At 42.4% G+C, this 144,179-nt stretch overlaps 3 protein-coding genes and 1 non-coding gene across 5 annotated transcripts; 2 read left to right on the top strand and 2 right to left on the bottom strand.

Annotated features, from left to right (window-relative positions):
- Positions 1 to 61,875: 61,875 nt before the first annotated feature.
- Positions 61,876 to 77,929, top strand: PIGU (phosphatidylinositol glycan anchor biosynthesis class U). The gene is made up of 12 exons (XM_077251971.1): positions 61,876 to 62,099; positions 63,726 to 63,790; positions 65,086 to 65,145; positions 65,364 to 65,426; positions 65,834 to 65,943; positions 67,485 to 67,585; positions 69,634 to 69,731; positions 69,807 to 69,961; positions 70,867 to 71,010; positions 73,025 to 73,149; positions 74,064 to 74,206; positions 74,335 to 77,929. The coding sequence occupies exons 1-12, from the start codon at positions 61,970 to 61,972 to the stop codon at positions 74,446 to 74,448; spliced, it is 1,308 nt and encodes a 435-aa protein (XP_077108086.1). The 5' UTR covers positions 61,876 to 61,969; the 3' UTR covers positions 74,449 to 77,929.
- Positions 77,930 to 88,448: 10,519 nt separating this feature from the next.
- Positions 88,449 to 110,353, bottom strand: MAP1LC3A (microtubule associated protein 1 light chain 3 alpha). Its single transcript, XM_077251970.1, has 4 exons — positions 110,140 to 110,353; positions 105,126 to 105,181; positions 95,969 to 96,075; positions 88,449 to 89,945 (listed from the first exon to the last, which is right to left on the bottom strand). The coding sequence occupies exons 1-4, from the start codon at positions 110,177 to 110,179 to the stop codon at positions 89,786 to 89,788; spliced, it is 363 nt and encodes a 120-aa protein (XP_077108085.1). The 5' UTR covers positions 110,180 to 110,353; the 3' UTR covers positions 88,449 to 89,785.
- Positions 110,354 to 110,626: 273 nt separating this feature from the next.
- On the top strand, positions 110,627 to 110,699 carry TRNAM-CAU (transfer RNA methionine (anticodon CAU)). The gene has a single exon. It is a non-coding gene; the product is annotated as a tRNA-Met (tRNA).
- Positions 110,700 to 124,794: 14,095 nt separating this feature from the next.
- On the bottom strand, positions 124,795 to 133,571 carry DYNLRB1 (dynein light chain roadblock-type 1). Of its 2 annotated transcripts, none has more exons than XM_077251969.1 (4): positions 133,423 to 133,571; positions 129,725 to 129,800; positions 129,136 to 129,303; positions 124,795 to 125,257 (listed from the first exon to the last, which is right to left on the bottom strand). In XM_077251969.1, exons 1-4 carry the CDS (start codon positions 133,423 to 133,425, stop codon positions 125,214 to 125,216), a joined length of 291 nt encoding a protein of 96 aa, XP_077108084.1. In that variant the 5' UTR covers positions 133,426 to 133,571; the 3' UTR covers positions 124,795 to 125,213. The 2 variants fall into 2 exon arrangements, with proteins under 2 accessions (XP_077108084.1, XP_077108082.1); XM_077251967.1 differs by lacking the exon at positions 133,423 to 133,571 and adding an exon at positions 133,270 to 133,338.
- Between the last annotated feature and the right edge of the window lie 10,608 nt (positions 133,572 to 144,179).

Here is a 144,179-nt window from a genome sequence, read left to right as displayed (position 1 = left end):
GATTGCGCAATATTTGATGCCTCAAAGTCGCCGGACATCACCGCAGACCGAGAAACAAAACATGTGTACACATCCGCATACGAACTCATGGAAACGCATGTCCCTGCATACACCAGGTTAAAGATATATATGTATGACGCATGCGGATCTGTGTGGATCATACGCTGCGCCCAGAAACGCTAATGTGAAACCAGCCTAAATGTATCTCTTCACAGTCCAACAGATGTAGATTGTGCCACAGTCCTTGTGTTTATTGATGAGACATTCTCTCATAATAGTTTTACAGCTGTAGAGAAGTTGTCACATATTTGAAAAACTTGATCTTTCAAAAGCAATGTCCATTCCTTAAGATTTGTATGCAAGTGCTTAGAGTACAGAGCTCTCCAAATACTGTATGTTGCACCACACTCCAATTTTTGAGTATTGCGCCACTATTCTTTTCATCCATCTTTCGGTGAGTCCTACTAATTTATCATCAGTGGACATGATTCATTTCTCTTCTTTCCACCTAGAGGTACCATTCTGGATGGAATTGTTTGAAAGAATTAGGGCCCAGCATGAATACGAAAGAAAAAGGATTAGCCAACTCAACAATTGTCAAACGAGTAAATATTCTGAAACAACAGGCCACCAAAAAATAATTTAACAACATGTATGTTAGTCTTCATGACATGCATACATGATGTCAAAAATACCAGCCTCCTCCAACCCCTTCAGCTGGCCATTCCATCTCCAAAATTAGTATTTTTTCAAACCAATATTTCCTATTGTATAGGTTAAAAAACAGGAAAGTACCTGATGGTACATAAAATCCAACGGTTCAGAAAACATAACAACTACATTGATAAACCCAAAAAGATATGTTTGAATAACTTGATTCTGCTGAAGAGCTTGCCACTTTAAATGGCTAGAGTTGTAAGTAGGTGGTGTCCAGAACTTCTTAAATGTGTGCTTTCACAGTCCAACAGTTGTGGATTGTGACAGTCCGTTTTATCCATTGATGTCTCATCACGGTTCTACAGCTGTGAAGATGTTGAACACATATGTAAAAAACTTGATTTTGCTGAAGAAATGGCCATACTTTAAGAGGTGTGCAAATAGTGTCAAGAGCTCTCTAAATATGTTGCACCACCGTCCATCTTTTGTGTATTGTGTACACTATTCTTTTCATCCATTGGTCAGTGCATTCTTCTCATATCTCATCAATGGATACCATTTCTTTTCTCTCCACCTAAAGAAAGGTACCATTCTGGACCATTTTCTTTGAAAGAATTGGGTCACAACATGCATACGGAAGGAACGAGATTTGCCATCTCACCAATTGACTAAGTTGGAAAAATTCTGAACCATTAGGCCACAAAAAAAATAATTTAACAACTTGTATGTTAGTCTTTAGGGCATGCATACATGATGTTAAAAAAATCCAGCCTCCTCCAACCCCTTCAGCTGGCCTTTCCATCTCCAAAAGTGGTGTATTTTTCACACCAAATTTCCAATTGTATAGGTTAAAACCAAGAAAGTGCCTGATGGTACAGAAAATTCAATGGTTCAGAAAACATAACTACCTTGATAAACCCAAAAAGAATATGAAGGCTCATTTGGAGAACTTGATTCTGATGAGGAGATGTACACTCATTCATGGCTAGATCTGTAGAGAGGTGGTGTCCAGAACTTCCTAAGGCTAGGTACACATTAGCGTTTTTTGCACAGCGTGTCATCTGCATGCGCAAATCCATGCAAACACATGCTTATGCTGTGGTTTTACTCTGCATCATCTTACGCATGACACAAAAAAACTTGCTGCGCGTGCATGCGTTTAAATGCATTTTGGCATGTGTTTGCGTTGTTGACATGCATGGTGGAGGTGGTGAAATAATTTCCTGGATATGCGCCGTCTGAAGTACGCATGCGTATCGAACGCATGCGTATGCATGTCCTTGCGTACCAATGCATTCCCATAGACAGTAATGCATTGTTTTCACGTACTCATTCGCAATCATCCACAAGTGCATGATTGCGCAATATTTGATGCCTCAAAGTCGCCGGACATCACCGCACACCGCGAAACAAAACATGTGTACACATCCACATACAAACTCATGGAAACCCATGTCCCTGCATACACCAGGTTAAAGATATATATGCATGACACATGCGGATCTGTGTGGATCATACGCTGCGCACAGATACGCTAATGTGAAACCAGCCTAAATGTATTTCTTCACAGTCCAACAGTTGTAGATTGTGCAACAGTCCTTGTGTTTATTGATAAGACATTCTTTCTCTCATAATAGTTTTACAGCTGTAGAGAATTTGTTACATATTTGAAAAACTTGATCTTTCTAAAGCAATGTCCATTCCTTAAGATTTGTATGCAAGTACTTAGAGTCCAGAGCTCTCCAAATACTGTATGTTGCACCACACTCCAATTTTTGAGTATTGCGCCACTATTCTTTTCATCCATCTTTCGGTGAGTTCTACTAATTTATCATCAGTGGACATGATTCATTTCTCTTCTTTCCACCTAGAGGTACCATTCTGGATGGAATTGTTTGAAAGAATTAGGGCCCAGCATGAATACGAAAGAAAAAGGATTAGCCAACTCAACAATTGTCAAACGAGTAAATATTCTGAAACAACAGGCCACCAAAAAATAATTTAACAACATGTATGTTAGTCTTCATGGCATGCATACATGATGTCAAAAATACCAGCCTCCTCCAACCCCTTCAGCTGGCCATTCCATCTCCAAAATTGGTATTTTTTCAAACCAAAATGTCCTATTGTATAGGTTAAAAAACAGGAAAGTACCTGATGGTACATAAAATCCAACGGTTCAGAAAACATAACAACTACATTGATAAACCCAAAAAGATATGTGTGAATAACTTGATTCTGATGAAGAGCTTGCCACTTTCAATGGCTAGAGTTGTAAGTAGGTGGTGTCCAGAACTTCTTAAATGTGTCCTTTCACAGTCCAACAGTTGTGGATTGTGACAGTCCGTTTTATCCATTGATGTCTCATCACGGTTCTACAGCTGCGAAGAAGTTGAACACATATGTAAAAAACTTGATTTTGCTGAAGAAATGGCCATACTTTAAGAGGTGTGCAAATAGTGTCAAGAGCTCTCTAAATATGTTGCACCACCGTCCATCTTTTGTGTATTGTGTACACTATTCTTTTCATCCGTTGTTCAGTGCATTCTTCTCATATCTCATCAATGGATACCATTTCTTTTCTCTCCACCTAAAGAAAGGTACCATTCTGGACCATTTTCTTTGAAAGAATTGGGTCACAACATGCATACGGAAGGAAAGAGATTTGCCATCTCACCAATTGACAAAGTTGCAAAAATTCTGAACCATTAGGCCACAAAAAAAATAATTTAACAACTTGTATGTTAGTCTTTAGGGCATGCATACATGATGTTAAAAAAATCCAGCCTCCTCCAACCCCTTCAGCTGGCCTTTCCATCTCCAAAAGTGGTGTATTTTTCACACCAAATTTCCAATTGTATAGGTTAAAACCAAGAAAGTGCCTGATGGTACAGAAAATTCAATGGTTCAGAAAACAATAACTACCTTGATAAACCCAAAAAGAATATGAAGGCTCATTTGGAGAACTTGATTCTGATGAGGAGATGTACACTCATTCATTGTTAGATCTGTAGATAGGTGGTGTCCAGAACTTCCTAAGGCTAGGTACACATTAGCGTTTTTTGTGCAGCGTGTCATCTGCATGCGCAAATCCATGCAAACACATGCTTATGCTGTGGTTTTACTCTGCATCATCTTACACATGACACAATAAAACTTGCTGCGCGTGCATGCGTTTAAATGCATTTTGACATGTGTTTGCGTTGTTGACATGCATGGTGGAGGTGGTGAAATAATTTCCTGGATATGCGCCGTCTGAAGTACGCATGCGTATCGAACGCATGCGTATGCATGTCCTTGCGTACCAATGCATTCCCATAGACAGTAATGCATTGTTTTCACGTACTCATTCGCAATCATCCACAAGTGCATGATTGCGCAATATTTGATGCCTCAAAGTCGCCGGACATCACCGCAGACCGAGAAACAAAACATGTGTACACATCCGCATACGAACTCATGGAAACGCATGTCCCTGCATACACCAGGTTAAAGATATATATGTATGACGCATGCGGATCTGTGTGGATCATACGCTGCGCCCAGAAACGCTAATGTGAAACCAGCCTAAATGTATCTCTTCACAGTCCAACAGATGTAGATTGTGCCACAGTCCTTGTGTTTATTGATGAGACATTCTCTCATAATAGTTTTACAGCTGTAGAGAAGTTGTCACATATTTGAAAAACTTGATCTTTCAAAAGCAATGTCCATTCCTTAAGATTTGTATGCAAGTGCTTAGAGTACAGAGCTCTCCAAATACTGTATGTTGCACCACACTCCAATTTTTGAGTATTGCGCCACTATTCTTTTCATCCATCTTTCGGTGAGTCCTACTAATTTATCATCAGTGGACATGATTCATTTCTCTTCTTTCCACCTAGAGGTACCATTCTGGATGGAATTGTTTGAAAGAATTAGGGCCCAGCATGAATACGAAAGAAAAAGGATTAGCCAACTCAACAATTGTCAAACGAGTAAATATTCTGAAACAACAGGCCACCAAAAAATAATTTAACAACATGTATGTTAGTCTTCATGACATGCATACATGATGTCAAAAATACCAGCCTCCTCCAACCCCTTCAGCTGGCCATTCCATCTCCAAAATTAGTATTTTTTCAAACCAATATTTCCTATTGTATAGGTTAAAAAACAGGAAAGTACCTGATGGTACATAAAATCCAACGGTTCAGAAAACATAACAACTACATTGATAAACCCAAAAAGATATGTTTGAATAACTTGATTCTGCTGAAGAGCTTGCCACTTTAAATGGCTAGAGTTGTAAGTAGGTGGTGTCCAGAACTTCTTAAATGTGTGCTTTCACAGTCCAACAGTTGTGGATTGTGACAGTCCGTTTTATCCATTGATGTCTCATCACGGTTCTACAGCTGTGAAGATGTTGAACACATATGTAAAAAACTTGATTTTGCTGAAGAAATGGCCATACTTTAAGAGGTGTGCAAATAGTGTCAAGAGCTCTCTAAATATGTTGCACCACCGTCCATCTTTTGTGTATTGTGTACACTATTCTTTTCATCCATTGGTCAGTGCATTCTTCTCATATCTCATCAATGGATACCATTTCTTTTCTCTCCACCTAAAGAAAGGTACCATTCTGGACCATTTTCTTTGAAAGAATTGGGTCACAACATGCATACGGAAGGAACGAGATTTGCCATCTCACCAATTGACTAAGTTGGAAAAATTCTGAACCATTAGGCCACAAAAAAAATAATTTAACAACTTGTATGTTAGTCTTTAGGGCATGCATACATGATGTTAAAAAAATCCAGCCTCCTCCAACCCCTTCAGCTGGCCTTTCCATCTCCAAAAGTGGTGTATTTTTCACACCAAATTTCCAATTGTATAGGTTAAAACCAAGAAAGTGCCTGATGGTACAGAAAATTCAATGGTTCAGAAAACATAACTACCTTGATAAACCCAAAAAGAATATGAAGGCTCATTTGGAGAACTTGATTCTGATGAGGAGATGTACACTCATTCATGGCTAGATCTGTAGAGAGGTGGTGTCCAGAACTTCCTAAGGCTAGGTACACATTAGCGTTTTTTGCACAGCGTGTCATCTGCATGCGCAAATCCATGCAAACACATGCTTATGCTGTGGTTTTACTCTGCATCATCTTACGCATGACACAAAAAAACTTGCTGCGCGTGCATGCGTTTAAATGCATTTTGGCATGTGTTTGCGTTGTTGACATGCATGGTGGAGGTGGTGAAATAATTTCCTGGATATGCGCCGTCTGAAGTACGCATGCGTATCGAACGCATGCGTATGCATGTCCTTGCGTACCAATGCATTCCCATAGACAGTAATGCATTGTTTTCACGTACTCATTCGCAATCATCCACAAGTGCATGATTGCGCAATATTTGATGCCTCAAAGTCGCCGGACATCACCGCACACCGCGAAACAAAACATGTGTACACATCCACATACAAACTCATGGAAACCCATGTCCCTGCATACACCAGGTTAAAGATATATATGCATGACACATGCGGATCTGTGTGGATCATACGCTGCGCACAGATACGCTAATGTGAAACCAGCCTAAATGTATTTCTTCACAGTCCAACAGTTGTAGATTGTGCAACAGTCCTTGTGTTTATTGATAAGACATTCTTTCTCTCATAATAGTTTTACAGCTGTAGAGAATTTGTTACATATTTGAAAAACTTGATCTTTCTAAAGCAATGTCCATTCCTTAAGATTTGTATGCAAGTACTTAGAGTCCAGAGCTCTCCAAATACTGTATGTTGCACCACACTCCAATTTTTGAGTATTGCGCCACTATTCTTTTCATCCATCTTTCGGTGAGTTCTACTAATTTATCATCAGTGGACATGATTCATTTCTCTTCTTTCCACCTAGAGGTACCATTCTGGATGGAATTGTTTGAAAGAATTAGGGCCCAGCATGAATACGAAAGAAAAAGGATTAGCCAACTCAACAATTGTCAAACGAGTAAATATTCTGAAACAACAGGCCACCAAAAAATAATTTAACAACATGTATGTTAGTCTTCATGGCATGCATACATGATGTCAAAAATACCAGCCTCCTCCAACCCCTTCAGCTGGCCATTCCATCTCCAAAATTGGTATTTTTTCAAACCAAAATGTCCTATTGTATAGGTTAAAAAACAGGAAAGTACCTGATGGTACATAAAATCCAACGGTTCAGAAAACATAACAACTACATTGATAAACCCAAAAAGATATGTGTGAATAACTTGATTCTGATGAAGAGCTTGCCACTTTCAATGGCTAGAGTTGTAAGTAGGTGGTGTCCAGAACTTCTTAAATGTGTCCTTTCACAGTCCAACAGTTGTGGATTGTGACAGTCCGTTTTATCCATTGATGTCTCATCACGGTTCTACAGCTGCGAAGAAGTTGAACACATATGTAAAAAACTTGATTTTGCTGAAGAAATGGCCATACTTTAAGAGGTGTGCAAATAGTGTCAAGAGCTCTCTAAATATGTTGCACCACCGTCCATCTTTTGTGTATTGTGTACACTATTCTTTTCATCCGTTGTTCAGTGCATTCTTCTCATATCTCATCAATGGATACCATTTCTTTTCTCTCCACCTAAAGAAAGGTACCATTCTGGACCATTTTCTTTGAAAGAATTGGGTCACAACATGCATACGGAAGGAAAGAGATTTGCCATCTCACCAATTGACAAAGTTGCAAAAATTCTGAACCATTAGGCCACAAAAAAAATAATTTAACAACTTGTATGTTAGTCTTTAGGGCATGCATACATGATGTTAAAAAAATCCAGCCTCCTCCAACCCCTTCAGCTGGCCTTTCCATCTCCAAAAGTGGTGTATTTTTCACACCAAATTTCCAATTGTATAGGTTAAAACCAAGAAAGTGCCTGATGGTACAGAAAATTCAATGGTTCAGAAAACAATAACTACCTTGATAAACCCAAAAAGAATATGAAGGCTCATTTGGAGAACTTGATTCTGATGAGGAGATGTACACTCATTCATTGTTAGATCTGTAGATAGGTGGTGTCCAGAACTTCCTAAGGCTAGGTACACATTAGCGTTTTTTGTGCAGCGTGTCATCTGCATGCGCAAATCCATGCAAACACATGCTTATGCTGTGGTTTTACTCTGCATCATCTTACACATGACACAATAAAACTTGCTGCGCGTGCATGCGTTTAAATGCATTTTGACATGTGTTTGCGTTGTTGACATGCATGGTGGAGGTGGTGAAATAATTTCCTGGATATGCGCCGTCTGAAGTACGCATGCGTATCGAACGCATGCGTATGCATGTCCTTGCGTACCAATGCATTCCCATAGACAGTAATGCATTGTTTTCACGTACTCATTCGCAATCATCCACAAGTGCATGATTGCGCAATATTTGATGCCTCAAAGTCGCCGGACATCACCGCAGACCGAGAAACAAAACATGTGTACACATCCGCATACGAACTCATGGAAACGCATGTCCCTGCATACACCAGGTTAAAGATATATATGTATGACGCATGCGGATCTGTGTGGATCATACGCTGCGCCCAGAAACGCTAATGTGAAACCAGCCTAAATGTATCTCTTCACAGTCCAACAGATGTAGATTGTGCCACAGTCCTTGTGTTTATTGATGAGACATTCTCTCATAATAGTTTTACAGCTGTAGAGAAGTTGTCACATATTTGAAAAACTTGATCTTTCAAAAGCAATGTCCATTCCTTAAGATTTGTATGCAAGTGCTTAGAGTACAGAGCTCTCCAAATACTGTATGTTGCACCACACTCCAATTTTTGAGTATTGCGCCACTATTCTTTTCATCCATCTTTCGGTGAGTCCTACTAATTTATCATCAGTGGACATGATTCATTTCTCTTCTTTCCACCTAGAGGTACCATTCTGGATGGAATTGTTTGAAAGAATTAGGGCCCAGCATGAATACGAAAGAAAAAGGATTAGCCAACTCAACAATTGTCAAACGAGTAAATATTCTGAAACAACAGGCCACCAAAAAATAATTTAACAACATGTATGTTAGTCTTCATGACATGCATACATGATGTCAAAAACACCAGCCTCCTCCAACCCCTTCAGCTGGCCATTCCATCTCCAAAATTAGTATTTTTTCAAACCAATATTTCCTATTGTATAGGTTAAAAAACAGGAAAGTACCTGATGGTACATAAAATCCAACGGTTCAGAAAACATAACAACTACATTGATAAACCCAAAAAGATATGTTTGAATAACTTGATTCTGCTGAAGAGCTTGCCACTTTAAATGGCTAGAGTTGTAAGTAGGTGGTGTCCAGAACTTCTTAAATGTGTGCTTTCACAGTCCAACAGTTGTGGATTGTGACAGTCCGTTTTATCCATTGATGTCTCATCACGGTTCTACAGCTGTGAAGATGTTGAACACATATGTAAAAAACTTGATTTTGCTGAAGAAATGGCCATACTTTAAGAGGTGTGCAAATAGTGTCAAGAGCTCTCTAAATATGTTGCACCACCGTCCATCTTTTGTGTATTGTGTACACTATTCTTTTCATCCATTGGTCAGTGCATTCTTCTCATATCTCATCAATGGATACCATTTCTTTTCTCTCCACCTAAAGAAAGGTACCATTCTGGACCATTTTCTTTGAAAGAATTGGGTCACAACATGCATACGGAAGGAACGAGATTTGCCATCTCACCAATTGACTAAGTTGGAAAAATTCTGAACCATTAGGCCACAAAAAAAATAATTTAACAACTTGTATGTTAGTCTTTAGGGCATGCATACATGATGTTAAAAAAATCCAGCCTCCTCCAACCCCTTCAGCTGGCCTTTCCATCTCCAAAAGTGGTGTATTTTTCACACCAAATTTCCAATTGTATAGGTTAAAACCAAGAAAGTGCCTGATGGTACAGAAAATTCAATGGTTCAGAAAACATAACTACCTTGATAAACCCAAAAAGAATATGAAGGCTCATTTGGAGAACTTGATTCTGATGAGGAGATGTACACTCATTCATGGCTAGATCTGTAGAGAGGTGGTGTCCAGAACTTCCTAAGGCTAGGTACACATTAGCGTTTTTTGCACAGCGTGTCATCTGCATGCGCAAATCCATGCAAACACATTCTTATGCTGTGGTTTTACTCCGCATTATCTTACGCATGACACAAAAAAACTTGCTGCGCGTGCATGCGTTTAAATGCATTTTGGCATGTGTTTGCGTTGTTGACATGCATGGTGGAGGTGGTGAAATAATTTCCTGGATATGCGCCGTTTGAAGTACGCATGCGTATCGAACGCATGCGTATGCATGTCCTTGCGTACCAATGCATTCCCATAGACAGTAATGCATTGTTTTCACGTACTCATTCGCAATCATCCACAAGTGCATGATTGCGCAATATTTGATGCCTCAAAGTCGCCGGACATCACCGCACACCGCGAAACAAAACATGTGTACACATCCACATACAAACTCATGGAAACCCATGTCCCTGCATACACCAGGTTAAAGATATATATGCATGACGCATGCGGATCTGTGTGGATCATACGCTGCGCACAGATACGCTAATGTGAAACCAGCCTAAATGTATTTCTTCACAGTCCAACAGTTGTAGATTGTGCCACAGTCCTTGTGTTTATTGATGAGACATTCTTTCTCTCATAATAGTTTTACAGCTGTAGAGAAGTTGTCACATATTTGAAAAACTTGATCTTTCTAAAGCAATGTCCATTCCTTAAGATTTGTGTGCAAGTACTTTTAGAGTCCAGAGCTCTCCAAATACTGTATGTTGCACCACACTCCAATTTTTGAGTATTGCACCACTATTCTTTTCATCCATCTTTCGGTGAGTTCTACTAATTTATCATCAGTGGACATGATTAATTTCTCTTCTTTCCACCTAGAGGTACCATTCTGGATGGAATTGTTTGAAAGAATTAGGGCCCAGCATGAATACGAAAGAAAAAGGATTAGCCAACTCAACAGTTGTCAAACGAGTAAATATTCTGAAACAACAGGCCACCAAAAAATAATTTAACAACATGTATGTTAGTCTTCATGGCATGCATACATGATGTCAAAAATACCAGCCTCCTCTAACCCCTTCAGCTGGCCATTCCATCTCCAAAATTGGTATATTTTTCACACCAATATTTCCTATTGTATAGGTTAAAAAACAGGAAAGTACCTGATGGTACATAAAATCCAACGGTTCAGAAAACATAACAACTGCATTGATAAACCCAAAAAGATATGTTTGAATAACTTGATTCTGATGAAGAGCTTGCCACTTTCAATGGCTAGAGTTGTAAGTAGGTGGTGTCCAGAACTTCTTAAATGTGTCCTTTCACAGTCCAACAGTTGTGGATTGAGACAGTCGGTTTTATCCATTGATGTCTGATCACGGTTCTACAGCTGTGAAGATGTTGAACACATATGTAAAAAACTTGATTTTGCTGAAGAAATGGCCATATTTTAAGAGGTGTTCAAATAGTGTCAAGAGCTCTCTAAATATGTTGCACCACCGTCCATCTTTTGTGTATTGTGTACACTATTCTTTCCATCCATTGGTCAGTGCATTCTTCTCATATCTCATCAATGGATACCATTTCTTTTCTCTCCACCTAATAAAAGGTACCATTCTGGACCATTTTCTTTGAAAGAATTGGGTCACAACATGCATACGGAAGGAACGAGATTTGCCATCTCACCAATTGACAAAGTTGGAAAAATTCTGAAGAACTAGGCCGCAAAAAAAATAATTTAACAACTTGTATGTTAGTCTTTAGGGCATGCATACATGATGTTAAAAAAATCCAGCCTCCTCCAACCCCTTCAGCTGGCCATTCCATCTCCAAAAGTGGTGTATTTTTCACACCACATTTCCAATTGTATAGGTTAAAACCAAGAAAGTGCCTGATGGTACAGAAAATTCAATGGTTCAGAAAACATAATAACTACCTTGATAAACCCAAAAAGAATATGAAGGCTCATTTGGAGAACTTGATTCTGATGAGGAGATGTACACTCATTCATGGCTAGATCTGTAGAGAGGTGGTGTCCAGAACTTCCTAAGGCTAGGTACACATTAGCGTTTTTTGCACAGCGTGTCATCTGCATGCGCAAATCCATGCAAACACATGGTTATGCTGTGGTTTTACTCTGCATCATCTTACGCATGACACAAAAAAACTTGCTGGGGCGTGCATGCGTTTAAATGCATTTTGGCATGTGTTTGCGTTGTTGACGTGCATGGTGGAGGTGGTGAAATAATTTCCTGGATATGCGCCATCTGAAGTACGCAGACCATTTATTTTCTCTCCACCTGAAGAAAGGTACTATTCTGGACCATTTTCTTTGAAATAATTGGGTCACAACATGCATACGGAAGGAACGAGATTTGCCATCTCACCAATTGACAAAGCTGTAAAAATTCTATTAGGCCATTAGATCACAGAAAACTAATTTAACAGCTTGTATGTTAGTCTTTAGGGCATGCATACATGATGGTAGAACATCTAATTGCCTCCAATCATTTTAGCTAATTATTTCACCTCTATAATCGATGCATATTTTCACACCAATGTTTACAATCATTTGTGGATAAAAGCAAAATAGCGTCTGATGGTCTAGAAAATCAATGGTTCTGAACATATAATAATTATGTTTTAAATATCATAAGGAAAATGAATCCATCTTTGTGACTCTTAAAGAAGGCTTGTGTCTAAATCTTCCTAAATGTGTCACTCCATGATTCATCTTTTTTCGCCACAACTCTTTTCATCCAGTGGTTTATCTGATATGTTATTAAATACCACACATATTATCTTCTATCTACAACAAAGTTCCCTAAAAAATCCAGATGTTTCTGGCCCATTTAGCAATGCCTTTGTACTTCCAGAATTTGTATATTTCTTAAACCAATGTTCCATAACTGGCTGAAATAGCAAGCAATAACCTGAGGGTCCAGAAAATTCATCGATTCGAAATGCAGAATAACTCTATCACTAGTGTGAGAAGGAAATGTGAAGAACTTGAAGTTATTGAGAGAGAGACCGGTGTCTGTCCACGTATGGCATAACCATGCCTGTCAGTCATTGGTCTAGGCTTATTTCTGATACCTCATCACGATACACCAGATTTCCTCCACTTCCAATAAATTAATATTCCTTGTCCGCATTTGGAGCAAGAGTTGTGGAGCAATAAAGACTCAGATGCTGCAGAACCTCACAGTACAGCACAGCTGATTTCCATAATTCCACGACCTTTCTTTCTTGGTGTTGTCATTTCAGATTTGAAAAGTACATACTTATTTATCCATACTATATATATCTACAGTATGTAACTTGTGTGTGTGTGTGAGAGTGTGTATATATATATATATATATATATATATATATATATTAGTGTTGAGCGATACCTTCCGATATGCATTGGTATCGGTATCGGATAGTATTGGCCGATACCGGCAAAATATCGGATCTCACCGATACCGATACCCGATACCAATGCATTTCAATGGGACGCAAAGTATCGGAATGGTTCCCAGGGTCTGAAGGAGAGGAAACTCTCCTTCAGGCCCTGGGATCCATATTCATGTGTAAAATAAAGAATTAAAATAAAAAATATGGATGACGTCCATATGACGTCGCGGCTTCTGATTGGTCGCGTGACCGCTCATGTGACCGCTCACGCGACCAATCACAAGCCGCGACGTCATCGCAGGTCCTTCAGGCGCTCATTCTTAGGAACGGAGGCTCCCGGTTACAGCGGTAAGGTCCAGGAGCCGCCGGAGAGGTGAGTATATCCATATTTTTTATTTTAATTCTTTATTTTACACATGAATATCGTTCCGATACCGATTCCCGATATCACAAAAGTGTCGGAACTCGGTATCGGAATGCTCAACACTAATATATACTGTATGAATGTAGTCACACTAATAACCATCCTTATATACACATATACATCTATACATACACACGTGTACATTTATATATATGTAGTCACACTAATAACCATCCGTATATACACATATACATCTATATACACACACGTATACATTTATATATATGTAGTCACACTAATAACCATCCTTATATACACATATACATCTATACATATACACGTATACATTTATATATATGTAGTCACACTGATAACCATCCTTATATACACATATACATCTATACATACACACGTGTACATTTATATATATGTAGTCACACTTAACCATCCTTATATACACATATACATCTATATACACACACGTATACATTTATATATATGTAGTCACACTAATAACCATCCTTATATACACATATACATCTATACATACACACGTATACATTTATATATATGTAGTCACACTATTAACCATCCTTATATACCCATATACATCTATATACACACACGTATACATTTATATATATGTAGTCACACTAATAACCATCCTTATATACACATATACATCTATACATACACACGTATACATTTATATATATGTAGTCACACTAATAACCATCCTTATATACACATATACATCTATATACACACACGTATACATTTATATATATGTAGTCACACTAATAACCGTCCTTATATACACATATAAATCTATACATATACACACGTATACATTTATATATATGTAGTCACACTATTAACCATCCTTATATACACATATACATCTATATACACACGTATACATTTATATATATGTAGTTACACTAATAACCATCCTTATATACACATATACATCTATATACACACGTATACATTTATATATATGTAGTCACACTAATAACCATCCTTATATACACATATACATCTATACATATACACACGTATACATTTATATATATGTAGTCACACTATTAACCATCCTTATATACACATATACATCTATATACACACGTATACATTTATATATATGTAGTCACACTAATAACCATCCTTATATACACATATACATCTATACATACACACACGTATACATTTATATATATGTAGTCACACTAATAACCATCCTTATATACACATATACATCTATACATATACACACGTATACATTTATATATATGTAGTCACACTAATAACCATCCTTATATACACATATACATCTATACATACACATGTATACATTTATATATATGTAGTCACACTAATAACCATCCTTATATACACATATACATCTATACATATACACACGTATACATTTATATATATATGTAGTCACACTAATAACCATCCTTATACACACATATACATCTATACATACACACGTATACATTTATATATATGTAGTCACACTAATAACCATCCTTATATACACATATACATCTATATACACACACGTATACATTTATATATATGCAGTCACACTAATAATCATCCTTATATACACATATACATCTATATATACACACGTATACATTTATATATATGTAGTCACACTAATAACCATCCTTATATACACATATACATCTATACATACACACGTATACATTTATATATATGTAGTCACACTAATAACCATCCTTATATACACATATACATCTATACATACACACACCGTATACATTTATATATATGTAGTCACACTGATAACCATCCTTATATACACTTATATATCTATATACACACACGTATACATTTATATATATGCAGTCACAATGATAACCATCCTTATACACACATATACATCTATACATACACACGTATACATTTATATATATGTAGTCACACTAATAACCATCCTTATGTACACATATACATCTATACATACACAAGTATACATTTATATATATATGTAGTCACACTAATAACCATCCTTATGTACATCTATACATACACACGTATACATTTATATATATGTAGTCACACTAATAACCATCCATATATACACATATACATCTATATATACACACGTATACATTTATATATATGTAGTCACACTAATAACCATCCTTATATACACATATACATCTATATATACACACGTATACATTTATATATATGTAGTCACACTAATAACCATCCTTATATACATACATATACATCTATACATACACACGTATACATTTATATATATATGTAGTCACACTAATAACCATCCTTATATACACATATACATCTATATACACACGTATACATTTATATATATGCAGTCACACTAATAACCATCCTTACATACACATATACATCTATACATACACACGTAAACATTTATATATATGCAGTCACACTAATAACCATCCTTATATACACATATACATCTATACATACACACGTATACATTTATATATATGTAGTCACACTAATAACCATCCTTATATACACATATACATCTATACATACACACGTATACATTTATATACATGTAGTCACACTGATAACCATCCTTATATACACATATACATCTATACATACACACGTATACATTTATATATATGTAGTCACACTAATAACCATCCTTATATACACATATACATCTATACATACACATGTATACATTTATATATATGTAGTCACACTAATAACCATCCTTATATACACATATACATCTATACATACACACACGTGTACATTTATATATATGTAGTCACACTAATAAGCATCCTTATATACACATATACATCTATATATACACGTATACACATATATATATATATGTAGTCACACTAATAACCATCCACATATACATCTATATACACACGTATACATTTATATATATGCAGTCACACTAATAACCATCGTTATATACACATATACATCTATACATATACACACGTATACATTTATATATATATATATGTAGTCACACTATTAACCATCCTTATATACACATATACATCTATATACACACACGTATACATTTATATATATGTAGTCACACTAATAACCATCCTTATATACACATATACATCTATACATACACACGTATACATTTATATATATGTAGTCACACTAATAACAATCCTTATATACACATATACATCTATATACACACACGTATACATTTATATATATGTAGTCACACTAATAACCGTCCTTATATACACATATAAATCTATACATATACACACGTATACATTTAGATATATGTAGTCACACTATTAACCATCCTTATATACACATATACATCTATATACACACGTATACATTTATATATATGTAGTTACACTAATAACCATCCTTATATACACATATACATCTATATGCACACGTATACATTTATATATATGTAGTCACACTAATAACCATCCTTATATACACATATACATCTATACATATACACACGTATACATTTATATATATGTAGTCACACTATTAACCATCCTTATATACACATATACATCTATATACACACACGTATACATTTATATATATGTAGTCACACTAATAACCATCCTTATATACACATATACATCTATATACACACACGTATACATTTATATATATGTAGTCACACTAATAACCATCCTTATATACACATATACATCTATACATATACACACGTATACATTTATATATATGTAGTCACACTATTAACCATCCTTATACACACATATACATCTATATACACACATGTATACATTTATATATATGTAGTCACACTAATAACCATCGTTATATACACATATACATCTATACATATACACACGTATACATTTATATATATATATATGTAGTCACACTATTAACCATCCTTATATACACATATACATCTATATACACACGTATACATTTATATATATGTAGTCACACTAATAACCATCCTTATATACACATATACTTCTATACATACACACGTATACATTTATATATATGTAGTCACACTAATAACCATCCTTATATACACATATACATCTATACATATACACACGTATACATTTATATATATGTAGTCACACTAATAACCATCCTTATATACACATATACATCTATACATACACATGTATACATTTATATATATGTAGTCACACTAATAACCATCCTTATATACACATATACATCTATACATATACACACGTGTACATTTATATATATGTAGTCACACTATTAACCATCCTTATATACACATATACATCCATATACACACACGTATACATTTATATATATGTAGTCACACTAATAACCATCCTTATACACACATATACATCTATACATACACACACGTATACATTTATATATATGTAGTCACACTAATAACCATCCTTATATACACACTAGACTGTGGCCCGATTCTAATGCATCGGGTATTCTAGAATATGCATGTCCCCGTAGTATGTGATTCGCGGCAGACTGTGCCCGTCGCTGATTGGTCGAGGCAACCTTTATGACATCATCGTCGCCATGGCAACCATTATGACATCATCGTCGCCATGCTGTGCCCATCTCTGATTGGTCGAGGCCGCCCGACAAACCGTCGACCACTCCATATAAGGTATGGTCTACAAACCGCCAACCACTCCATATAAGGTATGGTCTACAAACCGCCGACCACTCCATATAAGGTATGGTCTACAAACCGCCGACCACTCCATATAAGGTATGGTCTACAAACCGCCGACCACTCCATATAAGGTATCCTGTTTGTAGACCATACCTTATATGGAGTGATTTCCAGGACAGACAGACAGACAGACAGACAGACAGAAAGACAGACAGACAGACAGACAGACAGACAGACAGACAGACGGAAAAACCCTTAGACAATTATATATATAGATATACATCTATACATATACACACGTATACATTTATATATATGTAGTCACACTATTAACCATCCTTATATACACATATACATCTATATACACACGTATACATTTATATATATGTAGTCACACTAATAACCATCCTTATATACACATATACATCTATATACACACGTATCTATATATATAATTGTCTAAGGGTTTTTCCGTCTGTCTGTCTGTCTGTCTGTCTGTCTGTCTGTCTGTCTGTCTGTCCTGGAAATCACTCCATATAAGGTATGGTCTACAAACAGGATACCTTATATGGAGTGGTCGGCGGTTTGTAGACCATACCTTATATGGAGTGGTCGGCGGTTTGTAGACCATACCTTATATGGAGTGGTCGGCGGTTTGTAGACCATACCTTATATGGAGTGGTTGGCGGTTTGTAGACCATACCTTATATGGAGTGGTCGACGGTTTGTCGGGCGGCCTCGACCAATCAGAGATGGGCACAGCATGGCGACGATGATGTCATAATGGTTGCCATGGCGACGATGATGTCATAAAGGTTGCCTCGACCAATCAGCGACGGGCACAGTCTGCCGCGAATCACATACTACGGGGACATGCATATTCTAGAATACCCGATGCATTAGAATCGGGCCACAGTCTAGTACATTTATATATATGTAGTCACACTAATAACCATCCTTATGTACACATATACATCTATATACACACGTATACATTTATATATATGTAGTCACACTAATAACCATCCTTATATACACATATACATCTATACATACACACACGTATACATTTATATATATGTAGTCACACTAATAACCATCCTTATATACACATATACATCTATACATATACACACGTATACATTTATATATATGTAGTCACACTAATAACCATCCTTATACACACATATACATCTATACATACACACGTATACATTTATATATATGTAGTCACACTAATAACCATCCTTATATACACATATACATCTATATACACACACGTATACATTTATATATATGTAGTCACACTAATAACCATCCTTATATACACATATACATCTATATACACACACGTATACATTTATATATATGTAGTCACACTAATAACCGTCCTTATATACACATATAAATCTATACATATACACACGTATACATTTATATATATGTAGTCACACTATTAACCATCCTTATATACACATATACATCTATATACACACGTATACATTTATATATATATGTAGTTACACTAATAACCATCCTTATATACACATATACATCTATATACACACGTATACATTTATATATATGTAGTCACACTAATAACCATCCTTATATACACATATACATCTATATACACACATATACATTTATATATATGTAGTCACACTAATAACCATCCTTATATACACATATACATCTATACATATACACACGTATACATTTATATATATGTAGTCACACTATTAACCATCCTTATATACACATATACATCTATATACACACGTATACATTTATATATATGTAGTCACACTAATAACCATCCTTATATACACATATACATCTATACATACACACACGTATACATTTATATATATGTAGTCACACTAATAACCATCCTTATATACACATATACATCTATACATATACACACGTATACATTTATATATATGTAGTCACACTAATAACCATCCTTATATACACATATACATCTATACATACACATGTATACATTTATATATATGTAGTCACACTAATAACCATCCTTATATACACATATACATCTATACATATACACACGTATACATTTATATATATATGTAGTCACACTAATAACCATCCTTATACACACATATACATCTATACATACACACGTATACATTTATATATATGTAGTCACACTAATAACCATCCTTATATACACATATACATCTATATACACACACGTATACATTTATATATATGCAGTCACACTAATAACCATCCTTATATACACATATACATCTATATATACACACGTATACATTTATATATATGTAGTCACACTAATAACCATCATTATATACACATATACATCTATACATACACACGTATACATTTATATATATATGTAGTCACACTAATAACCATCCTTATATACACATATACATCTATACATACACACACCGTATACATTTATATATATGTAGTCACACTGATAACCATCCTTATATACACTTATATATCTATATACACACACGTATACATTTATATATATGCAGTCACAATGATAACCATCCTTATACACACATATACATCTATACATACACACGTATACATTTATATATATGTAGTCACACTAATAACCATCCTTATGTACACATATACATCTATACATACACAAGTATACATTTATATATATATGTAGTCACACTAATAACCATCCTTATGTACATCTATACATACACACGTATACATTTATATATATGTAGTCACACTAATAACCATCCATATATACACATATACATCTATATATACACACGTATACATTTATATATATGTAGTCACACTAATAACCATCCTTATATACACATATACATCTATATATACACACGTATACATTTATATATATGTAGTCACACTAATAACCATCCTTATATACATACATATACATCTATACATACACACGTATACATTTATATATATGTAGTCACACTAATAACCATCCTTATATACACATATACATCTATATACACACGTATACATTTATATATATGCAGTCACACTAATAACCATCCTTACATACACATATACATCTATACATACACACGTAAACATTTATATATATGCAGTCACACTAATAACCATCCTTATATACACATATACATCTATACATACACACGTATACATTTATATATATGTAGTCACACTAATAACCATCCTTATATACACATATACATCTATACATACACACGTATACATTTATATACATGTAGTCACACTGATAACCATCCTTATATACACATATACATCTATACATACACACGTATACATTTATATATATGTAGTCACACTAATAACCATCCTTATATACACATATACATCTATACATACACATGTATACATTTATATATATGTAGTCACACTAATAACCATCCTTATATACACATATACATCTATACATACACACACGTGTACATTTATATATATGTAGTCACACTAATAAGCATCCTTATATACACATATACATCTATATATACACGTATACATATATATATATGTAGTCACACTAATAACCATCCACATATACATCTATATACACACGTATACATTTATATATATGCAGTCACACTAATAACCATCGTTATATACACATATACATCTATACATATACACACGTATACATTTATATATATATATATGCAGTCACACTATTAACCATCCTTATATACACATATACATCTATATACACACACGTATACATTTATATATATGTAGTCACACTAATAACCATCCTTATATACACATATACATCTATATACACACACGTATACATTTATATATATGTAGTCACACTAATAACCATCCTTATATACACATATACATCTATATACACACACGTATACATTTATATATATGTAGTCACACTAATAACCATCCTTATATACACATATACATCTATACATACACACGTATACATTTATATATATGTAGTCACACTAATAACAATCCTTATATACACATATACATCTATATACACACACGTATACATTTATATATATGTAGTCACACTAATAACCGTCCTTATATACACATATAAATCTATACATATACACACGTATACATTTAGATATATGTAGTCACACTATTAACCATCCTTATATACACATATACATCTATATACACACGTATACATTTATATATATGTAGTTACACTAATAACCATCCTTATATACACATATACATCTATATGCACACGTATACATTTATATATATGTAGTCACACTAATAACCATCCTTATATACACATATACATCTATACATATACACACGTATACATTTATATATATGTAGTCACACTATTAACCATCCTTATATACACATATACATCTATATACACACGTATACATTTATATATATGTAGTCACACTAATAACCATCCTTATATACACATATACATCTATATACACACACGTATACATTTATATATATGTAGTCACACTAATAACCATCCTTATATACACATATACATCTATATACACACACGTATACATTTATATATATGTAGTCACACTAATAACCATCCTTATATACACTTATATATCTATATACACACACGTATACATTTATATATATGCAGTCACAATGATAACCATCCTTATACACACATATACATCTATACATACACACGTATACATTTATATATATGTAGTCACACTAATAACCATCCTTATGTACACATATACATCTATACATACACAAGTATACATTTATATATATATGTAGTCACACTAATAACCATCCTTATGTACATCTATACATACACACGTATACATTTATATATATGTAGTCACACTAATAACCATCCATATATACACATATACATCTATATATACACACGTATACATTTATATATATGTAGTCACACTAATAACCATCCTTATATACACATATACATCTATATATACACACGTATACATTTATATATATGTAGTCACACTAATAACCATCCTTATATACATACATATACATCTATACATACACACGTATACATTTATATATATGTAGTCACACTAATAACCATCCTTATATACACATATACATCTATATACACACGTATACATTTATATATATGCAGTCACACTAATAACCATCCTTACATACACATATACATCTATACATACACACGTAAACATTTATATATATGCAGTCACACTAATAACCATCCTTATATACACATATACATCTATACATACACACGTATACATTTATATATATGTAGTCACACTAATAACCATCCTTATATACACATATACATCTATACATACACACGTATACATTTATATACATGTAGTCACACTGATAACCATCCTTATATACACATATACATCTATACATACACACGTATACATTTATATATATGTAGTCACACTAATAACCATCCTTATATACACATATACATCTATACATACACATGTATACATTTATATATATGTAGTCACACTAATAACCATCCTTATATACACATATACATCTATACATACACACACGTGTACATTTATATATATGTAGTCACACTAATAAGCATCCTTATATACACATATACATCTATATATACACGTATACATATATATATATATATGTAGTCACACTAATAACCATCCACATATACATCTATATACACACGTATACATTTATATATATGCAGTCACACTAATAACCATCGTTATATACACATATACATCTATACATATACACACGTATACATTTATATATATATATATGTAGTCACACTATTAACCATCCTTATATACACATATACATCTATATACACACACGTATACATTTATATATATGTAGTCACACTAATAACCATCCTTATATACACATATACATCTATACATACACACGTATACATTTATATATATGTAGTCACACTAATAACAATCCTTATATACACATATACATCTATATACACACACGTATACATTTATATATATGCAGTCACACTAATAACCATCCTTATATACACATATACATCTATACATATACACACGTATACATTTATATATATGTAGTCACACTATTAACCATCCTTATACACACATATACATCTATATACACACATGTATACATTTATATATATGTAGTCACACTAATAACCATCCTTATATACACATATACATCTATACATATACACACGTATACATTTATATATATATATATATGTAGTCACACTATTAACCATCCTTATATACACATATACATCTATATACACACGTATACATTTATATATATGTAGTCACACTAATAACCATCCTTATATACACATATACTTCTATACATACACACGTATACATTTATATATATGTAGTCACACTAATAACCATCCTTATATACACATATACATCTATACATATACACACGTATACATTTATATATATGTAGTCACACTAATAACCATCCTTATATACACATATACATTATACATACACATGTATACATTTATATATATGTAGTCACACTAATAACCATCCTTATATACACATATACATCTATACATATACACACGTGTACATTTATATATATGTAGTCACACTATTAACCATCCTTATATACACATATACATCCATATACACACACGTATACATTTATATATATGTAGTCACACTAATAACCATCCTTATATACACATATACATCTATACATATACACACGTATACATTTATATATATGTAGTCACACTAATAACCATCCTTATATACACATATACATCTATACATACACATGTATACATTTATATATATATGTAGTCACACTAATAACCATCCTTATATACACATATACATCTATACATATACACACGTATACATTTATATATATATGTAGTCACACTATTAACCATCCTTATATACACATATACATCTATATACACACACGTATACATTTATATATATGTAGTCACACTAATAACCATCCTTATATACACATATACATCTATACATACACACGTATACATTTATATATATGTAGTCACACTAATAACAATCCTTATATACACATATACATCTATATACACACACGTATACATTTATATATATGTAGTCACACTAATAACCGTCCTTATATACACATATAAATCTATACATATACACACGTATACATTTAGATATATGTAGTCACACTATTAACCATCCTTATATACACATATACATCTATATACACACGTATACATTTATATATATGTAGTTACACTAATAACCATCCTTATATACACATATACATCTATATGCACACGTATACATTTATATATATGTAGTCACACTAATAACCATCCTTATATACACATATACATCTATACATATACACACGTATACATTTATATATATGTAGTCACACTATTAACCATCCTTATATACACATATACATCTATATACACACACGTATACATTTATATATATGTAGTCACACTAATAACCATCCTTATATACACATATACATCTATATACACACACGTATACATTTATATATATGTAGTCACACTAATAACCATCCTTATATACACATATACATCTATATACACACACGTATACATTTATATATATGTAGTCACACTAATAACCATCCTTATATACACTTATATATCTATATACACACACGTATACATTTATATATATGCAGTCACAATGATAACCATCCTTATACACACATATACATCTATACATACACACGTATACATTTATATATATGTAGTCACACTAATAACCATCCTTATGTACACATATACATCTATACATACACAAGTATACATTTATATATATATGTAGTCACACTAATAACCATCCTTATGTACATCTATACATACACACGTATACATTTATATATATGTAGTCACACTAATAACCATCCATATATACACATATACATCTATATATACACACGTATACATTTATATATATGTAGTCACACTAATAACCATCCTTATATACACATATACATCTATATATACACACGTATACATTTATATATATGTAGTCACACTAATAACCATCCTTATATACATACATATACATCTATACATACACACGTATACATTTATATATATGTAGTCACACTAATAACCATCCTTATATACACATATACATCTATATACACACGTATACATTTATATATATGCAGTCACACTAATAACCATCCTTACATACACATATACATCTATACATACACACGTAAACATTTATATATATGCAGTCACACTAATAACCATCCTTATATACACATATACATCTATACATACACACGTATACATTTATATATATGTAGTCACACTAATAACCATCCTTATATACACATATACATCTATACATACACACGTATACATTTATATACATGTAGTCACACTGATAACCATCCTTATATACACATATACATCTATACATACACACGTATACATTTATATATATGTAGTCACACTAATAACCATCCTTATATACACATATACATCTATACATACACATGTATACATTTATATATATGTAGTCACACTAATAACCATCCTTATATACACATATACATCTATACATACACACACGTGTACATTTATATATATGTAGTCACACTAATAAGCATCCTTATATACACATATACATCTATATATACACGTATACATATATATATATATATGTAGTCACACTAATAACCATCCACATATACATCTATATACACACGTATACATTTATATATATGCAGTCACACTAATAACCATCGTTATATACACATATACATCTATACATATACACACGTATACATTTATATATATATATATGTAGTCACACTATTAACCATCCTTATATACACTTATACATCTATATACACACACGTATACATTTATATATATGTAGTCACACTAATAACCATCCTTATATACACATATACATCTATACACACACGTATACATTTATATATATGTAGTCACACTAATAACCATCCTTATATACACATATACATCTATACACACACGTATACATTTATATATATGTAGTCACACTAATAACCATCCTTATATACACATATACATCTATACATACACACGTATACATTTATATATATGTAGTCACACTAATAACAATCCTTATATACACATATACATCTATATACACACACGTATACATTTATATATTTGCAGTCACACTAATAACCATCCTTATATACACATATACATCTATACATATACACACGTATACATTTATATATATGTAGTCACACTATTAACCATCCTTATACACACATATACATCTATATACACACATGTATACATTTATATATATGTAGTCACACTAATAACCATCCTTATATACACATATACATCTATACATATACACACGTATACATTTATATATATATATATATGTAGTCACACTATTAACCATCCTTATATACACATATACATCTATATACACACGTATACATTTATATATATGTAGTCACACTAATAACCATCCTTATACACACATATACTTCTATACATACACACGTATACATTTATATATATGTAGTCACACTAATAACCATCCTTATATACACATATACATCTATACATATACACACGTATACATTTATATATATGTAGTCACACTAATAACCATCCTTATATACACATATACATCTATACATACACATGTATACATTTATATATATGTAGTCACACTAATAACCATCCTTATATACACATATACATCTATACATATACACACGTGTACATTTATATATATGTAGTCACACTATTAACCATCCTTATATACACATATACATCCATATACACACACGTATACATTTATATATATGTAGTCACACTAATAACCATCCTTATATACACATATACATCTATACATATACACACGTATACATTTATATATATATGTAGTCACACTAATAACCATCCTTATATACACATATACATCTATACACACACACGTATACATTTATATATATGTAGTCACACTAATAACCATCCTTATATACACAAATACATCTATATACACACGTGTACATTTATATATATGCAGTCACACTAATAACCATCCTTATATACACATATACATCTATACATATACACACGTATACATTTATATATATGTAGTCACACTAATAACCATCCTTATATACACATATACATCTATACATACACATGTATACATTTATATATATGTAGTCACACTAATAACCATCCTTATATACACATATACATCTATACATATACACACATGTACATTTATATATATGTAGTCACACTATTAACCATCCTTATATACACATATACATCCATATACACACACGTATACATTTATATATATGTAGTCACACTAATAACCATCCTTATATACACATATACATCTATACATATACACACGTATACATTTATATACATGTAGTCACACTGATAACCATCCTTATATACACATATACATCTATATACACACACGTATACATTTATATATATGTAGTCACACTAATAACCATCCTTATATACACATATACATCTATATACACACACATATACATTTATATATATGTAGTCACACTAATAACCATCCTTATATACACATATACATCTATATACACACACGTATACATTTATATACATGTAGTCACACTGATAACCATCCTTATATACACATATACATCTATATACACACGTATACATTTATATATATGTAGTCACACTAATAACCATCCTTATATACACATATACATCTATACATACACACGTATACATTTATATATATATGTAGTCACACTAATAACCATCCTTATATACACATATACATCTATACACACACACGTATACATTTATATATATGTAGTCACACTAATAACCATCCTTATATACACATATACATCTATATACACACGTGTACATTTATATATATGCAGTCACACTAATAACCATCCTTATATACACATATACATCTATACATATACACACGTATACATTTATATATATGTAGTCACACTAATAACCATCCTTATATACACATATACATCTATACATACACACGTATACATTTATATCTAGATGTAGTCACACTAATAACCATCCTTATATACACATATACATCTATATACACACGTATACATTTATATATATGTAGTCACACTAATAACCATCCTTATATACACATATACATCTATATACACACACGTATACATTTATATACATATAGTCACAAATATATACACATTGCCAATTTGCCATACATACACTTATATATCTCTATATTCAACTATACCTGATATACGTACACACACATATACATTTATATATACACTAATGAACATCCTGATATATACATATTCATACACTCATATACCTTTATATAATCATGCAGTCACAGAAATATACCTCTATGCATATACACATCACATGCATCTATACACACACCTACAAATATTCATGAAACCATCTAAATGTAACGTAGTTCTTGCCCGAATTAACTATTTACAGCACAGTTTCCACTATCTATAGAACTATAAGTAAAGGAAGTTGTACTTGGTTGCTATGGTCAACAGATTCCCTTCTTTCAGACATTAAATAGCTGCCTGGAGACAAGAAGCTGTTATGACTCACGATGGCCACAAGATGGAGCCTCTGCATCAGTAGACGATCTCTGCACCCCGAGTTACCCGGCAGTTCCCCATTCCGCCGGCAGCTCCTCCGTTCCTCCCTGGTTGTGGCTCCTCCTCCGGTGGCCGAGACTCCTTACTTGCTTGTTGCTCCTCCGCGGTTTGGCAGGTAATGCGCGCAGCCTCCGTTACGTTCCATAACTGTCACTGACGCTACTGTGACGTCACAAGTTGATTCTAAAGAGAGGTGGGGGAGGGGGGGTCTGGCCGAGCTGTTGCTAACTTGCTATGCAGGGGAGTATTCCAATGTGATGGCTGTAGAAATGGTGGGTGCAATCCTGTGGGGTCATCAGTCACTGTATATAGTGCTCATCAGTCACTGTATATAGTGCCCATCAGTCACTGTATATAGTGCTCATCAGTCACTGTATATAGTGCTCATCAGTCACTGTATATAGTGCTCATCAGTCACAGTATATAGTGCTCATCAGTCACTGTATAGTGCGCATCAGTCACTGTATATAGTGCTCATCAGTCACTGTATATAGGGCCCATCAGTCACTGTATATAGTGCTCATCAGTCACTGTATATAGTGCCCATCAGTCACTGTATATAGTGCTCATCAGTCACTGTATATAGTGCCCATCAGTCACTGTATATACTGCTCATCAGTCACTGTATATAGTGCTCATCAGTCACTGTATATAGTGCCCATCAGTCACTGTATATAGTGCTCATCAGTCACTGTATATAGTGCTCATCAGTCACTGTATATAGTGCTCATCAGTCACAGTATATAGTGCTCATCAGTCACTGTATAGTGCGCATCAGTCACTGTATATAGTGCTCATCAGTCACTGTATATAGGGCCCATCAGTCACTGTATATAGTGCTCATCAGTCACTGTATATAGTGCCCATCAGTCACTGTATATAGTGCTCATCAGTCACTGTATATAGTGCCCATCAGTCACTGTATATACTGCTCATCAGTCACTGTATATAGTGCTCATCAGTCACTGTATATAGTGCTCATCAGTCACTGTATAGTGCGCATCAGTCACTGTATATAGTGCTCATCAGTCACTGTATATAGTGCTCATCAGTCACTGTATATAGTGCCCATCAGTCACTGTATATAGTGCTCATCAGTCACTGTATAGTGCGCATCAGTCACTGTATATAGTGCTCATCAGTCACTGTATATAGTGCTCATCAGTCACTGTATATAGTGCTTATCAGTCACTGTATATAGTGCCCATCAGTCACTGTATATAGTGCTCATCAGTCACTGTATATAGTGCTCATCAGTCACTGTATATAGTGCTCATCAGTCGCTGTATATAGTGCTCATCAGTCGCTGTATATAGTGCTCATCAGTCACTGTATATAGTGCTCATCAGTCACTATATATAGTGCTCATCAGTCACTGTATATAGTGCTCATCAGACACTGTATATAGTGCTCATCAGTCACTGTATATACTGCCCATCAGTCACAGTATATAGTGCTCATCAGTCACTGTATATAGGGCCCATCAGTCACTGTATATACTGCTCATCAGTCACTGTATATAATGCTCATCAGTCACTGTATATAGTGCTCATCAGTCACTGTATATAGTGCTCATCAGTCACTATATAGTGCTCATCAGTCACTGTATATAATGCTCATCAGTCACTATATAGTGCTCATCAGTCACTGTATATAATGCTCATCAGTCACTGTATATAGTGCTCATCAGTCACTATATAGTGCTCATCAGTCACTGTATATAGTGCTCATCAGTCACTGTATATAGTGCTCATCAGTCACTGTATATAGTGCTCATCAGTCACAGTATATAGTGCTCATCAGTCACTGTATATAGTGCTCATCAGTCACTGTATATAGTGCCCATCAGTCACTGTATATAGTGCTCATCAGTCACTGTATATAGTGCCCATCAGTCACTGTATATACTGCTCATCAGTCACTGTATATACTGCTCATCAGTCACTGTATATAGTGCTCATCAGTCACTATATAATGCTCGTCAGTCACTGTATAGTGCTCATCAGTCACTGTATATAGTGCTCATCAGTCACTGTATATAGTGCCCATCAGTCACTGTATATAGTGCTCATCTGTCACTGTATATAGTGCTCATCAGTCACAGTATATAGTGCTCATCAGTCACTGCATATAGTGCTCATCAGTCACTGTATATAGTGCTCATCAGTCACTGTATATAGTGCTCATCAGTCACTGCATATACTGCTCATCAGTCACTGTACATAGTGCTCATCAGTCACTGTACATAGTGCTCATCAGTTACTGTATATAGTGCTCATCAGTCACTGTATATAGTGCTCATCAGACAGTGTTTATACTGTTCATTAGTCACTGTATATGGTTCTCATCAGTCACTGTATATAGTGCTCATCAGACACTATATAGTGTTAATCAGTCACTGTATATAGTGTGCATCAGTCACTGTATATACTGCTCATCAGACACTGTATATACTGTTCATCAGTCACTGTATATGGTTCTCATCAGTCACTGTATATAGTGCGCATCAGTCTCTGTATATAGTGCGCATCAGTCACTGTATATAGTGCTCATCAGTCAATTTAAATAGTGCTCATCAGTCACTATATAATGCTCATCAGTCACTGTATATAGTGCTCATCAGTCACTGTATATAGTGCTCATGAGTCACTGTATGTAATGCTCATCAGTCACTATATAATGCTCGTCAGTCACTGTATAGTGCTCATCAGTCACTGTATATAGTGCTCATCTATCACTGTATATAGTGCTCATCAGTCACTGTATATAGTGCCCATTAGTCACTGTATATAGTGCCCATCAGTCACTGTATATAGTGCTCATCAGTCACTGTATATAGTGCTCATCAGTCACTGCATATAGTGCTCATCAGTCACTATATATAGTGCTCATCAGTCACTGTATATAGTGCTCATCAGTCACTGTATATAGTGCTCATCAGTCACTGTATATAGTGTGTTGTGAACTCTGTGTTCAGGCTCCCTCTTGTGGTCACTGGTGGTATGGTGTGCCTTTTGCTTTGGGCTCCCCCTGGTGACTTTGTCTGTTATCCTGCTGGTCTCTGGCTATCAGCTGGTTCATTATCCTCTGGGAGGTTCCTATATAGCTCTGTTTTACTTTCACTTGTTGCCGGCTGTCGATGTAATCAGTGCTACTCAGATTCTTTCTGACTACCTTGCTCCCAGTCCATCCAGGACAAGCTAAGTTTTGTTTGCTCATTTTTTTTATCAGCAGTGTTTATCATGTTTTCTGTTCCAGCTTGCTAAAATCTAATTCCCTCGCTTGCTGGTTGCTCTAGTGGGCTGAGTTTCTCCCCACACACCGTTAGTTGGTGTGTGGGTTCTTGAAATCTCAGGATGGATATTTTGTAAGGGTTTTTTATTGATCGCATAGACCCCTGCTCTATTTTTCTGCTTTCTAGTACTAGTGGGCCTCTTTTGCTGAATTTGATTTCATCCCTATGTATGTGCCTTCTTCTTACCTCACCGATAATATTTGTTGGGGGCTTCTATATCTTTGGGGATTATTTCTCTGGAGGCAAGCGAGGTCTTTCTTTCTCTTTAGGGGTAGCTAGTTCCTCAGGCTGGCTCGAGACGTCTAGTAATTTTTTAGGCACGTTCACCGGCTACCTCTAGTTGTGTTGTATAGGTTCAGATTTGCGATCAGTCCAGTTACCATCTCCCTAGAGCTCGTCCTTAGTTTAATCACTTGCTGGTCTATTTGTGATCCTCAGTCACTAGGGATCATAACAGTACAGCCGGCCAACAAAGTGTTAATTGCATGGCAGAAGCAGGAGAAAAGAAGCCTTGAGAATTTTTTTTTTTTTTGTGTTGTTGCCGTGTGTCTAGCTGCTGTGGCTGGCTTCTCTCCTCCTCTTAGTCTTGGTGTGGCTCTGAGTTCAGCTGCTGACATGGATGTCCAGAGCTTGGCTTCCAGTCTGGATCATCTTACTGCTAGGGTTCAAAGTATTCAGGATTTTGTTGTTCACAGTCCTATGTCAGAGCCTAGAATACCTATGTTGTTTTCTGGAGATAGATCTAGGTTCCTGAATTTCAAGAACAATTGTAAGTTGTATCTTTCTTTGAAATCTCGTTCCTCTGGTGATTCTGTTCAGCAAGTTAAAATTATCATTTCTTTTTTGCGGGGTGACCCTCAAGATTGGGCTTTCGCATTGGCGCCAGGGGATCCTGCATTGCTCAGTGTGGATGCGTTTTTTCTGGCCCTTGGATTGCTCTATGAGGAACCTAATCTTGAGAACCAGGCTGAAAAAGCGTTATTGGCCCTCTCACAGGGGCAAGATGAAGCAGTGGTGTACTGCCAGAAATTTCGGAAATGGTCGGTGCTTACTCAGTGGAATGAGTGTGCCCTGGCTGCAAATTTCAGAGAAGGTCTTTCTGAAGCCATTAAGAATGTCATGGTGGGGTTCCCTACGCCTGCAGGTCTGAATGAGTCAATGACTCTGGCCATTCAGATTGATCGGCGTTTGCGGGAGCGCAAACCTGTGCACCATTTGGCGGTGTCTTCTGAACAGACACCTGAATTTATGCAATGTGACAGAATTCTGACCAGAAGTGAACGGCAAAATTATAGACGGCAAAATGGCTTGTGCTTTTACTGTGGTGACTCAGCTCATGTTATCTCAGCATGCTCTAAGCGCAAAAAGAAGGTTGATAAATCAGTCACCATTGGTACTTTACAGGCTAAGTTCATTTTGTCTGTTACCCTGATTTGTTCCCTGTCATCTTACCCGGTTAATGCTTTTGTAGATTCAGGTGCTGCCCTGAGTCTGATGGATTGGTCGTTTGCCAGGCGCTGTGGTTTTGATTTGGAGCCTTTGAAATTCCCTATTCCACTAAGGGGAATTGATTCTACACCATTGGCTACGAATAGACCTCAGTACTGGACACAAGTGACCATGTGCATGACTCCTGTTCATCAGGAGGTGATTCGTTTTCTTGTACTGCATAATTTGCATGATGTAGTCATGTTGGGTCTGCCATGGCTGCAGTCTCATAATCCAGTCCTGGATTGGAAAGCTATGTCTGTGTCAAGTTGGGGTTGTCATGGAATTCATGGTGACGCTCCTGTGGTGTCAATTGCTTCGTCCACTCCTTCTGAAGTCCCTACGTTTTTGTCAGACTACCAGGATGTATTTGAGGAGCCCAAACTCAATTCTCTACCTCCTCATAGGGATTGTTATTGTGCTATAGATTTGATTCCTGGTAGTAAGTTTCCTAAGGGACGACTTTTCAATTTATCTGTGCCGGAGCATGCTGCCATGTGGAGTTATATAAAGGAGTCTTTGGAGAAGGGACATATTCGCCCGTCCTCATCCCCTCTTGGTGCAGGATTCTTTTTTGTGGCTAAGAAGGATGGTTCCCTGAGACCTTGTATTGATTATCGCCTTTTGAATAAAATCACGGTCAAATTTCAGTATCCTTTGCCATTGTTAACTGATTTGTTTGCTCGCATTAGGGGGTCTAGTTGGTTCACCAAGATAGATCTTCGTGGTGCGTATAACCTTGTGCGTATAAAACAGGGTGATGAATGGAAAACTGCATTTAATACGCCTGAAGGCCATTTTGAGTACTTAGTGATGCCTTTTGGACTTTCTAATGCTCCTTCTGTGTTTCAGTCCTTCATGCATGACATCTTCCGAGAATATCTGGATAAATTTATGATTGTTTATCTGGATGACATTTTGGTCTTTTCTGATGATTGGGAGTCCCATGTGAAGCAGGTCAGGATGGTGTTTCAGGTCCTGCGTGCTGATGCTTTATTTGTGAAGGGCTCAAAATGCCTCTTCGGAGTACAGAAGGTCTCCTTTTTGGGTTTTATTTTTTCTCCTTCTACTGTGGAGATGGACCCAGTCAAGGTCCAGGCTATTCATGACTGGACTCAGCCTACGTCTGTTAAAAGTCTTCAGAAGTTCTTGGGTTTTGCTAATTTTTACCGTCGTTTCATCGCTAATTTTTCTAGCGTGGTTAAACCTTTGACGGATTTGACCAAGAAGGGTTCTGATGTGACTAATTGGTCTCCTGCGGCCGTGGAGGCCTTTCGGGAACTGAAGCACCGGTTTTCTTCAGCTCCAGTCTTATGTCAACCAGATGTCTCTCTCCCCTTCCAGGTCGAGGTTGATGCTTCTGAGATTGGAGCAGGGGCTGTTTTGTCGCAGAGGAGCTCTGATGGCTCTGTGATGAAGACATGTGCTTTCTTTTCAAGAAAGTTTTCGCCTGCCGAGCAGAATTATGATGTTGGTAATCGGGAGTTGTTGGCTATGAAGTGGGCATTTGAGGAGTGGCGACATTGGCTCGAAGGAGCTAAACATCGTGTGGTGGTCTTGACTGATCACAAAAACCTGATTTACCTCGAATCTGCCAAGCGCCTGAATCCTAGACAGGCTCGTTGGTCGCTGTTTTTCTCCCGTTTCAACTTTGTGGTCTCATACCTGCCTGGTTCGAAGAACGTGAAGGCTGATGCACTTTCTAGGAGTTTTGTGCCTGACTCTCCGGGAGTTTCTGAGCCGGCTGGTATTCTCAGAGAGGGAGTGATTTTGTCTGCCATTTCCCCAGATTTGCGACGAGTGCTGCAGAAATTTCAGGCGGATAGACCTGACCGTTGTCCACCAGAGAGACTGTTTGTCCCGGATAGATGGACCAGCAGAGTTATTTCCGAGGTTCATTCTTCGGTGTTGGCGGGTCATCCTTGGATTTTTGGTACCAGAGATTTGGTGGCTAGGTCCTTCTGGTGGCCTTCTTTGTCGCGGGATGTGCGTTCCTTTGTGCAGTCTTGTGGGATTTGTGCTCGGGCTAAGCCTTGCTGTTCTCGTGCCAGCGGTTTACTTTTGCCTTTGCCTGTCCCGAAAAGGCCTTGGACGCACATTTCCATGGATTTTATTTCGGATCTTCCAGTATCTCAGAAAATGTCTGTCATCTGGGTGGTGTGTGATCATTTTTCCAAGATGGTCCATTTGGTGCCCTTGCCTAAGTTGCCTTCCTCCTCCGATTTGGTTCCTCTATTTTTTCAGAATGTGGTTCGCTTGCATGGCATTCCTGAAAATATTGTGTCTGATAGAGGATCCCAGTTTGTGTCCAGGTTTTGGCGGACTTTTTGTGCTAAGATGGGCATTGATTTATCTTTTTCGTCGGCCTTCCATCCTCAGACTAATGGCCAAACCGAGCGAACTAATCAGACGTTGGAAACTTATTTGAGATGTTTTGTTTCTGCTGATCAGGATGATTGGGTGACTTTTTTGCCATTGGCCGAGTTTGCCCTTAATAATCGGGCTAGTTCTGCTACCTTGGTTTCGCCTTTTTTCTGCAATTCTGGTTTCCATCCTCGTTTTTCCTCGGGTCAGGTTGAGTCTTCTGACTGTCCTGGGGTGGATTCTGTGGTGGATAGGTTGCAGCAGATTTGGAACCATGTGGTGGACAATTTGAGGTTGTCACAGGAGAAGGCTCAGCGCTTTGCCAACCGCCGCCGCGGTGTGGGTCCCCGACTTCATGTTGGGGATTTGGTGTGGCTGTCTTCTCGGTATGTTCCTATGAAGGTCTCCTCTCCTAAATTCAAGCCTCGCTTCATCGGTCCTTATAAGATCTTGGAAATCCTTAACCAGGTGTCTTTTTGTTTGGATCTCCCAGCATCGTTTGCCATTCATAATGTGTTCCATAGGTCTTTGTTGTGGAGGTATGTGGTACCTGTGGTTCCTTCTGTTGAGCCGCCTGCTCCGGTGCTGGTCGAAGGTGAATTGGAGTACGTGGTGGAGAAGATTTTGGATTCTCGTATCTCTAGACGGAGGCTTCAGTATTTGGTGAAGTGGAAGGGCTATGGTCGGGAGTATAATTCCTGGGTTGTCGCCTCTGATGTTCATGCGGCCGATTTGGTTCGTGCCTTCCACGCGGCTCATCCTGATCGCCCTGGGGGTCTTGATGAGGGTTCGGTGACCCCTCCTCAAGGGGGGGGTACTGTTGTGAACTCTATTTTTGGGCTCCCTCTAGTGGTCACAAGCGGTACTGTGTAGTGTTGTCTTCTGCAGGTTGGCTGCATCAGCTGGTTCATTATCCTTGGTTCTTTTTCTATTTAACTCACCTGGATACTCAGTTCCTTGCCTGCTATCAATGTATTCAGTGCTCTTCAGACTCTTTGTGATTACCTTGCTCCCAGCCTCTCCAAGACAAGCTAAGTTTTTTGTCCGTTCATTTTTTGATTATCAGCATTCATCATGTTTCTTGTCCAGCTTGCTAAGATGTGATCTCCTCGCTGGCTGGTTGCTCTAGGGGACTGAGTTTCTCCCCCCACACCGTTAGTTGGTACGGGGGTTCTTGAAATCTCAGTGTGGATATTTTGTTAGGGTTTTTTACTGACCGCACAGACCCCTTTCTATTTTCTGCTATCTAGTATTAGTGGGCCTCATTTGCTGAATCTGTTTTCACCCCTGTGTATGTGCCTTCCTCTTACCTCACCGTTATTATTTGTTGGGGGCTTCTATATCTTTGGGGATTATTTCTCTGGAGGCAAGAGAGGTCTTTCTTTCTCTCTAGGGGTAGTTAGTTCCTCAGGCTGGCTCGAGACGTCTAGGATTTTTTAGGCACGTTCACCGGCTACTTCTAGTGTGTTTGGATAGGTTGAGATTTGCGGTCAGTCCAGTTTGCCACCTCCCTAGAGCTTGTCCTATGTTTGTTACTTAGCTGGAGTAATTCGTGATCCTCAACCACTAAGGATCATAACAGCTAAGTCGCCGTATGGGACTACTACTCCCATCCGATATTAGAATGGGAGAGTTGTCCCTGTGTCCGGCGACTTAGCACAATTGTCAGTAAAACACAAACACATACAATACACATACAATAAATGTAACATACATGACAGACATTACATACACCATTGTTATGATCTGGTGGCCTAAGAGCAGCATGAGACGTACTCTGGAGAAGGTGGTACCTGTACTGACCGCAGACCCTGAACCTAACACCGCAACTAGAAGTAGCCGTGGAATGTACCTAGCGCTCCCTAGACAGCCGGAGGACTAATTACCCCTAGAGATAGAAAAGGGAAAACTATCTTGCCTCAGAGAAAATCCCCAAAGGATAGGCAGCCCCCCACAAATATTGACTGTGAGAGGAGAGGGAAAAAAACATACACAGACTGAAATGAGAATTTAGCAAAGGAGGCCACTTCTAGCTAAATAGAAAGGATAGGACAGAGTACTATGCGGTCAGTATTAAAACACTAGAAAATATCCACTACAGAAAATACAAAATCTCCACAGCTAACTAAAGATATGGAGAGTATATCTGCATCTCCAGAGATACCAGCTTGGCTAAAAAAATCCTTATACAGACCAAGCTGGACAAGACAAAACATAGAAAAGAACTGAACAATAAGACCACAGCATGTGGACAGCAAAATCAAGGCCAGAACTTATCTTGTTGAAATGAAGTGCAAAGCAGAAGAGACCAGGCAGGGATGTGAATCCTCCAGGAACAATGGACAACTGGCACTGACTAAAGGGTGAAGCAAGACTAAATAGCCCAGTCAAAATTGCAAAAAGTGAACACACCTGATAAATGCTGCGATTCAGAGACAGCAGCGCTACCACTTACAACCACCGGAGGGAGCCCAAGAGCAGAATTCACAACACACCATATAACATAGAGTATATACTCACCATACAGCACACTGGTACGCGAAGCCCTCGGTCCCCTAGGGAAAAAGTCCCAAAAAAATAAACCAAATCCATACTCCCTGTCCACAGAATCCAATAAAGAGTGTCCTACGCCGATCGCTTGCTCTCCGGCGATACACTACCAGGAGCGAAGCTCCAAGCAGTGTATCGCGTCCTTTACCGGAGTTCAGCGGCTCCGGCGTCTCTATTTACGGCAGTACAGCTGCGTGTGAACTTTCCCACGCAGCACTGCCGTAAAGTGAGAGTACCGGGGTCAATGAACGCCGGTAAACTCTTGCGCAAGCGCAGTTACACACCGACAGGAGCCGGAGCTCCTGTCAGTGTGTTGCAGCTGTGGAGAGCAGACACTTCTCCGGATGTGTCTGCTCTCCATGGCAGATCGTCGTGGGACACTCGTTGGATTTCTGCGGACAGGACCAGGGAGTATGAATTTGGTTTGTTTTTTTTATTTCTTTTGCAGGTCGAGGGTCTTCAGATGGATTGAGGGTATAATAAAGGGTTTGTCAAAAAGTGGGTGTCTTTATTTCATTAAAACATTTTTTTCTAGTGTCTGTGTTTTTTTTAACCCTTTAATAGGATTAATAATGGATAGGCGTCTTATTGACGCCTCTCCATTATTAACCGGGCTTAATGCCACCTTACGATAGCAAGGTGACATTAACCCCTTATTACCCCATATCCCACCGCTACACGGGAGTGGGAAGAGAGGGGCTAAGTGGCGGAATCGGCGCATCTTTTAGATGCGCCTTTTCTGGGGCGGCTGCGGGCTTCTATTTGTAGCCAGGGGGGGGGGGGCAAATATCCATGGCCCGTTTCCTAGGCTATGAATATTGGCCCACAGCTGTCTGCCTAACCTTTCTGGCCTAAAGATACAGGGGGACCCTATGTCATTTTTTGGGGGGGTCCCCCTATATATTTTTTTAACCTTCTAATAGGATTAATAATGGATAGGTGTCTTATTGACGCCTCTCCATTATTAACCGGGCTTAATGCCACCAAAGGCTTCGTTCACATTAGCGTTGTGCCCCTATATTTAACATGGGGGGCGCATGGACATGCGTTGTCTTGCTTTTTGTGACACATGCGTCATTTTGGCGCAACTGTCAGGACGCAGAGGACGCTGCATGATGCAGTTTTTTCTGCGCCAAAAATCATGCAAAAAATGAACGCATGCGTCACAAAACGCTGCGTCGCCGACGCTGCGCCGCACAACACAAATGTGAACGTAGCCTTACAATAGCAAGGAATTGGCGCATCTCATTTTGATGTTTTCACAGGGTTGGACAAGGAAATGACATCATGTGTTTTTGATTTTTTTTCCCCACTGCAGTTCAAGCTTTATTTGTGTCAAAAACACAGACAATCTGCAGGGAAAAACGCATCAAAAACCGCACTAAAAACCGCATAAAAAACGCACCAAAAACCGCACCTGCGTTTTCTGCCAAGATCTGCGGTTTTTAGTGCAGAAAAATCCGCAGGAAAATCTGCAACGTGTGCGCATAGCCTTAGAGTTCACATTGACACATTTTTTTTTGTTTTTAAGGAGTCCTTCTTCCTACAGCTCACACCGCGCATGCACACTGATATGAAAGTGCCATCTTAAATCTGGGAAAGCACGACTATGGACATCTTTGGTAAGGGCATCTAACTATGCTTATACTAGAGATTTTCAGTGTTATTCAACATTTTACGATTCTTAAATGTAAATCCTGACTTAGATAATAATTATATAAACATGTTTATTATTTATTTGATATTTTAGTAATTGATTAGTATCCTTCTGACATTTGTCTTCTTCATCCCCTGTATGGGCTAGATGTGGCTGAATATGGACCTGAGTTGAGTTTATATAACGTTTTGTTTCTCTCTTCAAACTAAAATTGGATGATCAGCTTGTTTTTGCGAATTAACGATATATGAGGTGATGGACCTATTTTATATTAAATTTTTCTTTCTTATATAATTACTATCTACGTCAGGATTTACATTTAAGAATCATAAAATGTTGAATAACATTGAAAATCTCTAGTATAAGCATAGTTAGATGCCCTTACCAAAGATGTCCATAATTGTGCTTTCCCAGATTTAAGATGGCGCTTTCACATCAGTGCGCATGCACGGCGCGCACGGCCCTCTCACAGCCTCGTTGAAGGTCTCTACACCTGGGGCAGTCTGGGTAATGACGTCAGAGGGTTTCCCCTCCGGACTGCTCTAGTTGAGGCCAGACATGACGTGGACCTGGGGCTGCAGCACGATGCTCATGCGCCAACACAGATGTGATTAATAAGGATCCCTATATAATGACAGGGCATTACACTATCTTGTACAGCTCTCAGAAGAAGCTTACGCGAAACGCGCGTTGGGGCTGTGCACACTTGGTCCCTGACTGGATACCATGGGTAAGGGTAATCTCTGGCATTTTGGCATTACCTGTTGATTTTCTTAAAGTGACATACACCTTATATTCCTATTTCATATGTACTGAACTATTTTTGCTGGCCGAACTATTTTTGATTACCATTACTTATTTCTGGCACCTGTCATATTTATGAAGGGGTGATAAAATATTTATTATTGATTAATATCTTTTGAGCTGGCTGGCAATTGAACTTCCTCAGTGTCTATGGGACTGTTGATTTGCACTGGCACTTTCTTTTCTCCCTACCCCCTCCTTTTTTCAAATCTATTGCCACAGTTTGCTCCCCCATCCTTTGAAATTTAGGTAGACCTTGTGTGATACACCTGTTTCAGTCACTTCTCAACTTTGTCTCTAAATTTATTGCTATTTATTGCTATTTTTACTGTTTGTCTATTTTCTATGTAAATTGAATAAACATATGTGTCATTTTTATATGGGATCTTGTGCTCTCTTCATTCATTGTTGGTCGACTTGCATATGAGAGTTTCCTTTGCTATTATAGCTTCCTCTACCACTTGGAGTGAGGTATTATGGACTAAGAAAATGTATTCTGGTCTGAAGTTTTTTGTTTTTTTTTGTCTCTCAGACAAGATGGTAGCAACAAGGCAGAACAACACCTCAAAGGCATAGCGGGACATAGCTGATGCCAGGTGTCCAGCTTTGAGATCCAATAGTTGAAGGTCGCATAGGAATTAGGGAGTACGGTGATTTGGTCAGCCAGGTATTGCTTGACCATCTTTAAAAACTTTTCCCTCCTTGATAAAAATGTGCAGTCATCAGGGCCTGTAAGCTAGGAGGGTGTCATAAAATTGGCCCAGGCCTTTGACAGTTTACCTCTGCCTCTGCTGTATCTGGTGTGTGTCTCCATAGCCTTTCCTTTTTGATTGGACAAGGAAGCTTGCCTAATTCTACTAATGTTGTTTTCTGGTATAGCACCATTTTAATAGACCTCTCTGCCTCAGAAAGGAGAGATGCAACGTTCTCCTTGTACCATGGGTCTAGCAGGGTGAACAACCAGTACTCTTGCTTGGCCAACATGAATATAATGTGAGGGTCATAGGAGAGGCAACAGTACATAAAGTCTGCCATATGTGCCAAGCTCCCTACAGTCAACATGTCCCTGACTCCACCTTGATAATGACTCACCATCTCCTCCCTCTCTTCCTCCTCATTCCCCTCCTCAGCCCATCCATGTAGAAGAGACTGGAAAAAGCTTTTTTGGGTACTAGCCTCTGTTGTGCTTGCAACCAGATACTGTTCCTCCTCCTCAGCCTACTTCTCCTCATTGTCACCCAATCTGAGTTTAGCAGACAAGATGGGGCTGGGTATTATTTCCCTGTCTCATGTCTTCCTCCAGCTCTACCTGGTCCGCATGCAAAGCTTTATGTTTAATTGTAAGCAGCAACTGTTTAAGTAGACACAGAAGCGGGATTGATGAGCTGATTATGGTGTGATCACCGCTCACCATCTTTGTGGCGTCCTCAAAATCTTGGAAAACAGCACAATTGTCAGACATCCATGCCCACTCTTCACTTGTTATGAGCGGCGGCTGACCAGAATTCCGACGGACGTATTGGAGCTGGTATTTAACAACTGGCCTCTGCAGCTCACAAAGCCTTGCCAGCAAGTACAGTGTGGAGTTCCAGGTTGTGCTCACATTGCACACTAGTCGGTGAGCTGGAACGTTAATGCGCTGCCGCAGCACTGCCAGAGCTATGACAGCTGCATCTGTCTTGCGGAAATGGGTGATGATGCTGCGTACCTTGACCAGAAGCTTTGGCAAACCTGGGTAGGTTTTCAGAAACTGCTTAACCACCAAGTTGAGCACAGGGGCCAAGCATGGTATATGTGTGAGCTTGCCAAGTTTCGTAGCCGCCACCAGGTTACAGCCATTATCACAGGCAACCATGCCTGGTTGTAGGTTCAGTGGCTAGAGCCACAGATTTGTCTGGTCTGTTATTCTTTTTAATAAATTTGTGGAGGTGTGACATTTGTTTCCTAGACAAATTAGCTTCAGCAGAACATGTTGCCACTTCACTGAGTCAGTGCTGCAGAGCTTCCAGCCTCCAGCTGATGTGGATGACATGCTCTGAGATGACAAATGGAGGATGAGGAGGACCAGGAGAGGGTGCAGGAACTGGTGTAGGAAGTGAAGGAAACCCTGACAGATGTAGGACCAGTAATCCTTGGGGCAGTAACACATGTTTCTTGTCAGGGTGGGACTCAGCCCCAGCCTCAACAATGATCACCGAGTGTGCTGTCAGGGAAATGTAGCATCTCTGGCCACAAGCGCTTGTCCACGTGTCGGTCGTTAGGTGAACAATCCCAGTAAGTGCGTTGGTAAGCGCACGAGTGATGTTCCTGGACACGTGTTGTACAAGGCCAGGACACCATACCAGGAGAAATAGTGGTGGCTGGGGACCGAGTACTGAGAGACGGCTACCGTCATGAGTTGGTAAAAATCTTCCGTGTTCACTTACCGAAACGATAACATTTCCATGGCAAGCAGTCTGGAATTGTGCCCATTTAGCGTTTGGGCCTGTGGGTGGGTGGCTGGGGACTTTCTTTTTTATTTCAAGGCCTGGGATAGGGACAGCTGAACACTGTGCTGGGACAAGGATTTGGAAGTGCCTGATGATGGTGCCTCAGAATGTTAAAGGATAGGTACAGAGTGGGAGGCATCTGTGCCAGTGTCATGCAAAGGGGATTGGCAAGCATCTAGCACAGTGGAAGAGGCAGTGGTGTCACCCACTGGCACCAATTGTGAACCCAGGTGTTCGGTCCACCAAGTCAGGTGCTTAGATGACATGTGCCTGATCATGCTGGTGATAGGCTCTTAGTGGTCAGGCCCCTGCTGATGTTAGCATGGCACAGGATGCAAATAACCATTTTTGAAATCTCAGAACTCTCTTTAAAAAAGTTCCAGACTGGGGAACACATAAATCTTTAATGGAGAAATTCAGGAGTGTCGTTGCTCTGCGGAACAGTTGCCCACCTTCTTTCTCTGGCCACCCCACTGCCTCTTCCTATCTGTTTTGGTGCTGCTGATCCATCCCCCTAAAGCATTGCTGTCCTTGCTATGCATGCCAGCTTCCCAGGTTGGCTCAGTGACTTCGTCATCCACCACTTTATCTTCAACCGCCACACCCTGGTCCTCCTGACATGATGACTCAACAATGACCTAACTTATTGGTAACTGTGTTTCATCATCTACCTCGTTAGACAAAATTTGTCGTTCCCCGCCGTCATCTTCTTCTGACCGTGGCTGCTCCAAGCTTTGTGCATCAGTAAACATAATGTCCTCCTGTCCCTCTTGGAATATCCAGGGATAAGAGGTCACAATCAAGCAATGATGATGTAAATAGCTCCTCAGAAGTGTCCTAGTGTGGGCTCACTGGTCCCCTGGGAAACGACATGGTGGAAGGAAGGAGGATCAGGGTGAGGATTAAGTGATCCAGACTCTAGGCTGGTGAGACTGGACCGTGTGGAAGACTGGATGGTGCTGGCAAGCATGCTGGAAGCATTATCTGCTATCCAACCGACCACTTGTTTGCACTGGTGTAGCTTCAGAAGTTGTGTCCCGTGCCTCCCTGCAAAATGGGACAGGAAGCTATGTAGTAGATGGGCGTTTCTTGTGCTCCAGCAACAAGTGTAGTCGCACATGCCCTACTTCCTCAGCGCCTGCATGTCCCATCCTCAGCACTTCCACTTCCCTATCCCATACCGCACACCTTACGCATTTTCTCATTGCTAAGTTTTTTTAATTAAAAAGAAAAGTTCACCTGCAGCAAGAAAAAGCATTTATTTTAGTGTACAATCACTGTAATTTAACCCAAAACACAGTAAACTGTATGGATGACAAATTCAATTCAGTAAATTTTTTTGGACGATTTTTTGAAGTTTACTACCACCATAATTTAACAGAAATCACATTAAACTGCATGGAAGACAAATTCAATACAATAAAAAAAATATTTTTTTGTTGTTTTACCCCTTACTCCTAAAGCCTGTGTGCACCTTCATGAGCAGGCCAAATAACTCTGGAACGCTTCAACGGATCCCACTGATTCTGAGATTAGTTTTTTGTGACATATTGTTTTTCATGATAGTTGTAAAATTTATTTGATATAACTTATGTTTATTTGTGAAAAAACAAATTTGTCTAAAATTTTATGTCACACAATAGTTAATAAAAAACATTTCTCACATATCTACTTTACATCAGCAAAATGAAGTTACAAGGGTTAAAAGGTGACCAGCGATTTCTAATTTTTTCAACAAAATTTACAAAACCAATTTTTTAGGGACCACATTACATTTGACGTGACTTTGAGGGGTCTGTATGACACAAAACACCCAAAAGTGACACCATTCTAAAAATGGCCCCATATGTGCCCCATAAGGTGCTCAAAACTACATTTAAAAAGTTGATTAACCCTTCAGGTGCTTCACAGGAATTTTTGGAATGTGGAAGGAAAATTTTAACATTTAATTTTTTCATAAAAATGTCACTTTAGACAAAAAAAAAATATTTTCACAATGGTAGCAGGGAAAAATGGACCCCAAAATTTCTTGTGCAGTTTCTCCTGTGAAACAGTAAAAACCCCACAAAGTTATAACATTTTGGAAACTAGACCCCTCAGGGAACTTATCTAGATGTGTAGTGCATTCTTTTATCCCCCAGGTGCTTCACAGAAGTTTATAAAATTGAGCTGTGAAAATAAAAAAAATCACATTATTCCCACAAAAATGTTTCTTAGCACAAAATTTTGCATTTAAGGGTAACAGGAGAAATTGCATTAAAGAATTTATTGTGCAATTTCACCTGAGTACACCGATACCCCATAAGTGGGGGAGAACTACTGTTTGGGTGCATGGCAGATCTCGAAAGGAAAGGAGTGCCATTTGACTTTTTGAATGTAAAATTTGCTGGAATAATTAGCAGATGCTGTTGTGAACTGTGTTTCTGGGCTCCCTCTGGTGGTCACTAACGGTATTGTGTTAGGCATGTCTTGTTGCAGGCCTGAGCTCCAGCTGTGTCGTTAAGCAGCGGGTGTTCCCTATTTAAGTCTCCTCCGGACTCAGTCTCTTGCCTGGCATCGTTGTATCCAGACCTATATGGTCTCCTCTGGATTCCTTTCAGTCTGTCTCATGCAAGAAAAGCTAAGTCCGTTTTGTATAATTTGGATCGTTTGCATTTTTCAGTGTCTTTGTCCAGCTTGCTTAATATTTGATTTTCTTGCTCGCTGGAAGCTCTAGGGGGCTGATATTCTCCCTCCGCACCGTCAGTCGGTGTGGGGGTTCTTGAATGTTCAGCGTGGATGTTTTTGTAGGGTTTTCTGCTGACCGCATAGTCCACTGTCTATTTTCTGTCTATCTAGACTAGTGGGCCTCACTTTGCTGAATCTAGTTCATCTCTACGTTTGTGTTTTCCTCTTGCCTCACCGTTATTATTTGTTGGGGGCTTTCTATATCTTTGGAGTTCAATTTCTCTGGAGGCAAGTGAGGTCTTATTTTCCCTCTAGGGGTAGTCAGTTCTCCGGCTGGCTCGAGACGTCTAGAACCAACGTAGGCATGTTCACCGGCTGCTTCTAGTTGTGTGTGTTAGGATCAGGTATGCGGTTAGCCCAGTTTCCACCTCCCTAGAGCAGTATTTATGTTTTTGCTATCTTGCCGGAATATCAGAGATCCTCTACCACTGGGATCATAACAAGATGCATGCTGCATTTGGAGAGCCCCTGATGTGCCTAAACAGTGGAAAACCCCAAGAACTTATACCATTTTGGAAACTAGGCCCCTCAGGGAGGTTATCTAGATGTGTGGTGAGCACCTTGAACTTAAAAGTTTATAACATTGTGCTGTGAAACTGAAAAAAATCACATTTCTCCTACAAAAAAAATGTTTACAAACCCAAATTTTGCATTTTCATAAGGGTAACATTAGAAATTGCTCCATACAATATGTTTTGCAAATGGGGGAAAACTACTGTTCTGAGTTCAGAACGGAAGTGTGCAGATGTCATGTTGTGTTTGGAGAGCCCCTGGTGTGCCTAAACAGTGGAAAACCACAACAAGTTATACCATTTTGGAAACTAGGCCCCTCAGGGAAGCTATCTAGATGTGTGGTGAGCACCTTGAACCCCCAGGTGCTTCGTAGACTTTTACGTTGATCTGTAAAAATGAAAAAAACAATTCCCACAAAACTGTTGTTTTAGCCTCAATTTTTTTTTCATTTTTACCAGGATAGCAGGTGAAAATGGACATCAAAATTGGTTGTGCAATTTTTCTTGAATACAACGGTACCCCATAAGTGGTGAAAAACTACTTTTGAGGCACAGTGCAAAGCTCAGAAGGGAAGATGCACCATATTGGAGTTCAGAATTTTCTGGAATACTTTAAGGGTGAAATGTAACATTGGCAGAGCCCCTGAGGTGCCAGAACAGGAGAAAACCCCATATATAACCTCACTTTACAAACTACACTCCCCAATGAATTCATCCAAGGGTGCAGTGATAATATTGACACCACATGTGCATCACAGAATTTTATACTATACTTTTTTTTAGTCCCAAGTTTTTCATTTTTGAAAAAGGAAAAAATGGAGCTTAGTTTGTTGTAAAAATTTCACTTGAATGCGCCAATACCCTACATATAAACTGGAAATACTTTTCAGGCACAGTTCAAAGCTCAGAAGGGATGGAGATCCATATGATAGTGAAGATTTTACTGTTATGGTTTGCGGGTGCAGTGATCATATTGATACCACAGGTGTATCACAGTATTTTATACCATTGGGCTGCGAAGAAAAAGTTATTTCATTTTTACCACAAAAAGTATTTTTATTCCCAGATTTTACATTTTCACAAGGAGAAATTGGTAAAAAATTGCACCAAATTTTGTCCCACAATCTCTGCTGAATGTAGAAATAATCCAAATGAGGTTGTACAGTACTGCTTAGCCATACTGAGAAACTCGGCTATTTGCCTCCTGGAGCGCAGATTTTCCTAGAATAGTTTGCAGACCATATACAGAGCCCTTAAGTGCTAGAAGATCAGAATCCCCCCTCAAGTGACCCCATTTTGGAAATCATACCCCTTTGGGAATTTATCTACAGGTGTAGTGATGATTTAGATTCCATTGGTATTTTCCAGAAATAAGCAGAAGTGGATGTTACTGAGTAAATTGCGAACTGCCATTGTAGAGACCAGCACGTTGTAGTGAAAAGTACGCTGCTGTGACCAACAGTTTGTAGTGACCAGTACGTTGTGGTGCCCAGCTCATGCTATAAATTAGGCGGGCTGTCATCGCTACGGAAATGCCAAACATCTGGTTTAGACATACTGTGGGGCTCGGGAGGGAGGAGGGCATTTGGATTTGGGAGAGCAAAATAAATTGATTTTATTTTGGAGTGCGAGGAGCCATAGCGCTTTATCAGAGTCTTTGTGCTATCAGTAATATGGAAGACCCTATATTTCCATTGACAGGTGATGGACCTGAATGGGGACTTGCTATTTTTGTGGATTGAGTTGAAGCTTTTGTTGGAAACATTTTTCATAACATTTGGGATCACATTTATCCTGCTGAGCACTTACTTTGGGGTTTCCATCTAAATCACTGTGTGACATGATTCAGATGAAACCCCAAGGAATTAACCCAATATAATAATGAATGAGAGTTACTCTGGACTTCATCTGACCTCTGTTCAGTGGTTTCCTTCTTTTCAGAAGTGCACAATACTGTTGCGGACCACGTTTTTATGCACACCGAAAAAAACGAATACCGCCGTATCATGTCAGACGGCGCCCACAGTGCATCCATCTGCCTCATTATAGGGAATTTTCTGCCGGGAGTTCCGTTTGAATCACGTATTTCACAGGAAACCCCAGGGAAAGCGCTCAGCGTAGAGCGCTGGAAAAATGTGAGCTGAGCCTTACTGCGATGTTTGGGAGATTGAATGAAAAAATTAACAGCAGGTGAAGAATTGGTTTTATTTATTTTTTAAGTCATTCCTCATGTGGAATAAGTAATCAGGCGACTTTATTCTTCTGGTCGGTTGATATTACAGCAATACTAGTTTTAAATCTTTTTTTATGTTTGGCTGCTGGTTTTTGCATGGCCATATTTTGAGAGGTAGTGTTCCCACAGTTGGGACGGCCATATCAGCGGAACATCTTCCAAATGCTAATGTTACTTTTTTTTGAGGCCCCCGTCACTCCCATGTCTATTTCAAGCAGCATGATTTGATTCGCTTGGACGACAAAGCTAGGAGAGAAGTCCTTGCCTGTTTTTATGGTCTGAGGGGGTTCCTTTGAAGCAAGAAATGAGAGAGAAAATCTGGAAGGATGCATATGTTGAGATTTTTTCCTTATTGCCATTGGATAAACTCAATCTTGTTGAGGTTAAGCTGGACGAGAGCAAGAAAGACAAGGAGGAATGGCGACGTTATCGCCTCATTCCTTGAACTTTTCATAACTGTTTGCAAGCTATAATCAGCTCTGAGGGATGTAAACAATCTGTAGAATGGATCACTGCAGCTTCTTATACTGTTTATTTTTAGTAGATACTGAGTACTGCAGATATAGGAGATAATCTTCAGTACCCAGAAGCAGGAAAGATCATCAATAAAAAATATAGTGGACAACCCATTTAACCCCTTAACGTCCAATGATGGACACAGTCTGTCATTGGACGCCTCCCCCTGTTTAGTGTGGGCTCCAGCGATGAGCCCGCACCTTTTTCGGCACATGACAGCTGATCTGATCAGCTGACATGTGCCCGGAACAGCCGCAGGTGAAATCTCGATTCACCCGCTGCTGTTAACATTTTAAATGCTGCTGTCAAACTCTGACCTCCTCCTATCGGTGCCTGTGTCACATGACTGCAGCGCCTCAGAGTCCTGGTTGCTGCAGTAGTATTATTCCTCCACCAGGGGGAGTGATATTACGTCTGGAGGCAATAAAGGAGATCTCCTGTCCAGGTATCACAAACACACCATACACTTCACACTCCAGTCCACCAGGGGGAGCAAAGGTTCTATTAGGCCACTCCTTACAGTTAGGTAAAACTGGTGGGTTGGTTAGAAAGTTAGGGAGTTCCTGGCTGGAGACCATGAGAGAAAGGTCTCCAGGCCAAGCTGGCTGGAGCAAGTTCCAGTCAGATCCAGACTACGGTCTGAGGAGGACAAGGGTCCACGGAGCTGCCCCTGCACCCCATGCGGCAGCATCCTAAGAAAGAGACATTGAAAGGAAGCGTGTTGTAGTGAGTGTGAAACTAAGGCATAGCAACAAGTGGATACCAGAGAGGATAGTAGACGAGAGGAGCTGCATCCTTCTGGTGCGCGTTCCAGTAGCCAGAATACTGAGGGAGTAAAGTGCTCTACGCCATTGCTTCAGAGACTGGCAGGACAGTCAATTCCAAGTTGGCTGCCCGACCTTAATACCTAAGAAGACACGGTGGCAACTTGTGGGGGTCAGGGCGTCTCTAGGGTCCCTATAAATAAGCCTCAGGCCATCAGTCTTGCGGGTTTTGTTCTATCCGACCACGGGGAACAGAGAGAGAAAAGTAATAACAGTGAGGATGTAATAATTATAGGGGATAATTCAGGAGACTCTTTCCGTGGAACAAGACAACAGGACACAGTTTTATAAGTGGTAAAGTTTATATTATCACACGGTGATTCAAGCAGGTGCAGAGAGAAACTCATGTCCACAACACGTGCAAATAATAAACGCAGCTTAGCAGTCAATAGGAAACTTCAGAGGTAGATGCAAACAAACAGAAAGTCTATGAAGCACAGTTATTTTTGAGGAAACTTGACACGAATAGATCCTTGACTTAGTCCAGACACAGATAGATTTGCTATTAGGCAGTTCAAATCATATCTTAGCTCAACCAGGGAGGCCTGGTTAATAGTCTCAGGTTTTGCAGAGCAGAAACAGCTTACATGTCCAGCAAATGCAGATGGAAGTAACACGAGCAGCAGATGAAGGAGGATTACTGAACACTGGTGTATGCAGCAGGAACTCAGAGCAGAGTGGCAAGATCTCCAACACAGGTTCACAGGTGCAGGTGCAGGTGCAAGGCCAGGGAGTAATCAGGAGCTGGATGCAAAGCAGAATAATCTAGCACAGACTGAAGGCTGGGGTGGAGTTTTATAGCAGGAAGACAAGTGCACATGAGACCAAAGACGCCATGTTGGAAAAGGGCAGTAATGCACAAAAGGTAAAAAATGTTCAGAGTCCTGACATTACTCCCTCCTTAGAAGCGGCCTCAGGACGATCCTGGACCTGGTTTCTCAGGGAATCTCTGATGAAAACGAGAAATCTTCTGTTGGGCATTGATGTTTTCCACAGGTTCCCAAGAGTCTTCCTCAGGGGGATATCCCTGCCATCTTATCAGATATTGGAGCCGATTCCTGCGAATCCTGCAATCAATAATTTCCTCCATCACGAATTGTTCTTGCCCATCAATCACCACAGGCTGCGGAGGTGGCACAACACGTCCCTGGAAGGTATTAGAAGATACAGGCTTTAGTAAAGATACATGAAAAACTGGGTGTACCTTCATTGTCCTAGGTAGCTTCAGCTGGCAGGCCACAGAGCTCACAATACCGTTGATCTTGAAAGGGCCAATGAATTTCTGTCCAAGTTTTTGCGAAGAAACATTTAACTTCAGATTCTTAGTTGCTAACCACACGGAATCTCCTACCTTGAACATGGGTGCAGGTTTACGGAATCTATCAGCCGATCTCTTATAACGTTCTTGAGCCGTGGTCAGGGATTCCTTCAGAACCTCCAGATTTTGTCTCATCGCAGTCAGCCTTTCCTCCACTGCTGGAACCGGAGAATTAATTGGAGACCTAGGTAAAATACACAGATAATAACCCAGATTGGCAAAGAAAGGTGTAAATTTAGTGGAGGCGCTCTGAGAATTATTATATGAAAATTCGGCTAACGGCAGCAACTCCAACCAATCATCCTGGAGATGGCTGACATAGCATCTTAGATATTGTTCCAGCGTCTGGTTGGTACGCTCAGTCTGACCATTTGTCTGGGGATGGTAAGCAGAAGAGAGACAGACATTAATATTGAGTGCAGAGCAAAACCCCTTCCAGAATCTTGAAGTGAACTGCACTCCACGGTCAGAGATGATCTCATCCGGCACCCCATGCAACAGAAAGACATTCTGCATAACCAAGTTCACTGTATCTTTAGCAGAGGGGAGGCCGGTGCACGGAACAAAATGAGCAGCTTTAGTCAGGCGATCAACTACCACCATGATTGTATTCATAAAGTCCATTGATATAGACCCCCAAGGGCGGGATGGAACAGGTAATGGTTGTAGAAGACCCGTAGGTGCCACATGAGGAGTCTTGTAACGGGCACATACTTCGCAAGAGAGAACATAGTCCTTGGTATCCTTCAGGCAAGTTGGCCACCAGAAGAATCGGCTCAGGAACTCTTGTGTCTTCTGTACCCCCCTGTGACCAGCCAACTTGGAGTCATGTACCAACTTGAGGATCTGCAGACGGACGACCTCCGGGACGTAGATACGTCGATCTCTGAACCACATGCCACCCTTAAAGACAAGATTAATATCCACAGGTGGGTTGGCCAGAAATACATCACCATCATAGGCCTCCCTGCACTCCTTCCACAAGTCCTGATCGTGGATAACTCTGATGAAATTGGCATCAGATAGAATGGTCTTGGACGGGGCTCCAGGTACGGAATCCGCAGCATGGATTCGGGATAAAGCATCAGCCTTCCCATTACGAGAACCTGGACAGTACGAGATAACAAAGTTAAATTGACTTAAAAATTAGTTCCAATGAGCCTGACGAGGAGAAAGACATCTAGCGGATCTAAGGAACTCTAAATTGCGATGGTCAGTTAACACTATGATCTGTTGTGCAGCTCCTTGCAGATGATGCCTCCATTCTTTGAAAGCCGCAATAAAAGCCAGCAATTCCTTGTCTCCCACGTCGTAATTCTTCTCTGCTGAGGTTAGTCTACGGGAAAAGAAAGCACAAGGATGTAGCAGACCCTTCTTTCCAGTTCTTTGGGAGAGAATAGCCCCCAAAGCATTATCAGAAGCGTCCACCTCCACAATGAAAGAAAGTGTTGGATCTGGGTGTATCAACAGTGGTGCTGAGGTGAGCTGAGGCTTCTTGAGCCTGTGATGATCACTTAAAGGGCTTTTCTTTCTTTGTCAAGGAAGTAATGGGACGGACAATATCAGAAAAATTTCTAACGAAGTGTCTGTAGAAATTTGCAAAACCAATAAAACTTTGGACCTCCTTAACGTTCTTGGGTACCGGCCAGTCAAGGATAGCCTGAATCTTACCAGATTAAATGTTCAGCCCCAGGGGAGAAATGATATAACCTAAGAACTGTATCTCAGAACGATGGAACTCGTATTTCTCCGGCTTAATATACAGATGGTTCTCTTTCAGGCGTCTTAAAACAGTTTTGACATGTTCTTCATGTTCCTGTAGAGAGTCAGAAAAGATTAGTATATCGTCCAAATAGATCACCACAAACTGGTCCAACAAGTCTCTGAAAATGTCATTAGCAAGGTGTTGAAAAGTTGCAGGGGCTTTACAAAGCCCGAAGGGCATCACAAGATATTCAAAGTGTCCATACCGGCATCTGAATGCTGTATTCCACTCATCCCCTGGACGAATACGCACCAAATTATAAGCCCCATGAAGATCCAGTTTAGAGAACACCTTAGCATGGCAGACTCCAGTAATTCGGGAATCAGAGGCAAAGGGTAACGGTTTCGTATGGTTACCTTATTAAGTTCCCGATAGTTAACACAGGGTCTCAGGGTCCCATCCTTCTTCTTTACAAAAAATATAGGTGCCCCTGCTGGTGAGGAAGAAGGACATATGAAGCCTTTGGCCAGATTTTCATCAATATACTCCTTTAAGGCTTGAAGCTCAGGTGCCGCCAAAGGGTATACGTTACCAAAAGGAATAGCTGCCCCAGGAAGCAGCTCAATGAGACAGTCATAATGCCTGTGTGGAGGAAGCTGATCTGCATTCTTCTTGTCATATATGTCAGAGAACTCTTTATATGCTGAAGGTAAAGTAAATACCTGTACATGTGGTTCCGTAGCCGTGGACTCAGGGACAGCTTCTGTTAACGTTGATTTGCTCCTTGTTGGAAAGATAATCTCCTTGGTCTCCCAGTTGATAATTGGGTTCTGAGAACGCAACCAAGGAATGCCTAAAATCACAGGAAAATGAGAACAAATTAGCAAGAAAGAAAGTTGCTCCTGATGATTAGGCTCCAACAAAATTTCAAGGGGTACGGTCTCCTGATCCACAGGCCCAGAGATTAAAGGTGACCCATCCACTGTTTCCATGGTAATTGGAGAGGCTCTTTGCTGAATTTCAATACCATGTTCCTTGGCAAATGCGATATCCATGAAATTGCCACCTGCACCAGAGTCAATCATAGCTGCACTGGAAATCCACTGTCCTGAACACAGGATCTTAATAGGGAGAGAACCTGTGAGAGTTCTTCTCCTTCAGCTCCTTGGGAGGTGAAGTCATAGAAAGTGAATGGAATACAGCGTTTAAAGGCAGGCTACATTCAGAGATGTCAGATTCATCATCACAGTTGTCATACTCCCCTACTGCTGCTAGCACCTTGTTATGCCGCTTGGGACACGTGGGACAGTTGATTAAAAAGTGGTTAGAATGACTGCAATAGAAACGTAGACTTTCACGAAGGCAATGCTCCCGGCGCTCATTAATCTCACGCCTCTGAACGTAATCAATTTGCATGGGCACCTCCTCCACCTCCTAAGAGGTTTTACCTGCAGGCTCTTTGGAAGGAAGGGAAAACTTAGAAATACGGTCATATGCAGCAAATTTCTCCTGCCTACGCTCAGTAAGGCGAATGTCTATGCGCACACAATGCTGTATAAATGTCTCTAGCTCTTGTGGTGACTCAGAGCAAGCTAGTTCATCTTTTACAATACTAGACAGACCCCTTTTAAAAATAGGCAATTGTGCATAACTGTCCCAATTGGTATCTACCGCTAATCTCCTGAATTCAGTGGCATACTCAATAACAGAATGTTTAGCCTGGCGTAAAGACAATAAAGCAGTTTCAGCGGTTGCACGGCGATTAGGATCATCAAACATTAATGCCATAGCGTCCAAGAAATCATCCAAGTTATTTAACCATGGGTCACGAGACTCAATCATCGGATTCGCCCAGGCGAGTGCTCGTGAGGTCAGCAGCATTATTACACACAATACTTTGGATCTATCAGTAGGAAAACGGTCAGCATGCACATCAAAATATAGCATACATTGATTCACAAAGCCACAAAATTTGTCGCGATCACCATTAAATCTGAATGGGGGCAACTTAGGTGGGCTAGCTAGTGGCGGTTGCCCAGAGGGTAAAGTCACTTGTGCAGCTATTTGCGTGCTTGTGTCCTGAAAAGCCCATCCATACTGGGACTCTATGCCAGCAAGTTTGTTTTCCTGTATAAACCTAACAAGCAGCATATGGCTACCAGACATAAGTAAATTTCCAGGGGATCTAGTTATAAATTAATCAAAAATAAACTATGAACAAAAATCCACGCCAACCAATAGAGGTATCAAAGAGAATAATATAATTTATTGAAGTATCAAAACATATCAAAAAAATATTTTATGTACAACAAATGCAGACAAATAGTGGTGAATGGAGATCAACAACAAAAGAAAAAGTCCAACATAAACAGATGGTAAGAAATAATGCTGGAACTGGATACAGATAGATCCGAATAAAAAGGATCCTGCTAGAGCCGCACGCCAGCAAATATATATAGAGTCATAATGGATTTGATCATTATTAGGGTAACTAATTTACGCAAAGAGATGCATGATAAAAATAAATGATCAAACCATGAATGTGGCAAACAATAAAATGACGTTAAATGTTATATATTAAGCCAGAGATAACCAGGCACATAGACCAAGTGTACCGCCTACAGGCAGCTACAGTGAATGTGTATGCAGTCTAAAGAGATCCTAGATTACCTTGAGACATGTTTACCACGGAATGTCGGTGTGCTGCACAGCAGGAGCAGCCTCGACGCGCGTTTCACCGTTGTGGCTTCGTCAGGAGGCGTGGCTACTAAGAAGGGGGACTGGGTATAAATAGGAAACCGTAAGCCCTCACTGGCGAATCAGCGCACAGATGCACCATGATGTAGGTGCCCGAGACGGTAGAGGAAGCCGTGCGCTATGGGGCCTGGGTTGGAGGACGTGCGTCATCACTATCCATCCCCACGGCAAGTTTGTTTTCCTGGGCTGCCATGCGGTTGTTTAAGTCCTGCAAAGTTTGTCCAAACACTTGTTGATTGTGTTCAAAGCTTCCACATCTTTCTGCAGTGATCTAATTATGGAAAACACCTGCTCTAATCTGCTTTCTGCAGTCATTGTTCCAGCAGTCTCCTTTTTTTTATGGCTAGAGTATCCTGTAATAATTATAGGTGATAACTCAGGAGACTCTTTGCGTGGAACAAGACAACTACAGGACAAAGTTTTATAAGTGGTAAAGTCTATATTATCACACGGTGATTCAAACAGGTGCAGAGAGAAACTCAAATCCACAACACTTGGTGTAAATATTAAACTCAGCTTAGCAGTCTAGGAAACTTCAGAGGAAAATGCAATCAAGCAGAAAGTCTATGAAGCACAGTTATTCTTGAGGATACTTGACACAAATAAATCCTTGTCTTAGTCCAAACACAGATAGATAAGCTTATAAGGCAGTTCAAACCATATCTTAGCTCAACCAGGGAGGCCTGGTTAAAAGTCTCAGGTTTTTGCAGAGCAGCATCAGCTTACATGTCCAGTAAATGCAGATGGAAGTAAACACGAGCAGCAGATGAAGGAGGATTACTGGAAACTGGTGTATGCAGCAGGAACTCAGAGCAGAGTAGCAGGATCACCACACAGGTTCACAGGAGCAGGTATATAGTCAGGGAGTAATCAGAGGTCAGGAGCTGGATGCAAGGCAGAATACTCTAGCACAGACTGAAGGCTGGGGTGGAGTTTTATAGCAGGAAGACACAGTGCACATGAGACCAAAGACGCCATCTTGGAAAAGGGCAGTAATGCACAAAAGGTAAAAATGTTCAGAGTCCTGACACTCTGGTTGCGTTACACTGCAATGCAGCAGCTTGACACCCCCAACACACCCCTAACCCTAATCCCAACCCTAACTACAAACCTAACCCTAACACACCCCTAACACTAATCCCAATCCTAACCATAACCCTAGCCCTAACCCTAACCATAGCCCTAATCCTAACCCTAGCGATAACCCTAACTTTAGCCCATCTCACTTTAGCCCAACTCTAACCCTAATGGAAAAATGAAAATAAATTTTGTTATTTCATTATTTTTCCCTATCTAAGGGGGTGATGAAGGGGGGTATTGTTTACTGTGTATTATATTTTGATCACAGTGATCAAAATGAACCAATAGGAAGATCTCGGCAGGCACACTGCACATGCGCCCGACATTTTCTTCCAGAAGAAGACGCCGGGGGATATCACGGGGGGGGGGGGGGACTGGACTCCAGAGGTACGGCGGGGGGGGGGGGGGGGGCAATCGGGGAGCTGGGGGACCCCATTTCTCTCTCCACTGATGTGCGATCACATCAGGGGAGAAAGAAATTAAATGGCACTTTGGACTTTTTTTTTTGCGGTCGCCATTATACCGTTAATAACGGCGATCGCAACACTGGGGTTGGTAAAAACTGACCCGAATCATGTTATCTAGGGTCTCAGCTATCCCTGATAGCCAACACCCCTGAGAAATTCCGACTCTGAGGGGCGCTATACACTTTTTCCACAGCGCCATTAATTACGGCGCCGTGGTTTAAATGCCCTTAATTGCCACCATGAAGAGGCATATCGGCGGTCGTTAAGGGTTTATCACCTTCACAACCTATGATGTATAAATACATCATACATGGATCTTTTTTCAAGGCACATGACAGCTGATTTGTTCAGCAGTCATATGCCCCTAACAGCAAAAGTGGAATCGTGATCCACCCGCTGCTGTTAAAATGTTAAATTCAGCTGTCAATCTCTGCCCCTGTCACATGATCGCAGGGCGCCGATGGGTTGGCATGATAGTTGGGGGTCTACACCCTGTGCTGTGCTTGTCATTGCAGATCTCCTATGAATGCTATCTTGCAGCCGGCGTTCATAGATGATGATTTCTGCTTCACATAGGAAGGCTGTGGCCTTACTATGTGTAGCACAAGCAGGGCTGCCACTAGAAATTTCGGGGCCCCATACTGGCAAAATTTTCGGGGCCCCCTTGAGACTCCGCCCAGGCTCCACGCCAGCCCCGCCTCCACACTCCACCCCTCAAACTGTCCACAGTCCCACCGCTCTCTCTTGGAAAAATTCCACTTCTCACCTATCACACATTGACAAGGTAGACACTTTTGGCTGGGCCCTACTCTACTGTAACCTATTAAATATTTGTTAAAATACAATTTAGGTATATTTTTTTTTATTTTTCAATTTTTAAAATGACCTATAATACCACATACAAGGAACAAATACCACAACACCATGAGCAGACACCATATTATCACCACAGTGAGTGACCTATAATACTATCTACAAGGCACAAATACCGCCACACCATGACCAGATGACATATTACCACCACAGTGATCGAATAATATCAAATACAAGGAACAAATACCACAACACCATGACCAGACCACATATTACCACCACATAGTGACTGAATACTACAATACTGATCAATAATAAAAAAAAAAACACAATACTATCACCATAAATACCATTATACACAGGAGATCTGTACTTAGTATGCAGTGTCTGTGTACAGATAATACAGCGATCACTGGTGACATTATATACAGGAGCTCTGTATATAGTATACAGTGTATAGTGTCAGTGTATAGGTAACACTGACTCACCAGTGACGTCTCTAGGTGAAGTCCTTCATCTTTCATCCAGCACAGACCGCCATCACTTCATCCAGCCAGGACTCGTCTCTGCAGGAAATAACACAGTTATCTCGAGCTCCGCTTGCAGAACACATTACTTAATTTTCCCAACTTCTACATTACACCACATGAAGAAGGCGACATAGTATCACTCTACACAGTAATAGGACCGCCCCCTCATTTAAAACAGTGTACTCAAAAAATAAAATAAATACATCACTGCAGTAATAATATCCCTAAATTAGTCCCTATGGTAATAATATTCGCCATCCTGTCCCCCGTGTGTCTCATTCCTGGCATCAGCCATATGTTCTCCCATCCTGCCCTCATGAGTATCCATTCTGCCCCATCTGTCTCCATCATATCCATCCTGCCCCATGATCCTGCCCCATCTGTCTCCAATCCTGCCTCCAGTGTCTCCAATCATGCCCGTATCACCATTCTGCCCCATCTCCAATCATGCCCCCATTTCTGCAATCATGCACCGTGTCTCCATTCTGCCCCATCTGTTTACAATCCTGCCCCATCTGTCTCCAGTCATGCCGCCATGTCTGTCATCCTGCCCCGTGTCTCCAATCATGCCCCGTTTCTGCTTTCTGCCCCAGTGTCCAGCTTTCTGCCCCAGTGTCCAGCTTTCTGCCAAGGTGTCCAGCGTTCTGCCAAGGTGTCCAGCGTTCTGCCAAGGTGTCCAGCGTTCTGCCAAGGTGTCCAGCTTTCTGCCCCCTGTGTCCAGCTTTCTGCCCCGTGTCCAGCTTTCTGCACCGTGTCCAGCTTTCTGCCCCAGTGTCCAGCTTTCTGCCCCAGTGTCCAGCTTTCTTCCCCCTGTGTCCATCTTTCTGCCCCCTGTGTCCAACTTTCTGCCCCGTGTCCAGCTTTCTGCCCCGTGTCCAGCTTTCTGCCCCGTGTCCAGCTTTCTTCCCCGTGTCCAGTTTCTGCCCCAGGTCCAGCTTTCTGCCCCGTGTCCAGCTTTCTGCCCCGTGTCCAGCCTTCTGCCCCCGTGTCCAGCCTTCTGCCCCGTGTCCAGCGTTCTGCCCCGTGTCCAGCGTTCTGCCCCCTGTGTCCAGCGTTCTGCCCCCTGTGTCCAGCGTTCTGCCCCCTGTGTCCAGCGTTCTGCCCTGGGCCCCCCGGAAAGCCGCTCGCAATAGAAAAAAAAAAAAAAAGTTCTACTTACCTGCCACGCTCCTGCTCTCTGCACGCAGCTGAAGCGCGCATTCGCCGGCGACTGACAATTACGTCAGACGCCAGCGACATGCACGCAGCGGCTGACGTCAGCTGCCAGCCTCAGATTGGCTGGCGGCTGTTAACTATTGACGCGCGGGCACAGGCCCGCACGTCAATAGCTTTGAACAGCTGCAGCGCCGGCCGCCGCTAAGGGCCCGGTTCAGCCTGCGGCTGCCGGTAGGGGCCCGGTGAGCAGATGAGAGGCCCCCTCTGCCCACCGGGCCCCATACGCCAGTCACGGCTGTCATGCCCTGATGGCGGCCCTGAGCACAAGCGATCAGGAGATCGCAGCTTCAAGTCTCTGAAGGAGTCTATTTAAACATGTAAAAGTGTGAAAAACGTTTTTAAAAATATAAAAGTTCAAATCACCCCCCTTTTGCCACATTTAACAACATATTTATAAGCCTAATGTGGGTGATAAATACAGAAGTGGGGCATATGTTTCTATTATACTTTTACTCTGCTTGTTCCACTCCCGGTTTTCGCTTACAAATAGTGAGATAAAATACTGACAAACTACTGAAAGCCTCATGGTCTCACTAAACCACTGACGCAGTTGCTGAAAACATAAGTCATAGAGCAGCGCTGACTGTATGCACAGGACTCTGCCTATTGCTCATCTCATACATTCAGCTGCGCGATTATTGAAAGATTGTCCTACGTCGTGAGTCGTAGTTTTCGGTACAATCCCGGAAGAATAGACGATTCTCTCGCGGGGAATTGTGGGTATTGTAGTTCTAGCAGTCCTTTCTGACTTGTCTGTTCGACGGCTGCAGAACTACAATCCCCACGTTTCCACACGGTTCTCTGCGCTGCCCGAGCAGCCTGCTCTGGAAACATGGCTGCGCCTTTGGTGCTAGTGGTGTTGGTGGCAGTAACAATCAGGGCTGTCCTGTTTCGATCCAGTCTGACTGCCTTCATCTCCGAGCGTGTGGAGGTCGTGTCTCCTCTGAACTCATGGAAGAGAGGTGAGGAGGGCGGTGACGGCCATGTGCAGGTGGAATGCAGCAGGAGGTTGGGAGTGGTTGTCTCCTGTGTTGTGAAGGATGATGGGAGTGATGTCGGTGTATAGGCTGTACTAGATGGTGCATGTAGGTGATGGTAGGTTATCTGCCCACAGGACGAGCAGAGGCATGGCTGCCATCCTGACTACAGTCCGGGCATACACTGTCCCCACACCAGAGGAGCAGGTGCCCAGCAACCAGTCTGCAGTCCTAGTCAGGAGCAGAAGGCTGCACAAATCCTCCATTTTGGGGCCCGATGAATTTCGGCCAGTGTCCACCTTCCCTTACAAGTAGCCGTCAGTGCTTCAGTCTCGGAGACCTCTGTAATGGGATCCTGTCATGGAAAATGGGGAAAATGCTGTAGAAATGGGCAACTTTGGAATTTACCTCTTATTAAAAAATCCACATCAGGTTTTAATATGGAGGGATGGTTAAATCTATCGTTTACTGCTCGTTGCCTTGGTTACTTTGGCCAATCAAGGAGCGCAGCGCTTACAAGCTCTTTGCTATACAGCAAGTAAGCGCTCGTCTGAATCTGTGCAGCTTCAATGGCCTTGTGTTCTGCTAATGGTGCAGAGGCAATATCGGCCCATATAGTAGTCAGAGAGCTGGCAGTATGGGGAAGAGACTCCACATGTCATTCAGGAGCGCACCGTCCTCCGCAGATGGGAAGCCTGGAGGCCGAGGAGAGGTGGATTATGAAGAGTGACCTAAACCAAATATGTAGCTATAATGTGCTAGCCATATTAAAGGTGTAGGGCCCCTCCCTTCTTTGGCACGGCGTAAGCCGGGGCCCCTCCCTTCTTCGGCACGGCGTAAGCCGGGGCCCCTCCCTTCTTCGGCACGGCGTATGCCGGGGCCCCTCCCTTCAGCGCAGGGCAGGCAGGTCTTGTGCATTTTGATTTGGGCAGATTGTTGGAATTTGGCCAGCAGATTTATTTGATCCTAGCCAAATCTGCCTCATTGAGAAAAGGTGAGCATAAAACTTTTCTTTAAATTATATTAGTTAGGACTGTCCCTATCAGAGTTACCTTGACGCGGTGGGATGGCTTTTGTGCTATTTTTTTTAATCAAAAAACAGTGTAACTAAAAACTGTGTTATTTAAATGCACTTTTGCTTTTTTACTTAGTTACATCAGGATTTTTGCTTACTTTTTCTCTTGTAGGTTTTAATGTTTTGTGGCCAATGTGAACATGCGTTTAACTTCTGCATGTTTACCAACTCAAGTTAAGCTCAATTTTTGTGTTTTTTTTCTAGTATACATTTGTGTAGTCAGGATTTTGTTCTGTTGACCATCTGTATATTACACACTGTTCACATTCCCCATATTAGATACCATCATTAATTTTATTACTGACTCCGAGAACCCCTTTAAAGAATTCTGTGATCATTGAGGCAGGGTGTGATCATTATATAGATCCTGGGAATAAGACCTTGTATCTTTGATGTATCTGAGGATTGTGTATCTGAACTCTCCATTTAAAGGGAAACTTCAATAAAGAGTACAGGTTCCTATGCCATGTTCACTTGTATGTTCTTTGTCATTGCTGTCAGATTTTGAATAATAAAATCTTTTCTGTCTTTTGCAGTTGTGGAAGGAATGTCCCTTTTGGACCTTGATGTTTCCCCATACTCAGGAGATCTCTTCCATGAAGTGAGAAAATATAAGATCTGCCATCTTGCCTGTCTTTCCTCTACTACTTGCTGACCTTGTGCCAAAGCATTGGCTTCTTTGGTATAAGAAGGGCACTGTTGGTGAATGGTATGAGTTGTAATGGGCTTCATTCAGTGATGCTGCTCCAGTCAGGTCCATGCAGGAAACCTTTATCCTCTTAAGATGTGTACTACACATTGCGTCACCTCAGAGGTACCAACATGTCATATGTCCCAGGGAGATGTTCTGAAGTAGAACTGTGGGGATCTCAAGGGTTGTTCTCATCTTCTTGTTTAGGTATGCCCGTTCCTCTGGCTTCTTCTTGCTGGGGATGGTTCGCCCCTGCTAGATTGACAGTTTGGACTAGTGGCATAGTCGTGTTGTTGCCCTGTTCATTCTCCGATGCTGCTATATGAGGCATCAGAGGAGTGCAGGGCAATGAAGCTGGCTGAGATCAAGAGCTAGCTGTGTGGCCAGCTTCAGCCCCACGCTTACAAGCTCTATAGGAAACAGATTGTGAGCACTACATATGTTTGGTCACCGCTCATAGACCCCAGCAGGTGTGAATAGTACAGTAAAAATGTAAAATACCTGCGTTCTTGCACAGAGAGGATTTTTTATAACAAGTAAATTGCAAAGTTTTACCATCAATTTTGGCCATTAAAGTACATGGTAGACCCTCCTTATCCTAATCATCACTTACTGTGATGGGAATGCTCCTTTAATATTACTAAATACAATATCAAGTACACAATTAAAGAAATGATGACCTGTTCCTATCTTCAGGAGCCCACCAGTCATCTGCTGCTTGACTTCCTGCGTTGCATTTTGGAAGATTGACAGTTCAGGCCAGCAGCAATGGCTGATCCATCAAGTTGACTCTGGCATGCTGCAGAAGAAGGCAGCTTTGCCTCTTCGGCATGGTAGAAGCGCTGGTCACTGGATCCGGCCAGCTTCAGAGGAAACGGCTAGCGCGCGCTCCATGCCTATGAGACCCAGCCACCCCCGAGGAGGCCGGTAACCTTGGCAACGAGCTGTATAATGCAGAATTAGAAAATCCCTCCATTCTTGAGAATGCTAAGTTACAAAGTTGATTTTACCAGCTCTTTGCAGTTTTACCCATTTAATATGATGGGAAAAAAACATAACCGCTGTCTGGTTTCAATTGATGGAGCACATTCATTGTGGACATTAACAGCCATTTTCTTTATTCAGTGGCCAAAAATGTTTATAAGCAAGATTTTCATCACTGCAAACATAATTCTAGTTTTGCTAATGTCTTTTCTTTTCTGCAGACACCGCTTATAATTTATCTCTTCCATTTCCTTGTTGACTACTCAGAAATAGTATTTATGGTAAGTAGACATTTAGAAGGAAGCATTTCCAGAGTTGGGGAAAAAAGTCATTTTCTCTCTGAAATAGCGCCACTCTTGTCTGTTGGTTTTAACTGGCATTGCAGCTCATAGCAAGCATTGTAATAGGGGTGGGATGCAAGATTCATCTTATTGAGAAAATCCTTGAGATTTTGCTGACCTGGACTCCAGTGTGTGCATTAATGCATTTCTCTTCTCAGTTAACAGACGCACTTACTGCAGTTGCACTTTATTTGGCAGTTCAAGAATATAACAAAGTGCTGGTAAGTTCTGATTGTGAGTATTTTATTGTTATATGGCCTGAAAACTGAATTGATGAGAATTGACTTTGCAGTAATCCTCAGGTTACCTACTTTTGCACTTCTGTTAAATTGCTGAATTTTATATTTATAAAAAAATACAGCAGCCAATATGTGCGCTAAATACCTTCATTTTATAAGTATATTCTATATAGCAGTAATGCAGAAATATCATATATTCAATGTTTGCACTTATGCAGTCATAGCAGCTTGCACCTGTTCACACCTGCTTTATTTTGTTAGGAGGTGCTGGTCAGTTTTTTTTTTTTTTTTTAAATTGAAATTTTATATTTGTCACAACTGTAGCTAATATGTTGATTATTAGTGTTGTTTGTTCTTTTTTTTACCATTGTTTTGTTCTTCCTCCACAGTTTAAACAGCAGAAACTCTACTTGGAGCTCAACAAGTATGCCACAGGAGCTCACGAACTTCTCAGAATGCCAGCCGAAATGTACTATATTCCACTAAAAGTGGCACTTTTGTAAGTATCTTATGTCTCCAGTATTTAAGAATGTCCTGGTGGACAACAATGTGAGCAGCCTCTTGCCTCCGAATCCCTACTATCTCCAGTATTAGATCAGATAATAAACAGGGAGGACAGCAGTCTGAGCAGCCTCTTCTTACCCCCAGCACCCCACTATTTCCAGTATGAGATCATAAAGACATGGTGGACAGCAACATGAGCAGTCTCATCCTTACCTCAGCACCCCATATTTCCTGTATTAGATCATAAAGACATGGTGGACAGTAGTGTGTGCAGCCTCTTCTTACATCAGTACCCCTGATGTCTCCAGTATTTAAGAATGTTCTGGTGGAGAACAGTGTGAGCAGCCTCTTACCTCCGAATCCCTTACTATCTCCAGTATTAGATCAGATAATAAACAGGGAGGACAGCCGTGTGAGCAGCCTCTTCTTACCTCAGCAGTCCTGGTATCTCCTGGATTAGATCAATTAGACATGGTGGACAGCAATGTGAGCAGCCTCCTCTTACCTCATCATCCCCCCTGGTATCTCCTGGATTAGATCAATTAGACATGGAGGACAGCAGTGTGAGCAGCCTCTTACCTTATCATCCCTCCTGGTATCTCCTGGATTAGATCAGATAATAAACAGGGAGGACAGCAGTGTGAGCAGCCTCCTCTTACCTTATCATCCCCCCTGGTATCTCCTGGTTAGATCAGATAATAAACAGGGAGGACAGCAGTGTGAGCAGCCTCCTCTTACCTTATCATCCCCCCTGGTATCTCCTGGTTAGATCAGATAATAAACAGGGAGGACAGCAGTGTGAGCAGCCTCCTCTTACCTTATCATCCCCCCTGGTATCTCCTGGTTAGATCAGATAATAAACAGGGAGGACAGCAGTGTGAGCAGCCTCTTCTTACCTCAGCAGTCCTGGTATCTCCTGGATTAGATCGATTAGACATGGTGGACAGCAATGTGAGCAGCCTCCTCTTGCCCAAGCAACCCTGGTATCTCCAGTATTACATGAGCATATCCTCTGGGAACACATCTTCCTACACATGAATTGGAGAGCAGAGCTTCCTACCTCAGGCTCCAGAACTAATAATCTAGGTTTCTGTTGGTGTAACAAGGCGGTGGCCATTTTAATTCTATAGTGATTACCTCTCTAGACAAAACGACTGTGATTTATTAAGCAGTATATTTCTAATTGCATTTTCTTTAGATACTTTTTTTTTATATTCCTAGTGAACCCTTTTAAAAATAAATTTGTCAGTCATATGAGCTGACACGATATTGGCCAGAATCTAGATATTCCTGCTGTCCATCGGTTCTTATCCCAATTGTAATGGTTATGGCTAGAAGGCATCAGCTGTGACTTCACTTCATGAGCAGGGATCTGGTTAACTTTTAACCTGTTACATGCTGTGTTGTAAGAATAGGTTCGCTTTGCTGTTGCGTTATATTTTAATTAGACCTGTTGTACAATAAAACAGATGATTGTAGTGAGCAGATGGTTTTTCTTCCTTTCTCATTAATGGATACCGAACATTCTTCTTTCAGCTACTTGTTGAACCCGTACACCGTCCTATCCTGTGTGGCCAAATCTACCTGCGCCATCAATAATGCAATAATTGCTGTCTTTATTTTGGCTACAGTGAAAGGTGAGTCTGGTTTTTAGAAACTTTAGACAGATGATTCAGGGTTTTTTTTTATATATATATATGTTAAACTATCTTAAACATGTTGGCCCCCTAAAAAAATAACAACACTAATACTCCTCACTGGTGAGCTAGTGCCGATACCGTTGTAACAGCATCGGAAGTGAGTATGAAGCCACGTTCAGTATATGGTCACTATTTGTAAGCCAAAACCACCCAAAGTGGGTGATAAATACAGAAATGGTGACGTGTCTCTATTATACTTTTCCTCTGATTGTTGATTTTGGCTTGCAAATATTGATGCAAAATACTGAATGTGTGAATGTGGTCTAAGTGTTATTTTGCTGGGGGAAAGATACTGACTGAGAATGGGTTGTCCGAGTAGTGGACAACCCCTTTAATATAAGGGAATCCTAAGGGATTCCTTAATTCGCTTACATATGAAGTAGGCAACTTGGAATTCAATGTAAAAAGTTATGTACAAGTTTGTCTTTACTTTCATAGGTAATATGCTGATAAAGGATATAAGAGGTGCTAGAATTCCCTTGAAAGCATGATATTACTTAAGATTGACATATAGAAGTGAGAATAACAAATCTACCAGCAACAGCTGCCGACATCTCTGGTAGTTTGCTGCAGTGTATCAGGCCAGGCTCCATTACTAATTCCAGCTGTGTAATGCTTCATTTCCTCTATGGTTTGTGCTGTTGGGGTAGTGACAGATTACTGGAGACTTGTCAGCCCTATCAATAGCACACAATGTAAGGGCTCATTGACGTGTCTTTTTTTTTTCACATGAGAAAAAGGACCTAGTTTCATTAGTGGTTTTATTCAGCGTCATCCAAGTGTGATCCGCCTTTCATCAGGTGAGAGAAAACAATAGCTTCTCTACCTTCTAACAAGCAGTCTGAAAAACGGATAGCACTCAGATGGCATTTGAGTTCTGTCCGTTTTTTTTTCCATTAGACTTAATGAATTTGATTTTGTGCAGACCACACAGTCCACAAAAATATCGGACTTGTCAGCAGCCAATATATAGTATACTGGGTATGAATTTTATCTCTGAAAAACAAAGAAAGAACTTGTGTGTGAAAAATAAATGTCTTAATAAGCCCTTATCCTCTTAGAAAAACATTTTAACGAAAAGAAAGCGTCAAAAGTAGAAACTAGTGATGAGCGAACGTGCTCGGATAAGGAGTTATCCCAGCATGCTCAGTCACCGCTCTGAGTATACAGAGCGGCAGCTATAACCACACTACCGGCTCTGGCTGACAGCCGCCCCCAATGCTGAGCCAGTGTCAGTTAGGGCCGGGGGCGCAGTTCTAGTGGCACCAGCACAACTGAGCCCATGCTGGTGCTACCCCCAAGACTGAAACTGGAACGCTGCGGGGGAAATAAAGTTAATTTTCTCCCTGCAACGTTCGGCTAAGTGCAGGCGCCGGGCAGGTAAGCAACGCTATTAACCTGCAGATTAACCCCATATCTGCGGTTAAATAGCATTTTTTTCTGGTGACAGATTCCCTTTAAGACATCATGTCATCTCTGGGTGTGTCTGTAATGGCCATGCTTTAAAATACTTAGGCCACAATTCACTAAACCATTTTCACCAGAATTTTAGCTTAAAAATGGTATGAAAGTCACCACCTTAGTTGCACAAAAACTGTGCAGCTTCTGCCAACTTTTTGCCATTGCCTGTCAGCTCCGCCAAATTTTTGAAAAATAGGTAGAGTTTCATGGAGAGAGGGAGTGATCGAGCACGGCTGACAAATTCATCATAATTTATGTCGTTTACTCCAGTACAGTTCTTCCTGGCGCACGGCAGCTGTAAGATGCTCTAGATTTTATGATTGAATTTGGTGCACCTGACTCCATTGTGCCTTTCATCCAGACTGGAGTACAAAGCGCCCATCTTGATGAATCCGGCCCTTAGTGTGTATAAATGTTTGGTTCTTCCACCACTGTCTCCACATCCGAGGATATAGCAGTGTTTGCTTACTGTGGTGTGTACAATGAGCGCATGTTTTACTCACGTTGTCCTGGTTTTTCCTTAGGTAGCCCGCTCCTAAGTGCAGTGTTCCTGTCATTAGCCACCTACCAGTCTCTGTACCCCGTTACCTTGTTCCCTGCAGCTCTCTTATATCTGCTTCAGGTACCATATTAAAGTCGTAAACTTGTAGTAATGTCTGCTGAGAGGAGACCTAACGTATCTTCTGCTTCTCCTCAGAGAGAGTTTATACCTGTGAAGATGTCAAGTTCTGGCTTCTGGATTCTGACATGCCAGTATTCCTCCCTCTACCTGGGCAGCTTGGCCATCTTGATTTGCCATTCCTTCTTCTTGTTGAACTCCTGGGATTTTGTACCTTCTGTTTATGGCTTTATGTAAGTAGGAAGAAGTTATCAGTATGCTGAATAAGATTATATATAATCCTTTCTAAAGTATGAGGTCAGGCATAGAAAAAAAGTATGTGGTCTTAAAGGACACACAAATATTATATTTCTGGTAGTGGAGCTACTCGTTCTGGTGGAAATGGCTCTCCTAAACATATCACTAATTTGACATGCTTACTTGTCAAAAGCCCCTGGCCCCACATGGTATGAAGGATTAGAAAAGCATCAAGCACTTTTGGGAGAATTTGTTTGGTATCAAATTATGCAAAGAAAAGCCCACTGAAGTACGATGTGCCAAATGTATTAAGTGTTTTCTGGTGTAAATCATAGTAAATTTGTAACGCAGTGATCAGTTCTCGACCTTCCTCTTTTATAAAGCAAAAAAGCCAGCGCAAAAGTTAAAAAATATAAACTTCGCAGAAATACATAGACGGATATTATACTGTGTGAACCTTAATTTGTCAGATCCTCTAGGAGACACCATTGCTCTGCTCTTCTAGTTAGAAGATGGCGTTCTGTCAGGTCACATTCTTATACCATACCGACATGAGCAATGTCCCCTATGTGTTTTTAATGATACTTTAGAATTGTGACTTTGAAACGTTGGATCGTCTAGTTCTATATTTACCATAAGGGGTTGTCCAGTGAAGATAAGATGCCGCCTGTCCTAAGGATAGGTGTAGCGAATAGATCTGTGGTGATCGGACTGCTAGGGCCTGCACCGCCGTTCCATTCATTCTCTATGGGGATGCTTTGGAAAGCTTAGCTCAGCGCCGGCAGTCCCGTAGGAAATGAATGAAGCAGCAGACAAGCATGTGCATTGCCCTTCAAATTGGAGCTTTGGCCTTATTATACATCATGTATTGACCAGTTTGCCTTTTTACATCTGTTTTTAGACTTTCCGTTCCTGACTTGACCCCAAACATCGGCCTGTTCTGGTACTTCTTTGCAGAGATGTTCGCACACTTCAGCCTGTTCTTCGTCTGTGTCTTTCAGATTAATGTGTTCTTTTACACCGTGCCACTGACCATTAAGTTAAAGTAAGTAACAGACTTGAATGAGTCCCATGTTTAGAGATTCCCGCGATCTCTCCCTGCCCCCTCTACCACCTTTTACCCGTTAACTGAGACTTTAACTCCTTCACTCCGCAGCCCGTTTTTGAGTTTATTTTGCTTCCCAGAGCCATAACTTTTTTTATTTTTCCGTAAATATGGCCATGTGAGGGCTTGTTTTTTGCGGGATGAGTTGTACTTTTGAACTACACCATTGGTTTTACCATATAGTGCACTGGAAAACAGGTAAAAAAAATTCTAAGTGCGGTGAAATTGCAAAAAACTGCAATTCCACAACTGTTTTTTTTTTTTCCATGTTCACTAAATGCTAAAGCTTACCTGCCATTACGATTCTCCAGGTCATTACGAGTTCTTTTTGTATTTAAGTGAGGAAGAAAAACCAAAGTTTGTTGAAAAAAAAAATATATATTGTCATTTTCCGAGACCCGTAACGTTTCCATTTTTCTGGATCTGGGGTTGGGTGAGGCTTATTTTTTGCCTTCCGAGCTGACATTTTTATTGATACCATTTTGGTGTAGATGCGATCTTTTGATCGCCCTTTATTGCATTTTCATGCTGCAGCGACCAAGAAATTTAATTCTGGCGTTTTTGTTTTTTTTCGTTATGTCGTTAACCAATTGGATTACTTCTTTTTATGTATTGATTGATCGGGTGATTCTGAACATTGCAGTACAAAATGTGTATTATTTTTTATTTTGAATGGGGCAAATTGTGGGGGGTGCTTTGAACTTTTATATATTTTTTTAAATATTTTTAAAAACATTTTTTACTTGCTGCAGTAGTCTCCATGGGAGACTAGAAGCTGCGATCTTCCGATTGCTTTTGCAGAGCGGGACTTTAGCAGAAATGCTAGCTTGCTATTCGCGCCAACCGCTGGGTGGTGCTCATAGCACTCCGGCAATGACAACCACAGGGATCTGCTGCAGACCCCGGGTTGCCTTGCTAACCCATCGGCGACCTGCGGTCATGTGACACGGGTGATGGGCGGGAATAGTGACGCGCTTCTGGTGTGATCTCATTAAATGCCGCTGTCAGAGATTGACAGCGGAATTTAACAGGTTAACAGCCGCCGGGGCATTGCAATTCCACCCGCAGCTGTTAGTGGCACATGTCAGCTGTTCAAATCAGCTGACGTGTGCTGGGAAAAATGTGGAGCCCACATCAAAGGCTAGAGATAAGACATGCGCCTTACATGTACGGCGCATGTCGTGAAGGGGTTAAAGAATGAAAGATCAGTCCAGGTGGAGACAGAAGCTGATTTCTCTGATAAGATATATTAAAAAGATGTTTATTCTCATGTGTACTATTGATAAAAGAAATAAGAATTAAAACTTATCCCATTCAGTTCTTGTTCCGGTGATTATTGGGCCCTCTCTAGAGGATGCCTCCTAGCAGGGCTGTGGAGTCGGTAAGCCACTGAAAGACTCCTCAATTTCCCTGACCCCACAGCACTGGTCACTACTGAGCATGTACATAAAGTGCAGCACAGATTCATCTCCACTAAAAGCCGGGATCCTTAGATCAGGAACAGAACAGACATTTATAGGACAATTTATAGCTTTCCCAAATTCTTATGGAAACGTTTCCAGCACATCCTGCATTGTACTACTGTACCCAATATATTATATTTTTTAGGAGTTGGAGTCGGTCCATTTTATACCAACTTCAACTCTGACTCCACCAAAATGGTGTCCCGTATTCAAGACACGAAGTGCTCACTCAGCCAGCCACTGGCCACTACCCGTGTCTCTGTTAATGATTGGCTGACTGCATGTGACATGAAAACTAAGTTAAAAAATCCCTGCCTTATATTGCAGCAATCCCAAATACAGCAGGTCTTTACAAAGTATGTACAGTATATGTGTGTGCATATATATATATAATATATATTTACCTTTAGAGAAACCGATTAACATGTCTAATATTACCTTGATGTTTTCCTGTAGTGCTGCACTGCTAGCTTGACTTTTTCTTCTTGCAGAGACCATCCAGTATTCCTGATGTTCATACAGATTGCAATTATCTGCATCTTCAAATCCTACCCCACTGTGGGGGATGTGGCTCTCTACATGGCTCTTCTTCCAATGTGGTCTCATCTGTCAAGGTGTACGTTTCTGGTTAGATCTCTGTGGTGATAGTTAAGAGTTGGTGCAAATCGATTCACAGGATCCGGTCTATCGGCCACGTTAGTAATCACTGGCGATCAGACGAGAGCTGTGAGGACCACCTCCAATTTGACGGTACCTGCAGCTCTTCTTTTGATTTACATGTCTGGTGCAATGTCATTGTTGCATCTAAATACACATGTGACATCTCACTAAGCTGGCTGATAAGAAAAAAAAAGACCCATGGATGCCGAGAGGAGGGAGGCAGTTCTCTGGGCTCCTGTCTCACAGCCATAGATTACTGATGTGGCTGATGGACCAGATCTTGTGAATCGATTCACACCAACTCTAGTAGTAGTTTATTACAGTAACTGTAATTTTGTGAGCTGGCTATTAAGAAACCCCTTCAAGCCAATAGATATGCAACCAATGTTGATGGAACTCACGTTGACATGAATAGGACTACAGTATACAGTATATTACAATACCATGGTAGGGGCATAATAGGAGCCCAATCCCATAGAACAGATGTGCCAGTTGGTGATTATACCACTGTGCTTGTATCCTTATGCTCTAATGCAGGGGTGGGGAACCTCAGGGCCATTTACGGCCCTTGATGCAAGCAGATTCTCAGGGACTGCATTCTTGGGCAGATAGGTGTATTTTGATTTCCACAAGCTCATTAATTTCGTCCTGCTCTGTGAGCATACACACGCAGTCTTCACTACTGAACACTGAAGGGCATGCAATGAAAGATTACGTCCTGACGCCAGAGTCAGGATGTACTTTGTGGGCAGAGTTTGTATGGCCCCTGAAGGATGGTATTAATATCCAAATGGCCCTTGGCAGAAAAAATGTAGATCACCACTTAATCCACAGGCTCCATTATTGAATAACCCTGTCTTCTTCATGCAGTTTTACGTAACATCTTCATCGTCTCCTGCATGCTGGTGGTGTGTTCACTTCTCTTCCCGGTCCTCTGGCACTTGTGGATATACGCTGGTAGTGCCAACTCAAATTTCTTCTACGCCATTACCCTCTCATTTAATGTGGCACAGGTGAGTTTTACTCCTTTAATTTTTCTTGCTTTAGAAAATGAGCCTATTGGGACACGGTCTACATCAAAATTTGTGCACCCCAAATGCTAGTTTATTACTAATGATTTTTTTATTTCAATCCCTTTTAGATTTTGCTTGTGTCCGATTATTTTTATGCCTTCCTACGGAGAGAATACCATCTTCACCATGGCTTGTATCTAACTAAGAAAGATGGAACTGAAGCAACGTTAATCCTGAACTAAAACTGTGGTGTAGAAGAAGGCCTGTTTACAATGTGGGGAGATAGGGCCGTGCCCATCTGTGCCGTAAAGCGGCCATATGTTCCACCTCGGCCTGTCCGTCCACATCCTAAAGGACAAATAAGGATTGCGTATTAATAATTTTTTACAGTTCAATGATTTTGACAAGGTAAAGCGGCATGGAAAATCACTGCTCCCTTCTAACAAACGTGCTGCAGTATAGATCGCTGCTCTGCATGAAGCAGTATTGAGAAGAGACCATGGCTTTATTGGTTTAGGTAAGAAAGTCAACTGAAGGTGATCGTTGCCCAGGGGGGCTTCAATCAGTGCTTTTCACATTTTCTGGGAATTACTTGCCACTTTAGGTGAAGAGATGCAGCTACTATATTCCGCGGCATGTTTGGATAGAAGGCACGCGGATATTGGATCATTCACGGATGGAGACGATGCTATGTTCTGAGTCTTTCTCCTGCAGTTTTTTCTTTTTTTTATATTCTAATCATAAGCAGGGTGATACTGTATCCAATGTGTTAATCACGGTGTACAGTGCAATCAGTATATGGCTGGATCCAGCAAATTAGCTCAAGGTACAAGCAGCCAAGTAAACATTTGCTAGGCCCTTGTATTTATGGCCAAATATTGATTGGACATGGTGTCTTATTCAATTTTGAGACAGTGGCCCCACCGGTTGACCACAGTCGGATTCAAGGAACATTTTATAATATGGCAATTAAGTGTTTTGCTGATGGTCTATCTTTATGATAAGTCATCAAACTTTTAATGGTGGGGGTGAGATCTATGCAGATCAGTACCCCAAAGGAGTGGCAATGGGTCAACAATGTTAAGGAAAGACTTGCAGCAACGTTTTTATTTGCCAATCCCTTGTAAATGATATATGTAATGTAGTTTGGTTGGGTTTATATACTGTTTGCCGTGTTCTCTGGTTCCGATCCTCTTCTGAACCGAAATTCAGCTTGCCTGACTAGCACAGCGTCTAATGTTTGGAGGAGTAGTTGGCTTACCAAAGTGAGCTTGAGACCTCCATCAAGACTGGCTAACATTGGGAAAGCAGCTTCCGGTCTACACAGAGGCCACTGTGGGAGACTGCTAAACTGCAGGCACGTGGTGCAGAAGAGGATCAGAACATCACTGGTGATAGGCAGGTAAACACAAGTCCTTCATACTACTTACATATTCATTAGGGATCAAGCAATAACATTTCTGCTGGGAGTTGTTTTTTAAAGTCTTAGAAAACCCCTTTATTGTAGTTGCCCACTAAATAACATTATTAGATCATTACACATGGGTCAGTGTAAATGAATTGGCATTAATACGGTATTTAGAAAAATTGTTCCTGTAAGTCAGTACATCAGTAACCCAAGTTATTTATGTTCGGAAAATTGGAATTTTTTAATTTTTGCCAAATTGACATTCTGTAATTTTTGATGGATTTATGAATATATGGCCATTTATTATTTGGGATGGTAAGACTTTTTATGCTTTGATTGCCAATATTTGGACTGTCTTGGTATGATGGAGGTTATAGTTTTCTTTCAGAGGACCATGTCATTGAAAATAACACTAATAACTTGCATATTATCAGCGTTCTGACACCATGCAGTGCCCACGCTGAGAGCCCTGCTGCCAGGAGGAAATAAACTTTATTCCTCCCGGCAGTGTTCGGCTTCCAGTCTAGGGGTTGCGCCGGCATGGTTTTAGTCACTGCCCTGACTGACAGCTGACTCGTTACTAGAGCGTTGACGCACCACCCCGGAGGTAATAAAGTTTTCCTCCTGGCAGCGGGGCTCTTGGCGCAGGCTCCACATGGTGTCAGAAAGCTATTAACCTGCAGATTAACCCCATATCTGCAGGTTAATAGCACTATTTTCATGACAGGTTGCCTTGGAATAATAGGCCTTTACAGTATTGTCTGTGAAAAAGACCTACTAGAAGAAACATAAAGGGTCCATTAGTGTAAACTTAAGTGTGAACATTTTTTTATTACTATCTTCCATGCCGCGTTATTAAAGTACAGATTTTTCTCATGTTTGAGTCTCGCCAGTTAGTAACTATACACCCTCAAGCTACTGCCGATAGTGAGGAGGACTGCGACTTAGGCTACTTTCACACTAGCGTCGGGCTCGGCCCGTCGCGGTGCGTTGGGCCGAGGTTCCCGACGCTAGCGTTGTCTCCGCCGCACAACGGGGGCAGCGGATGCATTTTTCCAGCGCATCCGCTGCCCCATTGTGAAGTGCGGGGAGGTGTGGGGAGGTGGGGGCGGCGTTCCGGCTGCGCATGTGCGGTCGGAAAAAGCCGACCGTCGTGAGCAAAAGACGTTACATGTAGCGTTTTTTGGTCCCGACGGTCCGCCACAACACGGTGCAACCGTCGCACGACGGTTGCGACGTGTCAATCCGTCGCAATACGTCGCTTAATGTAAGTCTATGGGGGAAAAACGCATCCTGCAAGCACTTTTGCAGGATGCGTTTTTTTGGCAAAACGACGCATTGTGGCGGATTGCAGTTAACGCTAGTGTGAAAGTAGCCTTAGATGCTTCTAAACTCTCTATATTGAGCAGGATCTTGTAACTTTGTGCACTGAGAACGCTCTGCAGAGAAGATACTAGAAAAGGATGTTCACATTCTCCGTGTACACTGGGCCTTTTAGATATTTTATAGGGATCAGTCACTGAGAAGTTTTCTACTATTGTAGTTATTTCATCTCAAATATGAATTGGCTACTGGGTCACGTAAAGAGGAGCTGTCCCCTGCTGTAAATGTCATTATTTTACTTGGTGTAAATGCAGCTGTTCTTTTTTCTTTTTATTTCCATTCTTAAGATACGGCCCCCCGCTTTACTGTGTGCAAATCTACTTTTGTTACCCAAGTGGCCAAGGTCCCCAATTCTTCTTTATGGGAGTTTTCTTGAGGATCACGCCCCCTTGGCTAGTAACACTAAATTTATATAGAGTGAGGAGGGGGCCATATCTCCATAAGAGAGAAGTGCAGGAACTAAAAAGAATACCACTCCCTATTCAGGAGAACAATGGCATATACACCAGGTACAACACAAATGACATATTTATGGCAAGTGCCAAGTTCATTTTTAAACCCCATAGCATCTGCAAAAGACCACAGCAATATCAAACTTTTATTTTCAGTCCCTCTTTCACCCAATATGAAGTTGATAGGAGCTAAACTTTTGCAGGTTTTTGATCCTTACCTTTTCTTGCAATGTCACATGTGATTGTAGAGCGTCAGGAAATGGCCCATTGTTAGATATCTATACAACATTGTAAACCATGGCTGTTGGCATCTCCAGTTACTATGGGGTTAAACAGCGGCCTTTGCACTGGATATTGCCCGCCTGCCTCTCTTTTTTAATTATATTGATGCACTGTTTATCTTTTGTTTTATTCCATTTCTGTTTGTACATTTTATTTATTTGTGGGGAGTGGGTCTCAAATAAATCAGCTGTATATGGATGCTGGAGTTCACGGTCATTATCGCTGTGTGCTTCCGGGAGCAATAAGGAGATCTACTCTTTATAAATGACTACAACTACTCCTGGAAATATTCTGATGGCTACAGAACCAGAAATGCAAGAAAATAAATTTTAAGTAGACTAATAACATGGTTTAAAAAGGTTGTCTCCATTAAGAAAACTTTGAACTGTAAGTTGTGATAGTTAAAGAAACACTCCCACAAAACTTTATTGCCTATTCCCATATAAATGTATATGTAAATGTGGTAATATACTCGCCAATTGCAGTTTTACCCAGTGTCCAGTGCTGCATCGGCCCTATTCTAGGTCATGTTACCGCTATTCTAACTTGCTTTCTGATACTGGGGTCTGAGTGTGAGCTGAAAGTTCGTTCTAACGCTCCATAGACTTACACTGTAAAAGTGACATCTAGTTCACAAGCAGACTCCAGTATGATCCACCAAATCGGATTATAAGTCGTGTGACCCAGAAGAGAACCGGAGGTGGACAGTTTTCTTCAAAACTGCAGAACACATACAGCTGAAACTGGCCTATCTGTTGTTGTGTCCATATAAAATGGACCGACTCCTAAAATATATAATAAATAAGTTACAGTAGCACAATGCAGGATGTGCTGGAAATGTTTCCATAAGAGTTTGGGAAAGTTATGAAATGTCTTATAAATGTCAGTTCTGTTCCTGATCTAAGGATCTCGGCTTTTAGTTGAGATGAATCTGTGCTGCACTTTATGCACATGCTCAGTAGTGACCAGTGCTGTGGGGTCATAGTGGAGATGAATCTGTGGTGCACTTTATGCACATGCTCAGTAGTGACCAGTGCTCTGGGGTCTTAGTTGAGATGAATCTGTGCTGCACTTCATGCACATGCTCAGTAGTGACCAATGCTGTGGGGTCAGGGAAATTGCGGAGTCAGAGTTTTGACTTAACGATTCCACAGCCCTTTCTGCTACAGAGAGGGGGGGGAAGCACAAAGACCATGATCTATTACTTTTAAGATGTCGAACACTTCTGTAAAAAGGGCAACCACAACAAAAAAGAAAAATGATGATATAATTCAGTACATGTAAATTCTCACCTTTGACATGAACAAGGTCACTGTTAGGGAAAGGAGTTTTAATGTGAGCAATTTACTGCACAGCAAATGTTATATTATGGTATGTTCACACATTAAGTATTTGGTGCAGAAATTTCGGCACCATTTCTGCATCTCGTGGCAGGAAAAATACAGCAGAAAAATGTGGGGTTTTGCGCTGTTTTTTTACTTGCAATTTTGGTGCAGATTTTTCCTCACTCATTAGTATGGGTGAAATCTGGGGCAAAACGCTGAAAGAATTGCCATGCAGCACATTTAAATCTGCAAGTCACAAATAAGCAACGTGTGCATGAGACATCAGGATTCTTATTCATGGTGCTGGCATCAGGAAACCCTTCAGGTTTTGTGTCCTCTCCACTGAAGAAAAAACGCAGCAAAAATGCAGCGTGTGCACACAGTCTGTGTATATTTATGGAAAACCATAGGGCTTTGTCCGTGAGAAATTTCCTCTGCGGTAATGAACTCGGTGACTGCATATTTTATTTCAGGGATGGATCCAGTCAGTCACTTGACCTGCAGTAAGTATGCCTGACAGTCCACACTGAAAATGATCCCAGCTCTTGGGGTTCATAAAAAACATTAAGCAATGTCTGTAAGCACACACTGAACAGTTTGTCGGGAATGTCCGGTAGAGTATTTGACATCTGCACTTCACAGAAATAGTGATACTATTGTGGTGCATCTGACATTCAAGAGGATTTCCATACAAAAGTTAGAATTTGGGCATTTCTCGTTCGCCTCATTGGGGGACACAGACCGTGGGTGTATGCTGCTGACACAATAGTTAGAATTTGGGCATTTTTTAACTTGCAGTTATTGATTTTTAGTTTTAAGTATCACTTTGATATTGACAGTACTAAATGATATAGCATTGATCAATAGTTTTAAAGTTGAAAAAATACAAGTTCATTGAGTTCAACCTATAACGTAACGTGTTGAGGCAGATGCTACTATATCCCATATTAGGGTACACATTTCATCCTTGCTCCATATATAACAATTGGACTAGGATAAACGATACTTCTTGGATAACGGTCGGACGCCTCTCACACAGCCAAACCAGATCTCCACTTTGCACTGATGAGGGGCAGTACCCCGAAACACAGTGTCTGCAAATTGAGATTCCGGTTTAGCTATTATACTAAGTCATGTGACAAGGCTCGTTAAAGGCTCAACATTGACTTGTAGGATTGCTACCTTCCAATAGGTGGCACTAGAGTTCTAGCTCTCTTCCTCTCTGAAGAGACAATTTGCATAATTAGCATATTTCCCAGAGGAGCATTGTGGCTTTAAGTCTCCTCATACCGGCATGCTTGGCATGTCGATCTCCCCAAGGAGAAACGATACTTCTTGGAAAACACTCTTAACACACGAGCATTCTCGGATAATGCCTTATCCAAGCATGTTCACTTATCTCTATTGATTACCTTGCAGTGCTTAGGCCTCATTCAGACATCAGGGATTTCATGAAGTACGCAAAAAAAAAATTGGCCCTTAGTTTCATCAGCGTTTGGTCAGTGTGTCAGTTTTTATCATCTATAATTTTCACATGATAAAGATAAATTGAAACAATATCAGCAGAACAGACAACATAACGTGTTCAAAATATGTGCCTACAAATGGTCTATCTGCCACATAGACCCATAGTAATGCGACTATACACTCCAAAATGAGATATAGCGCTGTAAACACTGAGCCAAGGACAGTCAATTAAAAACGAATATTTCTTTATTATATCCTATCAAAACAAAACGTAAGCAACCATATTACAAACAGGTAGCAGACAAGAAGATTAATAAAAAGAGAGGTACTAAGGGTGAGAAGTCAGCACCTATGTATAGGGCCCGGGAGGGCTGACCGGGGATGCGGTGAGGTGGCACACAGGGATAATTATGGGTAAGAGCGGCTGATATCGACATGGCTATACTTTATTATATTGTTTATATGGCTTTTCTTCACTTTTTATTCCTGATACAATGTAGCACAGTGACTTGTATCTGTGATCTACTAGAATTACAAAAAAGCCATTCATATACACAATACTGTTCCTACTTTAGCATTATTTGATATCCTGCCATCCCTGTCCCTAAACAGATATGTGAATAGCTCCCAATACTATAATAGGTAAGTGTTCTGTATGTGAAAACCAAGGATAGAACACATGTGAAAAATGGATGTCTGAATGAGGCCTAAATCTCAAGTAGACAACAAAAAAAGCCCTAAGTCTAAAGCATGGGTTTGATGGCTTCAACTCCCTTTGATCAGTTGCCATCACCAAGCAAAACTGCAGTTGGCTGATCATTTCCTCCTGTAGTGACCACTGCAAGAGAAATGCGGTATTACATAATGGCAATTTTTGAGGATTTCTCTAGAGCAGAGTTTATACTTTAAACAGATCTCTTTTTGGGGTAATAAATGTGGGACATGGGCAGTAGACTCCATTTTTGAAGTTCATGTGTAGCTTTTGCGTTAAGCTCAATGCATGTCCTGACTTAGCAGTTCAATTGTGTGGCTTGAATGGCTCCATTAAAAACATGTGGGACACGGAAACAATCAGGTTTTAACAAATCGCAAAAACAAACACAGTCGTATGAATGTGCTCTAAGGTATTAACAAAAATAATGACCTTGACATGTTAAATGGGTTGTCCAAAACTAACATTTATGAATAAACAATGGTATAGGTCATCAAAACCAGGTCAATGGAGATTCAAAATTGGCGCATCCCCACCATTCCACTGATATCTGCTCCAGCGGGGGCTCAATGTAAACAATGTTCAGCGTTGACCAACTCTGTTCTATACATTGTTTAGTGGCTGGTTCTGGGTAGAGTTGAGCGAATATGTTCGGAATCAGTTGCCGAATCTGAATTTGCCATATTCGTGCCAAATTTATGTTTGATGATTGGTTCTGAACATATTCATTCATTTCTTCTCCCATTGACTCCAATGACATCCGGCTGTGTTCGGTGAATATTTCAAAAACAATATTCGCCGCCAATTGTGATCGGAACTTAATTTTGAAAAATTTGCTCAACTCTAGTTCTGGGTACTGCAACTTATCTCCAATGCACTGATAAGAAATCTGTAAACTACCTGGGAACGGCCACTAACAAGATGCCACGCTGCTCCACTCCGCACATCGCTTACCTACGGTAACAGATAATTGATAAGCGTGCTGGCTAGTCACCAATATATTAATGAGTATGCCACTGATAGTTGATCAATATGCTAGCCCTGGACAACCCCTGTGATGTGACCTATTGTACACAAGAACTATTTTTTTATAATTGTTTGAATGGCTGTTTAAGGTTTTTTGTGCAAAGTTGAAGTTGCGTTTTTGTGTTATTTTTGGAGAAAGTGCCAGGAAAGTTTTAAAAAATAAAAATATAGCAAGAAATAAAAAAACCTCAATTAAGTTCAACCTGTTCCAAATCTATGAATCTGTCAGTCCAAAAGAAAGGCACAGAGAGCTTCTAAACAGCAGCTGCCAAGTCAAGATCCTGAGCTAGAGTGAAAGGAAGAGACCTCTTTAAGGCCAGTCTCACACGTCCAGATAATTCCGGTACCGGAAAAATCGGTACCGGAGTTATCCGTGTCCGTGTGCTCACATGGCACATCAGTGTGGCACACGTGCGGAAGCTGTGTGCCGACTGGGTACCACACGGACCGTGCAGGAGACAGCGCTACAGTAAGTGCTGTCCCCTGCTTTGGGTGCTGAAGCCGCCATTCATTTCTTCTCTCCAGCAGCGTTCGCTGGAGAGAAGGAATGAAAAATCATTGTTTTTAAAAAAAAATTGCGTTTGAAATAAAGTTCCCGGTAACCAACTCCCTCCCACCCCCTGTGCGCCCGCCCGCTGGAAATAAAATACTCACCCAGCTCCCTCGATGCTTCTTCTCAGCGCCGCAGCTTGTCCTGTATGAGCGGTCACGTGGTGCCGCTTATTACAGTGATGAATATGCGGCTCCACCCCTATGGGATACAGCATCCGTGTGCGGTACGTGTTTTACACGGACCCAGTGACTTTAATGGATCCGTGTGATCTGATCCGTGCACTCCCACGAACACTGACATGTCTCCGTCTTTTTCAAACGGACACACGGTCCGTGAAAACACGCTGACATGTGCAGAGACACATTGATTTTAATGTGTCTATGTGAGTTAGTGTCTCCGGTACGTGAGGAAACTGTTACCACACGTACCGGAGCCACTGACGTGTGAAACCGGCCTAAAGAGAACCTGTCACTTGCGCGAAAAAAATTCAGTTATACACTTTGCAAAAATCCCTGTACTCCCCTGACTTGCTTTTTTATTTTTGCGCGGAGTCGTTCCATTGCAGAGATACTCATATTAACTGCCTTTAAAGTGCAATATGTGAAATATCTGCTTGTGGCACAACCTGGACATTCCTTCAGCGTTTTTGCTTGGGGGGGTGGATGTATGTTTTCTCCCCTCACTCTCAGATGCTGCCAATCACAGCTCGGCAATCTGTTTTTTCTTGGGACAAGCAATTTTACCCCTCCCTTCCAGATGCTGCCAATCACAGATCAGCAGCGTTCCAGACTGCTAGGTCAGCTGTGATTGGTGACAGCACTAGGCTGGAGTCACATACAACGTATAAAAAATGGTCCGTTTTTCGCGGACGAGAATCGCACAAATGTTTTATGAACAGTGATCTATACGTCATCTGTGTGCAGTGCGAGGATGCGATTTCCTCGCAATCATAAAGTATCTGTGACATTCGTATGTCGAGATTTTCTCACCGTCTTGTGAAATGGACATATAATGGATCCATGGCCTCAAATATTCGTGAAAACATATGTACCGTCTATACACACTGCTCAAAAAAATAAAGGGAACACTTAAGCAACAACCTCTGTGAAATCAAACTGTCCACTTAGGAAGCAACACTGTTAGACAATCAATTTCATATGCTGTTGTGCAAATGGAATAGACAACAGGTGGAAATTATTGGCAATTATCAAGACACTCAATAAAGGAGTGGTTCTGCAGGTGGGGACCACAGACCACATCTCAGTACCAATGCTTTCTGGCTAGTGTTTTGGTCACTTTTGAATGTTGGTTGTGCTTTCACTCGTGGTAGCATGAGACGGACTCTACAACCCACACAAGTGGCTTGGGTAGTGCAGCTCATCCAGGATGGCACATCAATGCGAGCTGTGGCAACAAGGTTTGCTGTGTCTGTCAGGGTAGTGTCCAGAGCCTGGAGGCGCCACCAGGAGACAGGCCAGTAAACCAGGAGACATGGAGGGGGCCGTAGGAGGGCTACAACCCAGCAGCAGGACCGCTACCTCAGCCATTGTGCAAGGAGGAACAGGAGGAGCACTGCCAGAGCCCAGGAAAATTACCTCCAGCAGGCCACAAATGTGCATTTGTGTTCACAAACGGTTAGAAACTGACTCCATGAGGATGGTCTGAGTGCCCGATGTCCACAGATGGGGGTTGTGCTCACAGCCCAACACCGTGCAAGACGCTTGGCATTTGCCACAGAACAGGAGGATTGGCAAATTCACTGGCGCCCTGTGCTCTCCACAGATGAAAGCCGGTTCCCACTGAGCACATGTGACACGTGACAGAGTCTGGAGACGCCGTGGAGAGCGATCTGCTGCCTGCAATATCCTTCAGCATGACCAGTTTGGCAGTGAGTCAGTAATGGTGTGGGGTGGCATTTCTTTGGAGGGCAGCACAGCCCTCCATTTGCTCGCTAGAAGTAGCCTGACTGCCATTAGGTACCGAGATGAGATCCTCAGACCCCTTGTGAGACCATATGCTGGTGCGGTTGGCCCTGGGTTCCTCCTAATGCAGGACAATGCCAGACCTCATGTGGCTGGAGTGTGTCAGCAGTTCCTGCAAGATGAAGGCATTGAAGCTATGGACTGGTCTGCCCGTTCCCCAGACCTGAATCCGATTGAACACATCTGGGAGGAGATCCCTCAGGAGACCATCCGTCGCCTCCCCAGGCGTTGTAGGGAGGTCATACAGGCACATTGAGGCCACACACACACTACTGAGCATAATTTCCTTGTCTTGAGGCATTTCCACGGAAGTTGGATCAGCCTGTAACTTCATTTTCCACTTTGATTTTGAGCATCATTCAAACTCCAGACCTCCATGGGATATTAGTTGTGATTTACGTTTTATTGTTCGCAACACATTCCACTATGTAATGAATAAAGATTTACAACTGGAATATTTCATTCAGTGATATCTAGGATGTGGCATTTTAGTGTTCCCTTTATTTTTTTGAGCAGTATATATATATATATATATATATATATATATACACACACACACACACACACACACACACACACATACATACACACACACGTATATATTCACTGTACAGTCAAGTCCCACCCTGCAGTCCATCTCAAAGGGTTAAATAGTTTACCACCTGGAGTGGTGCTAATGCTACCGGCCATGCTGTAAACCATGGAGGAATGATTGAAAAGTTCACCGCGTCAGGCGGGGACTCTGCGCAGCCTCAGTGACTACCGCTGATGTCTCTGAGGCTGCGCAGACTCCCCGCCTGATCCGCGGTGAACTGACAGCATGGGAAAATGTTCAGAAACTTTCCCACGCAAATGAGTTAATGTTTGGGGAGAATGCGCAGGCAGGTTTTCATTCATTCCTCCATGGTTTATGACCCGGCCAGTAGCATTAGCCCCGCTCCAGATTGTAAACTATTTAACCCCTTGAGATGGATTGCAGCGTGGGACCTGACTGTACAGCGGACAGGTATGGGATATTGTTGATTTTTTATTTTGGATTCTTTTTTCCTTTAACAGAAGAGGGCTTTGCTTGGATTGAGAGTGTAATAAAGATGTTAAACCTGTGTGTTTAATTATTTCATTAAAATACTTTATTTTTAATGTGTATATTTTTAACCCTTTCATACTCTTGGATTAATAATGGAGAGGTGTCTTGACACCTCTCCATTATTAACCAGGCTTAATGTTATCTTACAATAGCAAGGTGACATTAACCCCTTATTACCCCATATGCCACCACCACAGGGCAATGGGAAGAGAGAGGCTAAGTGCCGGAATAGGCGCATCTTACAGATGCGCCTTTTCTGGGGTGGCTGTAGGAAGATTTTTTTCTGCTACCTAACTCTCTATGAAATATAAATATATATAGGTGTCAATGATTTTATATTATATATATAAAATCTACCTAGACTATGTGTAGACATTTATTTTATCTATTCTATTTTTAGCTGTCAGTGTGATTTTACATTACACCGCACTGAATTGCCGGCTTTTCTAAAGGACAGCGGTGCGTCTTTCTAACAAGTCACACTGATGGTACGTGTGGTGTGCGAGTTTTTCTCGCACCCATAGACTTTCATTGGCGAGTCTCGGCCGATATATGGTGCAAATCGCAGCATGCTGCGATTTCCCTTGCACGTATAATACGGCCGAGAAAATAATGGATGATAGGAGCTGCCCCACAGATTAACATTGGTCCGAATGCTATGCGATTTTTTATCGCATAGCACTCATCTGTATTATGCTCTAGTGTGACTCCGGCCTTATGAAGAGAGTGGTAAATGAGCATTCACCCAGAGAAAACTCCCAGACAGTTTGCAAAGTAGAGATTTCACATACTGTGCTCCAAAAGCATCAAATCTGAAATTTCTGCAATGGAGATGAAAAAAAAGAAAAAAAAAAACAAAAAAACTGCAGAACCAGTAGAGTTTAGGGCTTATTAGACCATGTGGACACGTTGAGTTTTTTACTGCAGTATTTGTAAGCCAAAACCAGGAGTAGAAAAAAAAAAAAAATCACAGGAAAAGTATAGAAACACATCACCACTTCTGTATTTATCACCCACTCCTGGTTTTGGCTTACAAATACGGAGGTAAAGAAAAAAAAAAAAACACCAACTACTCAAAGCATGCACGTGGCCTTACAAGGTACTTAGCTCATTTTTTTGTGCAGGTGAAAAGACATCTTTAAACAGAGCTGGTCAGCAGGACTGGATACTCTTTATATGTATTCACTGTCATGTCATTGCTGAATCAGGGGGCACAATGGTTCCATTCCTCAATTGGAGGGGCAAGAGACATCCCCATGTGTCTTCCTAACTAGTACTAGTCAGAGCTAGATTAATCTGAATAGCTGAGAAGGATCAAGGAGGGAGAACTACTGTACTTTAGGCTCCTGACTGGCATTATCACCCTGTGGTATGCAAAATTTGTTACTTCATAGGACATCTCCCCCTGGTTTTATCTGATATTGATAGGAATGGTCTACTTTACATGGCTGCACAAGCAGATATACTGTAGATATAGTCATGAGTGATAACTAGTGACGAGCGAGTGTGCTCGTTACTCTAGTTTCTCCGAGCATGCTCGGGTGCGAATATTTTGGCGTGCTCGGAGATTTAGTTTATGTTGACGCAGCTGCATGATTTGCAGCTGCTAGACCGCTTGAATACATGCAAGTATTGCCTGTTTGTTAGGGAACCCCCACATGTATTCAGCCTGTCTAGCAGCCGCAAATCATGCAGCTGCGTCGACAAACTAAATCTCCAAAGAGACCACCCGAGCATGCTCGGAGAAGCTCGAGTAATAAGCATACTCGCTCATCACTAGGGATAACCAGTCTGACCAGCATGCTAACCTGTGGATGCCCCTTCAGGAGTTTGGTGGAGCTTGGACTAACCAGAATAGCAAGTCAGATGACAATTTTATGTCGAATTTTCACTTTCTTACCCTTTCAGTCTTAACACTAACACAGTAGTGGAGATTCCTTAACCTAAGTGCATACAAAAAAATTGGCCTAAATGCCTTCCACCACATTTTTGGGGGGCTTCACTTCAAGGATGTGGCTTAAAATCTCATATTGTGGGCCAAAATTTTGTTGCAAAATATTGATACCAGGTAAGAAAACCAATAGGTGGGGTAAAGTTATCTAAAGGTGATGAACGCACGTTCTTGACTAACATGTTATCTGAGCATGCACGGGTGCTGAACAAGTATCTTGGGCGTGCTTGAATAATGTTTGAGTCCCTGCGACTGCATGTTTTGCGGCTGTTAGGCAATCCCTTCATGTGTTCAGGCTGTCTAACAGCCGCAAAACATGCAGCTGCAGGGACTCGAACATAATATCCGAGCACGCCCAAGATACTCGGATAACACGTTACCCAAGAACGTGCACTCATCACTATTAAATGTCTACAGATGCACCAAATTTATAATCCTGCATAAGCCACTGAGATACATTTACAACAATTTAAGACTGTTTAGAATCTGAACCAAGTTTACTGTAGTGAATATTCCCCCCCCCCCCCCCCCCCCCCGTCTATAAGTTTTACATGGAGTATTCTTTTAATAACCTCTGTCAATTGGATTTGGATCAAGCAAACTGGAAGACCACAGCCATTACATTGATACTTTTATTCATCTTTATACATATGGAACATCCCTCTTTATATACACATCAGCATTTTTACATAGATTTTTTTTTATTGATTTTCTTTACATTTTTCAGGATTCTGGAAGGGCATTTGGTTATATTGTCACACAGAATATTTTTCAGACATAGCAAAAGAACAGAAAATGATAGCAAGACAATAGATAAAAGAGCTAAAGATGAAAAAACAAAACAAAAACATAACATCACTTATAACAGGACAGGCAAGTCAGGAGGTTAGTACCTTAACAAAACTATAAGCAATTTGCCCCTAGAAAGGTTTGTCTTGTCAGTTTTACCACATAAAATCAACCTAATAACCTAAAATAAGATATAAACGTGTTGGCCTCCGACGTGCCTCTCATTGTGTACTGCAGAACAAAGCCTTAGTCAAGCTTGATGGAAATCATACATATTTTGTGACCACAGCAACCAATCAAAGCTCAGATTTATTTTTTTGAAACTAGTGTTAAAATGAAAGCGGCAGTGATTACTTCCAATGGGCAATAAAGGCCGGTTCTTTCAGACAAGTTTGGTAATGTTATGACTTGGACGTCCAATTAAAGGCTACAGGACGATAATGTGCATTAGTTATGCCTATCATATGAATACTAGTTTATGGAAAGTGTGAACATGACTATCCAAATATCAGAAACAATATTACGTTCCTGTACCTTCTACATTATCCTGCATGAGTTAGTTGCAGAAGGCTACAGCCTTTTATACCAAACCTACATTGGCCTACAGCAAGGCCTCACTCTGGCAGTAATATGTTCATACCTAGGAATAACCCGTGAGAAATTGGTCTACAACTTCTGTTGGATTATGCTGAACCAAGATGAGTTCCAGTTTAAAACAGAAAAAAAGAAAGAGCCAACTCACTGACTATTTGGAACATGTATGTTAAAAATGAAGAACAAATGGTGGCCACTTGTCAAGTCAACAAGACACAGACACATGCTGGGGGTTCCTTGTTGCACAAAACATGTTGACAATAAATGAGTCACTTAAAATCTTGTTCTACTTGTGTCCCCCAGCCTAGTGATGGAGAAGTATAGGGAATCAATGGTATGGAAGCGTTAGCACATGCAGTGTATCGTGTCCTGGAAGAAGGAATGGGAGAATGAGTGCACACGGGTGGGTGAAGATCTGCACACAGGTAGATGTGGAATGGAGAGCGAATATGTGGATGTGATTGCATCAGCATGAAGAAACGGTGTTCATACGTTACAGTCAGTGTGCGCCATGTTACTATATACGCGTTTCTCAACATGGCCGAGTGCACACCATCAGCCTTATTCATTAACCAAAGGTTTCCTGTGAGGCGTACACCATATACAAGAAGCCGTCTTCATCTTTCTCCTGTTCGTATGTATCCAAGATGGCAGTGGATACACTGACCATGCTCCTCTGGTTCACCAGCAGAAAGAAGGCTTGTGTCGGGTTCAGCTGTAGTCGGCGCCTACAGAAGAAAAAACAAAATATTACATTAGCTATAAACTAAATTATCTAAATGAGAGTGTTAAAAAATCATTGGGAACTGGTGAGAAAAGCCAACAATTAACTGGTGCTCTGACAAGGTCCATGTACATTTTCTATACATTTCTGGGACTGAACGGATTGAGCCTTGCAGGAATCCATGCACATGGTGCGGAAACCATCCATTCTCAAGTAAGAAACATGAAAAGAACAGAGGAGTCCAAATATGACTACAAGATGCAATAGGAAGGCTGCTCTCTTCCCGAGGCCTGCTGTGCATGGAAGGGGACCCCTCCGCTGCGAACTGTAATACAGGTCTATTGCTACTGTTTCATTTTTACCTGGTGGTAATATTTCTTGATATATTATTCATCTTTTCATAGCTTGTATGTTTTTCGCATTCTCTTGTGTATATTTGTTATCATTTTAACCAGTGTGTGTGCAGCCATTTATTCTTGCATCTTCAAATCATTATAAAACACCCTTCAAGGTCAAAGCTGGCTACACACAGAAAAGTGCAGTCAGCTGATAATCTTACGATCATTCAGATAATGGCTGACTTAAATATTTGAAGATCCTGAGTCCACCAGAGCAAGCCACTACTCAGTGGCTCATGGAGAGCTTGTACAGCCAGGAAAACTTATTTCCTATTTTTGGGGTTTCTAGATTCTCCATAAACCATCTCTGTGTATACAATCCTAGGTTCACGCAAAGTTTTTTTGAAGGTGGAAAAAAATCTGGTAGGTTTTTCAAGAGGAATCTACTTCAGGAAACAATTCTTTTTTTTCAGGAAGTGGGTTTAACCCTTTCACCCTGCAGTCAATTTCCGTTTTTGTGTTTCAATTTTTTTTTTCCTCCCTTTCTTCCCAGAGCCATAACTCTTATTTTTCTGTCCACATAGACATACGAGGGCTTGTTTTTTTGCCTAAAAAGTTGTAATTTTGAATTACGCCATTCACTATACCACATAGAATTTTTTTCCTGTTTTCGAGTACACTAAGTGCAGTTAAATTGTGAAAATGAAAACAAACACAATTCTGACATTGTTGGTTTTTTGGGAATTGTTTTTACGGTGTACATTTTGTGATAAAAAAGATACCATGAAATACAATTCTCATCAATAAGATTTCGGCAATACCAGACATATCAAGTTATTTTTTTATTATTCTAGTGGTGAAAAAAAAAAAAAAAAAAAAAGAAGAAGTTTGCAAAAAATATTTTTGGGGTTGTGTCATTTTCTGAAACCCATAATTATTTTTCGCCAGATGGAGCTGTGCGGTGGCTTATTTTTTGCAGGGCGAGACTACATTTTTTATTAGTACTATTTTGGGATAGATTTGACTTTTTGATCGCTTGTTACAGCAGAACTGCGAGACCAAAAAAAATTAACTTGGTGATCTTACATTTTTTCCCCATTTACAGTATTTACCAATCGGGGGAATTGTTTAGAAAAGTCTGTTCTATCACGATATATAAACATGGCGATACCACATATCTGTATTTTTTTCTTAATATCTTTATTTTCAATGGGGGGATAGTGGGGTGATTTGAGCTTTTTTTTTTTTCTTCTTTTTTAACGGGAGCGCCGATAGGCGGAGGTAATGACGCTCAGGCACGTTGGCGAGTGTTAACAATTGTGGTCCCCTGCGATTATTAGCGACAGGTCTTGGCTGTAATACTAAGCCATCACCTTCCGGGTATGAGGCGGGCTCGCTAAGTGAGCCCACTCCACACACCCAATTCCGACATGCGCCGTATATATACAGCAGATGTCGTGAAGGGGTTAAAGAGATTGTTTTAAAACCGTGTTTTGCAGTCTGCTGTTGAAAAAAAAAAAATTAAGAAAAAAAAAAAAAACTTGTCACAGAAATAGAGTGGATTTTCCATTAAAATGAATGGGAAGAGTATTTAAAGGGAATATGTCACCTCAAATTTGTCTGCAATATTTTCGTGAATTTGAGTAGGTGTCCTCCAATCTTGCCACGCGCAGTATGCTTTGCCCAACTGCAGGCAAAACCAAAAATCATTACTGCGCATGCGCCGGCGAGCTATGTCCCGGAAGTATTTCGCGGTGTTCCAGGACATATTGTGCCGGCGCATGCGCAGTAATGATTTTCGGCTTTGCCTGCAGTTGGGCAAAGCAGACTGCGCGTGGCAAGGTTGCATTGCGCACGAGCGAACTATGGAGGACACCTACTCAAACTCACGAAAATATTGCAGACAGCGGGGAAGGATGGAGTGAGAAAAGAAGACGAAACACCACCCATCGGACCAGACAGAGGGCATTTACATAGCCCGCCAATTTGAGGTGACAGCGTCCCTTTAAAGAGTAGTGGCCTTTGAGGAGGATTGTGGAACAGATCCACTTCCAAATCCTATAAAAAAAAAAAAAAATGTGTGTGTGAACCTAGGCTCGAAGTCTAGATTTCAATTGTTCTAACTTACTGTGGCGACACCATGGGTACTTTGATTAGAGAACTGTAGATCTATCTTTTTAGCTTGACCCCTAAATACCAAAGTGGAAAAATGTTTTTTTTTGTTTGTTTTTAACAAAAACAGGTACATCTGCATATGTAAAATTTAGATGCAGTATTTTTAACCCCTTCACCCCCAAAGTGCATTTTCACCTTCATGATCAGGCCAAATTTTATGATTCTGACCAGTGTCAGACTGTTTTTTCATGACATATTGTACTTCATGATGGTGGTAAATTGTGTTTGTTATAACTTGTGTTTATTTGTGGAAAAAAAATAAAAATAAAAATTGGAAATTTGGGGAAAATGTAGAAAATTTAGCAATTTTCAAACTTTTATTTATATACCCTTAAACCAGGGAGTTACGTCACGGAAAACAGTTAATTAAATAACTTTTACCACATGTCTACTTTACATCAGCACAATTTTTTAAACTTTTTTCCTCGTAAGTAATAAGGATTAAAAGGTGAACAGCGATTTCACATTTTCCCAACAAATTTTTTTTTTTTTTTTTTTGACGACATCACAATGAACATATAACTCACAAGGGTAACATGAGAAAATGGACCCCAAATATTGTTATGCAATTTCTCCTTACATACATACACACACACACCTATACTATGTGTAGACTTTAATTTTAACTGTACATCAAAAGGGAAAAAGGTATCTGCCTAGTTCAGTGGCAATGCTCCAAAATAATATACTCATCCAAAAAAGCAACAAAAAGCAATGTAGCCATAAAATAACGAGATTTTATTAAGGGTACATATAAATACAAAAAAAAAAAATGTTAAAAATATTTGATAACAGTATGGGGATAGAAACTATACAAAAAAGTAACCACCATGAGGCAAAAAAGCATATCAATGTGGTATAATATATTGTTCAAATAACATGATTATGCGCAAAACAAATGTAAAAAAGCCAAGATAGTATAATGTATAACAATGGTATGGTTATACAAGGCAAAGATGCAGATCATACAATGCGCATAAAAATGTGATAAAAAAGAGTGAAGAAAAGATGTATATACACCAGGCATGTGTTATAATGTCAAAGGATGATTTAAATGGGCATGTGAAAAAGGGTCATGCTTATAGCAACGCATACTGATGAAAGATGCGAGTATGTATTAATGTCTATGGTACCAACATCTATAATACTAATGTCTATATCTATATAGAAACCAAAATGGTTTTTGAGCAAAAGATGTATGGCCAAGTGGAAAATAGTGGTGGTTATAAACCTACCAATAGCCAGATTCCACATGCATTAGAAGCAAAACATGACCTATGTTAAGTAGCAGCCTGGATTGTTACCTCACGGTGGTGGCAGCGTCCCAACGCGCGTTTCGCGTAATGCTTCGTCCGGGGAAAGTGCATGCACTTTCCCCGGACGAAGCATTACGCGAAACGCGCGTCGGGACGCTGCCACCACCGTGAGGTAACAATCCAGGCTGCTACTTAACATAGGTCATGTTTTGCTTCTAATGCATGTGGAATCTGGCTATTGGTAGGTTTATAACCACCACTATTTTCCACTTGGCCATACATCTTTTGCTCAAAAACCATTTTGGTTTCTATATAGACATTAGTATTATAGATGTTGGTACCATAGACATTAATACATACTCGCATCTTTCATCAGTATGCGTTGCTATAAGCATGACCCTTTTTCACATGCCCATTTAAATCATCCTTTGACATTATAACACATGCCTGGTGTATATACATCTTTTCTTCACTCTTTTTTATCACATTTTTATGCGCATTGTATGATCTGCATCTTTGCCTTGTATAACCATACCATTGTTATACATTATACTATCTTGGCTTTTTTACATTTGTTTTGCGCATAATCATGTCATTTGAACAATATATTATACCACATTGATATGCTTTTTTGCCTCATGGTGGTTACTTTTTTGTATAGTTTCTATCCCCATACTGTTATCAAATATTTTTAACATTTTTTTTTTTTGTATTTATATGTACCCTTAATAAAATCTTGTTATTTTATGGCTACATTGCTTTTTGTTGCTTTTTTGGATGAGTTTAATTTTAACTGTTCTAGTCTAACCTGTCAGTGTGATTTTACTGTACACCGCACTGAATTGCCGGCTTTTCTACAGAACACCGGTGCGTATTTCTCGCAAGTCACACTGACGGTCCGTGTGTAATCCGTTTTTTTTTTCTCGCACCCATAGACTTGCATGCTGCGATTTCACTCGGATCCTGAATACGGTCAAGTAAACAATGGATAATAGGAGCTGCCCCATAGATTAACGTTGGGCCGAGTGCTATGCGATTTTTTTTATTGCATTGCACTCGTCCGTATTACGGTCTAGTGTGACTCCGGCCTAACAGTTGTTGTAGAGATGTGTCCGCTGTTAGAACTCTGAGCGGCATTGACCTGGTCTCTAATCTGAGCTTTTGTTAACCTGCGATTTCTGAGGCTGATTACCCGGATAAACTTATCCTCAGAAGCAGAGGTGACTCTTGGTCTTCCTTTCCTGGGGCAGTCCTCATGTGAGCCACTTTCTTTGTAGCGCTTGATGGTTTTTGCCACTGCACTTGGGGACACTTTCAAAGTTTTCCCAATTTTTGGGGCTGACTGACCTTCATTTCTTAAAGTACTGATGGCCACTTGTTTTTCTTTACGTATCTGCTTTTTTCTTGCCATAATACAAATTCTAACAGTCTACTCAGTAGGACTATCAGCTGTGTATCCACCAGACTTCTGCACAACACAACTCGTGGTCCCAACCCCATTTATAAGGCAAGAAATCCCACTTATTAAACCTGACAGGGCACACCTGTGAAGTGAAAACCATTTCCGGTGACTACCTCTTGAAGCTCATCAAGAGAATTCCAAGAGTGTGCAAAGCAGTCATCAAAGCAAAAAGGTGGCTACTTTGAAGAACCGAGAATATAAGACATAATTTCAGTTGTTTTCACACTTTTTTATTAAGTATATAATTCCACATGTGTTAATTCATAGCTTTGATGCCTTCAGTGTGAATTCACAATTTTCATAGTCATGAAAATACAGAAAAATCTTTAAATGAGAAGGTGTCCAAACTTTTGGTCTATACTGTATGTATGTATGTATGTATGTATGTATGTATGTATGTATGTATGTATGTATGTATGTATGTATATATATATATGATTAATATAAAAAATATTTTTTAATTTTTACAAACAGTGCTGCACTGACACTAGTAAGATCATGCGCAGATCATGATCTAACCAACTTGGTAGCCCTGGTGACCCGCGGATGTCATCATGACGAAATTGGGTCACCATGGCAAAGAACAGCCCCTCACGATTACAGGGGCGCCGATGGGAGGACAAAGAGTACCCTCCTTCTACCTTCTAGATGGTGCGATCGATGTCAATTGAAGCATGTAGAGTGTTAAATACGCTGGATCCAAAACGCTGCTATTCCTGATCGTGGGCACATAGCTTAAAATCTGCATCAAAATTACACATTTTAAAGTTAAACGAGAGATTAATATTTCTATTACCTGATGATCTTCACCAGCTCACTCATGTTCACATGATCCGGGACCAAGAATTTGGTTTTATCTAACACTGGAAGCTGTTTTTCTCCCTTGTATCTCTCGATAATGACCTAAATACAGAAGAAGCACAGGTCAGATATTTGAGGAATAATTGATAAACTAACAATTTAATACAGAAATACAGAGGTACCATGCTGTGTAAGAAGTCAGGACACGTGTTTATGGCTGAATTTACCCTAGAAAGTTATTGATTTTGGAATACCATAACAAATAAATATGCATGTATATACCTGTGTGCATATTTAGGTTATGGCATTTCAAGATCAGTATTCATTGGTACGCTTTTGTGGTACTTGACTTCTGTATTGTACTATATTTTCCCATCCAGACACAAAACAAATGGTCTTTCATCCGTGTGCTGTATCCAATTTGCATCCATTTCTGGTCCATTTGTCCGTTTTTTTTTTTTAGGTTTTAATACTTTGTTATTATACAGTCGATGGCGTAAAAGCAAGTCCCAAACAAGTACCATACTGCTGTTATTTCCATTCTCCTGCCCTCAAGGAAATAAATGTGGTTATTCGATATACCGTATATACTCGAGTATAAGCCGAGATTTTCAGCCCATTTTTGGGCTGAAAGTGCCCCTCTCGGCTTATACTCGAGTCACGGTCTGTGGCAGGGTCGGCGGGTGAGGGGGAGAGGGCGCTGAGGCATACTTACCTAGTCCCGGCGATCCTGACGCTCCCCTGCCCGTCACACGGTCTCCGGGTGCCATAGCTCTTCCCCTGTACAGCGGTCACGTGGGACCGCTCATTAGAGAAATGAATATGGACTCCACTCCCATAGGGGCGGAGCCGCCTAGTCATTTCTCTAATCAGCGGTGCCGGTGACCGCTGATAGAGGAAGAGGCTGCGGCACCCGGAGACCAGCTGTCCGGGGGAAGGAGCGGGACGCCGGGAGCAGGTAAGTATCGCATATTTACCTGTCCGCGTTCCACACGCCGGGTGCCGCTCCGTCTTCCCGGCGTCTCTCCGCACTGACTGTGCAGGTCAGAGGGCGCGATGACGCATATAGTGTGTGCGGCGCCCTCTGCCTGATCAGTCAGTGCGGAGAGACGCCGGGACGGGACGCTGGGGAGCTGCAAGCAAGAGAGGTGAGTATGTGTTTTTTTATTTTTATTGCAGCAGCAGCAGCGTTATATATGGCACAGATTTATGTGGAGCATCTATGGGGCCAAACTGAAGGGTGCAGAGCATATAGGGCACAGCTTTATAAGTAGCATCTATGGGGCCAAACTGAAGGGTGCAGAGCATATAGGGCACAGCTTTATAATGAGCATCTATGGGGCCAAACTGAACGGTGCAGAGCATATAGGGCACAGCTATATAAGGAGGATCTATGGGGCCAAACTGAACGGTGCAGAGCATATAGGGCACAGATTTATAATGAGCATCTATGGGGCCAAACTGAACGGTGCAGAGAATATATGGCACAGATTTATAATGAGCATCTATGGGGCCAAACTGAACGGTGCAGAGCATATAGGGCACAGCTATATAAGGAGCATCTATGGGGCAATGAACGGTGCAGAGCATATATGGCACAGCTTTATAAGGAGCATCTATGGGGCAATAATGAACAGTGCAGAGCATATATGGCACAGCTTTATATGGAGCATCTATAGGGCCATAATGAACGGTGCAGAGCATTGTATATGGGGCACAGCTTTATATGGAGCATCTATGGGGCCATAATGAACGGTGCAGAGCATTCTATATGGCACAGCTATATATGGATAATATATGGGGCAATAATCAATGGTATGGAGCATTATATATGGCACAGCTTTATATGGAGCATCTATGGGGCAATAATGAATGGTATGGAGCATCTATTTTTATTTTTGAAATTCACCGGTAGCTGCTGCATTTTCCACCCTAGGCTTATACTCGAGTCAATAAGTTTTCCCAGTTTTTTGTCGCAAAATTAGGGGGGGGGGGGGGGTCGGCTTATACTCGGGTCGGCTTATACTCGAGTATATACGGTATTTCATATACCCATAAATGGTGACATTAAAGAACAAAATCAAAATCTCACCCAGATACAGTAACTGAAAAATATTAAATTGTAACGCTATAGCTATTTAAAGTTGGGATTTAAAAAATAGTAGTTACTCACCGATAACGGTGTTTCTCTGAGCCCATGACGGCACCACGGAGAGAGGGGATCCGCCCACCAAGGACAGGAAACCTACAGATAAAAAGGCGGTACCTCTCTCCTGCATCAGTTGTTTACTAGAGAACGATGGGAGACTATGAACAGAGACTTGCTTTAACATTATCTAAATACTTATGAGATACCGCGTGACTATTACACTATTAACATAAGGCACTATAATGATGTGCACACCCAGGAAGTGAAGGGAGGGAATGTACGGGTGCCGTCATGGGCTCAGAGAAACACCGTTATCGGTGAGTAACTACTATTTTCTCCGACGCCCATGACGGCACCACGGAGAGAATTGCAGAGATTTGTACATTAGGGAGGGACCACTGCTTCCAGAACCCTTTTACCAAAAGTAAGGTCTGAAGAGGAGGTAAGGTCCAATCTATAGTGCCTATAGAAGGTGGACGGTGAAGACCAGGTAGCAGCTTTACATATCTGCTCAATAGAAGCTCCGGCCTTCTCCGCCCAAGAGGTTGCCACTGCCCTTGTCGAGTGTGCCTTGATGTTTCCCGGAATGGGTACGCCACTTGCTGAGTATGACAGGCTGATGGCTTCTGTAATCCATCTTGGCAGGGTGCCTTTAGACGCTTTCTTCCCCTTCCGGGGACCCTGGAAACACACAAAGAGAGAGGAATCCTCCCTACTCTCCCTAGTGGCTTCTATGTAACGTATCAGACATCTCATGTATGTAACGCCTCTTCCTCTTTGTTTTTGGGGTTAGGACAGAAAGAGGGCAGGGATATTTCCTGAGTTCTGTGAAAACGGGATGCCACTTTTGGGAGATATGCAGGGTCAGTTTTTAGGATGACCCTATCATCCAGGATTTGAGTAAAAGGGGGGTTGGCGGAAAGGGCTTGGATATCACTGACCCTACGTGCGGACGTGAGTGCAACTAGCAGGGAAGTTTTTAGGGATAAGATTTTTACTGAAGCATCCGATAAAGGTTCAAAAGGAGGTTTGGATAATGCCCTAAGAACTAAATTTAAATCCCACTGAGGGGTAGATTTCACGGGTAGGGGCCTTGACCTTCCGGCTGCTTTGATGAATCTAGATATCCACCGGTTCCCTGCTAGGTCATAGTTGAACAGAGCTCCTAGAGCCGCTAAGTGAACCTTTAAGGTGTTTGTGGCCAGACCCAACTCTAAACCCTTCTTCAGAAACTCCAGAATGGCATTAAGAGGGACACCCTCCCCAATTTTGGAGCCTGAAGTTGAGAGAAATTTTTTCCAAACTTTCCCGTACTGTTTGGTTGTAACGGGCTTCCTACTTTGTAACAATGTAGATACTAGCCCCGGGGAAAACCCTCTGTTTTCTAGTAGCTCCCTTTCAAATGCCAAGCTGTCAAGTGCAAACTTGCCACCTGAGGATGATGAACTGGGCCTTGGGAGAGAAGGTTCGGGAGATCCGGCAGAACCCATGGATAGGAGATGGACATTCTCATCATCCAGGAAAACCAAGGCCTCTTCGGCCAGAACGGGGCTATTAAGATTATGTGGGCCCCGTCCTCCCGAATCTTCCTCAGCACAGCTGGAATCAGAGCAATAGGGGGAAATGCATACGCTAGTTGATGGTTCCAGGGTATCAGGAACGCATCCAGGGAAACAGGGTTCCCCCATGGTGTTATGGAGCAAAAGGTGTTCACTTTTTTGTTCAGATGGTTTGCGAAGAGGTCTATGCTTGGTGAGCCCCATTTTACCGCGATTTGATTGAACACTGACTGATTTAGCTCCCACTCCCCTTGCTTCAGGCGGGAGCGACTTAAGTAGTCTGCTCTGAAATTGTCTACGCCCTTTATGTGCAGGCCCGATAGAGATTGAAAGTTGCTTTCGGCTATGTGGAAGATTGAGCTGGTTATCTCCATCAGACTCCGAGAACGGGTACCCCCTTGGTGATTCAGATATGCTATCACCACCTTGTTGTCTGACGTGGTGAGACCGAAGGGGCCCCAGGAACTCTAAGAGTGCAAATTTGACCGCCAACAGTTCTTTCATATTGGAGGATGCTTTTTTCAGATATGGAGCCCAATCCCCCTGAGCTAACAGGTCGTTGAGGTGAGCCCCCCACCTGCTGGGACTTGCGTCTGTTGTCACTATCCGAGATACAGGAGTCACCCACGGGATTCCCTGAGAAAGATTGCTTAGTGATGTCCACTAGCCCAGAGACTGAATTGTGTTTAGTGACAAAACGAGCTGACCTTCTAAATTCCCTTTTAGAGAAACTTCCTCTGACAAGATTTGCCATTGAAGTTCCCTTGAGTGTAAGTGAGCCCATTGGACTGACGGGATGCAGGCCGTCATGGATCCCAGGAGGGACATCGCTTGGCGCAGTGTTATGGAGGGATTGTCTCGCCTTCTGGATACCAGATTTATGATGTTTTGGATTTTTTCCCCTGGAAGGCGACATTCTTGTTTTATAGAGTCCAGAGTGAGTCCCAGGTACTCTTGGATCTGGCATGGTAACAATCTGGATTTCTTTAGGTTTATTAACCAACCTAGTTCTTCCAGGGAATGTCTGATTGTTTTTAGCTGTTCCTCGCAGTGTTGTGGAGAGGAGCCTATTATCAAAAAGTCGTCGAGGTAAGGTACTATCAGGGTATCTCTCTCCCTCAGGTGAGCCAATACCTCCGCCACTATTTTTGTGATGACCCGCGGAGCTATAGCCAACCCGAAGGGTAGGGCTAAGAATTGAAAATGGTATACCACCCCCTTTATATGGACCGCTATTCTGAGGAATTTCTGATAATCTTTGTGAATAGGGACGTGGTAGTAGGCGTCCCTTAAATCCAGGACTACCATAAAACACAGTGGAAACAACATCTTTATTGAGGTCTTTATTGTCTCCATCTTGAATGGCTGGATTTCTAGAAATTTGTTTAACTCTTTTAGATTCACAATAGTTCTGAATGAGCCGTCCGGCTTCTTCCTCAGGAACAGAGGGGAGTAGCACCCTAGACCTCTTTCTTGTAGGGGAACTTCCATGAGAACCCCTTTGTTTACCAGTCCCATGACTTCTTTTTCTAATGCCAGCTGCTCTTCCTCTGAAGATCTTAGAGAAGTCGTCCTGAATGAGGGGTGAGGGGGTTTCTGAAATTTCAATTTTAGTCCGGATTTTACTATGTTCAACACCCAAGGACTGTTGGTAATCCCAGGCTGAGGCGAAGAGGGCAAGTCTTCCCCCCACCTGGGGCAAGCCTTCATTGTGCGGGTTTTTTTATTGTCGTTAGGGGTTTTGTTAAAGATGAAACCCTTGTTTTTGTTTCGCTTGTCTTCCCACCTATCCTGGTTTTTCCCCGGCTTCCTTCGGAAGAACCTCTTGCTCCGAAAGGGCCTTCTGTATGAAGGGAAGCCCAGGGCGGGGAAAGATTTCTTTTTATCCCCTGCTTTTTCTAGTATGTCATCTAGAGTGGGCCCGAATAGGAACTCTCCTTCACAGGGAATTATACATAATTTAGACTTAGTCTGGAGGTCCCCAGGCCAACATTTTAGCCAGAGGGCCCACCTTGCGGCATTAGAAAACACCGCCGACCTAGCGGATAACTTGATTGAGTCCGCCGAGGCGTCAGCCAAGAAGGCGGCAGCTCCCCGCATAACGGGCAACATTTTTAGCATGGAGTCTCGGGAAGACCTGTTTTTGAGTTGGCTTTCCAATTGGTCTAGCCAAACCATCAGGGAGCGGGATGTACAAGCGGCAGCGACTGCTGGTTTAAGGCCTCCACCAGCCGCTTCCCATGAACCTCTGAGGAACCCATCTGCTTTCCTGTCCAATGGGTCCTTCAAAACCCCCATGTCCTCAAACGGAAGGGCATATTTTTTGGATGCTTTGGCGATTGCCACGTCCAGTTTAGGAGCCTTATCCCAGAAGGAACAGGACTGGTCATCAAATGGATATTTCTTTTTTGGAGTGAGTAGAGATTTTCTCACAGGCTTTTTCCACTCTTTTTTAATCAAAGATTGTATTTTTTCATTGAGAGGAAAGGCTCTTCTCTTTTTCTGGTCAAGCCCTCCGAACATTATGTCTTGGACGGATTTTTTGGGGTGAGGATCTGCCAGCCCCATAGTGTTCCTAACGGCTTTAACAAGGCTATCAGTTTCCTCTATGGGAAAGCAGCTACGGCCCCCTGAGGAAGATGAAGATGATGATGAGGATGAGGAGGAGGAAGAATTAGCTGAGTCTGAATCCGTATCTTCCCCTGAATCACCCGATTCAGGAGATGGAGATCTATGTTTAGTCTTCCTTCTCTTTCTCCCACCTTTGAGGGATTTAAAGGTTTCCTCTACCTGGACTTTAATCAGGTTTTTGAGATCTGCCGCAAACTCGGGAAGGCCTTCTGACACTGTCTGCTGAATGCAAATACTGCAAAGTCTTTTGTCCCATGAAGATGGAAGATCTTCTTTGCATAGGGCACATATGACATGTTTAGTTTTACTTGTGCTTTTCTTCCCCTATGGTAAAAGACATAAAGATAGATTCTCACTATCGCTAACATTCACGAAGATCACTCACCACCTTATGGGCCCATAAATACCGGTTGGGCACGATCCGTGTTAGTCTTAGAGCCGGACGCAATGCTGGACTCTTTGCTCTGTAGCGATCCAGAACGCCCTCCGGTAGAGCCTTGGCCTTTCTGGGTCCGCCGCTTCTGCTGCTGCGGCATTGGTTGTGGAGATGTCCTGGGCAGGGGAGATACCTGCTCCATATCGCTCACTGGTGAGCATTGGCCAGACTCCATTTCAGAAGCGCTTTTGCCCCCAGACGCCCTGCTTAAAATAGCGGTGGAAGGCGCCATTTTTTTTTTCTTTCGCGCATGCGCAGTTTGCCCTGCGCGTGGAATCCCGCGCCTGCGCAGATTGCCCAGCACAAACTCCCGCGCCTGCGCATTCCTCCAGCGGCGACGCCGGCACTAGGCGGGGAACGCAGCGCTTGTGCGCACGCAAGCCCCTGCTGCTTAAACACTCCGTTCCCGCGCGGGCGCAGATGGGGCAAGATGGCGGCGCACTTACTAAACGCTGACTCCACGGGGACTCTCGGGAGCTCAGGCTGCAGACTGACGCCAGGGAGCCACATCGCTCCTATCCATAGAGCGGACTCTTGGACACGGCTGCTGCTGGTAAGTCTTCTTAGAGAGGCGGCTCCTGCCACCTCTCTCCGCGCACCCTAAAAGGCCTACCAGCCCCTAGCAGTGACGCTTCGGGTCACCACATCTAACCGAGGCAGGGGGGCCCCCGCTGCCTGGATCGGCTGATTGGCCCCGGACTCCCACGAAGAACTTTTCCTCTGACGGAGGGGAATCTGTAGGTCTCCCATCAAGGACAGGAAACCAACTGATGCAGGAGAGAGGTACCGCCTTTTTATCTGTAGGTATCCTGTCCTTGGTGGGCGGATCCCCTCTCTCCGTGGTGCAGTCATGGGCGTCAGAGAAAATACACATGCTGCCTCACTGAAGAGTTAACAGTCTGTCAGAAACAAAGTACCATGGACAAAACTAATCAGATGATTTCATAAAGTATAAAAGGATGACACAGCGCAGGCAGACATTAATTTTTATTAAAGTCATGCTACCAAAAGGACCCGTGACTTAAATGATGCATAATGGCCATAGTGCCTTTAAAAAGCATTCATACCCTATGTATTTTCCACATTTGTGCATGTTGCACCCACAAACTTAAACATATTTTATTTTGATCTGATGTGCCATACCAAAATAAAGTAGCAAGTATTTCTGAAGTAAATAGAAAATTATACATGGTTTCCAAAACATTTAAAAAATATAAATCTGAAAATTGTGACATGCATTTGTATTCAGCCCCCTGAGTTAATACTTTGTAGGACGACCTTTCTTTGCAATTACTGCTGCAGGTCTTTTGGGGTATGTCTCTTCCAACTTTTCATGTCTAGAGGCTACTATTTTTGGCCATTCTTCTTTACTCTAGCTCTGTGAGATTGGATGGAGGCGCCTGAACAGCAATTTCCAAGTCTTGTAACAAATTCTCAATGGGATTTACATCTGGACTGTGACATTCAAACACATGAATATGCTTGGATCTAAACTATTCCACTGTAGCTATGGCAGTATGTTTAGGGTTGTTGTCCTTCTGGACGGTAACGCTATGACCCAGTCTCAAGTCTTTTGCAGCCTCTAACACATTTTCCTCTAGGATTGCCCGTATTTAGCTGCATCCATCTTCCCACTAACTCTGAGCACCTTCCTTGTCCCTGCTGAAAAAAAAAGATCCTTACAGCATAAACCTGCCACCACCGTGTTTGACAGTTGGGATGGTGTTTTCATGGTGATGTCCAATGTTATTTATGCTTTCCAGGACACACATATCGTTTTTGCATTTAGCCCAAAAGCTCTACATTGGTCTCATTTGTCCAAAGCACCTTATTCCACGTTACGAAGACAGCTACAGGGTATGAATACTTTTTCAAGGCACTGTATATGTATCAATATGAAATATATATGAAAGTTAGAACAATGTATGTATGTATGTATGTATGTATGTATGTATGTATGTATGTATGTATGTATGTATGTATGTATGTATGTATGTATGTATGTATGTATGTATATATATATATATATATATATATCTTGATGATTGGCGTGGTTGATTTGCATACTTGCAGTCACGTGCTGATTAGCTTCTTATCTGCGGACAGGCACAGATGAGAAGCTAGTCGGCACGTGACTGCAAACATGCAAGTCGCATACGAGCATTCACACGATGACTACTTGAACTTGCACGCAGAACTGAATCCTAACAGGGCGTAAAGTGCAAACTGTTAGGATTTGGCAAGCTGAGGTGCTTCCCAAATTTTGCACTGGGCTGGACAGCCCCTTTAAGGCACTCTCATTCCCATGAAGCCAACATTTGATATCTCAAGAGCTCTCAATGCTCTATTAATAGGGTAACTAATGTACAATACTCACTGGGATTTTATTAGGATGTTGCTCACGGATCTGACGAACCTCAGCACATCTTTCAGCTATAAACGAAAAACACAAAGAAAATGATTGCGCTAGAGACAGAAACATTAAATTACAGGCAAGTTAGAAAGTAATATTCAGATCATAGGTGTAAAATTGTGTCTTGCTTTCCATCCTTATAGCTACCTATTGGAGCAACATACGGCCCCATCATATCAATCAGGCCAAATATAGGTTGTATCCGGGAATTCAGCTCAGCTAAAATAAAAACAATGGTAATGGTGCAGAGCTGCAACACCACATAAAAACTGTAGATAGGTGTGGTGATACCTTATCTTGGAAGAAAACAGCCATGTTTTTCAAAAGTGTTGTAATATGATGTTACAGGATGAAAACTGCTGATATACCGTACTCCCTTTACTGTAAGTAGCGAGAAAAACTCCAGTGAAGCTGTATAGGATAATGTCTAAGCTGATTTTGCTGAGCAGAAAGACATATTATATATCATCAAGTTTTCTGAAAAAGAAACGTTGTGTTTGGTTGTCTAGATGAGCAAATGCCATATGGTCAGCCTAAAGCAGATCAGATATCCTTGTAAAGTCTCCAGCTAAACCCATAGTGTATCAGGTTACTCTATGGTAGCCGAGGGGCCTTAAACTAAAGTGAACTTCAGTGGAGTGGAGTAATGCACCTAGGAAGGAGTAATCCCACTGCTGCATATACATTAAATGGCAGTATACTTGGGACTACAGACCAGGAGAAGGACTTGGGGATTCTGGTTACAAGTAAGCTGAGGAGCAGTACTCAATGTCAGGAAGCAGCTGCAAAAGCAAACAAGATTTTAGGGTGTATAAGAAAAGATAAAATCCTGTGATCCCAACGTATTGTGAACCCTTTATAAATCACTGGTGAGGCCACATCTAGAATACGGGATCCAGTTTTGGGCTCCATGTTTTAAAAACGACATTCAGAAATTAGAGTCAGTTCAAAAGGCAGGCAGGCAACTAGATTATTACAAGGGATGGAAGGCCTCTCATGATGAAAGGTTGGGCTTGTTTAGCTTAGAAAAAAAAAAAAAAAAAAAACGACGTCTCAGAGGAGATCTCACTTACATGTATAAATATATGTATGCTCAGTACAAAGGACTGGCACATAACTTATGGTATTCCTTCCAAGGACCATACTAAGGACCAGCGGGTTCTTTACAGTTAGAGCAATCAGACTGTGGAATGCCGACCACAAGAGGTAGTAATGGCAGACACTATAGCAGCTTTTAAAAAATGGCCGGATGATTTCCTCAGTACACAGAACATTGTGGGTTACAGATAATTTGGTGACAAAATGTATAATTGGTGGCGAAAGGTTGAACTTGATGGAGCTAGGTCTTTTTTCAACCTATCTAACCTGATAAATAGGATTTCTGTCCCAGCTATATAAAAGGTGGGAACACGCCATTTAACTGACTGCGCTTTATAGTGCCCCAATGTGGAATCCTGAGGGTTGTTTTACAGCCACTAGCTTACCACTATTAGGGCATCTAATCGAAGTGTAAGCTTCCCCACACTCCCAAAAGGGTAATTTGTGGAGTTCTGTGGTGATATTTTTCCTCATATCGTAACATAGCTAGTTACCATTTGCTGTTCAGGACTAGAAGAGTTTAGCGACATTCTCTTTGAGAACTGTAAGGCCACGTGCACACGCTGTGGATTACTCTGCAGATTTTTCCGGACTGATTTTGGTAAATCCGCAGGTAAACCGCACTGCGGATTACCTGCGGAATTACTGTGGATTTACCGTGTTTTTTTTGCGGATTTCACCTGCGGTTTTACACCTGTGGATTCCTATTATGGAGCAGGAGTAAACCACTGCAGAATCCGCACAAAGAATTGACATGCTGCGGAATAAACATCGCTACGTTTCCGCGTGTTTCTTTCCGCAGCATGGGCACTGCGGATTTTGTTTTCCATAGGTTTACATGGTAGTGTAAACGCATGGAAAACTGCTGCGAATCCGCAGCGTCAAATCCGCTGCGGATCCACAGCAAAATCCGCAATGTGTGCACATACCCTAATGGCGGCCATATTGGATGTCACTCAGGTCCTAGCTGAATAACATTTCCACAGACTTGACAGCAGTAAACAATATGACGTGAACTAGAATTTCACTTCACGGAAAAAGATTACTCTCCTGCTTGACACTATTAGTCACGGGAGGTTTATAGCAGCTAAAATTGATGAAGAGTTCATGTTTCAACACAAGACAGAAAATAGATGAAAATAGCCGCGTGTGGAGGAAGGGAGCAGGGCGTCATGTTTTGCCTGAGGAAGGATATGCTCTGGATGGCTGCCACAGTCTTGTGTGTCTAAATCAGGTGTAAACAGTACACTGCAGTAAGATGGACACACAGCGCCATGTACAGCCACAAGTTTAGGAAAGTGTTACAGGGTTAAATAAAGACAGCAACTCAAAACACTGACAAACATCCGATTATGGGGGTCCCTGGCAGGCCCGATATGAGGAGGAATGGGGAGTTATCTTCTCTGGTAGGTGCTGTTTAGTGTGGTTATTTGACAGGCCCTGCTTCTGGTGGACACTGTTCACAGAGGGGAGAGCTCTCAAATGGACTCGATTCTCATGGGATGACATTATTTGTACAGTAGAGGGTCTCTGTTGAACTCTATTCACGGAGGGGAGCGCTCTCTGGTGGACCCTGCTAACAGTGGTAAGCCATTGTTTACACTATAGAGGGTCTCTGGTGGGACTGGTTTACACGGGAAGACCATGTGTAATGGGGGAAGGGTTCTCAAGTGGACCCTGTTTATAGGGGGTGCTGACTGGCAGGCCATATAGGGGGGCATTGTTTACACTGTAGAGGGTCTCTGGTGGACCTTGCTTACAAAGGGATGATTCTCTAACAGACCTTGTTTACAGAGGAAGGGAGGGCGCTCTGGCTGACACTGTTTATAGGGGGAAGGCCATTGTTTATACTGTAGACTGGAGAGGGTCTCTGGCAGGCCCCGTTTACAGGGGGCGAGCGCGCTCTCTGGCAGGCCCCGTTTACAGAGGGAGAGCACGCTCTCTGGCAGGCCCCGTTTACAGAGGGAGAGCACGCTCTCTGGCAGGCCCCGTTTACAGAGGGAGAGCACGCTCTCTGGCAGGCCCCGTTTACAGAGGGAGAGCACGCTCTCTGGCAGGCCCCGTTTACAGAGGGAGAGCACGCTCTCTGGCAGGCCCCGTTTACAGAGGGAGAGCACGCTCTCTGGCAGGCCCCGTTTACAGAGGGAGAGCACGCTCTCTGGCAGGCCCCGTTTACAGAGGGAGAGCACGCTCTCTGGCAGGCCCCGTTTACAGAGGGAGAGCACGCTCTCTGGCAGGCCCCATTTAGAGGGGGTAGCGCTCTAAGGCGCATCCTGTTTACAGGAGGGTTGGAGTGTATTGTTTACACTGTAGAGGGTCTCTGGTGGGCCTTGGTTATAAGAGGTTGTTTGGCGAACGATGTTTACACATGGCAAGGCTCTTTTGCTCTCCTGTTTACAATGGGGAGGGCTCTCTGGAGGGGGTCAAACTTCCCCACTCTTCTTTCTACCATGTGATATTTCCATCAGATACAAATGTACATACTCAGTAGATAATTAACCTGGGCAAAGTCTGAAATGCCTCCGGAAATGCAGATTATGATAAAATAAAGCTTAGTCTGTTGTTTTTTTAAGAAAACCTCATCACGGAGACGCCATTGTTGAAGCTGGTGCCCATTATTATGGCTCATTATGATGGAGAACATACTATGGTGCGGTCACCTAGGAGGAAGGGGTAGATATAAAATATACATTGTGACGCAGTGATCACTCCAGATTCCATACTCGATTAATCACCGGAAACACAACCAGGAAAGAAATGTGAACAACAAAAGGAATAAACAGCACGTGACAACAGCGGCAGCACATGCTATTAACCTTCACCTGCCAGGTGCAAACTTTCTGACCCTCAGTAGATGAATTACACCTTTGATGACCCTACAGATTAACCCCTCCTGTGCTAGTAGATCTATTGTTCCATGCGTGCAACAAAGCATGATAGGTGCTGAATTATAGGACGATCACAGGAAACGCTAAATAAAATCACAATATAATATATATTCTAGGGATTCAGTGGTAAAATTCCAGATTAACCAGAATACCTGGACTACTGGATGCCTACATTGGTAATCATGCAATGGTGTCATGTCATCGCCTGGGTTGTTATGAGAGAGATAAAAGATATTTTTTTTAAAAAAATCATCAAAGTGAACTAGTAAAAATCCCCGTCCAGTAGTAAGAGGGCTATAAATGGTCGAAACCTTCCTATATACTGACCTTACCGATTTCAGGCAATCGCCATCCATCAGCCACCAACTCTCCTTAGTGACCTTATATAAGGTGAATGAAATGACGTCGCTGTGGACAAAGACTCACCACAGTGAGCAACGAGTGGAAGTGATTTGAAATCAGCAAGACGTGTGGCGGCAGGTCCAGGTTTGGAGTCTGGCAGCCATCTTGCCCTTTGTGCCATTGGGCACTGGAAGCCCAGGCGCTGATCGATAGACTTGCACAGAAACATGGCGGTCTGGTTGTGGCAGCCACCAGCAATGGCGTCCGTCGCCAAGCAACTGTTCTGTCTACTTACTAGCGATCCCCATCACCAGCCACAAATCTTAGTACATGTGACGGACTCTGGAGAATGCGAACAAGGAGACGGGCCTGCTTTTGTTCTGAGTTGCCCTTCAGGGTAGCCAAAATCAGAGGCCACTGAGGCAGAATTATTTGGGGGGTTTTCTAAAACATGGACTTATTTTGTAGACGACGCAGTGACGATTCGCCATCGGTGGGAACTTATCGGATGTGACTCTGCGATCGCCAAAAACTTCAAGTGATCGCCTCCGATCAGGATGGGCAGATATTTAGAAGGATCTGTGGGCAGATCAGTAACAAGATGAGATCTGCAGCAAGTAAACACATCACAATGGAAACAATGCACTCACCAAAGCTCCTCCTGTGTTTAAAAGGCCGCTCTGACGGCATCCTGGGCTCTGCTCGTCCCGACTCCAATCAAGTACGGACAGGCTGCTCAGATCTGGTCACCCAGCTGCTGCTCCCGACTCTGCCCAGTACTGTCCTCCCTACTGCACCCCAGCCGCCCGCTAGTGCCCAGTCCCGGTGCCCAAGCCTCAGTCTGAGCGCACTCCGGGCTGAGACGCTGGAACAAATACTATGACGTCATCACAAGGGGGCGGCTTCTGAACGTGAAGCGCCATCTTGTGGCAAGACGGGTACATTGCCGTTGTTGTTCGCGCTCTCGCTTGTAAACACATCATGTGAGTCGTTACGTAATTTATCGGCACCGGGCGGCCGAGCACTGGGTCTGAGGTCAAAGTAACGTGTGAGTAAAGGCTGTACGATGAAAAGTGTTCTGCGTCCATAGCGTCTTGTGTAAGCTCTGGTAGCATTGACCGGAAGAGTTTCTTAGAAGCCTCGTTAGCGCAGTAGGTAGCGCGTCAGTCTCATAATCTGAAGGTCGTGAGTTCGATCCTCACACGGGGCACGTATTTTTTTAATACATTTGATTGTCTCTCGCATCAATACTTGGCACTGCCACGGGTACTCGGGACCGGAGTGTGCGGCTGCATGTATTTTTATGCCGGGTATTGATGTGAGTTTCTCGCATTGCACAAGCGTGACCCCGGTCTTATACTGTATATTGTCAGCCCGGTTGGTTGGTGAATATTGTTGTTTTTTTATTGTTTTCACACAACTCCAGTACCCTATAATATCTATTTTAAAGTAGTGGACAGTCCCTTTATTCACCTTTGGTGCCGGTTACGTTCCAGAGTGCCGCACTCGCTCTCCCAGGGCTCGCGTGACATAATAATGTCACGCGAGCCCTGGGAGAGCCAGTGTCATGCCAACCCATTGGCGCCCCGCGATCATGTGACAGGGGCTCCGATGGGTGGGTCTTATGACATGCTTCCGTAGCCGATCATGTTAAATGCCGCTATCAGAGATTGACAGCGGCCTTTAACATGTTAACAACAGTGGGTAGATCACAACTTCCCCCGCGGCTGTTAGAGGCACATGACAGCTGATCAGATCCGCTATCATGTGTCGGGAAAGATGCGGGCTCAGCGCCGGAGCCTGCGTCAAACAGAGGGAAACGACCTATGATGTACCTATACGTCATAGGTCGTGAAGGGATTAACAATGTGTGGTAATTTCAGCATCCAGGCAGTGAACCAATGACAATATTGGACACTTCCCTGTCAGAGACGAAAATAACCAGGAGGAGAAAGAGCTGATCTCACAGAGGAATTCAGTCAGTAATGGAAGAAAAATGAAAAGGATATTAAGCTCCAGCAGGACAGCCGCTCTCTGGCAGATCGCTGAAACTTCATTTTTATTATTTATACATTACCAAATGGTTCATGGACATGATGTAGATATAGTGACAGTGTGAAATTTAAAATCCCATACACTTTGAAGGTTTATCATTTTAAGTGCATATATTTTAGACATCAGGGGTGCACAACCTGTGGCCATAGCCCATGATACGGCCCACGATGCCATTCTGTGTGGCCCCCAACCATATAGACAGAAAAATGCTTGTCTGACAGGTTATCGTAACTACATGTGGGCCGCCACACACAGAAGAGGAGCGGCAGCAGCTGAGGAGCAGGGAGTGGCAAGTATTAATGGAGATGTGAGACCTCTGTGGATGCCTCATAGATCAGGAGAATGGGGTCTCTTATCCTGTTTGGTTCCAGAAAGGAGTGTGTGAATTAGACAGGTGGTCTTCCATGTCTCTGGGTTCACTGTAGTTTATGGGAATTCTGAGTCATTAGGCAGTAAGCAAAGTAACCCATGACCTATTGTAGAAAGCCATGTGCAAGCATGACCTCTTAGGCTACTTTCACACTAGCGTTAACTGCAATCCGTCACAATGCGTCGTTTTGCAGAAAAAACGCATCCTGCAAAAGTGCTTGCAGGATGCGTTTTTTCCCCATAGACTAACATTAAGCGACGTATTGCGACGGATTGACACACGTCGCAACCGTCGTGTGACGGTTGCGCCGTGTTGTGGCGGACCGTCGGCACAAAAAAACGCTACATGTAACGTTTTTTGCCGCCGACGGTCCGCTTTTTCCGACCGCGCATGTGCGGCCGGAACTCCGCCCCCACCTCCCCGCACCTCACAATGGGGCAGCGGATGGCATCCGCTGCCCCCGTTGTGCGGCGTATACAACACTAGCGTCGGTAACCTCGGCCCGACGCACAGCGACGGGCCAAGCCCGACGCTAGTGTGAAAGTAGCCTTACTCTTTAGGACATATTCACACAGTTTACGAGGATGTAACTGCAACTCCTAAATTTATGGTCATGGCAAAAATGTCACCCCTTTCATTTTTATTGCGGCCCTAGGATTGGATCAGTGTGAAAATATTGCCCTTGGGCCAAAAAGGTTTTGCACCAGTTATAGATTGTAAGCTAGCGGGCTGGGCCCTCACTCCTCTTGGTTTGTGTTGAATTATGTGTTATTCTATAATATTTTTATTGTCTCTACTTGTTCCCACCTAATTCTTCTGTGGAATATATTGGGGCCATAGAAATAAAATGGTTACTGTTATATAGCACCTGTCTTGCTTTTTTGGATGAGGCTCTGGATTAACGTCCTGTTATTGATAAATGCACAAGAATTGTTCCCACTTCCCAACGTTTCACCACAATCACAGCTTCATCACAGGTGGTCAGCACTGGCTCCTGGGTTCACATCCCACCAAGGACAACTCCTGAAGGAGTTTGTATGTTCTCCCCATGTTTGTGTAGGTTTCCCTACAGTGATGATGTACTAACAGGGAGTACAGTAGAGACATCTGGACATGACGGTGCAAAGTTTCACCAGTGTCATCTCATTGTATATTTGGGAAAAAGGCAGGTTCTAAAACAATTAAGTCTCACTAATTATGATAAAAAAACCTCTGAAGGTTACATGTTCCCTTTATCTCAAATGACCTAAAACGAAGGAGTAAAGTAAGAAGATATTTTCTGCTTATAAGAAAAGCCTTGTAGAATAACGCCGGGCTCATCATGTATCCAGTACAAGCAGCAGGAAATATTATTGATGCACATGAAGAGACAGATAATAACTTCCAGAAATAGAGCCCTCTTAGCAGTGCGGACATGTGGCTTCATTAGTAATAATCCAGAAATAAAACCATAGGCGTGCCAGTGTGGAAATATTTTGGCAGCAATATTTTCCTCCCCATCCTTAGCAGAGATCAGTAGCTCCACTGTATCTGATATATGTTAATCTTGTCTTGGACTTTATTACCTGGGACTTCTCAGTGTAACATACAGGAAAAGTCCTATGTGCCATCACTGCCGTGAATCCTTGGTGTTTTATTAGTCCCTGTTCAGTACGGTTTGGAGGTATCCATATACCAGGACTAATGGTACAGCAATATACCAAAACTTAAAAATCTGTACGCCCTCTCATTTTGTATTTTAAAATCGATCAATGGGGTAATCACCATGAAAAGGGTGACCTTCTTATCTCCCAACTCAAGAAAAAAAAGAAAAGTATTTCATCTTGCATTGGAACAAGACCAGACGAGAATACGCTACAGAAGTAGAAGAAAAAGCCAAGTCCTCCTCACCATCCTCCTGTGCATGGAGGGTTGTGGATTCAGGGGAAAATCCAGCACCAGTTATTGGAAAATCATGACAGGTTTCATTCTATAGCCCCAGACGTACTTAAGGCAATGATGAAAGATATGTCCTCCAACGCATTTCGGGTAGCAAATACTTGGAATTAAGGATTATTAGCAATTCGAATCGCGTCAGTCTCTGTACGGCCGTAGAAAATCGCAGCAAGCTGCGTTTGTCACCGTATTGCGCAAAAAAATCGTCAATGAAAGTCTATGGGGGCGAGAAAAATACGGATTACACACGGACCATGCGTGTGACTTGCGAGAAATAGGCACCGGTGTTCTAAAGAAAAGCTGGCAATTCAGTGCGGTGTACAGTAAAATCACACTGACAGAATAGAATAGGTAGAATAAATGTCTACACATAGATATATATATATCTATCTACCTATTCTATCTATCAGTGAGACACACACATATATATATATTTCAGACAGCGCTAGATATCATAAAAGCCGGTAATTCAATTGCCAGCTTTTGCTCTCTCCTTCCCAAACCCGACATGATATGAGACATGGTTTACATACAGTAAACCATCTCATATCTCTTTTTTTTTGCATATTCCACACTACTAATGTTAGTAGTGTGTATGTGCAAAATTTGGGCCCTCTAGCTATTAAATTAAAGGGTTAAATCGCGGAAAAAATTGGCATGGGCTCCCGCGCAATTTTCTCCGCCAGAGTGGTAAAGCCAGTGACTGAGGGCAGATATTAATAGCCTAGGGAGGTACCATGGTTATTGGCCCCCCCTGGCTAAAAACATCTGCCTCCAGCAACCCCAGAAAAGGCACATCTGGAAGATGCGCCTATTATGGCACTTGGCCACTCTCTTCCCACTCCCGTGTAGCCGTGGGATATGGGGTAATGAAGGGTTAATGTCACCTTGCTATTGTAAGGTGACATTAAGCCAGATTAATAATGGAGAGGCGTCAATTATGACACCTATCCATTATTAATCCAATAGTACCAAATGGTTAAAAAAACACACACACATTATTACAAAGTACTTTAATGAAATAAAGACACAGGGTGTTGTAATATTTTATTAGACTCTTAATCCACCTGAAGACCCTCGTTCTGTAAAAAAGGAAAAATAAAAAAAACAACAATATCCCATACCTTCCGTCGTTCTGGTCACGTCCCACGATGTAAATCCATCTGAAGGGGTTAAATCATTTTACACCCAGGAGCTCTGCTAATGCAGTGCTCGTGGATGTAAAACCCCGGGGAATGAATGGAAAGCAGGGGAATGTCCTGTAGTTACCTTGAGTTGCGGTTATGCGCCCTCTGCTGGATGTCCTCATATGAACTCGAGCCTGGGAAAAGTTCCTACGCTAGAGTTCATATGAGGACATCCAGCAGAGGGCGCATCACCGCGACTCGAGGTAACTACAGGACATTCCCCTGCACTCCATTCATTCCCCGTCTTTTTACAACCACGAGCACAGCTGCTTTAGCAGAGCTCCTGGGTGTAAAGTGCTTTAACCCCTTCAGATGGATTTACATTGTGAGACGTGACCAGAACGACGGAAGGTATGGGATATTGTTGTTTTTTTTATATTTCCTTTTTTACAGAACGAGGGTCTTCAGGTGGATTAAGAGTCTAATAAAATATTAAAACACCCTGTGTCTTTATTTCATTAAAGTACTTTGCAATAATGTGTTTTTTTAACCATTTCGTACTATTGGATTAATAATGGATAGGTGTCATAATTGACGCCTCTCCATTATTAATCTGGCTTAATGTCATCTTACAATAGCAAGGTGACATTAACCCTTCATTACCCCGTATCCCACCGCTACAGGGGAGTGGGAAGAGAATGGCCAAGTGCCAGAATAGGCGCATCTTCCAGATGTGCCTTTTCTGGGGAGGCTGGGGGCAGATGTTTTTAGCCAGGGGGGGCCAATAACCATGGTACCTCCCTAGGCTATTAATATCTGCCCTCAGTCACTGGCTTTACCACTCTGGCGGAGAAAATTGCGTGGGAGCCCATGCCAATTTTTTCCGCGATTTATCCCTTTAATTTAATAGCTAGAGGGCCCAAATTTTGCACATACACACTACTAACAGTGTGGAATATGCAAAAAAAAAAGGGATATGAGATGGTTTACTGTATGTAAACCATGTCTCATATCATGTCGGGTTTGGGAAGGAGAGAGCACAAGCCGGCAATTGAATTACCGGCTTTTATGATATCTAGCGCTGTCTAAAATTATAATATATATATATATATATATATATATATATATATATATATATATATATATATATATACACACACACTGTATATATGTTTTAACGAACATTTGAGCACATAAATCCATTAGATGTCGGTTTTGCAAGCCTGTGAGAAAATATCGCAGTACGGATGCCATACAGATTACATACGGAGGATGACATGCGCAAAATACGCTGCCACACCCTGCCTACGGATGACATACGGACCACTATTTTGGGAACATTTCTGTGTATTACGGCCGTGTCACGATATGGTATGAAATATCATAAGTTAGTTTTCTTGCTAGCATGCGGGGGCTAAACCCCCCCTCTCTCTGGTTCTCTTTCCTTCCCTGTGTTTCTAACTGTCTGTGTAGCAGAGCTTGCCTTGTGGGGGAGTTTTATTGACGGAAGGTATTTACGACGGTCATAGCTGCAAGGGAAATTTGTGTTAGCAGGAACTGTTAGAGAAACTTCTAGAATCATGAAAGTCTTTTGTTCCATTTTTGTAAGATATTACGCAAACCGTTTACGTTAAAAACACGAAAATAGATGTTCTTATTCTCTCTCGGTGGATCTATCAATGACTCTAATCACAGGCTTGTAGCTCCCTCTGGTGAAGAAGTAGGGATTGCTCTGTAAATAATAGGACATATTTGATCTCATAAGAAAGCTCATGTTAATACAAGCTGAATGCTGGGTGTGCTATGATTCTGATATGTACTGGAACGGAGTTATAAGCATTAGACCAATTTGTATTCAAAGTACTCAGACTGAAAGGTAGGAGGATCTGGAAAAGCCAGCCCTTTCTGTGATGTCACTAGCTGTAGGTCTTAAGTTTGTGGCCAGATCCCCAGCTCCTGTTTCTTGTCTTTTCCTGTGAGGCCTGAGCAGCACGACAAATGAGCTGGGATGTCTGGTTGCCTGCAATGCAATGATCTGAGAATATGTGAGTGTTATCTTTTCTTCATTTAATCCTTTTAGTTTCATAATTACCTTGTACATATTTGCAATTGTCTCATTTGTAACATCTTTGTAAAATATTTTATAAACACTGCCTAAAAATCATTTATGGGGTATACTCTTTAATACTAGTTCGTTCTTCCTGCCCTAAACCGTACCCTGTCTCTGAAGGGAATTACGCTACTGTTTTGGGTTAGCAGCCGAACCCGTTTAATCGGCGCTGGTGGCAGCTTACCGTGTGCCGGCTGTTGGGGGGTCACTGTAGCGACTGCGGCTTGATAATTATTGTTCCTGCCTGAGTGGGAGTAGTTATCGCGTTGCTGTAGTGCGCCCAATAGCCAGTACATAGCAGGCAGCCTTTCTGGCGACTAATTACCCCAGGTGCAGTACCTAATCTGACCTGAGAGTAAGGGGGGCGCCAGAGAGCTGCAAGTGTTAAGTGGAACTGTAAGCGGGATAGACACAAATCCCTGCAGTTCATGGTATATTGAAGAGCAGTGGGATACCTAAAATAAGCCCCTGCTGTAAACAAGAGGTCAATAGCCTCGTGGGTGTTTTTTCATCACATTGTGGCAGTGGAGGGATAACTAGGATAAGCCCCCCTGCACATGTGATAGCCGTCTGCTGGTCTAAAGTCACCCCAATCCGTGACATATTGTGGGCAGCGGCTAAGGGATCTTGACAGTCACGGTGTGAATCGTGACAAATTGGTGGCAAGGCGGTGGGATATTAGAGCATTAGTGATTTGGTTTGAGCAATCATTCCTCTCACTAAAAACTTGCAGAAAGTTCTTGCGAGAACTCTGCGCAAATAAGTTTGGAGAACGAACTCAGTGTTTATTAGTTGTGAGACAATTGTGTACTGGTAATTATCCCTTCCCTTTTTCTTCGTTTTTCTATCCTATCTTTTATTTGGCAACCATGGTTGTGCTGGGAGAAACCTTTTATGAGCAGCAGACCAAAGACACCCTTGTGGCCTTGTGCAAGTCACAGCACATTGACTATGCAAACAAAAACAAAAGCCAACTGGTCGCAGTCCTGATGCAATGGGAAGCCGCTCTAGACCACTCACAGAGCCCAGAAGCCGCAGATGCCAGCACCAGCGAACATGGTGCTGCAGCAGAGGTCCAACCACTGAATGCTCGCCCCGTTAGCAATCCGGGCGAATTGGACCCCCACCTGCAGGCAGCCTTGAAAGAATTCCCCACTGACGACCATGAGGGACGTCGGCAGCTGATTCAGCAATACCGGCAGGAGGCTGAGGCCCGAGCCGAGCGAGAGGCCCAGCGAGAGGCCGAGAGAGCTGAGCGAGAGGCCCAGCGAGCCGAGCGAGAGGCCCAAGCGGAGCGGGAGTACCAGCTGCAGATGGCCCAACTGCAAATGCAGGGGTCGTCCCAGTCCAGCCGTGAGCCCAGCAGCGCTCAGACGCCAAAGCCCCGGCCCGACCACTTTCCTGTTATGGAAAAGGATGGGGACTTGGACACTTTTCTGCGGGCCTTTGAGAAAGCCTGCAGGCAGTACCAGCTGCCTACACAAGAATGGGCACGGTACCTGACACCAGGGCTGAGAGGAAAAGCTCTGGAAGCGTTTGCTGCACTCCCTCAAGAACAAGATGGTGACTATGAGGCCATCAAGCAGGCTCTGATAGCCAAGTACCAGCTTACACCCGAGGTGTACCGTAAAAAGTTCCGGACCCTCCAACGTGGCCCACACGACAGTTACAGTGATGTGGTGCATGGACTGGGGACCCACTTTGACCAGTGGACCCAAGGACTGTCAGTGACCACCTTTGTACAGCTGAGAGACCTGATGATCAAAGACCAGTTCTTCCGTCTTTGCCCAACTGAGGTGCGACAGTTCGTGATGGACAGAGAACCCAAAGACGTGACGAAAGCAGCGCAGATTGCCGATGCCTATGAGGCCAACCGTAGATCGGAAGTGCGGAAGCCAGTCACCACCAGCTGGAGAGGGGGTAAGCCTGCAGCCAACGCCAGTACCCCTGCCAGCCAACACACCAGAGGTCCTGTCCCCGTGGCCAACAGCACCAGACCTACCACCGAACTTCGCCAGTGTTACCACTGCAGGCAGACTGGACACCTCAGTCACCAATGTCCAGCCAAGCAGAAGAACCCCTCATCCCAGGCCCCAGGGCCTAATGCAGCTGTTCTTTTGGTGGGTGGTGTGGTTGGGAGGGTGTGTGACAACGTACAGCCCGTCACTGTGGGAGGTCGTGTTGCTACAGGCCTCAAGGACACCGGGGCTGAACGAACCCTCATCCGACCCGAACTGGCGGCCCCTGAAGAAATCATTCCGGGGAAAACCCTAACTGTCACTGGGATTGGGGGCATCAGCTGTCCCTTACCGATGGCCCGGGTTTTTATTGATTGGGGTGCCGGGAGCGGGGTGAAGGAAGTGGGGCTGTCTGATAATTTGCCCACTGATGTTTTGTTGGGGACTGATTTGGGGAGGTTGGTTGCATACTTCGTGGATGACCCTCCTCCCCAATCTACTAATGAGGGTAAAGTTAACCCTGATGATGATGATGATGATGATGATGGGAAATCGCATGTGTTACCTGACCATGCTTTATCTTGTAGTGATGCATCTGTTAACCATTTTTTCCCTAGGATTGATGGTGAAAATGTTGTACCTGTGCCAACTGTATCTGATAATAATGTTTCTGTGAAAGTTGATGTGTCCATAGGTACAGGAGTGCTCAGCCACGTCGCTCTGCGGAGTGAGACGGCTGAGGAACCCCTAGCAGGGGCAAGTGTCGGTGCTACAAGAAATGGGGAGATACATGGGAACCGTGAGCAAGGTGATGCCATGCAATTGACCAGTGCCACCGAGGAAGGTAACTGGCCCATAAGTAGCAATGCTCCTGAGGTAATGGGGGTGGATGGGGAGGTAGAGCCCATAGCAGCGTCGGCTGTTGGGTCTGTAGAAATCCCCGGGGAGACAGCCTACGTAGCTGCTGTCACCCGCAGTCAGAGTGCCCGGAACGCAGATACCTGTCTGCCTTCCGGACCCTCCTCAGTCATCAGTGTGACTGAACCAGAGGTGGACCCAGTGCAGGTCCCAGAGGGCTCCCGTGGGGAAGGGACCCTGACATCGCTTTTGGCTTCCCCTAGCCAGGAGTTTCAGGCCGCTCTGCACACAGATGCGAGCCTAGAGAGTTTGAGACAACTCGCCGGGACGCGCTTCTCCGAGACTGATAAGGAGAAGGTGTTCTGGGAAGGAGGAAGGTTGTACCGGGAGACAGTACCCGGGGAATCACAAAAGGAGTGGTTGAGGGAAAGACAGCTGGTCGTCCCACAGCAATTCCGGGGTGAGTTGTTGCGGATTGCCCATGAGATCCCGCTAGCTGGACACTTGGGTATCAGCAAAACTAAGGCCCGGCTGTCTCAACACTTCTATTGGCCTAAGATGGGGACAGATGTGTCAAACTACTGCCGCTCCTGTGTCACCTGTCAAAGAGTGGGGAAGGCGGGGCCTGCTCTTAAGGCTCCCCTGATCCCTTTGCCAGTGATAGAGGAGCCTTTCCAGAGGATTGCGGTGGACATTGTGGGCCCGCTGGCCGTCTCCAGCAGCTCTGGAAAGCGATTTATTCTTACTGTGGTAGACTACGCTACCCGGTACCCAGAGGCAGTAGCTCTGTCGTCAACTAGGGCAGATAAGGTGGCGGATGCCCTGTTGGCCATCTTTTCACGTGTAGGATTTCCCAGGGAAATGCTTACTGATCGAGGGACCCAATTTATGTCTCACCTAATGGAGGCTCTCTGTAAGAAAATGCAGGTGAAGCACCTGGTATCGAGTGCGTATCACCCACAGACCAATGGCTTGTGTGAACGTTTCAATGGTACCCTCAAACAGATGCTACGCATGCTGGTTGAGACACAAGGGCGCGACTGGGAGCGGTACCTCCCACACCTGCTATTTGCTTACCGAGAGGTTCCGCAGGCCTCGACGGGGTTCTCCCCCTTCGAGCTCCTGTACGGCAGGCGAGTCCGGGGACCCCTTGGGTTGGTAAGAGAATCCTGGGAAGAGGAGCCGAACCCTTCTGAAGTGTCCATAGTGGAGTATGTCATGCGCTTCCGTGACAAGATGCAGACCTTGACGCAGTTGGTGCATGACAACATGACGCAGGCTCAGGCTGATCAGAAGCACTGGTACGACCAAAACGCCCGGGAGCGGACCTACCACGTGGGTCAAAAGGTGTGGGTGCTGGTTCCTGTACCAACGGATAAGCTTCAGGCAGCCTGGGAGGGCCCGTACGTCGTCCACCAACAGCTCAACCCGGTCACCTACGTGGTCACGCTTGACCACGCTCGGGGTAGGCGAAAGGCCTTTCACGTCAACATGATGAAGGCTCATCACGAACGTGAACCTTTCGTCCTACCGGTCTGCAGCTTACCCGAAGACGGGGAGGAAGACACCCTCCTGGACATGCTGGCCCAATCCAAGGCCCGTGGGTCCATTGAGGACGTGGAGGTAAACGCCTCGCTAGATGAACCACAGCGGTTGCAGTTGCAAACCACACTGGAACCCTTCCGGGTCGTGTTCTCCAACCGACCTGGAAGGACTGAGTTAGCCGTCCACGAGGTGGACACCGGGAATCACGCCCCACTACGGCGAACACCCTATCGAATCTCTGACCAGGTGCAGCAGATTATGCGCCAGGAGATCGATGAGATGTTACAGCTGGGGGTGATTCGACGGTCAAAGAGCGCGTGGGCCTCACCTGTAGTTCTCGTGCCAAAGAAGGACCGGACCACCCGGTTCTGCGTGGACTACAGGGGGCTCAACGCCATTACAGCCTCTGACGCGCACCCAATGCCGCGCATCGAGGAGCTGCTTGAGAAGTTAGCTGGCGCAGAATACCTGACAATAATGGATCTGAGTCGCGGATACTGGCAGATTCCCCTGAGCCCCGAGGCGCAGGAGAAGTCCGCCTTTATCACACCCTTTGGACTGTACGAGTCCACGGTCATGCCCTTCGGCATGAAGAATGCCCCTGCCACTTTCCAGCGGATGGTCAATCTCCTGCTTCAGGGACTGGAGAAGTACGCTGTGGCGTACTTAGATGACATTGCCATCTTCAGTCCCTCCTGGGATGAACACCTGCAGCATCTCGAGGAGGTGCTCGGGCGAATTCACCGAGCAGGACTGACTATCAAGCCGGGAAAGTGCCAGATGGGCATGAGGGAGGTTCACTACCTGGGGCACCGGGTAGGTGGAAACACCCTAAAACCGGAGCCTGACAAAGTGGGCGTGATCGTGAACTGGCCCACTCCCAGGAACAAGAAACAGGTGATGTCCTTCCTGGGCACTGCAGGGTACTATAGGCGCTTCGTGCAGCACTATAGTAGCCTGGCAAAACCTTTGACGGACCTCACCAGGAAGAAGCTACCCCACATCGTCAACTGGACAGATGGCTGTGAGGGGGCCTTCCAGGCGTTGAAAACCGCACTGTGCAACGCCCCTGTGTTGAAAGCAGTCGACAGCAGTCGACCATTCTTGGTACAGACCGACGCCAGCGAGTTTGGCCTTGGTGCTGTGCTCAGCCAGGTGGACTCGGAGGACCAAGAGCACCCCGTGTTGTACCTGAGCCGGAAACTTTTGCCGAGGGAAGTGGCCTACTCCACCATTGAGAAGGAGTGCCTGGCCATAGTCTGGGCCCTGCAGCGCTTGCAGCCCTACTTGTACGGGCGCACCTTCACTGTGGTGACCGACCACGACCCCCTGCGCTGGCTAAGCACCATGTGTGGAACCAATGGCAGGTTGCTACGCTGGAGCCTTGCCCTTCAGCAATTTGACTTCACCATTAAACACAAAGCGGGCAAAGAGCATGGTAATGCAGATGGACTCTCCCGCCAGGGTGAACCCACGGAGGTGCGCATGGAGGCATACCGAGAGGTCCTGCCGCCGTAGCGCACGCCAAAAGGGGGAGGTGTCACGATATGGTATGAAATATCATAAGTTAGTTTTCTTGCTAGCATGCGGGGGCTAAACCCCCCCTCTCTCTGGTTCTCTTTCCTTCCCTGTGTTTCTAACTGTCTGTGTAGCAGAGCTTGCCTTGTGGGGGAGTTTTATTGACGGAAGGTATTTACGACGGTCATAGCTGCAAGGGAAATTTGTGTTAGCAGGAACTGTTAGAGAAACTTCTAGAATCATGAAAGTCTTTTGTTCCATTTTTGTAAGATATTACGCAAACCGTTTACGTTAAAAACACGAAAATAGATGTTCTTATTCTCTCTCGGTGGATCTATCAATGACTCTAATCACAGGCTTGTAGCTCCCTCTGGTGAAGAAGTAGGGATTGCTCTGTAAATAATAGGACATATTTGATCTCATAAGAAAGCTCATGTTAATACAAGCTGAATGCTGGGTGTGCTATGATTCTGATATGTACTGGAACGGAGTTATAAGCATTAGACCAATTTGTATTCAAAGTACTCAGACTGAAAGGTAGGAGGATCTGGAAAAGCCAGCCCTTTCTGTGATGTCACTAGCTGTAGGTCTTAAGTTTGTGGCCAGATCCCCAGCTCCTGTTTCTTGTCTTTTCCTGTGAGGCCTGAGCAGCACGACAAATGAGCTGGGATGTCTGGTTGCCTGCAATGCAATGATCTGAGAATATGTGAGTGTTATCTTTTCTTCATTTAATCCTTTTAGTTTCATAATTACCTTGTACATATTTGCAATTGTCTCATTTGTAACATCTTTGTAAAATATTTTATAAACACTGCCTAAAAATCATTTATGGGGTATACTCTTTAATACTAGTTCGTTCTTCCTGCCCTAAACCGTACCGTCTCTGAAGGGAATTACGCTACTGTTTTGGGTTAGCAGCCGAACCCGTTTAATCGGCGCTGGTGGCAGCTTACCGTGTGCCGGCTGTTGGGGGGTCACTGTAGCGACTGCGGCTTGATAATTATTGTTCCTGCCTGAGTGGGAGTAGTTATCGCGTTGCTGTAGTGCGCCCAATAGCCAGTACATAGCAGGCAGCCTTTCTGGCGACTAATTACCCCAGGTGCAGTACCTAATCTGACCTGAGAGTAAGGGGGGCGCCAGAGAGCTGCAAGTGTTAAGTGGAACTGTAAGCGGGATAGACACAAATCCCTGCAGTTCATGGTATATTGAAGAGCAGTGGGATACCTAAAATAAGCCCCTGCTGTAAACAAGAGGTCAATAGCCTCGTGGGTGTTTTTTCATCACATTGTGGCAGTGGAGGGATAACTAGGATAAGCCCCCCTGCACATGTGATAGCCGTCTGCTGGTCTAAAGTCACCCCAATCCGTGACATATTGTGGGCAGCGGCTAAGGGATCTTGACAGTCACGGTGTGAATCGTGACAGGCCGTAAAGAACAGATCGTATTTTCATGCACTGAGTGTGACACCGGCCTTAGGCGCTGATGTGGATTCATACTGGAAGCCATAGTGGTCTGCAAAATCTGCCATACAACAGATCTGAACTAAGCCTGTTGGACCCCAATGATGTATTATGTGGTCTGACGTGACATAAACCCTGCCAGAGCTGCTGAATGCAGGCAAGACCATGCAGGCTTAATCCCTGTAGGTCTACATACATTACAAGTGAATCATGTATGTATGGAATGGACCGCACCCATTGTTACCTGTTGGACAGCTGTCAATGATCATATAAGCAATCGCCCTGAGAATAAATGTTTTTGCTCTAGTAGTAAATGTGTACATGACATCAATACTGTGACAATAAAAAAAATACGTAGGACCAAATAAGTGCAGTTATTTAAGTTTTATGCAGATTAAATATTACACTGGTTGCAGCTACTGGTGAAAAGTCAATGCAATCACAAATAGGTGTACAAATAAAACAATTTACAATGCAATAATAGCAATGAAAGAACATGGAAGGAGACAAGAAGAATTGATGAAATTATTACATTCTAATAGGGTTTAAGTCAGTAAACAATATAATCCTTAAGGGGCAGCTTTCTATAAGGGTCCGGCTAGAAGGATACACCAGGGCTTAGTGCATCGGGGTTCTCTTTGCAGCGTTATCCAGGTGGGCAGGCGATAGGTTCGCAGAAAATGAGTAAGATCTGGACTCGTAAATCTCCATTCTGCAACTCCAGCATGACACCAAGTCCAAAATTATATGGAGGAATATTTAGGAAGGTCTTTATCTCGTGGGGGGGATCACTCTGAAGGTTGCTGGATGACAACTAATATGTAGTCTTTATCTGAAAAGAAAAGAGATGAAGAAAGCATTATAATGGAGTAATATCTGACAGCTACAAGTGGTGAAGAACATGGAGTGTGGCCGTGCTACCATGGATTACCGTTCATACCTATAGATGTATTTATATTCAGTAAGGTTGATGAAGAATACAAACCCTTTATTGATGGCATTTTATAGCCTGAAAGGGCATGTGATAGGAGGCACCAAGAAACCACTTGGCTAGGGTATTTAGAGGGCAGGTACTGAATCTTTGCCCCATCATGTCGGAAAGCTCAGTTATTGCTCTGTCTGACCTGGTGGCTACGGAAGAGGATCAATAAAGAGATGTAAAATCTAGCACGCATCTTCAAAACAGACTGTCAGACTTGTTCAAAATTCTTCTTGCTTTTGACATGGGGAAAAAAAAACAAATTAAAAAAAAAAACAGAGGCACTAGGAGAAAGCCTTAAAGGGAACCTGTCAGCAGGATTGTGCATAGTAACCTACACACACTGTCAGGTTGGTGCCGTTATACTGAATAAAATGATACCTTGGTTGATGAAATCCGTCTTGTGGTTGTTTCTTAATCTTTATTTTCAGTTTTTAGTTAATGATGTGCTCGTGTCCTAAGGCGGAGTTCATGTATGTGGTGCTCTGATTAGATATTTGTAATGCAGACTGCTGACCAGTCACTGACCTGCCCCCTGGTTTGCATAATATACTAATGTATGTATTTGAAAAAAAAAATGTCACTTAATCAAAATGGCGGCGCGTGCGCACTCTTATCGGTTAGTGCCTATTACCTTCCTGTGTTTCAAAGGGAAAAAAAATCACCATCAATATGGCGCCGTCGGGTGTGCCTGCACATCAGCATCTATCGTGTTCAACAAATGAACCCATTTTTGGAAACTGGACCCCTCAAAGAAATTATATAGACCCCCAGGTGCTTCACAGTATACAACATAGAGCCGTGAAAATTAAAAAAAAAAAAAATCTAATTTTTCCCACGAAAATGTTCTTTTATCCCCAATTTTTTAATTTTTACAATGGTAACAGGAGAAAATAGACCCCCAAAATTGTGCAATTTCTCATAAATACAGATACCCCATATGTGAAGGAAAACTACTGTTTGGGCGCACGGCAGAGCTCAGAAAGGAGGTAGTGAAGTTTTGGAAAGAAGACTTTGATGGAATGGTCTGCGGGCATCATGTCACGTTCTGAGATCCCCTGATGTCCCTAAACAGTGGAAAACCCCCCAAGTGACCCTATATTGGAATTAATCTAGTGTTTTCCTAGTATGTGAATTCTATAATATGGTGGCACACGTGTCTGGTGTAGAGTGCATCAGGCTGGCACATGTGGCTAGTGACAAACCTGGTCTGTGTATAAAATAATGCTTCAATCTGTACTACACATCCATGGGCTACTAAATTCATTTCTGTCTTGCACAACTTACATACGCCAACCAGATACTCTCTACACAACTCGCGTGCACCAACCTGAGGCACTCTACACTAGTCACGTGTGCCAGCCTGATGCATTCTACACTAGTCACGTGTGCCAACCAGATGCATTCTACACTAGTCACGTGTGCCAGCCTGATGCAATTTATACTAGTCACGTGTGCCAACCTCATGCTCTCGACACAACTCGCGTCTGCCAGCCTGATGCACTCTACACTAGTCACGTGTGCCAACCTGATGCATTCTAAACTAGTCACGTGTGCCAACCTGATGCATTCTACACTAGTCACGTGTGCCAACCTGATGCATTCTACACTAGTCACGTGTGCCAGCCTGATGCATTCTACACTAGTCACGTGTGCCAACCTGATGCATTCTACACTAGTCACGTGTGCCAACCTGATGCATTCTACACTAGTCACGTGTGCCAGCCTGATGCATTCTACACTAGTCACGTGTGCCAGCCTGATGCATTCTACACTAGTCACGTGTGCCAGCCTGATGCATTCTACACTAGTCACGTGTGCCAGCCTGATGCATTCTACACTAGTCACGTGTGCCAGCCTGATGCATTCTACACTAGTCACGTGTGCCAGCCTGATGCATTCTACACTAGTCACGTGTGCCAGCCTGATGCATTCTACACTAGTCACGTGTGCCAGCCTGATGCATTCTACACTAGTCACGTGTGCCAGCCTGATGCATTCTACACTAGTCACGTGTGCCAGCCTGATGCATTCTACACTAGTCACGTGTGCCAGCCTGATGCATTCTACACTAGTCACGTGTGCCAGCCTGATGCATTCTACACTAGTCACGTGTGTCAGCCTGATGCATTCTACACTAGTCACGTGTGCCAGCCTGATGCATTCTACACTAGTCACGTGTGCCAGCCTGATGCATTCTACACTAGTCACGTGTGTCAGCCTGATGCATTCTACACTAGTCACGTGTGCCAACCTGATGCATTCTACACTAGTCACGTGTGCCAACCTCATGCTCTCGACACAACTCGCGTGTGCCAGCCTGATGCATTCTACACTAGTCACGTGTGCCAGCCTGATGCATTCTACACTAGTCACGTGTGCCAGCCTGATGCATTCTACACTAGTCACGTGTGCCAGCCTGATGCATTCTACACTAGTCACGTGTGTCAGCCTGATGCATTCTACACTAGTCACGTGTGCCAGCCTGATGCATTCTACACTAGTCACGTGTGCCAGCCTGATGCATTCTACACTAGTCACGTGTGTCAGCCTGATGCATTCTACACTAGTCACGTGTGCCAACCTGATGCATTCTACACTAGTCACGTGTGCCAACCTCATGCTCTCGACACAACTCGCGTGTGCCAGCCTGATGCATTCTACACTAGTCACGTGTGCCAGCCTGATGCATTCTACACTAGTCACGTGTGCCAGCCTGATGCATTCTACACTAGTCACGTGTGCCAGCCTGATGCATTCTACACTAGTCACGTGTGTCAGCCTGATGCACTCCACACTAGCCACAGTTGCAGTTATTTTGGCTAAAGGTTATGCAACCAAGTATTAGGCTGAGGGTGCTAATACTTTTGTCTGGCCCATTTTTGGAGTTTTGTGTGAAATGATCAATGTTTTGCTTTTTGCTTCATTCTCTTTTGTGTTTTTTCATTTAAGACAAATTAAATGAAGATAATAATACCAAAGAATTTGTGTTTGCAATCATTTTCAGGAAGAAACTGAGTATTATCTGACAGAATTGCAGGGGTGTCAATACTTTTGGCCACAACTGTATATATACCGTATATTTGGTAAAATAAAAATCAAACTTAATAAGCTAATGTCAGTGTTAAAAACAGAAAAAAGAAAATTACTGAGCACCTGCAATGGACACTAACCCTGACTATATTCATTACAAAATACCAAACTCTGATTACTACAGTATATTTGGGGAGGGTTGTATATGAGCATGCTGTAGATTAACCCATTAGCCAATTTCTTGTAATGGCCTGACAAGTTCACTTTAATGTGGATTTGTTAGATCATCCCTTATACTATTTGCTTCTTATTACGAACACTATATAGCATTTTCATGAGAAAGCCCACTATATTGCACACACCCGTCTCTCCTCACCCACCAACAGGTCACTGACAGGTCTGTCCCATATGTGAACATTGGGAAAAAGAAGGAAATCATCTGGAGCAGAATGGGGAGTAGCCGACAGCAGCACGCCGGACTAGTCACATCTCTCTCCATTTTCCTGGACGGATTTTTCAACTACTTTTTCTCATTCCTGGTTGGAATTGTGCAGCCAGGCTCGGATTCATGCTGCCTCTGGTGTGGGCAGCATGAATAACCCGACAGGTTTCCTTTAGACTGGCACACAGTGACTGCCAGCTCTGCAGCAAGCTCCAGTGAAATACACTGGGTGAATGTGATAATACAGTAACAATACCTGGAGCAATCATAATCTCATTCTTCTTGGATCGGACCCTGAGGAAAGTCAGATCGTTCTGGGGGTCAATGTCCCGCACAGAACTTCGGGCCTTCATCACTAACTGATGCATTAGACCGGCATATTGTGCAGTGGTGGCATTATCCATTGTGCTCTTTATGGGAATTCCTGAAAAATAGAACAACACAAATGTTGTAAGACAGTCAAAACAATGCAAGATGGCCATACAGCTTAGATGGATGTAAGGCTATAGGTAGCTAAACTTATAGCTATTCCTCCTGAACCCGAGCACAGCCTTCTCAGCCCCTGCCACGTTCTTATGTCAATGGGGAGGGGATTAAGCGGCTGCCAGACACCCTTGGCCTTGCCATGTGGGAACAACCGATGCCCAATCTCCCTCTACAACTCAAGTCATGGATTAGATGATCAGCTGGTTGAAAATGTGGCACGTTTTGCTGATTTTTATCCCATGGGTTCCCCCAAAAAATGCAAGTTATCCCTAACATATTCACAATGGCCACAGAATTATGTCCCACGTGTGATAATATAGATAAGGCAGCCACCCCTTTAATGACAGGTCTGCACTCACCTTCTGAGTTGACAATTATAATTCCCTGTACACCCTTTTGGCTCTGGATCCTCTTTAATGTTTCCTCAACGTCTGCCTGTAAAACACAAGAAAGGAAATGAGTCTTCTAGCTTTACAGGCGCTGAACATCAGGTCTCCTGAAAATCAGGGGGGCTGGAGAGCCAGAATACACAGAAAACTCACAGCTCAGGGCCAGTGGGCAAAAGGCTCTAATTCCCAGTGGGCTTACCATGCCAGGGTCACTCATCATATCACATGTAAGCTTGGTCCAATTTGTAGAAGGAGACAATACAAAGAAGGCGTTTCAGAAGAATGTTACAGCCTTATTGTCTGCTCCTAGAAAAAGGAAAATCTACACCCAAACCGCGCGGAGCTTCTACTGTCCCATCATCAGACCTGTGGCTATGGATCGTGCCTGTCCCAGTATATCACTGGGACTACATAGGCGACACATCTACCGGGAATCAGCACCCAATAGATCTAGGATACATCATCTTAAACACGAGTGCCCCTCCCCCTCCAGCAAAGTAACTGGAGGTATTTGGAGGGCTGGATATGGAATGGAGACACTGACCCCCACTCAGGTGAGCACACGCGGTGGTGGCGTTGTGTGTGTGCGCTGACACTCGCCCTTTTTATATTGGTAGAATTATTGCATTCCCTGCACTCCTCTTTTTCTTACTTGCAATTTATGAAAGGTCTTACTATGAAATCACAATCAGTGGATGTATATTCTACTAGGGAGGATTGCAACATGGGTGTCACACTAACGGGCAGAATTCCCAGCATCACACACATATATTGTCATGTTACCCAGAGATACAATGAAAAGGGGTCTGTGCACTGCTGCCGAGACGCATCTAATAAACCTAAAGGGGAATGAATGATGCAAGTCTGTGAGGGTCCAGGCACAGCCTATCCTGCCCGCCCTGCACTGCCACCACTACCCATCCTCAATATCCTGTGCTGCCACCACTACCCATCCTGCCAGCCCTGTGCTGCCACCACTACCCATCCTGAATACCCTGTGGTGCCATCGCTACCCATCCTGCCAGCCTTGCGCTGCCCCCACTGCCCATCCTGCCAGCCTTGTGCTGCCACCACTACCCATCCTGAATACCCTGTGCTGCCACCACTACCCATCCTGCCAGCCTTGCGCTGCTGCCACTGCCCATCCTGCCAGCCCTGTGCTGCCACCACTACCCATCCTGAATATCCTGTGCTGCCACCACTGCGCTGCCACCACTACCCATCCTTCCAGCCTTGTGCTGCCGCCACTGCCCATCCTGCCAGCCGTGCACTGCCGCCACTGCCCAACCTGCCTGCCCTGCCATCACTACCCATCCTGCCAACCCTGTGCTGCCGCCACTACCCATCCTGCCTGCCCTGCTGCCACTGCCCATCCTGCCATCACTACCCATCCTGTGCTGCCACCACTACTCATCCTGCCTGCCCTGCGCTGCTACCACTACCCATCCTGCCATCACTACCCATCCTGCCCGCCCTATGCTGCCACCACTACCGATCCTGCCTACCCTGTGCTGCCACCACTACCCATCCTGCCCGCCCTGTGCTGCCACCACTACCCATCCTGCCAACCCTGCGCTGCCACTACTACCCATCCTGCCCACCCTGTGCTGCCACCACTACCCATCCTGCCTACCCTGCGCTGCCACCACTACCTATCCTGCCCGCCCTGTGCTGCCACGACTACCCATCCTGCCCACCCTGTGCTGCCACCACTACCCATCTTGCCAGCCCTGTGCTGCCACCACTACCCATCCTGCCCGCCCTGTGCTGCCACCACTACCCATCCTGCCCGCCTTGTGTTGCCACCACTACCCATCCTGCCCGCCCTGTGCTGCTATCACTACCCATCCTGCCCACCCTGCGCTGCCACCACTACCCATCCTGCCAGCCCTGAATTGCCATCACTACCCATCCTGCCCACCCTGCCACTACCCATTCTGCCAGCCCTGCACTGCCATCACCACCCAACCTGCGCGCCCTGCCACCACTACCCATCCTGCCTACCCTGTTCTGCCACCACTACCCATCCTGCCCGCCCTGCCATCACTACCCATCCTGCTAGCCCTGCACTGCCATCAATACCCATCCTGCCCGCCCTATGCTGCCACCACTACCCATCCTGCCCACCCTGTGCTGCCATCACTACCCAACCTGCACGCCCTGCAACCACTACCCATCCTGCCCGCCCTATGCTGCCACCACTACCCATCCTGCCCACCCTGTGCTGCCACCACTACCCATCCTGCCCGCCCTGTGCTGCCACCACTACCCATCCTGCCCGCCCTGTGCTGCCACCACTACCCATCCTGCCCGCCCTGCGCTGCCACCACTACCCATCCTGCCCGCCCTGTGCTGCCACCACTACCCATCCTACCTACCCTGTGCTGCCACTACTACCCATCCTGCCCGCCCTGTGCTGCCACCACTACCAATCCTGCCCGCCCTGCGCTGCCACCATTACCCATCCTGCGCGCCCTGCCACCACTACCCATCCTGCCTACCCTGTGCTGCCACTACTACCCATCCTGCCCGCCCTGCGCTGCCACCACTACCAATCCTGCCCGCCCTGCGCTGCCACCACTACCAATCCTGCCCGCCCTGCACTGCCATCACTACCCATCCTGCGCGCCCTGCCACCATTACCCATCCTGCCTACCCTGTGCTGCCACTACTACTCATCCTGCCCGCCCTGTTCTGCCACCACTACCCATCCTGCCCACCCTGTGCTGCCACCACTACCCATCCTGCCTACCCTGTGCAGCCACTACTACCCATCCTGCCTACCCTGTGCAGCCACTACTACCCATCCTGCCCGCCCTGTGCTGCCACCCACTACCCATCCTGACAGCCCTGCGCTGCCATCACTATCCAACCTGCGCACCCTGCCACCACTACCCATCCTGCCTACCTTGTGCTGCCACTACTACCCATCCTGCCCGCCCTGTGCTGCCACCACTACCCATCCTGCCAACCCTGTGCTGCCGCCACTACCCATCCTGCCAGCCCTGCACTGCTGCCACTGCCCATCCTGCTATCACTACCCATCCTGTGCTGCCACCCCTATCCATCCTGCCCGCCCTGCCACCACTACCCATCCTGGCTGCCCTACCACCAATACTCATCCTTCTTGCCCTGCGCTGCCACCGCTACCCATCCTGCCCGCTCTGTGCTGCCACCACGATCCATCCTGCCCGCTCTGTGCTGCCACCACGACCCATCCTGCCCGCCCTGTGCTGTCACCACTACCCATCCTGCCCACCCCTGTGCTGCCACCACTACCCATCCTGCCTGCCCTGTGCTGCCACCACTACCCATCCTGCCTGCCCTGTGCTGCCACCACTACCCATCCTGCCTACCCTGAGCTGCCACCACTACCCATCCTGCCAGCTACACTCCCCCTTCCCAGACAGGGCCTATACTGCATGAGTGATGATTATAGAGCCACAGAGATGGCCACTTCGCTGGTCACTGCCCCGCAGAGCCGCCTGGCCCGGGGCAGTGTGTGCACGTCTCACCGGTAGATACAGAATACATGGAGCTGATGAGACACTGACAGCCAATGATCTCATGTGGTGGTGATGACGCCCCCCAGTAGCCCTTCTCCCGGGTGCTCGGTACCAGAGTCCGTGCTGCTGTATAGCACACACCCGGTCCCGGGAATCACTCACCATAGCGGCCGTCTTCCCTCAGTTCCGCTGTCACTACAATACAGGGCGCATGCGCAGAGACTGGCGACACCCGGCGACCAAACCCTGTGTTGTTCCTCCCTGATCCTGGAGCTGACTGCAACTGCATGGAGTCTCCGACAGCTGGAACCATCTTGTTGAAGCCATGGCGCAGGCGCAGTGGCCATTGAGAAAATGGCCTAATATTTGTTCCTATTCCCAGCTCAGTGGTTTGTTGTGTAGAGCTGGCATTATAATAACACGAGGTCTATGGGGTCCAGTTACGTTGTGACTTGCATTTCAAAGATGACTTCTGAAACATGAGAGCTGGTTGGTTGCTCTAGGCTACTGCGCCAGTGTTACTGTGCATCTAAATGTCATGTCTGTACTTGGGTCATGCTTTGGCCGGGGTCATTACAGAAGTGTCCTCACAAAACCAGTACAAAACCCAAATCGGTGAAAAGTCGGTATATTTAAGGTGGTGTCACTGAATATCAAATCTTATAAGACACAAATCTGTGAACCTTGGACTGGCGAGTCAGTGTGGATTTACAAAAAACCTTGAGGCCACGTGCACACGTTGCGGAAAGTGGTGCAGATTTTTCCGGACTGATTTTGGTAAATCCGCAGGTAAACCGCACTGCGGATTACCTACGGAATTACCGCGGCTTTACCACGATTTTTTTGCGGATTTTGTGCGAATTCCACCTGCGGTTTTACACCTGTGGATTCCTATTATGGAGCAGGAGTAAACCGCAGCGGAATCCGCACAAAGAATTGACATGCTGCAGAATACACAACGCTACGTTTCCGCACATTTTTTTCCGCAGCATGGGCACTGCGGATTTTGTTTTCCATAGGTTTACATGGTATTGTAAACTCAGGGAAAACTGCTGCGAATCCGCTGCGGCCAATCTGCTGCGGATCCGCAGCAAAATCTGCAATGTGCACACATACCCTGATACGCAGAGGTCACTAGGCAGGAGATTGTTTGTGGCTTCTTGTGCAACTACTAATATAGTCATTTGTCTCCACAACATCTAAAAGGGTACGTTCCCACGGTCAGTGCTTGTTCAGGTTGTCATGCAGCTGAATTTCCTCATGTCAGTGCACTTGCTTTTTTTTTATTCATTTTTTGACACAGTTGTTTTTGTATAGATAGATATGAGAGAGATATAGGTAGATTGATATATATATATATATATATATATATATATACAGTACATATAATAGATCTATAGAATATATAGATCGATCTATAGAATAGAGAGATGTCCTGTAGATATATAATTTCACAAGCCCACCAAATATAATAAACTAGCACCCTTTAGTGGCTCTCATATGTTTTTTTAGGCTTATTTAACCTATTTAAAAAGAACTCGTAGAGTGCCCCCTATTTTTGAAAACCAGCCAAGGTAAAGAAGACAGCTTTGGCCCTTCCCAGCCTAAAAATAGCAGCCTGCAGCTGCCCCAGAATTGGTACATCACATTCGATGTGGCAATTCAGGCGCTTTACCCGGCTCTTCCTGATTGCCCTGGTGCAATGGCAAGTGGGGTAATAAAGGTTTATGAGCTTGTCAGCAGTGTAATGTCCGCTGTCAACAACCCCTGGGGTTAGTAATGGAGAGGCGTCTATCAGACACCCCTATTACTAACCTACTAAGTTAAAAGAAAAGAAAAACACAAATATTTTACTTTAAATAACACCCCCTAGCACTGTTTCATCAATTTCTAAAAAAAAAATCATGAAGATCCAAAGTAGAACACTCCCTCATTTATTAATTTTAAAAAATCTCTGCAGGTCCGACATAATCCATGGCGTTCACACGACATCCACCGATTCAATACTGCAACCTGAGTGTCGGTTTCAGAACGTCATCAGAGTCACACTGTCCTCTATAAAGGTACCTTCACACTAAGCGACTTTGCAGCGAGAACGACGACGATCCGTGACGTTGTATCGCTGATCGTGATCGTTGGTAAGTCGTTTAGTGTAACGGTACCTTAAGACTCGGCGCTGAGCAGTGATGTTACAGATGTGAGGATGGATCAGGGACCGCAGTCATGCCTCAGAAAGTGAGCAATCGTCAGACGGTAGAGGACTGGTCCTCCGTAGTGCACGCCTTGTCAACTAGTCAAGGTCCTCTGGATATGTAGTGAAAGAAGATTGAAAAGGTGAGCGACTCTATATATTGTAATCTATCCCCACACATATCAGTATTTTTGAGATACTGATCAAAAATACTGATATGTGAATAAAGCCTTAGACAGTGAATAGAGAGGAGGTGAAGTATGTGCACCAACTCACACAGGATATGATACCTCCTCCCTGCTCCATTTTGGTCACATGCGACATTGAGTCATTATATTCAATCACAGCCCATACTGATAGTATGAGAGCTATTTTGTACTTTTTAGATCTACAGTTACAGTCTGACAGAATACATGACTCTTTTCTTATTGATCTTTTAGATTTCATTCTGCAATACAATTATTTTGTGTTTGATAGATCATTTTTTCGTCAAATTTCTGGAGTTGCGATTGGAGCACATTGTTCACCGGACTACGCAAATCTTTTTTAAGGCTGGTGGGAAGCGACTGTAGTATACCCTTCTGGGACTTTCTGTGAGCATCTGACCTGTTGGCATTGGTATATAGATTAAGTGTTCTTTATCTGGGCAGGTACTCAGCAGGATTGTGTGGACTTTATTTCTGCCCTAAAACCAAAATCCTTACAATATTTTCTTCACCCACTGTTTTTCCCTAATGTCAATTTCATTTCTGGATTTAGATATCTATATCCACAACAATAAACTGTTTACTAAACTATACCGTAAACCCGCCATGACAAACAGCCCACTACAATATTCAAGCTTTCATCCCCTGCATCCAAAAAAAATGTGTCCCCACTGGTCAATTTCTGAGAATATGACGGAATTGTACCCAGAATGAGGATTTTATAGATCAAGCATGTAAGCTGACGGACCGCTTTAAACAATGGGGACACCCTAAGAAGATTGTGTCCACTGCCTTCCAAAAGGCTAAAACCCATTCATAGGACTCGGAGTCATTAGTACAACAGAAAGATCGGGATGGTGAATCACAACTCCGTTTTATTACTGACTATAATAATCAGTGGGACAAGGTAAGTGTCATTCTCCAAAATCATTGGGATATACTTACCCTTGGCTCACACACTAGTTCACTGGTTGGTGACCGTCCATTGTTAATGGCCCAGAAAGCCACCAACTTGAGTGACCATCTGACAAGGAATCACCTTATGAGATCACACTACAAATTACATCTTTGCATTTCTCTTAAAGGGAACCTGTCAGCAGGATTGTGCTCAGTAAACTACAGACACTGTCATGTTGGCGTCATTATACTGATTAAAATGATACCTGGGTTGATGAAATCTGTCATGTGGTTGTTGTTTAATCTTTATTTTCAGTTTTGAGTGACTGATATGCTCGTGCTCCAGGGCAGGCCTGTGTGTGTGTGTGTGTGGGGGGGGGGGGGTCTTCATGTGGTGCTCTGATTAGGTATTCATGTGTATGGCTTATGGCAGGTTACTGATTCCTCACTGACCTGCCCCCTATTTTACATACTGCATATACTATTGTGTGGGGGAAAAAAAAAAATCATCAAAATGGCGGCGGCGGAGCCTGCGCTGTAGCATGATACAATGGATAATCTGTATATTTTCTTTTATGATTTCATCATATAGCATTGAGGGGAGAAAAAAATTATATTCATCAAAATGGCACCAGCGGCCGTGCCTGCGCAGTAGCATCTATCGTGTCCATCTTCATAGAGCCAATTTTTTTTCCTCTAGCAAAATGGCGACGACACCTGCGCAGTAGCATTTATTTACTTTTCTTACATCTGTAAGAGGCAGCTATTAGATCTTTATGGGATCATAATGTGATTATATTGGCTCTGCGCCTCTATTTTGATCTGTTTGCATCATTGCCATTCTGCAGCATGTGGCTTATTTGAAAATTAATCTGTGTATTATCATCCATACGATTAAATTGAGGCAATATTATGAAGGTTATCCACATGTTCCTTATTTTTGTGTCGCTATATCCCAATGCCACTATGGGGACCTTAGGCCGGCTGGCCTGCGCTTGTGTTACCCTACTCACACCTTTTTTGCTGTTGTCTATTAGATGGTAACAGCCTTCTCATATACTTTTTTGTGTGTTCCCAGGCAACGTAACGGCGTCCCTGGGCACTGCTACAACTTCTTACTGCTAACAGCTCTGTGATCCTATCTGAGAGACGTTGGTGTTGCCATGGGTTGTCATTGGGGGACCGCAACGGTATTCTTAACGACCAGCATTTTGTCATCAGTACGTCATTTCCTGGTAGCTGGTGCAGGATTGAAAGTGCTCGTTCTTTCTGGAGTACAACACAAGTAATAGTGGCTAAAATGATAGGTTTATTGTCAATGAGTTTCCACCAACTCCTTCTTCAGGACAACCATACATAAATAACCATTATTTATGCATGGGTGTCCTGAAGAAGGAGTCTGAAGGTGGACTCAAACTCATTGACAATAAATCTACAATTTTATTCACTACTACTCGTGTCGTACTACAGAGAGCGTAGAAACACATAAACATCCTCTTACTTAAAGGGACTCTGTCACCTGATTTTGGTGGGCCCTGTGGCGGTGTATTCTTTTGTTTTATGCACCCCTTCCTTTCCCGCTGGCCACACTATTTTCTTGAATGCGAGTTGGTTTCCTCCGTAGTACACGCGTGCGCAATGCAATCTTGCCTTGCGCACGCACAGTATGCTTTGCCCAACTGCGGGCAAAGCCGAAAAGCATTAGCGCGCATGCACCGCCGCACTATGTCCCGGAAGTATTTCGCTGTGTTCCGGGACATAGTGCGGCGGCCCTATTGGTATTACAGACTGCATAAATCTATATATCAGACAAATAGAGCTATCTAGGGCAGCATAATAGGATACAAAAAATAGTTTGCTTAAAATTAGCCGAATTGAATAAGGACATTACCTACCAAGGCTGCAAGGTGTAGGGATTCCCGGGGACCGCGCACAAACCCCAACGATCGCTTCGGACACTCCTTCTTCAGGAGAGTGCTGCCCTAGATAGCTCTATTTGTCTTATATATAGATTTATGCAGTCTGTAATACCAGAAATGCATGTATAGTTATATTCTCCCTTACACCGTCTTTTTTGACAGGGGGGTTATTTATGTGATAGCTATCAGGTGTTTGGTGGTTCCCGGTGCCCGCTCACACTTTCTTGTTGTTGTACCTTTTTACATTGGTTGTTTTCCGTGCGCACCATTTTTTAAGTCTGTATCTCTTGCTGTCCTATTCATTGTCTTAATAAAGAATTTCATTATTATTATATATATGGACTATTTTGGTTGTTTTTTTCTGGCTTCATTGCCTTCCTCCTTGTATATAGATCAGAACATGAGCAGAGAATGCAAGTCAATAAGTCATGCAAGTCTATTGCTCTCTTTGAAGGATAAGCCCATTACAGTGGTGGTCTGAAACTAATGTTGATTTTAATTTTACATGTGTATTTATTGTAATAATTAAATCACTTTTTTTTTAATATACGGTACTTCAATTGAAAAAAAAACCACTGTTCCCTCTCTACCCTCCTTAACTTCGTTTTTTAACTCACTTCCATTTTGATGACATTTCATTAAAGCATCCACAGTGAATGCTGGGATACTTAGTATGATTTTTTTTATACATATACAGTGGCGTGTAAAAGTTTGGGCATCCCTGGTCAAAATGACTGTTATTGTGAGCAGTAAAACAAATTGAAGATGAAATGATCTTTAAAAGGCCTAAATTTAAAGATGTCACTTTCCCTTGAGCATATATATGTGTGTATATATATATATATATATATATATATATATATATATATATATATATATAAATAGATAGATAGATAGATAGATAGATAGATAGATAGATAGATAGATAGATAGATAGATAGAGAGAACAGGACCAAAAGTTTGGACACACCTTCTCATTTAAAGATGTTTCTGTATTTTCATGACTATGGAAATTGTACATTCACACTTAAGGTATCAAAACTATAAATTAACACATGTGGAATTATATACTTAACAAAAAAGTGTGAGACAACTGAAATTATGTCTTATATTCTAGGTTCTTCAAAGTAGCCACCTTTTGCTTTGATGACTGCTTTGCACACTCTTATCATTCCCTTGATGAGCTTCAAGAGGTAGTCACCGGAAGTGGTCTTGCAACAATCTTAAAGGAGTTCCCAGAGATGCTTAGCACTTGTTGGCCCTTTTGCCTTCACTCTGCGGTCCAGCTCACCCCAAACCGTCTCGATTGAGTTCAGGTCTGGTGACTATGGAGGCCAGGTCATCTGGCGTAGCACCCCATCACTCTCTTTCTTGGTCAAATAGCCCTTACACAGCCTGGAGGTGTGTTTGGGGTCATTGTCCTGTTGAAAAATAAATGATGGTCCAACTAAACACAAACCGGATGGAATAGCATGCCGCTGCAAGATGCTGACACATCTCTACAACAACTGTTAAGAGGAGACTTTGTGCAGCAGGCCTTCATGGTAAAATAGCTGCTAGGAAACCACTGCTAAGGACAGGCAACAAACAGAAGAGACTTGGTTGGGCTAAAGAACACAAGGAATGGACATTAGACCAGTGGAAATCTGTGCTTTGGTCTGATGAGTCCAAATTTGAGATCTTTGGTTCCAACCACCGTGTCTTTGTGCGACGCAGAAAAGGTGAACGGATGGACTCTACATGCCTGGTTCCCACCGTGAAGCATGGAGTAGGAGGTGTGATGGTGTGAGGGTGGTTTGCTGGTGACACTTTGGGGGATTTATTCAAAATTGAAGGCATACTGAACCAGCATGGCTACCACAGCATCTTGCAGCAGCATGCTATTCCATCTGGTTTTTGTTTAGTTGGACCATCATTTATTTTTCAACAGGACAATGACCCCAAACACACCTCCAGGCTGTGCAAGGGCTATTTGACCAAGAAGGAGAGTGATGGGGTGCTATGCCAGATGACCTGGCCTCCGCAGTCACCAGGCCTGAACCCAATCAAGATGGTTTGGGGTGAGCTGGACTGCAGAGTGAAGGCTAAAGGGCCAACAAGTGCTAAGCATCTCTGGGAACTCCTTCAAGACTGTTGGAAGACCATTTCCGGGGACTACCTCTTGAAGCTCATCAAGAGAATGCCAAGAATGTGCAAAGCAGTAATCAAAGCAAAAGGTGGCTACTTTGAAGAACCTAGAATATAAGACATATTTTCAGTTGTTTCACACTTTTTTGTTAAGTATATAATTCCACATGTGTTAATTCATAGTTTTGATGCCTTCAGTGTGAATGTACAATTTTCTTAGTCATAAAAATACCAAAAAATCTTTGAATGAGAAGGTGTGTCCAAACATTTCATCTGCACTGTATATATATATATATATATATATATATATATATATATATATATATATATATATATATATATATATATATATATATATATATATATATATATATATATATATATATATATATATATAAAATCATGTTTAATATTTTAAAAATTACAGGGTGTGCCATTTATATGGATCCACCTAACTAAAATGGGAATGGTTGGTGATATCAACTTTCTGTTTGTGGCACATTAGTATATGGGAGGGGGAAAACTTTTCAAGATGGGTTGTGGCCATTTTGAAGTCAGCCATTTTGGATCCAACTTTATTTTTTTCAATGGGAAGAGGGTCATGTGACACAACAAACTTATTGAGAATTTCACAAGAAAAACAATGGTGTGCTTGGTTTTAACATAACTTTATTCTTTCATGAGTTATTTACAAGTTTATTACCACTTATAAAATGTGTTCAAAGTGCTGCCCATTGTGCTGGATTGTCAATGCAAACCTCTTCTCCCACTCTTGACACACTGATAGCAACACCTCAGAAGAATGCTAACTCAGGCTTCCCAGTATCCGTTGTTTCAGATACTGCACATCTCGTATCTTCACAGCATAGACAATTGCCTTCAGATGACCCCAAAGATAAAAGTCTAAGGGGGTCAGATCGGGAGACCTTGGTGGTCATTCAACTGGTCCACGACGACCAATCCACTTTCCAGGAAACTGTTCATGTAGGAATGCTCGGACCTGACATCCAAGAAGGTGCACCACCACATCAACCCCACAAATATTATCCCACTTGCCACCGGTGGCTACAGGGCAAGTGGGAAGAGCCAGGTAAAGTGCTACAATTGGCGCATCTTTGGATGTGCCAATTGTGGGGCGGCTGCGGGCTGCTATTTTTAGGCTGGTGAGGGCCATAATCAATGGGCTTCACCAGCCTGAGAATACCAGGCTGCAGCTGTCTTTTTCCTTGGCTAGTTAACAAAAAGGGGGACCCCACGCCATTTTTTGGAGGGGATCCCATTATTTTTGCTAACCATCCAAGGTAAGCAGACTGCTGCGGCCTGGTATTAACGGGCTTGTAAGGTTCATGGATATTGGATCCTTGCCAGCCTGAAATACCAGCCCCAGTAGTCTGCTTTAGTCTGGCTGGTTAACAAATATAGGGGGACCCCACGCCATTTTTTTAAAACTATTATTTATTTATTAAAGAGAGGAACTCCGTGCTTTCCTCCACTTCCTGTGTGGTGTATGTCCGGCTGTGTCACATGACTCACCATTATTTAAATTTGTACACATGCGTAGTAAGCTGCGTTCCCGCACTTAATACGCATGTGAGTAGGAAGATAATGCAGTTTTACCGCATCTAATAAAAGTATATGTTTCCACGGTGCGGTCAGTAAACGCTGCAGGTTTGACGCTGTGTTCTTCCGCAGCGTCCAACCCACAGTGGGCAGATCTTACAGCATAGTGGATGGGATTTCATGAAATCTCATGCCCACTATGCATGCACGGACGTCTCTGGCTTCCCTGCGGAGATGGACATGCAGCACGTCTTTCGAGACCGCAGCATGTCAATTTATCTTGTGGAGATCCTCCATCTATGCAAGATAAATTTCCCATCCAATGTATTGAGCACCGTGATTCCGCACCGTTCAGTGAACATATGTGGAAGTGCAGCGCCCCAGAGTCCTGGTCGTTGCAGTACTGTCGCTCCGCCACTAAGGGGAGTGATGGTACGTCTGATTGCACTAAAAGAGTTCACCTTGCAGGTATCACAGACACACATTACACTTCATACTCCGGCCGCCAGGGGGAGCAAAAGGTCCTATCTACTAGGCCACTCCTCACACATGGGTAAAACTGGGGGTTGGATAGGAAGTCAGGGAGAAAGTAGCTGGGGAGAGCTCGAGAGAGGACCTGTCAGGGGTGGGATCCTGGCAGAGCCCTAGAAAAGGACAGATCGTTACGGAGCCGTGCCTGTGCCTTATAGCGGCAGACTCTTAAGAAAGGACACGAAGCGAAGCATATTGTGGAGAAGTGAGAAACGGGATCACAGTACAAAGGAGATAGAACCAGAAGGAGTTGTGCCTCAAGATCAGCAACATCCTTCTGAGGCGCGTAGCCGGCGGCCGGAACGCCGAGGAAGTAAGAGACTCTACGCATTACTTTGAACTACGGCCGGGCAGTTAACTTTAGGTTAGCTGTCTCACCTTTACACCTAACGAAGACAACGGAGGCAATTGTGGGAGAGGGGCGTCTCTAGGGTCCCTATAAAATAACTCCAGGCCTACCCCGTCATACGGGTACGTCCTATCCATATCATCTGGGGGACGGAGAGAGAAAGAACAGAAACATACACGACAGTTGTGAGGACTATCCCGTGGTGCTCAGCAGGGAGGTTCTACAACACACAGGCGCTGGTAGGAAGGACACTGATTTCCACCTGTAAAGGGAACTCTGGATGTGCCTTCGGACCGGCCGGTCTCAGCCAGCCCTGTTAGCAGTGCTCTGGATTGCGGATGCCGAAGCCTTCAGTAAAAAGGTAAAGAGACTGCAACCCTGTGTCCTCGTTATTTACTGCGACCTATACCTTTTATTGGGCGCCCCTTAGCAGGACCACGGACCGGGTCGGGCCACCGTGACATCCTCAGAACCGAGAGAGACCCGGATTCGAGTACCCCGCTGTCCTGCATCTGGGGGCCGCTCCAGCTTGGCGTCACGAACAGGATCTACTTAAGCCTGAAGAATCAGGTCATGTGTGCCTTGGAACTGTGACTGAATTGTGCTGAATCGTGATTTATTGCAAAGACTGTGTGTTGCTATTTGCCGCCAAAATCCGCCATTGCCGCGCACGAGGGGAGGAGCCATAGCTTCGTGGGCGGAGCCGGCCAAAAAGAGCGCGGAACAAGAAGACGCGGTGAGGTGCTGATTCCGGAAGAGGAACCCCGACTTCCAGCAGGTTAGCAGGGGGGAGGAACGGCCATGTCTGATTCTGGTGGAGCGGAGGTGGCGGACGCAGCTGCAGACCCAGGGGCACCTCCGGGCCCCGCAGTAGATGCCGCCGCAGGCCTTGTACCACCGCCGGTTGCCGCAGAGTTTGCCGCCCCCATCAGCCAACCGGATACTGCCACGGCTACAGCAGCCATAATGCCCTTCTCCATGCCGTACCTACCTGGAGCAGCCTGGCTCCCGCGATACTCTGGAGAATCACACACACTAACTGACTTTAAAGAAGGGATCTGCAGCCTGCTCGAGTTCTATCCCTTGACAGAGCCTCAGAAAGTTCATATGATAACAGGCCAACTCTTTGGAGCGGCTCT

Source organism: Ranitomeya variabilis, chromosome 4 (assembly GCF_051348905.1).
Source record: "Ranitomeya variabilis isolate aRanVar5 chromosome 4, aRanVar5.hap1, whole genome shotgun sequence".
Classification (NCBI taxonomy): Eukaryota; Metazoa; Chordata; class Amphibia; order Anura; family Dendrobatidae; genus Ranitomeya; species Ranitomeya variabilis.
This window is presented reverse-complemented; position numbering and strand designations above follow the sequence as displayed.

Coding starts and splice junctions, on each gene's coding strand:
- PIGU (XM_077251971.1), top strand. CDS start 61,970: ATGGCTGCGCCTTTGGTGCTAGTGGTGTTGGTGGCAGTAACAATCAGG. Junction 63,791..65,085: donor CAGGAGATCTCTTCCATGAA/GTGAGAAAATAT, acceptor TCTTTTCTGCAG/ACACCGCTTATAATTTATCT. Junction 65,944..67,484: donor CCACTAAAAGTGGCACTTTT/GTAAGTATCTTA, acceptor TTCTTCTTTCAG/CTACTTGTTGAACCCGTACA.
- MAP1LC3A (XM_077251970.1), bottom strand. CDS start 110,179: ATGCCGTCAGAGCGGCCTTTTAAACACAGGAGGAGCTTTG. Junction 105,182..110,139: donor TAAACACAGGAGGAGCTTTG/GTGAGTGCATTG, acceptor TTTCGTTTATAG/CTGAAAGATGTGCTGAGGTT. Junction 89,946..95,968: donor GAGCTGGTGAAGATCATCAG/GTAATAGAAATA, acceptor TTTCTTCTGTAG/GCGCCGACTACAGCTGAACC.
- DYNLRB1 (XM_077251967.1), bottom strand. CDS start 133,323: ATGAGATCATTGGCTGTCAGTGTCTCATCAGCTCCATGTATTCTGTAT. Junction 129,304..129,724: donor TATAATTGTCAACTCAGAAG/GTGAGTGCAGAC, acceptor TCTATTTTTCAG/GAATTCCCATAAAGAGCACA. Junction 125,258..129,135: donor TGAGATTATGATTGCTCCAG/GTATTGTTACTG, acceptor TTTTCTTTTCAG/ATAAAGACTACATATTAGTT.